Raw genomic sequence first — 140,998 nt, forward strand, 5'->3', positions numbered from 1 at the left:
TCCTCTCATGCAGCAGATGAGAATATTGGGGCTTTTAAAGTAGAAAGGGGCTGTGCCTGTGCCGCCCTTGGCCTGTGCAAAGTACATCCAGCCCAGAAGGACGCCCCACCAGCCATTTCAGCTGCATAAGCAGATGCTTCCCATCCTCTTAGCTCCTAACAGTGAAGCCCACAACCTCCCTGCTCTGAGGCCTTGGTCCAGCTGGGGTTGGCTGTTCTGGGCTGCCCGTGGAGTTCAGGTTCTATCAGGGCTAACGGTAGAAACCCAGAGGGTCAAGGAGGAACCTGTTTCCTGGTCTATTCTGTGTTGTTGGAACAGACACCTGAGACCCGGGAGTTAACAAAGTACAAGGGATGTGCTTCTTCACAGCTATGGATGCCCTGGAGTCCAAGGTCAAGGTGCCAGGAAGGTGGGTCCAGCAAGGACCTCCTTGCTGTGTGCCCATGTGGCAGAAGGCAGAAAGCCAGAAGGAGAGGCTAAGCCTTCCTGATAAGGGCCTTGGACCTTTAGAGACGAGAAGAGCCATGAGGCCTGGGCACTTCCTGCAGATCCCACCACTTGATGCCACCCCATTGGCAGCATCTGCGCTTTGGAGGATTCGTTCAAGCCACAGCAATGAGCTTCCCTCCCCACCTCCCAGCTCTGATCCAGTCTCTGGCCGTAGCCTGTGTGTAGCCTGTGGGATGAAGACCTGAAGCCAGCCTGAGCCCTGGAGGGTGTAGGGTGGACAGGCCTGCACTTTCCAGGCCAAATCCCTGGGTTCTGACTGCACTAGGTCATGACCCCTCCGATCCCACAACAGCCCTGATGAGGGAGCAGAGAGAGGTTGGATGGAGCGGGCGAGCTCCACAGATTTCTCTTTGCTGGGCTGTGCCCATCTAGATGCCCCAGCATTCCTCCAACAGCAGCCTCTCTCCAATTAGGCTACCCAATGTGAGGGTTCACTCTCCAAACGGAGGCGTAGATACTCTCAATAGAACCTCACCGGGTGTCCCTCCCATCACCACCACCAGCAATGTGTCCCTTTCCCAGATGCGATGACTGAGGCCCAGAAAAATGAAGTGACTTGCTTGGGGTTATGTGGAAAGGAAGCGTCAACAGTCACATTTGAACTTGACTCTCTAGTGTATCCCAGCCTTCTTTCCATGGGCCAGAGTAAGTTCAGCCTTGGGGGAACCTCCACCAGTCCCACCCTCTGCTGAGTCCTGTTGGAGCTCCTGGGCCAGGGCTGTTGAGGATCCCTGCTGCTTCTGGGAGCTCACCTCCTACACAGTGCTGTAGCCAGAGCTATTCCTTCCGCCCCTGGACAGACACAGCCTGCCTGCCCAAGCAGGAACAGCAGGAAGAGGTGAAGCAGCAGTTGGGGAACCAGCCCTGGAGAAGCACTTCCCACACGTTAGCATCCCCCAGACACGGCAAGTGCACGGGGCATTTCTCTTAGGAAAGTAAGAGAGTCTTGGATTCACAGAGGCTTATTTCACGGAGCAGGAAGCCTGTGGGTAGGTGATTCCAGGACTGGTCACTGCAGCTCTCTCTACTTTTTCTGGCCTTCCCTGGGGCACCACCAGCCCACCCCCGCCATCATACCCTCCCACAGTAGTGCCCGAAGCAGAAAAGGTGGTGAACAGGGAGGAGGAAGATTGTTGAGAGGTCCTCAGGAGATGTCTAGAGGTGCTCATCTCTGCACAAGCCATCGGCAAAGGGGACGTCCCTGCGGGGCCCATACCCATGCAGGATTGTCCTGGGATGCAAGCGGGCTGCTGTCTTACACACCTGCTGGTTCTGAGTGCATTGGGTCCTGTGGGCCAGGGAGAGGCTGTGGGCATCATGCACTTCTCTTTCTGTGAGCGACTGCATCTCCAGTTGGTGAAGGTGGGCAGATGGGATCTGAAGAGATGTGGACTCGCGTGATGGGAGGCTGTCCCGAAGCCAGGGATGCATGGCAGAATGTTAACATTTTGCTCTACACCTGCTGTGTGCCAAGCCCGGTGCAGGGTAGTGTCTTTCTCCTGTTTTGCTCAGTCCTTACAGCAACCCAGGGAGGAAGGAATAGCTCTTCCTATTTCTCAAATGAGAACACCGAGACCAAGCACCCAACAGGCAGATTTGAGGAGCAGCAGAGCTGGGGGAGGCTCCCAGCAGGAAGCCTTCCCAGGGTACTTGGAGTCTTTGCCAGCTGCTGGGATTGTGACGCATTCCCTTACCACTCTACGAACTACCTGGGAGGAGGTCCAGGCTGCAGAGGCCACGTGCCAGCCGGGCTGGACCGTGGCTCCCACTGCCAGAAAGCAGCCCCGTGGAGCTCCCAAATTTGGAGAAAACCCTCTGGGCCTGTTGTGCAGCCTTTTTGGGCTTGTTGGCTTCCCCGGAGGTGGCTAAGCTGGATAAATAAATAAGGACTTGAGAACACTCCTTTTGCCTGTAGTTCCTTTGAATCCCCCAAGGCCACACGGGGGTCAGCCGGCTGTCTTGACAGGCGAGATTAAACAGGCAAACAAATGGCCTCTCCTGCCGCAGCAGAACATGGGACAGCAGAACATGGGAACCCTGCCAGAACCAAGCCCCAAACAAATGGGTCAAGGCGAGACCGCCACGGGCTGGCCGCTGCTGGTCAGATGGCCAGGGACCGCTACCCCGAGGAGGTGACCGTGATGTGGACGTGAGGGACATCTCCCTAGGATGAACATTCCAGGCCTAGATGCCAAGGCCTAGAGCAGGTCGGGGAGAGGCAGGGGGTCCCCATGTCTGCAAGCTGAGTGGATGAGAGAGGGGAGGGGTGTAGGGAGGAGGGGCATGCACTCAAGGCAAGAGCCGGTAGGGGCAGTTCACGATGGGCTTTGTAGGGCCATGGAAGGACTCTGGCACTGCTCGGAGCGAGCTCTGCCAGGAAAGGAACTGAGCAGGGCGTAGTGTCGGCTCTGACTTGAAGTCCAACAGCATGGTTTTTCCAAGTCCTGTGGGGAAAACAGACTGCAGGGAGGTGAGGTGGGTAGGAGCCGGAAGGTGGCTAGCCAGCACAAAGCCACCTGCATCCCAGATCCAAGGTCAGCCCGTTGCTTCACACACCGCACTCCACACACTCTGCAGTGTGCAGTCAGGGGCTCCCAGCGGGCCATCTCACACCCACTGGGCTCCACAGCAAGACGTGGCTCAGAAACTGCACCTGCCCAAAACTGCCCCTAGGGATGGAAAGGTGAAAGGGGACAGGCAGTCCTGGAACTGGGCAAAAATCACCACACACTGAGGTCTGGTTCACAGCAGCTGAGGATGCCGCAGGCAGCGAGTCCTGAGCGGCCCTTGGGAGGCCGCGCTGGGACCACAGAGGCTCCAAACTCGGCCACCAGCCCCGCCCAGCCCCAGGTCTGGGACTGGGGATGGGAGCGGGGTGGCGGCGGAAACTGCGGGATCACCAGGGTGGGACCTGCTGGACTTAGGGCCAAAGCCCCTCCTGAGCTCCTCCCCCATTCCTTCCCTCTTCCCCCGACCTCCTTCCCGTCCCTCCGCTGTATTTTGCCTCTCTTCCCTCCTCCCCGGCGCCCCCTGTCCCGCCACGTCCCTCACCTCCCTTCTCCGCCTCTCCCTCTCTGCTCCCCTCGCCCGTCCAGCGGCCCACATTTTCCATCCCCGCCCCGGGGGTGGGGTCCTGCTGCGCGGGCCGAGCCCTGGAGACCTCTGAGGGGCGGGCAGGGGCGGAGCGCGGGCGGGGCGCACGGGGCTACCTGGGGACCCTCGCGGCGCTGCCGCCGGGAAGTCCACCGCTGCCATGCCCTGGGCGCTGCTCTTTGGCCTGCTGGCCGCGACGCTGCTGCTGCTGCTACTCCTGGGCCGCCGGCGCGCGCGGTGAGTGTCTACTTCGGCGCGGGAGGCCCTGGGACCCTCCCGGAGGAGGGGGCTATGCCGAGCTGCCCTGCCAGGGAGGCTCAGGGTGGGAAGGAGGGGTGCGGGAAGATATGGGGACAGGGATCAGTCCCGTGGGGCTGGAACCACGCGCCGCCACACACACACACACACCCCGCGGAAGAAGAGATTGGGCAGTAAGAGTCTGTGGATGTCAGGAGTGGGTGCAGGGACAGCATGTGGAACCTGCAAGCTTCACGTGGGTCCAGCCCAGCCCTGCCTTCTGCAGTCCTATGTGGCGGCTTTGCCCATTACACAGATGGGAGGATTGAGGCCCTGGGAGCACAAGGTCTTGCACGTGACTAGCCATGGGGTCCGTTGCAATTTCGGAGCAAACTGGCAAACTCTTATGCCTCAGAGAGCACTAGGTCTTTTTCTTCTTATAAAAAGATTTTCAAAAACAACCGAACTGTGGGTAGAATAGTGGAATTTGAATTCAAACAAACATCCCGTCCCACTGAAGTTAAGAGCCTCTCCTGGCTGGCCCCAGTCCCCTTCCCTTCTTCCCTGGCCTGACTGCGGCTCCGCTTGGGTGGAACTTGCCAGATTTTGAAATATATATACTTTGGGTTACTTTGGGATTTACAGTAGAGTTACAAAGTTAGCCCATAGCATTCCTGCGGCACCCTCGCCTACTTCCTGGGTGCCCTGGGCATTTGTGCCTGTCCTGTTGTTCTGCAAGCTGGCTCTCGGAGCACTCATGAGTGGGAATTCAAGAGTTTCCCATTAGTATCTTCTTTCTGCTTCCCTTGCTTGCTTTTGTTGCTGTGTGTGTTCTGTCTCGGAGGTTTTCCAAAGTACTCCTAGATGTATTCATAGACATGAAACTGGGTAACAGAGAGAGGGGGCGCGCACATATTTTGAGGGGGGATGTATCTGGAGACACTGGGAGCCTTTTTGCTTCGAAACACCATGTCAGTTGAGTTTTCGAACAATACGTTCACTGTGTGTCTCCACCACCGCCACCCGCTTTTCGGGTGAAATTTAAAACCAGACATTCCGCCGTCTGCCTGAGAAGGGGGTAACGGCCTCAGGTCGTGTCCCGGGGAGGGACGGGCTGTCTCTCCCAGGTCTGGACACCATGCAGAGGGGTGTCCAGGCTGTCCAGTGGTCGGTTTCCTGCCAGGTCTTAGTTCTGATGTCCAGTCTGGGTGACGCACCACAGCCTCAGTAAATCGCTAAGTTTCTCTTTTCTCCTTTCACTTATGTCCCCATCACTGGCCTTTCTGCTGTTTCCGGCGTCCCTGCTGTGGCCTGCATTGCCCTGGTGGGGCTGGGGCGGCTGTGTGGCCACTGAGTGGGCCGTGGGTGGCCGGGGATGGGGGCGCTCTTGGCATGTGGAGACCCCTAGGACAGGTGGAGAAACCGTTTCTGCCTCAGTTGCGTGGTGTTCAAAACGGGGTGCTTGCAGAGTTAATGTTATTTTGGCTTGCTCATGCCATTGACTGATCTGCTGACCCAGTTTGTCTTTGGGACTGAGTGCCTTAGGAGCTCGGCAAGTGAGTATTGGGGACAACCGAGAGAATGGGGTTCCGGAAGCTTGAGGAGGCTCTGTCCACTCAGGAGCACTCCATTGGGCCCCACTGTGACCCCATTATCTCATTTTCTTTCCCCAGCTCAGCTTGAGGGTGAGGGCGGGGTAGTCTCTGGTCACCCTGGCTTCTAAAGGCCAGGCACTGCTCAGTGTCTGTCTGGATTCAAACCCTGGACTTCAAGAACTGGTTTTTCAAGATTTATTTGAAAGACAAATGACAGGGAGAAAGACATCTTTGGTCTGTTAGTTCACTTCCCAAATGACCACCCAGCCACGTCTGGGCCAGGCCGGAGCTAGGAGCCTGGTTTCTTGTCGGCGACGGGACTAAATGACCTAGACCATCTTCTGTTGCTTTTCCCAGGCATTAGCAGGGAGCTGGCCTGGAAGTGGAGTGGCCAGGACTCGAACTGGTGCCTTACTGGGCTGCTGGCATCACAGGTGGTGGCCCAGCCCACTTCACCATTACTACAGGCCCCAGGACGAATCCTTAATTCCCAGCAAACAGTATCCTGACTCTCTGCATGCGTTAGATGAATGCTCTGACCACGCCAGGATCACAGAACCTGAAATGTTCAATAATAAGAGCTGGAGCTGCCAGCTGGAGCCTATGGAGGAGAGACAAGCAAATGTCGGCCAGGGAGGCAGGTGCCCGCCGGTGCTACGTACAGGCTGACCACAATTTGGGTCATGACGAGCAAGGCGTTCCACCTCTGGGGCTCATTTCTTTCCCTTGACCAAGCCTTGGGGTGACCTCATCGCCCGCCTCGTGTAGCCAAGGCTTGGAAAGGTTTAGCGTCTTGCCCATGGTCCCTCAGGAGTCATATTCACATCTTGCCCACTTGTGAAGTCATGCTTGTCCTTGGAGACAACACTGCTTCTGCCAGCTCGCCATTGTTTTTTTTTTTTTTTTTTTTTTTTTTACCTGCAACACCAAAACCGTGGATTTTTTTTTTTTACTGTGAAGAAGTTTAATTATCAAGGAAAGGATGAAAAGAATAAGGACTCCCATGCTCCCATACTGTGACTGGACAGTTGTGAAAGCAGGTTTTAAAGATGTCTTCTTTCATTGCTGAATATGTCAAAATGCATGTCAAAAACCCCATGACACCCACAGTTCCAATATCCTGAGACTAACGATGATGATGATGATGATAATAATAATAATAACAATAATAATAATAATAATAGAGAACCCCAGTTTCTAGGATTCAGGATTCTGATTACTGCACAACTTGTTCAACCAGTTCTGCAATTGCTTTCTCCTGGGAGAGGGAAGCGTTCTGGGAATCTGACTTGTGAGCTGCTGGGGCTAATGCTTGGCCACAAGGGGGTCAGAAGCATCCTTCTTGCTTGCTGGATCTTCCTCACCTGGGCCTGGAGCCAGCCTCTCCAGCCCTCACCTGCGAATGCCTTGCTGTTGTGTGGCAGGTGCAGGGGGTTTCCTGGTTGAAGGCCCCTTTGCTGGGAGACCAGAATTGGAAGCGACACCAAGTAGGAATGCCTGGGGACTCCAGGGCAACGCCAGCTCTTGTGTGGGATGTGGGATTCTTGGGCACAGGGGGGCAGTTATAGATGGCCATCCACAGTGGGATTGCGCCCCTGGGGTGGGGGGTGTTGGGGGAACTAGGGAATCCCACACACAGGAACTGCTGATTTCTTGTGAAGACTAGGTAGGTCTAACAACCCAGACTCTGGGACAATGCTCTTTCTCCCATCCAAGTACTAACCACCACGTTGCAACTCCACCTCTCGGGCTGACCCCGCTTAGCTTCCGAGATCACACGAGATCGGGCGTGTTCAGGGTGATATGGTCGTAGACGACAATGCCCTTTCTAAACCTTACTATGGGTCCCCTCTGTCACAGAAAGGGAGCAATTGAGGCTGGCACCATGGATAAGCAGGTCAGAGGAACACGTTGCCAGCTGCTGTATGGGTTATAATCTGGGAGACAGATGTGGGAGGCCCAGAAAAAGAGCAGTAACCCTGGAGGCCCTGGGGGAAGGCCGGGGAATGCGTGTTGGGCTGGAGCTTAGGCTGACCTGGCTCAACGTGGTGGAGTTGCAAGACTGTACAGTGCCCCCTCCCCTGCCGCCGACCAGCAGCACTGAGGAGTGCCACCACTCTGGGTGGCAGGTGCTGTGGCCTGGAGTTGGCTCTTGTGATCCTCTTAGCAACTCCTGGAAGCGGGTGCTGCTCTCTGGTGGCCTTGGGCTCATCCTGTCTGACCTGTCAGCCTCCAGGGAGGCCCTGCCCCCAGGTTTGCAGAGGACTGGGAGTAATAACAGCACAGAGCAGGTGGCAGGGCTGGCAGTGAGGTCTGAGCATGCGAAGTAGGTGCTTTTCAAAGAGGACTCCAGGCCCTGGGATTGAACTCCAGGGGGGGAGAGTTGAAACAGATGTCTGAGCGTGCCTGGGTCAAGTCCGACGTCTCCCCACCCTAAGCTGGCAGGGCCCCAAGAAGTGAGAGTGTCAGGCCGGAGACCGCAAACCCTGAAATAGCCTCCTCTGGGCCTGCTAGCCGCCACGCAGTCACCCTGGAATGTGGCCTGGACCTGGGTTGAAGGGGTGGAGGGAGTCACCAGCCCTATCGGGGTAAGGGTGGGAGTATAAGGGGACAGGCTCCTGGCTCCCAGTTTCCTGCCTTTGTTGGCATCTCCTCAGGATTTAGCCAGGGAAAGAGAAAAGCTGCCAGAAATAACATCGGCTCCTGGGGATAAAGGGCAAGAAAAGAAAGCCTCTCCCGCTCCCGGAAAAGTTGCAAGGAGCTGAGGCCCAGCTGCCTCTCAGTGTCCCCGCCTGCCAACGGGGACACAGACCATTGGGGGGCCGGGTATGGCTTGGGGCAGGGGCAGCATCTAGAGCTGTACCCAAAGGGGTTAGAAAGCCTTTGGCAGTGGGCTCCACACCTCTGTGCCTCAGCGTCTGCCTCTGGAAAGTGGGCCTAGCAGTAATAGCCCCCTCCCCGGAAGGTAAAGTGCGTTAAGGAAAGTCAAGTGCTTATTAGTGCAGTCCTCCCACAGTCAGGAACGCATGAATATTGGCCAGCAAGCAGAACACCGGTCAGATAGCTGGCACTCAGTGACTGGCACCTTGGGGAGTCTCATTGGCCCGGCTCCCCAGCTGCACTGTGGTTGCTAGTAGGTGCCAGATGCTCTGTTAAGTGCGCGGTCACCCCTTCTCTCCCCACTGCAGCCCCGTGCGGTCAGTAGCTGGTTGGTACACCCATTTGACAGATAGGAAACTAGAGGCTAGAGGAACCAAGGCACACAGCCAGCAAGAAGCAAGACTGGGATTGGGAGCCAGAAATGTGGTGCTCAGGTCACTAGGCCCTCCTGCCTGTCAGGCAAGCCTTGATGCCCCCTGTCCAGTCTTCTGGGCTCTTATCTGGGCTGGCTGGAGATGGGCGCGCACTGGCCCGTAGGCTACTCCCCTCAGAGTGCCACACTCTGCCACAAGAACACGAGGAGCCTTCTAGAGAAGCCCCCCTAACTTGGGCTGTAGGAGGTGAAGACAGCCGTAGCCCATCTCTGGTCCCCAGGTCACCTCTTTGAGATTGGGGAGCATGCAAGCGTGGTGGCGGTTGACACACACCTCCCCCCCCCCCCCGCTCCACGCCTCCCCCAGGTGCTGCTGCCATCTGCATTCTCCCCGGCCATCACCTGCCCTGCCTTTCAGCTTTGTGTTGCACAGGCTGGCACCAAGGGAGCAGGAGGCACAGTGACGGGGGGAGCTGGGGAAAAAGTCTGTGCTGGTTGAGGAGCCAAAGCCCCCCAAGTTCGGAAGGGGGAGTTGGGTGCCAGGTCTGGTCAGTGTGGGGCTTCTGCTCCCCCCACAGTGGCACTCTGGTGGTCAGCATGGTCTCCCGTCAAGTCCCCTCCCTTATGCTTGGCACAAAAAACGCTCGCTTTGACCTTCAGATCCTCGTAGTCCATGGGGTTACCTCCAACACTGTCACTCACCTCTCAACTCTACGTTTTCCACTTAGACTGCTTTGAAATCCTCCCCAAATATGTTGGTGCCCAAGGGCCTTGACACTTGCTGTCCCCACTGTCCATCATGTGCTCACTCTTCCAGAATGCCCCTTCTCACCCCACAGAGCCCCTCTTTGGCCACCTTCTGTAAATTATCCCCCACACTGTCTTACCTCTCCCTTCTTTTTTCTTCAATGAGACAGAATTTGCATGTCTAATAGGTCACTCTACTGGGGCTTTGTGGTGTGGTGGGTTAAGCTGCTGCTTGCAATGTCAGCACTGAAAATGGTAGCTGGTTCATGTGCCGCTTTCCGCTTCTGACCCAGCTCCCTGCTTAGGGCCTCAGAAAACAAATGGAAGATGGAGTGCCAGGTCTCCTGGCCTAACCCTCACCCTGGCCTAACCCTCACCCTGGCCTAACCCTTACCCTATTGCAGGCATTTAAGCCGTACATCAGTGGCTGAGAGGAGCTCTCTCCTTGCTCTGTAACTTTGCCTTTCAAATAAATCCTGAACAAAAATGCTCTTGTGAGAGCGTGCGATGCTGCGGTTTTCAGTATACTCACGGGGTTGTGTAAGCATCAGGATGCTCTTATGCCACATGGTTTTTTTTATCACTCCTGAAAGAAGCCATTCCCCAAGAGCAGTCCCTCTCTGTTGCCTCTCCTCCTGTGCCACTGTCCCGTGTCTGTGCAGCTGCCTGCTCTGGAGGAAGGCCACACACGTGGGCAGCCCTTGTGTCTGGCTCCTGTCATTTGGTATCGCGTGTTGAGGGTGCGTCGTGCGATTGTATGACTCAGCCCTTGTTTCTTTGGGTGAGCGAGCAATACGCAGCGGTGTGGGGTATGCACCCGTGGCTCTGAGGTTGGGCATGGCTGTGTCCATGTCCAGCTCCTCCGCATGCTGTAGCAGTGTGAGCAGTGCTGTGTGCAAGGACTTGTGTTTGCCGTGCTTTAGCACGGGGGAGGGGGCAGGGGTTACAGGTAGGGATCCAGGCTTAGAGGAGTGGCCGCTCTGGCTCCCATGCAGCTACATCGTCCCACAGATCCCCCAGCGGTGTCCAGGGTTCTGGGTACTCCACATCCTGGCCATCATGCTTGTCTTTCATTTCTGTTGGGGCCACCCTCGTGGACAAAGCGGCGCCTCACAGTGGTTTGAGTTCGCATTTCCGCAGGGGCTAGAGCATCTTTGTATTGGCCGTTTGCGAATCTGCTTTGGAGAGTGTTCAAATTTGTATATTTTTCAACTTGGGATGTTTATCTTTTTGAGGTTGAGTTTCCTTGTTTTCTTATGGTGGTTTTGACTCCCTGACAGAGTTTTGCTTTTTCTATATATATAAGATTTATTTTATTTATTTGAACAGCAAAGATACAAAGAATGATATGTTCCATCCACTGGTTCACTCCCAAATGTCCACAATGGCTGGGGCAGGGCCAGGTGGAAGCCAGGAGCCAGAAGCTTCTTCCGTGTCTCCCACATGGGTTCAGGAGCCCAAGGACTTGGACCGTTGTTTGCTACCTGCTCAGGCACATCAACAGGGAGCTTGATGGGTAGTGAAGCAGCCGAGACTTGAACCAGAGTCTAGATGGAATGCCAGCACTGTCAATGATGGCTTTACTCATTGTGCCACAACATTGGTACTTTTTATTTTGCTTTTGTTTGCTTGTTTGCTCCCTTCTTGGTACGTGAGTCCCTCTTCCCCATTCCCGGAGCAGGTCGCTGGCGAGTGGATGAAATCTGAGTGAGAAGCCCTGTGATGACTCACTGACTGACTCATTTGTTCGGCAGATGCCCGTGGCTCTGACAGCTCACTGTAGCATGGGTCTTGGATGGGTGTTGGGTGTAATAGCTTACTACATCACTGGGGACCGCTGCTTCCTGTATTGCAAGACTGGTTCACGCCCCCATCCTGGCTGCTGATCCAGCTTCCTATAGTGCATACCCTGGGAAGAGCAGGTGCTGGCCCAGCACCTGAGACCCTGCTACCCACGTGGGAGCCCTTGGTTTCTGACTTAGCCTGGCCCAGTCCTGGCTGATGGGGGCATTTGGCGAGTGAACCAGCAGATGAAAGATTCCTCCTTGTCTGACTCTCTACATTTCAAATAAGATGAAAATAAACAATAATAACAAAAAAAGCCCACAAGGGTTTTATCTTGGGGTTTAGGGTCTCCTGGGGATGCGTATTACAAAGCCTGTTTTGGGGCCCGGCATGGCCTAGTGGATAAAGTCCTCGCCTTGACTGCACCGGGATCCCATATGGGTGCCGGTTCTAATCCCGGCAGCTCCACTTCCCATCCAGCTCCCTGCTGTGGCCTGGGAAAGCAGTCAAGGATGGCCCAATGCTTTGGGACCCTGCACCCGTGTGGGAGACCCGGAGGAGGTTCCTGGTTCCCGGCTTCAGATCGGCGCGCACTGGCCGTTGCGGCTCACTTGGGGAGTGAATCATTGGATGGAAGATCTTCCTCTGTCTCTCCTCCTCTCTGTATATCTGACTTTGTAATAAAATAAACAAATCTTTTTAAAAAATTAAAAAAAAAAACAAAGCCTGTTTTGTGGTCCTTGAATAGCCCCTCCCTCACACAGCTGGTGGGGGTGGGATGAGGCTTGGCCGGGGGTGGGGTGTTCAAGCGTGTTCAAGTTGGCGCATTTTGGGACTCTTATTGCTGTGAAACAAGGCACCGCATACTGAGCCTCTTCAGCAGACGCTCCTGAGATGCCATCCCTGCTCCCGCTGCCCAGATGCCCCCTCCCGCTGTGCCCTCCCCTTCCTTGCTTGATCAAGGTAGTGACCCCCACTGGCTTCCGCAGGCGACCTGGTGAGCCCCCTCTGGATACCGGCACCATTCCTTGGCTGGGTCATGCCTTGGAGTTCGGGAAGGATGCCGCCGGCTTCCTGGCACGGATGAAGGAGAAGCATGGGGACATCTTTACTGTATGTACCGCGTGTGCCCCCTCGTTGGGAGGGAAGTTAGCAGCTGGGCGCACAGCGGAGGTGCACTGAGGCCTTGCGCAGCCGCCTGGGCACCAGTCTGCCCGCCCACCCTCTGTGCCCTGCTCCAGCCAACTTCCTGTCTACGCACTGTACCTCCAGTGCTTCTCGGTGTCCTTGCCCCGCACACTCCCCTGTCCTCTTCATGACTTCAAGCTATGCCTGCTTCAATGTCTGTCCAGGACTTACACATCCATTCAGTGGATCTCCATCCAACTGTTCAACTCCCGTCTGTCCCACATCCACCTGTCTGTCTAACATCCACTCTTCCAGCCTTTTTCACAGTATCTGCCCAGCATCCTTCCTTTGTTTCTTCATTCATTGCACGTCCATCACACCTCCATCCACCATCTCCCTGGGCTCTGGTCCAGCAGCTCTCTACTCATCGAATATCCTCTGTCCACCATGCACCCAGTACCCATCCAGTTGGTTGCACCTGTGTATCTGTTACTCAGATGGACACTGAGCTGTGAATACACTCAATCTCTGATGTCTGTCCACTCTGTCCCTACATCCCTCCAACATCCACTCAAACAACTGTCACCCCTTCCTCCACCTGCCAAGCCTCTGACTTCCATCCATCCTTCAGACGGTTTGCTCAAGATCACGTAGCACCTGTCATCCATGTCCTGAACACTCATTCATACATTCAGTTCCTAACCAAATTCCTAACCTCACCCATCTTTCCATTCAAGATAGATTCATTGATCCATCTTTCCACTCCCCCCCCCGGTCATTGTACCCACAGGGTTTACTGAGAAGCCAGTCAGCTAGCTATGTCCTTCCTCTCCTCTCCCTCCTCTCCTCTCTTCTCCTCTCCTCTCCTCTCCCCTCCTCATCCCTGCTTTCCTCTCCTCTCTTCTCCTCTCCTCTCCTCTCATTTCCTTCTTTCTGTCACTTGCATCCATCCATCCATCCTTCCATCTATCTGTCCATCTGTCCATCCAAGACAACCAAGATGGCTGCCTGAGAGGGAGTGTTTGGTAAAGCACTGAGACCCGATGCCAGCTGCTTTGCCACTCACTTCTCAGCTTGGGGGTCTTCTCTGAGCCTCACAAGTTTAGCTATAAATGGGCAAGTGATGGTACCTACCCTGCAGGGTGGTGGAGAGGGGAAGGCAAGGCCGTGCTGTCTGCTCAGTGTCTGGCCCGTGGGGAGCATGACCAGCGAAAGCGGCTGTTTCTCACAGTGACACCCCTCGCTCTGGCGCTGTTGGCTCTCCGCAGGTGCTGGTGGGAGGCAGGTATGTCACCGTCCTCCTGGACCCGCACTCCTACGACACGGTGGTGTGGGAGCCTCGCACCAGGCTGGACTTCCACGCCTACGCCACCTTTCTCATGGAGAGGATTTTTGACGTGCAGCTGCCCCATTACAACCCCAGCGATGAGAAGGCCAGGATGAAACCGTGAGTGCGGGGGGATGGTGCCTGCTGCTGTCCGGGTAGGCCAAGTCCTGAGGGCTCTCTTGCATCCAGTGCAGGTATCCAGTAGGAACATTCTGTTTGCGAAGATAAAAACAGAGCAATCCAACACTCCAAGAATACTTTGATCCCTGTAGCTGATCCTTGCAGGAGGCACCCTTGATGTTAGCGTGAGCAGTTAGATGAAGCCAGACCCAGGTTCAAATCCCTTCAGTTCCCACCCCCTGAGTCTGTTTCCTTACCTATCGAATGAAGGCAAATAGGTAGGAATGACTTTTCTGAGTCCTTTCTCGAGGCCCAGAATCACACAGTGGCTCGTTGGCCTTCCCAGCTCAGGAGGCTGTGTGACGTGCAGCCCCATTACACAGCTGAGGACGTGGGTTCAGAGATGTGACTGCCCTCGGACACCCACTGAGCAAGGAGCAATTGGATCGCCTAGATGACTTGCGAGGGGCCAGCATTTGGTGCAGCACTCGGGAGACTCCTCAGGGCACCCGCGTCCTGTGGCAGAGCACCTGGGTTCCAGCCCCAGCTCTGCTTCCAGTTCCAGCTTCCTGCTAACGTGCATCCCGGGAGGCAGCAGGTGATGGCACAGTTACGTGGGTCCCTGCCACCCATGTGGGAGGCCAGGACGGAATTCTGTGGTCCTTGTCCCACTGCTGCAGCCCTCTGGGGAATGAACCAGGGGATGGGCGATGGGGGATCTCTGTCTGGCTCTCTTTTGGATTTTCAAATACGTTAATTAAATGGATATTGTTTAAGGTGACTTTTAAAAGGAGGAGACATTAGCTCTGCACTCATTCAGCTGACATCTGAGGGCCTTCTGTACCTTGTCACTGGCCTGGATGCAGGGGCAGCCTGGTGATGACCACCTCGCCCCTCCCCTGCCCATGCCTGCCACAGGCAGGTGTTTGAAAGCTTTCACTTCCTAAGATTTATCTATTTTAAAGTTAGATCTTCTATCTGCTGGTTCACTTCCCACATGGCCACAATGGCCAAGGTAAAGCCAGGAGCCCAAAATTCCCTCTGGGTCTCCCACAGGAGTGTCAGGGGCCAGGGACGTGGGGACATTTTCTACTGCTTTTCCAGATGCATCAGCAGGGAGCTAGACTGGAAGTGGAGCAGCTGGGACTTGAACCTGTGGTCCAGTGTGGACTTCACAGGTGCCAGCTCACTCCACTCTACCAACATGCTGGTCCTCACAGGGGCGTGTGCATGCCTGTGCATCAGCCTCGAGTTGGGAATTTCTGTTCTTATTCTAAGGATGAAGAACATGAAGGGACTTGCCTGAGGTCTGCTGCTAATAAGTGACGGGGCTGGGATTTGAACCTGGGCCTGCAGACCCCTTCGTCCTTTTTCCTCTGCCCGAGCTATGGGACCAGTCAGAGCCCACAGAGCTCACAGGCCCAGGTGATCTTCAGTGATCTGTGTGCAGGAAGAACCCAGGGTGTTAGCAAGAGTATCAAGAAACTTCTCTGTGGCAGGACAATAGAAGCCAAGGTGCCAGGCGCATGTGGAGTGCACACATTGGCCGGTGGGTGTCACTGAGCCTGGGTGTCCTGTCTTCTCCTGTCCCAGGCTGGCTCCCTGGAGACACAGGGAGTCCCCATCCCCTGGGAGGACTCTGCTGTCCTCAGTGTTGGCTCCAAGAATGTCTAGAAATTCCTCACGAGCTTGTGTGAGGGCTCTCAGACATGGCCTCCACCTTTGTTGAGAGCTGTTGTCTCCACTGAGGACCGGTGTTTGGAGTGGAGTAAGCGGAGCAGCTGGGTCAGGGTCAGTCCCAATGCCCGCACCTGTCTATGGAGCACTTGCAATGTGCCAAACCCTTCACGTCACATGAGTTCACGTGGATCATGTCTCTTATTTATTTGCCAGTGCTCAACATGAACGTCCAAAAGCCACTATTTCCTGGGAATTCACGTATCTCCTCTGAGAGATTTCCCAGGTGAATTATCCAAGCATCTCAGGCTAACTCAGGGATCCATCCTTCTCCCAGTCAGCAGGTGGTGAAAGAGCTGGAGCACACCACTGTTCTTGCTGTGGCCACCAGGTGGCGCTGTGCTCCACCCTGTGATGGTAGGATGGATCCCTTGCTGGTCTCGCTCTATGCACAAGAGCTGGGAGAGCCTGGGTTCCTTTCTTTCACGTCTCCTAGTCGAGTCCTCAATCCCAGGAGTTCAGCATCAGGAAGGTCTCCCAGCTTTCCACTGCAGGGAGAGAACTGGCTCCTTCCTTCCCAGGTAGGGCGAATGATCCCAGTGCAGAGTCAGTCCGTGCAGTTGGAAGGATCTGTCATTGCCCACCGTCCACTTCCAGGCTGTGTGGCCTGGAGCAGATCACTTTCCTCTCTGAGCCCAAGTTTGTCCGTTTGTAAAGTCAGTGTCGTAAGAGCAACGATTACCCCTTAGATTTATCCGAAGAGGGAATGAGATAATGACACTTAGCATGGCAAACGGTAACTGCTGCCCGTGACTGGCGATGATGGTGCTGAAGGCGTCATCTTGGTTAAGCCAGCCTCCTTCAGGCCTGGTTGTCGGCAGCTTTGGAGGAGAGGTGTCTGTGGCGGGTGGGGAGATGGGGAGGCATGTGCCTTGGGAAGCCGATCGCTCACATTCATGGTTCCCTGCCTTAGGACTCTGCTCCACAGAGACCTGCAGGCGCTCACAGAGGCCATGGACAGCAACCTCCGCACAGTCCTGCTGGGCGATGCAGGTGGCGGCTGGCATCAGACGGGGCTGCTCGAGTTCGCCTACAGCTCTCTGCTCAGGTGAGCTCGCTGGCTCTAGGCTAGTCACCAGTTGCAGGGCCAGGGCTGCACAGGGTTGGCGGGTGGGGGAGGTGGCCTGGAAGGCCTGGGGCAAAGGCTATTAGGAGATATGGTGTCCCTGTCGGCACACGCGTCTCCCTACCCCCGACCCCGAGCAGCTGGGACTTGCTAAGGAGACACCAGTGGACACAGGCCTCAGGTCATGTGGAGTGGGAGCAGAGGAAGCAGAGACCACCGTGTCCCGTGGTTTCCCCACTTTGGGGTTTCACAGACCACGCAGACAGGACTAGGGCAGGGGGAGTGACCAATCTAAGACCCTAACCTTGTCAATTTGGACTAGAGATGGGCTGTTCTGCCTCCCATTGTGGAATGCAGTGGGAATGGGCACTCACAAAGCTGCGCCTCCAGGGGGAAACGGAGAGGGACCAACATGATGGAGGAGTCCCTGCAATGGAGGGCCAGCATCCAGGGGCTGTTGCAGCCAGATGGACAAGGACTCCAGGCTGAAGACTGGGTGTGACTCACTGACCGCTCCCTGACCTGCTTCTGTCCACACCCATTTGACAGAAGAGAACACCGAGGCTCAGTAGCGCCTAAGTCATTTGCCCCGGGGTCCCTAGCTGAGTTGGCGCAGGGCTGGCTCCCGAGTTTGCAGAGCCAGCCATGAACCCCTGTGTGTGGAAATGAGGCCCCTTCCTCTCCTCGCACACTGGAGCTCACAGACAGCAGCCAAGGCTGTCACTGGTCTGGTCCTGGAAGGGTCTAGAAGCATCTCCCAGACTCCCAAGGACTGCGGCTACCTCATGTCCGCGTGCAAAGGGAGAGACATCGGGTGGGAGGCTGAGAGGCAGGGGTGAGATGAGGGTGGAGCATCTGCGGACAGCAGGTGCTTCTGCCGCCCCTCACCCCGCGGCACACTCCTGGCCGCTTCTGCCCCTCGCGGGGAGTACTGCTCCCTGGCACCCCTGGCATCGCCCATGTTCCCATCTCCACCCATGCTCCCACCTCGCCCCCCGCAGCTCCTCCGGCCCACGCTGGTTTTCCCTGCGGCGCCGAGCGCCCTCTAGGGGCTACACGTGCTGCTGCTAACCACGCCCGGGGAGGATGCCTTCCTGGCTGGGTTGGGCGCGGAGCTGCGCTCAGTCCTGTGTGGGTGGGCAGGTGTGAGCTCCCCGACCCTGCCGGCATGGAGGCTTAGGTTGCGTAAGGGAGCTCTGGGAGAAAGCAGGGAACAGGAGTTGTGGCCTGGAGGGCTCTGAGGTTGGAAGCATAACGCCCACCATTCTCTCCCAATCTCTGGGTTCCCAGAGTAAGAGTCTAACCAGCCATCCGTGGTCCCCCTGCCGACCACATCCAGCTGTCATCCATGTTCATGCCTGACTGTCCACTGAGCAGTCTAGCACCAGCAGGAATAGCAGGAGTACTTCAGGGAAACGAATGAAGGAAGAAGCACTTGGGCCTCCATGAGGGTGTGGCCGCGAGCGTCCAGGGAGGCCCACGGGCTGCTGTTGCTGTCGCCAGGGCCGGCTACCTGACCCTGTACGGAGTGGAGGCTTCACCACGCACCGAGCAGAGCCAGACTCAGGACCGCACCCACTCGGCCGAAGTCTTCCACACCTTCCGCCAGCTCGACCTGCTGCTCCCCAAACTGGCTCGAGGCTCCCTGTCGGCAGGTAAGCTCCGTGCAGGTCCCCGGGGACTGGTGGGGCCTCCCCAGACAGCCATCAGACACAACATGGGCAGGAGGACCATGGGATGCCTGGGACGTGGTAGGATTCCTGTTGCTGGGAAAACAGGACTTAGACCAGAGCTAGAATTTCTGAGCCAGCACAGAGCGGGACATGAGAATCATGGGTGTGTGTGCCTTATCATTTTTGCATGTTGTTCATGCTTATTGTAAAACAATGAAAGACTTTTCTACTTGCTTCCCCCGCCCAACCAAACATCCTCCTCCACAGAGGTAGCCAGTGTTGTTAGCTTGGAGTAGATCCTGGCAGAACTTTCTCTAAGCAGGTAACTACGCACACAGGTGCAGAATTGTCTGTTGTCTTCTTTTTAAATACGCAACTTTGCACTTTAAAAAAAAAGATTTATTTATTTGAAAGGCAGAGTGACAGAGGAACAGACAGAGAGAAACCTTGCTTTCACTGGTTCACTCCCCCGAGTGGCCACAAAGACTGTGGCTGGGCCCTAGTCAGGAGGCAGGAGCCCAGAACTCTAGCCAGGGCTCCCAAATGGATGGCAGTCACTTGTGCTGTCTTCCCAGGCACACAAGCAGCCAATTGGATTGCAAGTGTAGCAACTGGGACTTGAACAGGCGTTCCAGGCGATGCAGGTGTCACAAGCCCACTGCTCTCCAATGGAGGCAGTGTCCTGTGCTCTTGTGACGTAGATGTGCCATGCAGGAAGAAGTACCCTGTCGTGAAGAGCCTCACTGAGCATTTCCACATCAGCGTGGAGCAAAATTCTATCCCACTTGCTTTTGGGTCCATAGAGAGGACTTGGTGTTGGTACGGATTCTGTGTCCCGGCGCCGTGGGGCTCCTGGACCACTGCGTCTGAGACTTCCCTATGGAGAAGGGTCCCCTGGGGGTAGGTAGGGGTCTTGGTTAATAAGGTGTGTTCTGAGCCTCACAGGGTCCATGTGAAATCAAATCTCCCATTGCTGAGTGTTGTGAGAAAGCTGAGCGGAGCGTGTGTGTCGAGGGTGCAAGTTCTTGCAGCAGAGGCTTGCTGTGCTCGCTGCTGTTTGCATCCTTGCTGGTAACCTGGGGCTGTTACTGCTTCCTGCCCCAGCACCTCTCTCTGAAGGGAATGATTAAGGCCGACTCGGGCTCTGGTGGTCTAGAGGCTTGAGGTGGTTTTCTAATTCCACCTCCTCGCATCTGTGTGGTCTGTCTCTGCCTCAGTGATCTCATCTGTAGAATGGGCAGAGTGGTAGGATCTTCCTCAGAGAGTGACTGTTTTCTGAGAGAACAGAGAACACTGTTTGCCGAGGGCTGCTGTGCGCCAGACCAGCTTAAGCTCTTTGGAGTTCAGGGTTCAAAGCGCTTCTTTGTGGGCCCCCTTATTCCTACCTGCTTTAACAAGAAGCACAGGTGAACAGTCACTGTGAAAGAAGCAGAATGTTGCCATTACTATTCCAGAGGCACGAAGTAACAGTATCTGCTCGCCCAAGCCCAGCTCCCCGAAGTAACAGTATCTGCTCGCCCAAGCCCAGCTCCCCGAAGTAACAGTATCTGCTCGCCCAAGCCCAGCTCCCTGGAAGCCCATGGTTGCCTGCTCACACGTGCACAGACCTGTGAGCTACTGGTTTATTCCCCCAAATGGATGCAAAAGCCAGGGGCCAGGAGCCAGGAACCCCATCCAGGGGTCCCACGTGGGTGGCAGGGGTCCAAGCACTTGGACCACCTCCTGCTGCCTCCCCAGGCGTGTTTGCAGGGAGCTGGAGGGAAACAGAATAATCAGAACTTGAAGCAGTGCTCCAACAGGGGATTTTGGCATCACAAGCTGTGGCTTAGCCCACCAACACACAGCACCCCCACAACACCCCCCAACACACACACACACACACACACACACACACACACACACACACACTATTTTCTATGTTCTCACAAATAGAAACAAATGCATTGTATATCTGTCTCTGCGTGTTTAGGACGAGAGATTCTATCTAATATTTGCAACATGGAGATTTTCTAACTGTACCCCATGGTCCTTGGTTAGCATCAAGTCTTTTACAGGAATTAGCCTGTGCTGTTCAACAAGAGAAATCAATGACAGAGATAAGAATGGGTAAAGAAAGAAAACCATCCCTGTTTGCAGATGGTCTGATCCCGGACCTGGCAAACCCTAGAAAATCAATGATAAAAACGACTCAGGCAATAACAGGGACCAGCAGAGCTGCAGGAGGCGAAATGGAACAAACATGCAGATATCCTCCTAGCTTGCTGGCTTTGCTAGACTTTGGTAAACTGGATTCTTTACTTCTTTTTTTTAAAGATTTATTTATTTTTATTGGAAAGGCAAATATACAGAGAGGAGGAGAGACAGAGAGGAAGATCTTCCGTCCGATGATTCATTCCCCAAGTGACCACAATGACCGGAGCTGAGCCAATCTGAAGCTAGGACCCTGGAACTTCCTCCAGGTCTCCCACGTGGGCGCAGGGTCCCAAGGCTTTGGGCCGTCCTCCACTGCTTTCCCAGGCCACAAGCAGGGAGCTGGATGGGAAGTGGGACCACCGGGGTTAGAACCAGTGTCCTTATGGGATCCCAGTGCGTTCAAGGCAAGGACTTTTAGCCGCTAGGCCACGCCGCCGGGGCTTCTTTGCTCTCTTCTTTTGCTATTATACTGTTGCGTTGTGCTTCTACCTAGTCTAGCATCTACTAGTTTTATTTCTCCCTGACAGCTTCCTAGAGGAGGGTCAAAGGCCATACACAGATTTTCTGTTAGCTTTTTGCCACACCATTTCTCTCACTACCGAGCGATTCGTGTGATTCGTACACCTCCCCAGGTCTAAGGAGTCTGCATTGTCCCACCAGATGTTACCTGTCTTCTCGTGTGCCAATCTTATGGGCAGAGGCTGGTGACACACTGTTTTAATGTGCATTTCCTACAACCTTGTCAACACACGCTTACCAGCCTTTAAATCCAAGCATCAAGGGGGGTGTGGCTTTCCAGGGCTTTCCCTGACTGCAGTAATGAAGCAGCCGTTTGCATTTCTTCTAGCCCTGTCTGTGTGATCCTTTTGGAGGTAACTCTTTGCCTTCAGGAATCCTGTCTTCCCTTCCGGGAGGTTAGTTTGGCCTTGCTGATCAGGAAACCCACACTCAGAAATTAAACCATTTGTCTTAGACACAAAACAGAAACTTTACAAAATCCCTGTGCGTAGGAAGTACCTGCCGTGTCCTCGCGCTTCTCCAGGGACTGTCGGGTTTCCCTCTTGCGCTGTCCCGGGCTGGGAGACCCTGGGCAGCCTGGGTAGGTGTCTGGGTAACTTCCATGTCTTCCTCGCCCCCTGGGGCTCCATGTGGGAGGGTTGTGTTTCCCAGTGTGGGCAGCAGGTGGCGGTGTTGAGGAGCCGGTGTTGGATTTGGGGCTGGGACCAGAGGCATGGGGACAAAGTTGGCCACGTTTTGGGATGAGAGGTTGGGGATGAGAAGGAGAGACGGTGAGGCCTGCAGCCTCTTTGGGCACATCCTTTGTTCCCACCCTTTCATTTCTGGGCCGTTATCCTGCTCAGATGCCTGCACACGTGTGCAAATAGGCAAAGGTCCTCAGTGTCGTGTTGCTCGGAACAGTGACACTGGAAATGACATGAATGTCCACCGGGAGGGATTATCAGACGTATATCCATATAAAGGCAAACTATGCAGCTGGGAAGCAGAATGCAGTGTTCTGGATAGGAAGAAATCTATGCCGAGAGGAGAGCAAGGTGCAGACTGGCTGTAACCCCGCCCCCCAGTGACGTGGTTTTACAGTGAGAGAGAGAGAGAGAGAGAGAGAGAGAGAGGATTTTGCTTTGGAGACAGTAGGGATAGGGTGGAAATAAATTTACTTTTTACATTATTTCCATTTGAATTACAGGTTGGTTTTTTTTTACTTTTCTTTTTTAAAATTAATTTTACGATACAACAATTTCCTTTTGTTACTGACCATGTGTATGCATTGTTTATGCCTCCCCCATGTTTTAAAAAGTAAATGTATTTCAGAAGAAAATTGGCCCTCTGGGGACCTTAGGCCATTCAGCCGGGTGCTTTCTTTAGGAAGCAGGGAGTGTGGTGGGGAGAGCAGTTAAAGAGAGCCCCGCGGCAGCTGTGACTTCCCGAGAGGTCAGGGCCAGGTGGCCCCAGATTTGGGGCCGGGGGGGGGGGGGGAATCTGAAACTCTCCTCCTGTGTGTTTCATCCCTGCAGGGGATAAGGACCTTGTGTGCAGCGTCAAAAGTCGCCTGTGGAAGCTGCTGTCCCCAACCACGCTGGCCACCCGAGCTCAGCGGAGCAGCTGGCTGGAAAGCTACCTGCTGCACCTGCAGGAGATGGGCGTGTCAGATAAGATGCAGGCACGGGCCCTGGTGCTGCAGCTCTGGGCCACACAGGTGGGCGTGGACATGTGCTGTGCTCGTGAGAGCACGTGTGTGTGTCTGTGTGTGTGACCAAACACTGCAAGCATATGTGTGAGCTTGTATGTGAGTAGGGGCAGGTGTGGCTGCCGTCTGCCCCAGGAACACAGCATCCATGCAATGGCCTTTGCTTTTCCTTTGGGAAAATGTATTAGGTTGCAGAGGAGTTTCAGGAGCAGCTTTGTGAATTTCTCTCAAGGCTTCACCAGGGTCCTCACTGGTGAACACTGACTGCCGTTTGCCTTGTCCCTGTCCCCCTTGGGGGTGACTATGCTGGGTAACCGGGAACGCGCTGCCGACAGCCAGGCTCTAGGCTCCGTCTCTTCTGTGGACATCTCCCAGGAGACGACAGAACAAGAAACAGTGTCAGGATGATTACTGCATATTCAGGACCATCATTCTGTTTTGTCCCTTGTCCCAGGCATCTCCTCTTGTACCTCTTGGCTTAGCATCTTGTCCAGGGTCACGTATTACGTCTACTCACTCTGTCTCTTTTGTTCTCTAGAGCCTGGAACCATTTCTGTGCCCTTCATGGGTTTTCGCGACTTTGACACTGAGACGTGCAGACTGTGGCTTAGAGGAATCACTGAGATGCTGAGGGCTCACTCCCAGCCTCCAAGGCCCTGCCTCACGTTGCTCCCTGCTTTGGTCATGGGAGGCAAGGGGGCAGCGGGGAAAGGAACAGGCATGAGAGACTGGAGGTGCTGATGTGCAGGATAGAAAACAGGGCTGGGAGCTGAGAGATCCAGGGGGTCTCCTGGTGGAGGAGGGGAGGCCTCTTGGTGCTAGACTTGGGAACTTGCGGGAGACACGGGGACAGTGTTCCATTCTGGGGAGACAGCCGGTGCAAAGGCCCGGGGGTGGGGTGTGCCAGGTGTTTAGGAATGGCCCAAGGTAGAGCAAAGCTGAAGGAAGAGACCACAGGACCCAGGCAGGTCCCCATCAGCCAAGGCCTGGACTTGTCTTTGGGTGAAGTGGGAACGCCCGAGGACTGTAAGTAGAGGAGAGTCAGGGTAGAGGCAGGGTCCCCCATGAGGACGTGGGGGTGGGCGTGAGAATCCTCCAGGCTGGGAGTTGAGGTCTGGGAAGGGGTGGAGGTGGCTTTGAGAAGTAGGGAGGAGGTGGGCTGAGGGGCAGAAGGGGGTCCACGCAGGACAGGCTTCCCTCCAGCCCCGAGTGGCCAGGCAGCAGGTGGTCTGCTGCTCTGCTCTGTCCACGTGCGTGCTGTCAGCTGTCAAGAGGCGCCCCAGCTGTCACATTTCTTTCTTCCCTGCCCGTGCCTGCCTTGCCTTCACCCTGCTCACCTCCTCGTGGTCCTGGAAAGGCCTGTGGCGGGGCATGCTGGGGCTGTGGGTTTCCCTTCATCTGCACCCCAGCTCAGCTGAATGAGGGGGCGGCCTCAGCACCAGGCACACACCAGGGTGGAGTTCCGGCTTTGCCGCTGCCTGGCGACCTTGAACCAGCCACCGCTTCTCTTCCCGGGTGTCTGTCTCACTCTGTAAAGAGGATGTAGGAAGAATAAGAGCTGCACTGGCTTAGCTTTGGCTTTTATTGCAAAATCATTGTAGATAAAGAAATTACAGAGCTAGCCCAGGCAGGTCAGTCCAGGCAGCACTACTTCCTGTGGCCACCGCAGGGTCCTCTCGTTGGCCATGATCTCCTGCTGACGAACATGGGTCCTGCTTGCAAGTGTTTGTTCTGACCCCTCCCTGCCGTGGCTCACCTGCGCCCTCCTGCCCATGTGCAGTTATGTCGGTTACAAAATGACTGCATCAGCAGCATTGAATGATGGTGTCATGCTCTAATGACTCACGTGGACAGGGCAGCCAGCTCTGGTAGACAAAGGCCTTCTCTCACACCGAAGCTAGTTGTGATTCCCCCCACATCCGGACCACTGGTGAACGCCGAGCAGCTGAGGCTGAAACGGGTCTAGGGATGTTCAGCGAGGGCGCATGCATCGGAGGCAGAGGCGGCAGACGCTTCCCTGTTTATTTAATCTGTTAGGAAGTGCAGAATGATCTTTGTCCGAAAAATGGATGGCTCCCGTGGTCATCCGTGATCCGTACTGCTTTGCCACACACACACACACACACACACACACACACACACGCACCATTCACTCCCCCAGTTATTCGTCAAAGGGGCCAAGAGCATTGTCACACACGAAGCCCGGAAGGAAATTTTGCCTCTTGGACTGCATTAAGGATGACTGTGCTTGAAAGCAGAGCTGTAGACGATGTGCCAGCCAGCTGCTGTGGCATAGCAGCCACTCAGCAATACTCGGTGGTGCATGCCAGTTAGCTCTGGTCTCACCCACTGGGCTGTGCTCCCCAAGTCTCGTCTACTTCTTGGGCTCCTGGGCAGGGGAAAACTCATGAGCTCTTGTAGGGCCTTGACTTTCAACCTCTGTTCTCCTCATCCTGCCTCCTTCCATTTGTCAAAGCCAGCTGCTACTGGCAGGCTTGAGAGCCGGGGCTGCCTCAACCGTGCCCTGGGCTTCAGCCAGGGCTGTGTCCACGGCACAGAGCGCTCCTTTCTGCTCCCTCGTGGCCTAACCGGCTCCTTCCCTTTGCAGGGGAACATGGGACCTGCCGCCTTCTGGCTGCTGCTTTTCCTGCTCAAGAACCCCGAGGCCCTGGCTGCCGTCCGCAGTGAGCTCGAGCGAAGCCTGGAGCAGCCAGTCTCGCAGAGGACCGCCCTTCCACAGAAGGTTCTAGACAACATGCCTGTGCTTGGTGAGACAGGCTAATCCTCCAAGACAGCCCCCAGGACTGGGCCTTTAGGGGTGCCCCACAGCCCCGCCCCTCACAGGGACTCCTGCCCTCCGGGATCCAACTGTCCCCCTGAGCCCTGCCTCACCCCATCCCGACTCAGCAACTCCACACCCATGGCCTCTGTCCGGGCTCATGGTCTCCACAGACTTCTGGTTGCAGGTGACAGAAAAGCCAACTTAAAAATGTGCTGAACAGGACAGGGACTTTAAAAATATGTATTATTAAGATTTATTTTTTATTGGAAAGGCAGATTTACAGAGAGAAGGAAAGACAGAGAAAAACATCTTCCACCCACTGGTTCACTGTGCAAATGGCCGCAACGGCTGGAGCCAAGCCAATCTGAAGCCAGGAGCTAGGAGCTTTTTCTGGATTTCTGGATTTCCCATGCAGGTGCAGGGGCCCAAGGGCTTTGGGCCATCCTCTATTGCTTTCCCAGGCCACTGGCAGGGAGCTGGATAGGAAGTAGAGCAGCCAGAACACGACTAGCGCTCATATGGAATCCTGGCATTTGCAAGGGGAAGATTAGTCAGTTGAGCCATCATGGTGGGTCCAGGACAGGGGACTATTTAGACAGTGTCACTAGGAAGTTCAGGGGTGTTTCCTTCAGGCACAGGTGGATCTAGGCGCTTGAACAATGTCACCAAGACTCACATTGGTTCAGACCCTGTCTCCAGCTGCCAGCAGCTTGAGGCCGACTGCCCTGGACCCGGAGGAGGACGTCCCTCTCGTGCCATTCCCTCCGAGTCCCAAGGATGCATCTCATTGGTTCTCCTTGGGTTGCATGCCCCATCCTGAATGAATCCTGGGGCTCAGAAGGCTGCTGAGATTGGCTGGGTCAGAGCCCCGCCCCAGCAGCTGAAAGTATGGACAGCCCTGGTCCCTGGGGGTGGGAGGGCTGGTCCCTCCTGGGGAGAATCAAGGAGCTCCTGCCCAAAGAGGAGAGTGTGCTGGGCTGGTGGAAGTCACTGCTGTTCATGGCCCCGCTTCCTCCCCAGCTCCTGAACTCCCAGACTCCCACCTTCCCTCCCAGCTTCTCTCAGAGTCAGGCCCAGAGCCCCTCATGTTGGGTAGTCTTTGATGGACCCCAAAGACCACATCTCATTGCTTCCCCGCCCCCCCTTGTGTGACCATGGGCAAGTCCTGCTGCCTCTCTGAGCTGCTTATCTTCCCTTGTGCAATGAGGGCAGGGGTAGCTTCAGAGCAGGTGAGAGGGCGACTCACTGACTCTCCCTTGCTCCCGCCCCATGCAGACAGCGTACTGAGCGAGAGCCTCAGGCTCACGGCTGCGCCCTTCATCACCCGTGAGGTCGTGACGGACATGGCCTTGCCCTTGGCAGATGGGCGGGAATTCGCCCTGCGACGTGGTGACCGCCTCCTTCTCTTTCCGTTCCTGAGCCCCCAGAGGGACCCAGAGATCTACCCAGACCCAGAGGTAAGTGCAGGGTGCCTGGCACATGAGGGGCAGTGAAGGGGGCAGGCCTGCCTCTGTCTGCTTGCCATGTGACCGCCCAGGCTGTGTCACCCAGTGCCGCCTCCCCGTGTCTGCTGCCTCATTTATAATATGGGCCTGATGGCCACACCTGCTGCTTCATAGGGTGGACAGGATGACCAAATGAGAGAAGGTGACGAAAAGGCCTTCCAAGTGCCTGACAGTGACCACTGATTGTCCTGTACCCAAGGGTTTCAACACTTTGCCCATTGGATGTTTACCAGATAGTAATCTAGGTCCCATACCACATGCTCATCCAGTCATTGCCCAACCCCCACCTATCCCATGCGTTTACCCATCACTGACAGTCATCTTTCTATCCATGCATGCGTACATCCATTCATTCATCTGTCCATCAGCTCATCTACCCATCTACTCCCATGTCCATCCATCCATCCATCCACGTACCACTCTATGCATCGATCCACACATCTCCTCCATCCGTTCATCCATCCATCACTGATACAGTCATTTACCCATATATACACAAATCCAAGATGAGACGAGATCAGGCGCGTTCATGGTGGTATGACCATAGACTATACACAAATCCATTCATTCATCTGTCCGTCAGCTCACCACCCCATCCATCCTTCCATCCATCCACCTGCCTACTCCATCCACTCATCCATCCACCTGCCACCAATTGACCCACTGGTCCATTCCTATCTTTTACCATCTTTTCACTCCTAGTCAATCCCTGGGCTCAAAGGCAATGCTAGCCTTACCACTCTGCAGTCTAACTAAAGGCAACTGGCATTCTCTCTTAAAAAAAAATGTGTTGTACATTAACAGAACAATATATACTTATCATAAAATGGAGGTTAAAAAACATACATTTAAAAGTAAAAAAAAAAAAGTTATGTCCCTTTGTCTCCAAAGACAAAGTACCTGAAGAATTCTTGAAGCTTGGTTTAGCGTGTGCCCTTGGAGTTGTCATACCCGGAACACACTCACATGCAGACAGATCCGTGCAATTTGAGATCAAACAGCATCTAAGGGAACTGCCTGTGTCGCTGCACAGCCAGCCACAGGAGGCCTCTCCTTGCCAGAACTCACAGCTCTTGGTTGGCCTTCACGCTTCCTCGGCCCTACGCCTTCCATTAACCAGATGGGGAGAAGCAGCCTCACGTAGTTTCCTCAGGGCCCACCTGTTGTGGGAGTGGAGCCCAAACCAGTCTTCTGACTGTTTTAGGCATTTAAGTACAACCGATTCCTGAACCCTGATGGCTCAATGAAGAAAGACTTTTACAAGGACGGAAAACGCCTGAAGAACTACAGCCTGCCCTGGGGAGCAGGGCACAACCAGTGCCTGGGACGGACCTTTGCCACTAACAGCATCAAACAGTGCGTGGGGCTGGTGGGATGTGGGGTCAGGGTGGAGCCTGGGGTGGGGTGGGGCCTAGTGGGCAGGGCTGGGCAGTGAGTGGGGGCCGGCTGGCTGCTTCTCCTCCCTGTGGTTGGCATGCCCACCCGACAACCCGAGGTGCAGCCTGGAGAGTGGTTTAGGGTTGAGCCGCCCCGTGGCCATCTGGGGAGCCTGTCCAGCCCACAGATCTATCTCTTTGTGTTTTTTTTTTCCAAAATGCATGCCAACCTAAAAACTGCAAGAGTTCACATAAAAGCCAGATTGCTGGTTTCATGTGAAATGATCTGATCTGGCAGTGGGTCATTCCCACCCAAATGTGGACATGTGTTCAGCTAACCACGGCAAATATACCTATCTGCTTAGCATAATAGCTGCATGTTCATAATAATATGTCATGTGCATCAGATGTATACCGTGAGCTGGGCAGTAGGTTAAGTAAGATTCATCTCGTCCTGACACTCCTGGGATGTGATTAAAACCCACATCTCCTTGCTACAGCTGACGGCGAACCTGGGCTAGAGAGGACAGGGCACATGGCAGAACGCCCAGTCTAATCTGTCTGTGACCCTGGGGATGAAGGCTCTGGGGGCCTAGGAGGAGGATGCTTGAGGCTCCCGGCCCCCACAGGCTGACCAGAGCCAAGCAGCTCTGCGCACCTCACGTAGTTTCCTCAGGGCCCACCTGTTGTGGGAGTGGAGCCCAAACCAGTCTTCTTGGGTCAGGTGGATGGGTGGGACACGGTGGCAGGGTGCGGGTGTTCTCGTGACCTGTAGAAGCACTGGCAGGGGCAGGAGAGAGACCATGCAGGGAGCTGGCCCCAGCTGGCTGGGGACAGTGACGACACCATGGGCCCTGCGGCGTGGCACACATGGCATGATGACAGCGTTCCTGCAGGTGGCAGTAGAGCACACTTGTCTTATTGAAGGCCGGTGTGTGGTGCAGCGTTCTCACCAATGTCAGGAAAGATCTGGAGAGACCCAGGGCCTGCTTCTGACCCCACAAAGACACCCAAAGGCTTCCAGGAGCTCAAGAAAGAGGTGGGGGCTGAGTGTGGGCTTGAGGGCTTGGATGAGTTGCAGCGCTCGGCCGGCTGCTTTAAGAGCCCAGGCTAAGGCAGCTGTGGTTGAGCTGCCTTCCACCCTGCATCATCTGTGGGATTGGGGGCTCCTCCCTCCCCAAAGAGCCTCTGGGGCCAGGTTCCATGGCTTCTCAATGTGAAGTCTGCAGGCTGCCAGCCAGAGGAATCCCACCCATGTGTGGCAGTGATACCCACCACAGCCCCCGAGCCTGAATTTACCCAGGGCTGCCTGACCTCAGTGAGTCCAGCAAATATGGAAGGGAGCCGAGCAAAGCCACCCAGTAGCTGCCAGGGGTGCCGGCCCCCTATTCCAGACGGACGCCCTCCCCCACTCCATCGCCGCCACCAATGCCACCATCTCTTTGCAGATTTGTGTCCCTAGTGCTGCTGCACTTTGACCTGGAGCTTCTTGACGCCGATGTGGAGGTGCCCGAGTTCGACCTTAGCAGGTATGGCTTCGGCCTGCTGCAGCCAGAGCACGAGGTCCCTGTGCGCTACCGCTTCCGGCCCTGAGATATGCCTGCGGTCACCTGATGCGGGACTGCCCTGTCTCCCACCATGCTGGCTGCCCTGGATCTGGAAGCAGGTGCCGCCCACCGTTTTTCCCTGCTTTTCTCTCAAGAAGCAGAACCCAGGGGAGGGGAAAGAGAGAACTCTGAGAAAAGATGAATGCAGGAAACGTGTGTGCAGCCCTGAGGACTCGGTGTTGCACCTGTACACCCAGGTCGGGCGTCTTCTGCCACCAGCATCCTCCTCTCACTGGCAAGAGCCACATAAGCAGATGGAAGTCCTCACTGCCAGGCCCTCAACATCCCTGACAACTGTGTGGTGCCATCCTCGGCCCTTCAGGCAGCTGTTGGCCACGGAGAGGCCAGTTGAAACTCGGCAGCATGTTCCTGATCATGGCACTCCCTTCAAACAGTTGCTTTCCCAGGCGTCCCATTTGCCAGATGCCGCCCTTATATTCCCTTCCCACGAGTGCTGGAGAAAGTGCAGGCAGGTGGGTGGGGTCTCCAGGCCGGTGCCTGCAGGGTGAGGAAAAGAAAAACACCCTCCCAGCATTGAACTCTGGGAAGCATAGCTGTGTCCTGCGATTATCAACACCAGTTGGGAGGGACATTCCCTGGGCCCTGTGGGAGGAGGGCCCCCAACAGGGTGGCTGCAAGGCACCTTAGGGCTCCAGAGACTTCTGGCCAGGCTAGAAAAGGCTGTGGGACTGGGGGCTTCTAGCGCAGGCACCAGCTGTTCTGTGTGAGAAACAGTTGCCGAAGTTCACGTCGCATCATCCTTGGTGGGAGACTCAATTCAAAGGGCCCCGCTTCTCTTGATCACTTGGAAGATTGGGTCATACCAGGCTGCCCTTGGCAAGGGTCTCTGAAGCTTGCTGTCTGGCTCACTGGGGTTTTGTTTTGCTCTGTTTCTGCATTTGAGACCCTGCTCTGACTCTTAGAAGCGACGATGGAGGAGGCGTGGAAGACGGGACAGCTAATGGGGCCTCATACCGAACTCTGCTCCCAGCCCAAGTACACCACCTTGAACATATCAGGGCTGCAGTCTTGGCCTTTAGAAGAAAAGCAGCTGAAAGGAGAAAGAGCTGCAGCTCTTGATGGCGACGGCAGATCTTGTGTAGGCCAGTTCTTGCCTCTTGGGTACCCTTTCCATTCCTGTAACAGCTTGTGGGCCTCTGGCATGGCAGCTCTCGGGAGAAGACAATTGTGCCCACTTTGCGGATGAGATAGACTCCAGGCTGTAAGCTGGTAAAACACAGCGTGTTGTCGCGGGAGCAAATGCTCCATGGGCAGCTCTGCCTCCCTTGGCTCTGTTGGGGGTGGGGGCGGGACGGCTGTCTGTGGTCTAGAAAAACCACGTGCTGCCAAGGGCGATGGCACCCAGCAAGACAGACACAGCAACGTTGGTCACCAGGGAGAGGAGACCAGAGGCCTCTAGGCCAAGCCTTGCCTCAGAGCAGTGCAGGCCTAGGGGGCTTCCCTCGCCGGCAGGCTGCAGGCTCCAGGCACACCCATGGTGTTCCCAGACAGACGCTGTGATTGGCAGGAGGCCGGATATCCCCAGGGAAACCCATCTTCACGCCTGGGTGACCCCGCTGCCGCCTGCTTCTTAACTCTGCAGGCAATCAGAGCTGGCAGTCTCCTGTGGGAGGATGGAGACGGTTTCCATGGCAACCCTCAACTGCCTCCTCCTGGCTTAGAAGGGAAGGAAGAAAGTGGGCAGGAATAGCTAGCTGTAGGGCTGCAGCACTGGTGCACCCAGGAGCCGCCTCCCTCGCTAGTCAGACCAGGGCTTGGCATCAGGAGGCGTGGTGGTTCACCTGCCTGACTCCCCTTGCAGGTGGCACCTGCTCTGAGAAGTGCGACCCTCCCAGGTAACAGGGAAAGTGCCTCTCACAGGCACCAGAGCTGCTGGAGTAAGTGCAGGAGCTGATGACTTAAACCTGTTCCATTTAGTCCTTTAGTGCTTTTTCATGGCAAGAGGCGCATGCATGAGCCCCCTGCTACAGGTGAGTTAAGAAGTTGCCCTGACATGACTGTCTTGAGCATCCCACGGCTGCAGTATACCTGTTAGGAAGACTCCTTGCGCCGTTTTGTTAGTTTGGTCACTATTCTCATCACTCGCCATATTTTTTATTATTTTTTTAAACCAAACTGTCTTCCTGTAGACATATTCACTGTTTAAAAGTAAAAATAAACCTGTTTAAAAAGGGGGACTTTTTTTCTGTTGCTGCCGGAAATGGACAACGTGTCTCACTCGCCGCCAGGAATAGAAAGTGGCTGTGAAATAGAAATATGCAGGGGCGGGGGGCTCTGGCTGGAGGCTGAGGCCAAGGTCCAGAGCCTGTAAGCTGCCTCTTCTCCCTGGCATAGCAGGTGTTAGCATTGCCTGTAGGCCATGCCAGCATCTCCCCAGTCTTTCTCCTTGACTCATCCCCAGGGGACAGGAGGGACAGAAGGAGCAGCAAGTTGCTCACCACTAAGACCACCAGGGCCATCTCCTGCACCCGGGAAGCCCCACCCCTTGCCCTGGTGACATTCCACCAGCTCCTTCTCTGAGAGTCAGATCATCTTGCCAAAGTCCCTGCTTTTTGATGTGTGTTCTTATACTCAGTGTCTCCTGAGAAACTGTGATTGTCAAGCCTTGCTGTTTTAATCAAGAGTTCCATTCTTCGTATACTATGGACAAATGAAAACATGCTGAAGTCTAATAAACCACCCTTGTTTGTGCACCTGCCTCTGAGTGCCATTTCAGTCTGAGGAGTTGGCTCTGATCAACTGTGTCTGCAAGGGTGGGGTCAGCACCAGGGGACGGGGGTACAGAGCCTCCCCCTTCCACATGCCCTACTCTGGCCAGGGCCCCCAGCCACACCTCCGAAGCAATTACTGGTATCCCCATTCTTGCAGAGGAGGAAACTGAGGGTCCCAGAGGTGGCTTGCCCAAGTCCATGAGGCCGGAAGTAGCCCCTGAGGTTGCTCTACAGCTTGGGACAGCAGCCATCCAGTGAGCATCCTTCCCACAGCAGTGGGGGACAGGGGGACCCAAAGTGCCTCGGGCTGGAGAGACCTCTGGCGACACACAGACAGGAGTGCCTGAGCTGTGCTTGGACTGTCTCCAGCCGTCCTCGGAATGCATGCGTTTGTTCTAATATAAGAAAGGGGACAGGGAGTAACTCAGCATTAGGAAGGATACCACAGGGAAGATGTTTTTCCTCTCCAATCTTTGAGTCAAAGTGGCATCCCAGGCACATACCTCTTTCTCCTCTGGGAGGAGGTGCTGGCATGCCTGCAGGGTGGCGGCGAGGGAGGGGGGACTGGATCAGGCTGTGAGTGACAGACGTCTCAGTAACACAGCGACAGCCTGCCCGGGAAGTATCTACATCAAGAACAGTACACATTTCTTTTGCTTTCATGCAGGAGAGCAGAAGTGGTACAGCAACTGTGTAAACTGTCAGGCCTTTTATTTATTCTTCTGGTTTCTCGTGTTTCAGTAACCTATGGTTTCTACCTCAGGGGCTACCATGGCTCCTCGCAGTCCAGGCATTTTGCCCACATTCCAGCCAGCAGGAAGGAGAGAGGGGCAAAAAAGAAAAAGAAAAAAAACCTGCTTTTACTCCGTTGGCCAGAACTTAATCACCTGACCACTCCCTCGCTTCACAGGAGGTTGGGAAATATAGTTTATCCAGGACATCAGTATATGTCCCCAGAGGAGTGCTCTGTGCCAGCTTGTGAAATGCCATGATGTGTTGTCCCTTGGAGCAGTTGTGAACTGAGCCGTGTGGCAGGGCCAGAGAGCCAGTGCTTGGCTTGCCTTATGGCCCTTGTTTTCTGGGTCCTAGAAGTCTCAGGCTCTAAGATGTTGACCTTCACAATCCTGGAGCATTCAAGTCAGCGGAAAGATGCCTGGGTTAAAGTATAGAAGTTAAGAAGTACAGCTGGATCGTTTCTCGGCCTTTTGGTTAAGACCAAATGGAAGTGTTGTGGTGTAGTGTGTTAGGTTTCCACCTGCAATGCCAGCATTCCATATGGCACCAGTTCAAGTCCTTGATACTCCATTTCCTGTCCAGCTTCCTGCTGATGGCCTGGGGAGGTAGTGGAGGATGGCCCAAGAGCTTGAATCCCTGCACCCACATGGGAGGCTCGGGTGGGTTTCAGGTTCCTGATCTCTGCTGTCATTGCAGCCGTTGAGGGAATGAGCTAACAGATGGAAGGTCTTTTCTTTCTCTTGCCCTCCCCTGTCTCTCTCTTCAAATAAGTAAAGAATTTTCAAAACAAAATTTATTGTATTTTTATTGGAAAGGCAGATTTACAGAGAGGAGCAAGGCCATGGTCAAGAGCACTTTCCTGAGTGATAGCCACTCAGTGATGACATCATTTCCCTTGAGCCTTTAGGTGCCCCCGTCACCTCTCATAAGCAATTATTCCTACTCAGACACTCACTGAGGGGGGCGGCGGGGGATTAATTAGCCTTGCTCAGAGCCCAGATGTGCCAAGAAATCTGAGAGGACACTCCGTGGGATTATAAATAAATTATGGCTTCCAGCGGACACATCTCTCGCCGATACCATCCAGAGGGGTGCTTGCTGATGTTTATATGGGTGGGTTGAGCCAACTTGACCTCACTCGGCCTGAAAGAAAACTTGCAGTGCTTGTCAGCTGGATATTGTCCGCAAGGCATGGGCAGAAGCTCTGAGAATACGCTGGCCTGGGAGCCGGGTGCCCTGGAGTTGGCTCACTGGTACCCTCCGTGGAGTTTTCTGTCTTCTCCACAGCTATGGGAGGTGGTTGTGGCTGAGACAAAATTGCAGTGGGTTGTCCCTTGTCCATACAACATTCTGCACAAGAAACAGGGACTTGGATCTGAGTGGCCTCAGGGAGACATGAAACCCATAGCCAGGAGGACAGTGCCTGCTGGCTGCAGGGGGGCAGCCATTTGGCTGTGCTAGCCAGAACCTCTGTACCATGCAAGTGTGCGACTCCAGAACACATCAGATGTATGCACTGTTCAAGAGATGCCCCGATCTGTATTTTTGCATACACTCTTCTGATGTTTAAATATTGACTCAAAATTTTAAAAACAACACAGAGTCTGCAGATCACTGATTCATGGCCTCTGCTCCCTGGCACTGAGGAGTGCCCGGCCAGCTGGACTGGGCTTGCACATCCGCCACTTCCTTTACAACCAAAAAACTGCCCCTTAGAAAGCAACAAAAAGCTCTGTGGAGGAACAAAGGCCCGTGCATGGTTATGTCTGCCTAAAAAGACAAACAGAGAAGAGAGACCTGGCAGAGCAGGTGCACGGCTCCTCCAAAGCCGTCCCAAAGGATACAGGGTCAAAACGGTTCATCAGCACAAGTCGCAGGGATTCAATATGCTTGTGGGATAATAATAAATCATCCTTATAATTTTTTCATAGTATGCATTTCCAAATAGAACTGTTTCCTTACAAGAAAAGATTTGCTTATTTATTTGAAAGGCACAGTGATAAAGGAGAAGGAACAGACACACAGATCTTCCATCCACTGGTTCACTCCTCAGTGGCTACAATGGCTGGGGTTATGTCAGCCTGAAGTCAGGAGTTCAGAACTCCATCCGGGTCTCTTCCATGACTGGCAGGGCCCAAGTACCTGTCACCACCTGCCACTCTCTCAGGCACATTGGCAGGAAGCTGGACAGGAAGGAGGGCAACACTAGGGCCAGCACTGTGACATAGCACACTAAACCTCTGCCTGCTGCGCTGGGATCATTTGGGTTCCAGTTCAAGCCCTATTCCCCCACTTCCAATTCAATTCCTTGCCAATGGCCTAGGAAAGCAGCTGAGGATGGCTCACATCTTTGAGCTCCTGCACCCACATGGGAGACCTGGATGAAGCCCCTGGCTCCTGACTTTGGACTGGACCAGCTTTGGCTATTGTGGCCATTTGGGGAGTGAACCAGCAGATACAAGGTCTCTCTCTCTGTGTGTGTCCCCTTCTGTCTGTAATTCTGCCTCTCAAATAAAAACAAATCTTATTTTTTAAAAGTGGCAGCTTAACCCAATGCCACCTCTGTCCCATGAGTGCACAGGCAATTCACAGAGAACAACTCCTTAACGAAGAATGTCTTAGATTCATCGGTAATCAGAGCCATGCAAATCCAAAAACCCTGAGCTGTCGCTCTGCACCAGCTAGATTGCCCAGCGCATGCATCTGGATAATCCCACGAGTTGGCAAGGATGTGCAGCTGTGGGAACTCCTGAGCCCTGTTAGCTGCAGCCAGGGGTAGATTTGTGTAGCCGACCTGGACTTGGCTGTATGACATACACATGCGTCCTAGAATGCTTCCATTCCAAAGCTGCAACAATTCCTTTCTCAAAATTCTATTAATTTATGTGTATTTTATTGGACAGACGCTCAGGAAGAGACAGAGACAGTCGGAAAGAGGAGAGAAGAGATTTTCCACCTGCTAATTCACTCCCCCAAAGGTCCATAATAGCACAATAGCCATGGCTGTGTCAGGTTGAAATCAGGACGCCACAGCTCTGGTGGGGTCTCCCATGTGGGTGGCAGGGTCATCACCTGTGCCTCCCAGAATCTGCATTAGAATCGGAAATGCAGCCAGACCTTGAACCCAGGGGCCCTGACACAGGATGTGCATCCCCAGTGATGTCTCCAGTGCTGCACCAAGCACTCGCCCCCACAGTGATCACACTGGCCCAGCAGACGTGTGGGAGGAGGTTGTGGATCATTTGTTGTGGTGGCAGGAGTTTGGCGGTCATCCAGGTTGCCTTGTGGAGGGGGAGGCGGGGATGGTGAAGAGGAGACACACATTATTCACGGACACCCATGCAGCTCTTAAGAGCAGCAAACTGGTGTATCCACAGCAACAAGACAGATCTTAGAGACAGATAAACAGAATGAGATCTCTAACATAAACCACATATGCAGGTTTAAACATGTGCCCAGGGGTGGGAGTTGGGCATAGCAGTAATGTCATTGCTTGGGACACCTGTGTCCCATATCAGAGTGCCTGGGATCAAGTGCCGGTTCCACACCTGATTCTAGCATGGTTCTTGCGTTCACCCCGGGAGGCAGCAGGGAACAGCTCAAGTCCCTGCCACACACATGGGACACCCTGGTTGGGTTCTGGGCTCTTGGCTTCAGCCTGGCTGTTGTGGGCATTTAGGGAGTGAATTTGAGAATGGAAAGTCTCTCTCTCTCTCCCCCTCAGCCTTTCATATAAATAAGAATAAATAATATTTTCAAAGATTTGATGATTATTTGCAAAACCAAACATCAACTGTGTTTTTCAAGGATTCATACAATATACAACAATATAGGACAGCTGTAGACTTTGGGATGAGCAATAAAGTGAATAAAACAACATAGAAGACACAGTTACTGCTTTGTCATGCTCTGTCAGTGGCCATAGAAGAGGCGTGGAGCTCTGTGAGGATGGGGCTGTATTAGCTGTTTACACTCAAGCCCCAGAATTGCCATGTGTGTAGGGATATAGGTGTGTAGTCAACATGTGGAAGGGCCCACATACCACTCAATGAAGCACCGACAGGAGACCAGTGATGGTAGAAGTCTCTGTGAAGTCTCCCTTTATTTCTCCTTCACCTCTCCTTATATACTCTTCCCCCCAAGTCTTAACTTAGCCAGGAAGTTGGATACACAAGAGCCCAGTTAGTCTAGGTATTTTTAGCTACAAGCCCAGTTCCTGTTCCTGCCCATCTCAAGGAGCGCCAATCAACTCCTTAGCCCACAACAGGTGAGAAGTGCTGCGGAGGCTGCTCTACCACTCTACAACTGAGGATACGGAGGACGGACTGAGAGACTCTGATTCTGGCTGTGCCAACCACTTTCCAGCAAGACACGAGGCAAGCCTCCAGCTCTCAGAATTCAGGTTTCCCCATCTGTCAATGCCTTCACCTGCTGGAAACCTCAAGGGCTCTTTGTAGCAGATTCACAGCCAGCACATGTGCCCTACTCCTCTGCACAGCACAGAGAAGGAAACCTCTTCTGGGCATTATCTGGGATACACCCGGAAGGCTGGATTCTGCAGGACTGCCCCCAGCCAAGCCACCAGAAGTCCTGACCATGCTACCTTTGAAATATGTCTAAAGCCTGACCACATCCTCACACCTGTCGCCCTCCACCCTGAGCCTAGCTGTCATCAGCTGACACCTGGAAAATGACATCAGTCTCCTCTGTGGGCTTCCCAAGGGTGATGTGAATCTAACCCAAGGCAGCTGCTGCCTGCAACATCGCCCTCACTGAGAGGTAAACCCAGAGCGCTCAGCCCGCACTATCCCGCCCTCCCATCACAGTCCCTCTGGTTTCCTCTGCGCCAGGCACTCTGCTTGATGTCCTTTAAACACAGCTCATCTTCTCCCGATGGCGTGTGCCTTGCTGCTCCCTCTGCCTGGGACCCTCTCCCCACTGCTCATTTGGGCTAAACCTTTCTCAATCTCTAAAAAAAAAAACCTTGCAGTATTAGATGTCTGTCACCGCCCCCCCCCCCCATGGATCTACAAATTTGGGGTTGTGCTGGAGAGGGTTTCAGCAGACACAGGACGTGAACCCCTCTATACAATGTGCCAATGACTCTGCCAGCCTTGGAGATTTGAGCTGTACCAGGCAAAGACCAGAACAGTGAGACCAAATTGAAGGCAGCAGAGGTACAAGTCTATGGGTTCTTTTTTGGGATAAGGATTGTGATGGAAGTGAGAAAAGTAGACAGGGTAACAACTCACGACAGGGGCTGGAGTTGTGGTGCAGCACTTTCAGCCACTGCCTGGGATACTGGCATCCGTGTTGGAATGCTGGAGGCAGTCCCAGTTGCTCTGTTTCTGATCCAGTTCTCTGCTAGTGTGCCTGGGAGGCAGCAGATGACTTTGAATCCTTGACACTCACATGAGAGGCCTGAGTGGAGTTCCTGGCTCTTGTGACCATTTTAAGAGGGAACCAGCAAATGGAAGAGCAGAGTCCCTCTCTCTAATACATAATCTTTTAAGAATTGTAATAATGTGCACAAATGGTTGGAACCGAATCCTTCAATTTTAGAAATGAAGAAAAGAAGCCAGGGAAAAGTCCCATGGTGGGGGGAGGCGGGTTCCGTGTCCTGACCCAGCACCTCTCGACTCACCATACAGTAGGGAAGTAGGTGGCCCTACTGTGGCGTGCTCGTGCAAGGGTCGCCCACTTCTCCAGGGGAATCCTCCCATTTGCTTTTTCTCTCTCTTTTTTTAAATTATGTTTCCATTTTATTTGAAAGAGAAAGAGAGGATAGGAGCATGCTAACTTCCCCACGTGGCCTGCAATAGCCGAGGCAAAGCCGGGAGCCAGGAATTCCATCAAAGTCTCCATGTGGCAGCGACCCAAACACTTGGTCCATCAACCTGCTGCCTTGCAAGGTGCCCATTAGCAGGGCGCTGGAATTGGGAGTGGAGCCAGGACAGGATGCAGCATTCTCATGGGGGCCTGAGGCGTCCCAGGTGGCATCTTAATGGCTGGCTAAGTGCCGCCCCGTAATGACTGGCTCTGTAATGACTCCTGGGATTATTCCCTGAGTTCTGTCTCCTTTAGGGAGAGGGTGCTCCAGGGGAAGACGAAGCCTTGTCTGAGCCTTGCACCAGCCCGGTGCACAGGAAACCCTCCATCATCCGCGTTTCCACCTGCCACGAATGAATGGCTCCATCACGGGGCTGAGTAAGCCCGGCTTTCCACTGCCACGCACAGTCATGGCCCATTCAGCCCCCCACTCTGGAACCCGGAGTTCCATCCTGGGGTCAGGGTTTACATTCCAGCCCACGGAAACACTGGCGGTTTAAAGCTGCCATCTGCCCTCGCCCTCTTTGCGGCTTCAGCATTATCCCAGCGGCGCGTGTCCTGGTCTTGGATTTCTACCGTCTGCGGGCAGCTCACAGGGGTGTTTGGGGGTCAGACGCCTGCGTGGTGCCTAGCACACAGTAGGAGCTCAGCGCACTGGGTGCACAGGGCGGAGGCGACGGGATCGCGGCCGGGCTGTGGCTGCAGCCCTGGGTGCTGACGGCGAGATCGCGCTTCTCCCGGTGCGCGCCAGCAGCCGGCGCGCCCTGGTGTCTCCTGCAGCCCCGCCGGACAGGCAGGAGTTAAGCGGCGTGCGCGCTTCCGACCCGCAGGTGGCGCCGTCCCGCCTCGGTGCCCCTCTCCAGGCGCTCCGAAGTGCGGGACAGAATTGCAGCGATCCTAGCCGGAGCTCAGCCCCGACTTGTTGATCTCCTCCAGGCAGCCGCCGCCGCGAGGGCCAGAGGAGGAGGCGCCTCCCGCTCGCGGTGCTGCTCCGTGCGCCCCCCGCGCCCCCAGCCTCACGGAGAGCGCATCCCTGCCCCGCGGCGCCTGCAGCCCGGACGCGGCGCCTGCCCGGCCGGGCTAGGCCGGGCCCAGCCCGGCCCCGGGACCGCCGCTGCCCGCGGGCGGGGGCGCCCGGGCGGCCGGGACGATGCACGGCCCCTGGCCCCAGGAGGCGGCCGCCCTGGGGGTGAGTATTGGGGAGGTGGCTCGCCGCGGGGGCGCAGGGGGACTCGGGTGGGGTCTCTCCTGACGCGGTTCGGCCTGTTGGTTTGCCCGGGCTCGGCGGTTCCATGCTGGAGTCGGGGGGTGGGGGGACGGGGGTCGGCTGGTGAGCAAGGACTAGGGCCTGGAGAGGCGCGCGGTCCGCATTCTGGGGCGAGGGCGCGTTCCCCACATTCTGAGAGCTCAGGGGAACCCCCCAAAACCACCAGTGTCCTAGGGGAGGAGGGCGCGTTTTGAAAAGGCCAGAAAATTGAGCTCATTTCCCCGCCTCCCACCTCCCCCACCCCTTCCATTCCAAGCTCGGGGAAAGGCGCAGAACCCGGAGTTATAAAAAGCCATCGCCAGAGAGGAGCGAGGAGGAGGAGGAGGAGGAGAAGGGGGCGGGGAAGGAGCCGGAGGAGGACGGAGCAGGCGGTTCCTGCAGTAGGGTAGGGGGCGCAGGGGGAGGGACGGGACCCTGGCCGGAGCTTGGCTTTGCTTCCTCACCGCTCACGTCCTCTCCAGAGCCAGCTCGGGGGAGAGGCTCTGGTGGTTTGGGGGCGAGAGGTCGCTCCAGGATAGAGAGGTTGCTGTGAACGCCCCTTCCGTGATGACATCTGACAGGCGCACTCCCAGGACCCCCACCCCCAAATCCTTTTTACGGTTTGGAAACAGCAAATTCACTGTCATCTCCCTATATCCCCTCCCCCCATTGTGTTGGTCTTGAATGTGTGTGTATGTGTGTGTGTGATGAGGAATGGAAATGAGAACTTTTAAAAAGGGAAGTTTTTATGCTGTGCCCCTCTCTCCCCAGTGCGGGGCCGGGTCGGGACACGCCCGCCGGGGAGACCCACAGAAGAGCGAGTTTCAGCACTCGACGGGGCGGACAGCGCCCCGGGCGGCTGGGTCGCGCTGGGGCTGCGGAAACTGGGGTGGGGCCTCCCCCGCTCCAGGGGCACCCCCTGAGGCTCGCCCCTCCCCGCGTGCACCGAGTGGGGCGGGGTTCAGCACCGGCAGAAGGGACAGCGTCCGGCAATCCTCCCCACCCCCTGAGCTGCTTAAGCGCCTCGAAGGTCAGGGCCAGCACCGCCGGGGGGAACCCCGGTGGAAAAGGCGGGGAGGGGCTATACCCAGCTCCGCACTGGCTGACTCTGCGTCCGCTTTCGTTTTCTGACTCGCAGCCGTCGGGATGGAGGTGAGAAGACGGCCGTGACGCGCACCTGCTCCTCCGCTGCACCCCAGCGGCCCACAGCGCTCCCTGCCCCCCTCGCCCGCAGCAGCTGCGGGGCCTTGCGGTCGAGTGACAGCGGCCTGGGGGGGCGGGGGGGGCGGGTGCGGCCTGACCAGCGATGCCGGCGGGCATGACGAAGCATGGCTCCCGCTCGGCCAGCTCGCTGCCGCCCGAGCCCATGGAGATCGTACGCAGCAAGGCGTGCTCACGACGTGTGCGCCTCAACGTCGGAGGTCTGGCACACGAAGTCCTCTGGCGCACCCTGGACCGCCTGCCCCGCACGCGGCTGGGCAAGCTGCGTGACTGCAACACGCATGACTCGCTGCTCGAGGTGTGCGACGACTACAGCTTGGATGACAACGAGTACTTCTTCGACCGCCACCCTGGCGCCTTCACCTCCATCCTCAATTTCTACCGCACGGGGCGGCTGCACATGATGGAGGAGATGTGTGCGCTCAGCTTTAGCCAGGAACTGGACTATTGGGGCATCGACGAGATATACCTGGAGTCGTGCTGCCAGGCGCGCTACCACCAGAAGAAGGAGCAGATGAATGAGGAGCTCAAACGCGAGGCCGAGACACTCCGTGAGCGCGAGGGCGAGGAGTTCGATAACACATGCTGCGCCGAGAAGCGCAAGAAGCTGTGGGACCTGCTGGAAAAGCCCAACTCCTCCGTGGCCGCCAAGGTGAGCTTGGGGGGCTGGGGTCGGGTGGGCAGTGGTGGTGGTGGGGCTCCAGCTTAGTTCCTGAAGATGAAGACCAGGCTGCGACCCCAGAGGTGAGTCCCGGGGTGGCACTGCACCCCTCCTTTTATTACACAGTTTTACATTCCTGCTTTGCTGGAGAACGGTGCACTTATACTTGTAAAGAGCTGCTGCGGTGGCCGCTAAGGGAGAGTGCAGACAGACAGACCATGCAGGGTTACAGGATGGAGTCACAAAGGACTCCCGCTGAAGCCCGCCCTCCAGGCTGCACATACTTGTTGGGTGTTGAGATGCCGTTAGGTGGTTTTAAGGTAAGGACATGAGGCGGAAGGACTCTGTTGGGTGGTTGTGGCCATGCCTGTCGTGTGCTTTCTTGTGGTTGCTTGTGGCCTGGGGCCACCCGTGTCTTGACTGATATTTGTTGGAGTTTATTCCCAGAATGATTTGCTGCAGTTCGTAAAGTGGCTTTTTCTGTTGGAAGACAATGTGAATTTCACAATAGGAGTGAAAACCTGGAGAAGCAAGAGGAGGAGGAAGGCAGCCCAGCATCCGGAGTGGGCTGCTGGGAGCTGGCAGAGGCTTGGAGAGATTGAGCAAGCCTTGGGTGGGGGTCAGTGCAGGCCAGGAGGCCGCTGGTGGAGAAGTCTTGGTTCTGATTCAGTCTGGGATGCCTAGGGAGGTGGGTGGGGGCTGTCTCCCCATGGCCGCATGCTGCTGGCTGCTGCACTGCTGAGGGCAACACAATGTGTCCGGGGCTCTCAGAGAGGCCAGGCGAGGTCCAAGGGGAGGCCAGGGAAGAAAAGTCTTGCTGTGGAGATCCTGTCAGACCTGGTTGGAGAATGGATCTTGCCTGCTTGCTGAAGCAGGGACAGAGAGTGGGTATTTCCCGGCAGGATAAGGCAGTGAGGAAGTGTGCCCTAATGAGTGAGCCAGGCCAGCTTGAGGCCAGCCTGGCTCCTTGGTGGGGTCTTGTGACTCCGTGAACCCCTCCAGAGCGGGTACAGGGTCTCGGCGAGGTCCTTTTCAAGCTTCTGGCTGCCCAGGGAGAGGCCCCACAAGGTGGCAGGAGGGGATGGCCAGGGAGAGGTGGAGGAAGCACTCTTGTACCCCCTCCCCTCTAAAGAGGATGTGGAGCTTCCTGGGCGTGGCTTCCTCCTTGCTTCTAGCACCCCAGGTTCGGCTCTTTAAGACCGCTTCGTGCTCACCCTTAACCGGCTTAGGATCAGCCAACTTAGTTTGCTATTTCAGGCCTGACACGGGTTTCCCCCGCTCCACACCTCACTCAGGCCCAAACGTGACTTTCCATCTCCTCCCAGAACTGTCCCGAAGCTGTGAGATGGAGGGGCTGGAGTGAGAGGGGGTTTGCCTTCCCATGTGGATGGGGGGGAGACAGGCAAGGGTTGGGTTGTGCTGGGAGTCTGTTGTTTGGGAATAAACAGGCTCCCCGCTCCCCTGGGTTAATCCGCTCCCGGGGACAGGGACGAGCTTCGTGACCTCTCCGTGATCCTCGACCAGGACTGTCAGCTCACATTCCCGGCAGATGGTCTGTCCAGGATCTTAGCAGCCAGAGCTGAATGGGGGAGCAGGCCGCTCCTTAGACCACCGTGATGCAATCTCGGCTGGCCCTGATGGCCGCCCTGCACCCCCTCTCTGTCGTGACCACATTTCTTGCAAAGGGGGTGGCTCAGAGAGGTCAGACGTCTCTCTTCAGGTCACACGGTGGCATACAAGTGTGGTGTCAGACTCCTTTGTATGTACAAGTGCCACAGGCTCCTCCTCCCTGCCTTTCACTTTTGCCCCCTGCCATCTAGTCCTTACACAGCAGCCATAGCAAGCTCTTCGAGATGTCAGTTGGATCACATGAATCAGAAGAGATGCAGACGCGGTGGCTGTGCCGTGCCTGGGGCCTGTGAAGTCCAGCCTCTGGGGCCTCTGAGCTCTCCTCTTCCCGTCTTTGGTTCCCTCACTTCTGGCCCACCACCCTTTTCACGGTTCCCTAAGTTGGCCAGGGGTGTCCCAGCCCAGGACATTGACACCTGCCAACCCCACTGCCTGCTGGGCTCTCTCCCCAGCTTGTCCCTTGCATCATCTGAATGGGTCTCCACTGATATTTCCCCTCCGCGGAGCTCTTCTCTGACCCTCGTCTTGCATGGCCTCTGGCCTTCCTCTTGGCCACATCCCATGGTCTTTCTTGCATGGACTTTCAGAGCCATTGGCTTCCTGGTGTCTGCCTGGTTCACACTCACCAGAGTCCGAGTGCCAAGAATTATGGTCTCTGCCCTGATCCCAACACCCACAGTGATGCCTGGCACAGAGGAACTCTGCCTAGTTGCTTATGGTGACAATGAGTACAGGGAGCCCTGAGTCTGTGTCTTGGGGCTGGAGGACCTGTCACTCCTTCCTCGCTGCCCACTTGGAACCCAGAACCCGGTGCTGCTGGCCTCCCCCAGTCGTTTGCACTGTGCCGCCCTCATCCTTCCAGCTCGGTTGCCCTCGTTACCTGGCTCAAATACAAGGCGAGGCCTGTGGGAATTTAGGCTGTAGGTTGGGAGGCTTGTGTAGAGGGTCATTTCCAGGTGAGAGGTCAAATTGCCCGCAGGAGCAAGGACAAACCCAACACTGGGCATAGCCCCCAATGCACCTCTCCAGGTCTTGCCTGCAGACACTTTTTGCCCCAGCCACCCACCTGCAAAAAGGAGATGCGAAGCCCACCTTGCCAGGTTGCATTGGGAAAAATATAGCTCAGTGCCTGGTGCTGTGGTCAAGGATGGCGTCCTCTTTCTCCCGAGCTGGGTGGGCTGAGTTGCCCCAGACTCTTTGCTTGTGATGGCTGCAGCCCAGAGGCTGAGCCGATGCTGTGAATAATTGATGGGATGTTCTGGCAGCTTCGAGACAGACCAGAGCCCGGGCTGCAGGCTTCCCCGCCAGGGGAGCGAAAATCAAAAACCATTAGGCAAAAGGCAGCATGATTGATTGTTGTTTGGAAGATGGGGTCACCCCCATCGTGAGGGTTGTAGGATGGTGGGGGTGGGGGCCACCAGCAGGTTTCTGCTTTCTCGGAAGGCTCAGCAGCCTTTCTCAGCAGAGGAGGGAAGAAGTGATTGAGCAGGCCTGGCATGCTGCGTTCCCTGGAAGGGTCCCCGGTGAAAGAGCCAAGACTGCCATGAAGTGAGCCGAGTGCTGATCAGTGGTGGTCTGCCAGCTCATTGAGATCCTTCTAGCAGTTCTATCTGGCTTAGGGACACTTTGGGCCACAAGTAACAGCAAAGAAACTGCGAAGCAGCTTCAGAGATGAGGAAGAGGCATCGTGGCATGAAACATACAGTTCCAGGGTCGCTGGTTTTGAGTTAAATTCTTGGCTCAACCATGCCTCAGGGTTCTGTGCTCTTCCATGCTCCCGCTCCTCCAGCTCTAGCAGGTGCTTGGTTCTCAAGCTTGAGGCCTCTGGTCACAAGGTGGCTGCCCAGTTCCAGCCCTCCAACGTCCAGTGCAACAAGAAGGACATGTGTTCCTGTGCACCATTGTCCTTTTTTCTCTCTGTGAGAAGGACTTTTCCTGGGCGCACTCTAACAGTATCAGGTCACATCCTTGTGCTCCAGCTATGAGGGTGAGGGATGGGGAGATCTGGGAAAGCAAGTACACTTGATGAGTGATGTTGAGACGTGTTTATAGCAAAGGAGCAGGGCCTCAGGTGCCGTCCACAGCCCGAGCTCACACAGTCCAATGCTCAGGGAATAATTGTTGAGGAAATGAAAATGGGCAGAGGCAGGGTTTGAACCCAAGTTTGTCTGGTGCCCAAGCCTGTGCCTTAGAGCCCTCGGGTCTCTGGCAGGTCATTGAGCTCTCTGAGCCTTAAGGAGCTCATGTGCATGTTGGTGACAATTGCTGGCCCCTTGGCACAGTTTGGATCAAGGAGCAAGCACTGGTAAGGATGGGTAGTTTCTCACGACTTCACTGTTGTTACTGCATCTGGAAGTGGAGCTACCCTCTAACGGAACAGTGGCTAGGATTCCACCTGCTGTTGAAGAATGACTCCTGCAGTTCTCCAGCCCTGGGTTCATTTCTTGTCTACCTCGGGCATTCCTTCACATCTCTGGGTTTCAGCTTCCCACTGTAGGAAATGAGAATTATCACTGGGGGGGGGGGGCGGCAAGCATGGAGGGCTTGCTGGGAAGTGACCCACATAAAGAGCCTGTCACCGGGGAAAAAAAAAAAAAAAAAAGAGCCTGTCACCGGGGCGGCATTTAGTCATGTGCTGTGATCAGGACTGTCTCACTGAGGCACTGACCCAGCCGCACCCCCAGCCACCAGTAGCCCATCAGGGTGTTGATTGTGGGGTCACTGCCCTATAGTCTGTTGGGATTTCACACCTCCAACACGTTGGGACTTTTGTTTCCTGGGCTGAGCTGGGAGGATGTCTATTTCATCATCAAGAAAGTCAAGGGACAAGCTTGGAACCCTGGGGCTGTCTGGTTCTGCTGTCCCCACATTAGTAGGATAATAAGGGGATCTTCCCAAATCCCACGGGAAAGGTGTCTTTTGAAAAAGGTGGCATGGATTAAAAAAAAATGCATTGGAATTAACTCATGTGCTAATGACTCAGTCCTGGCTGTGGGGTCACATGGACGTGATTTGAATCCTGTCCCCTCCCTTTTCCTCACTGAGAAGGTTGCACAAACAGCCTTGCCAGCCATGGCCTCTAGACCCTGATCTGAAAATGAGACTGGATGTAAACCCACCTCACAACAGGCACATACTAATATGCCAGTGACGTGCTGAAGCCCTGCCTGGGGAATGCTGTGTCCACTTGAGAAAGGACAGCCGGACACAGACGTGCATAATGCATCACCGACCTATTTGGGCCACATGGCAAGTCTGTGAAAGGTCAGGGGCCATCAAGAAGCCTTCCTGACCTACCCCCTGCCCCATCTTGGCCTCCCTTCAAGGCCCAGGGATCATACCATTGCTCCTGGATACTTGACTGTAATCCTATCTTGACAGCCTGGTCTCTCCGGGCTTTTGAAAGGGTTTGATGAACTGGATAACAGCAAAATGCTGAGGAAGGAAAAACGCTGGCCAAAAAATGAGCAGTTTGGCAAAAGCTTAATTAACTGGAAGAGAAGTAGCATGCATTAGGCACCAACTCAATACCCAGCACTTTGTATCCTTCTCGTATCCCCACAGGGTCATGCATGGACACTCACTCTTAGAGCTGGATCGTCCAAGTCCTCTGCCCACTAACCACATCGTGGTTTGGACAGGGTTCCTTCAGCCAGCAACAATCCCAGGCCACAGCAGTGCCTGCTCCCATGTGTGAGTGAATGTTCACACAGAACAGGGCCCAGTGGGTAGGCGGGCAGAAAGCCCTCAGTTGCTGTCAGGTTATTTTCTGCTTTGTAATTGTCATCTTAGGGAATCCTCCTGACAACACTACAAGATAAATAAGTTCCTCTTCCAAACATGACTGTTTGTTTAACATGAGGCCTGCATCACATGAGCCTAGATGCAGTATCTGGCCACTGAGAGTCCAGTGGAAGCAGGGAGCTCATGACTGCTCATGCTGATGCTGCAGCTCCCCATTCCCGGGTGTATGTTCAGTTCTGGCTCCTGGGAGAGAACAAACTCTTGTTGCCACTCGCATGCTAACACACCCTGTTTGAGTTCTTTCCTTTCCCTGTGTCATGTGCCTTTTCTCCCACTGCAATTTTCTGGGATGACTTCCTGGGCAAACCGCTGTACTCAGGTCCTTGTCTGACAACCTGGCTCTGGAAAACCCAACCAAAGAGCATGTGGAACCTCATTTAACCAGAGAATTCCAGTGTTGGGGAGCTAGGGAGGGGTCTTAGCACCAAGCCCCTGGTTGGGGGTGAGGAATTACCTTCAGACAAGAAATACTAGGGCTGACTGGATGAATGGATGGGTGCCGTTAGCAATAGCAGCAACACCAACAGCTCTCTGTTGTGCACAAAGCAAAGGGCATCTGACAAACGTGGTTGCCCTGTTAGGGAGACGTCGTCATCTTCATCTCACAGTGGAGGCTCAGAGAGATTATGTCGTGAACCAGGGTCACTCAGCAAGTGGGAAGGCTCTTGAAATGGACTCTCCCCAGGACTCCCTAACTGCCGAGTCCATGACTTTGGCCTCCGAGAAGTGAAAAACGAGTTCCAGGGGTGTTATCCCCCCGGCTGGGAAGATGGTAAAAGCTGGTGACATTTCTGTTCAGCATCTCCCACCTGACTCGGGAGAGTCCCTGGCTCCTGATCCAGCCTGGCCTTGTCTCCAAAGGCTGCTGGAGGGGGCTGCGAGATACAGGTTTAGCATGGAGCTGGACTTACAGAACATCTAAATACTGAAGGGCTGTGTTCTCCCTGCGGGCAACTCCTGGCTTGGGTGCTCCTGGTCTAAGTGGAAATGACTGTAGGACCAGGGCCAGGAGGAGCACCCAAGCCCCTATTTGGGGGATGGGTGAAATGGGAACCAAAATTTGCACGTGACTATCCAGGGTGGCTATTTTTCTTATGTTCCCCTCCTCCCTGCTTGACATAGATGATGAATAAGACATCATGTTGACTTGTGAGACATAGGGAGGAATGTTCTGGACTCAAGTCCCAGTTTCCCTGCTTTCTGCCTGTGTGGTCCCCAAGGCACCTACCTCTCGTCTCTGTGACTGAGGAGGAGTGGGGGTAACCACAGTGAATCACGGATCAGGGCTCCCAGTCCAGGCTGCACACTGGGACCACTTCTGCTTGGGAAAACGGTGGAAACACAGCCCTTGTTTGGTTTTCTAAAAGTTAGGGTAAAGGGCATAAAAGCTGAACTTCACTGTCATAGCACTTTCACACTGCTGTGACCCCAATTTCCAGGAATTTTCCATATTGTAAAACAGAGACTGTGCCCGTTGCTGCCCCCACCCCCAGCCTTTTGTTTTCTGTTTGTGAACTTGACCCTTACAGATCCCTATGACGTCACTCAGTGTGATAGTCTCAAGGATCCTCCGTGTCATAGTGTGCGTCAGAATCTGCTTCCTTCTTAAACGCTGAATAATATCCTGTGTGTGTCGCTTCCCCGTTCATCCACCGATGGGCACTTGATTGCTTCCCCCTTTGGGCTGTTGTGAATAATGATGCTAGGAACGTGCACAGGCCCACGTCTCTTCAAGTCGTTGCTGTCAACTCTTTTGAATATAGACCCAGAATTGGAATATGAATATTCTATTTTTAATTTTTGGAGGAACTTCCCACTGTTTCTTTTGTGGCTGTGTTGTTTTATGTTGCCACTGACGGTGAACAGTGGTTCCAATTTCTCTGTCTTCTAACTAGGGTTATAATATATGTATATATAGGTATATATACTTTAAGTTGTATTTACTCACTTGAGAGAGAGGAAGAGGGAGAGAGAATGAGGGTGAGCTCCGGTTTAACAGGTTCAGTTCTCAAGTGCTTTCAATGGCCAGGGCTTGATCGGGATGGCTGTGGAGAGCCAGGAGCTCAACCCAGGTCCTACTCTTGGGTGCCAGTGGTCCAAGTCCTGGAACCATCACTGCCGCTTCCCAGAGTCTGCAGTAGCTGGAAGCCGGAGGCAGGTACCGTCGTGAGTGACAGCCAGGCACCTGCTGCGTTTCTGTTTTGTGGACAGATGCTGCCCTCTAAGACTCCCTGGGAGGGTGTAGGGGCAGAGGCATGGCTTGCACTTTCCCAGGGATTGGTGCCACAGAGCATCTCTTCTGTGTTTGTGGGCCACCTGACTGTCACCTTTGGAGTGAATTGGTGTTTCTGCCCCTGAGCTGCAGATGCTGCAGATGAATTTCTTGTCAGACACCAGCTTTGCCAGCACTAACGTTCTGCAAGTCACCTGGCTCTCTCTGTAGGCGTGGCCTCCCAGGCTCAGGAGTCTTTATTTGGGTGAAGTCTGATGTGTCTGTTTCCTCTTTGGTCACCTGTGCTTTTTGCTGTCAGCTCTGGGGAATCACTGCCCAAGCCATGCGGCTGTGAAGCCTTCCTCCTGTGTGTTCTTTTAAGAGTTTCAGAGCTCACCTTTCGGTCTCTGTGTTGGAAAGTAGGGAGGTAAGGGATTGATTTCTTTTCTAAGCATGTGACTGCCCCATTTTTCCAACCCTCTGTAGCCCTTGGTGACTCTCGGCCTGGGCAGTCCTGGAAAAGCCCAGCCACAGAGGACAGATCAGTGATGCACAATGCTGGGCACCCACTGTGCTCCCAATTGTAGTTGTTGGCACCAGTGGACAGTCCCCAACTCACCCAGCACGCTGCCACTTCCTCCTGCACACGTGAGAGCCCGGCAGAACACGCATGCGAGGGAGTGATGCAGACGACTGACACATCCAGATCGGGACCACTTCCCGGTGTCTCTATGACACCTCCCTGTCCTGTCCAGTGCTGCCCACCAAGACCGCGGCAGATGGTTCCTCCTGTCCCACCCTGCAGTCTCCCCCCGTCGCCCACCTTGTAAAATAATATCGTCTCACCCCCTCAACTCAGAACCCTTCTGGGGTCCCCATCTCATCCAGAGGTAAAGCTAAAGTCCTCACGTGGCCCACGGGCTCCGTGACCCAGTATCCTCTCCCCTTCTCACCCCAGCTCTCTCCCACTTCCTTCCCCACCAGCCTCCCACCTCCATGGGCTTGCTGCTGCTCAGGGCCTGGGCACTGGCTGTTCCTTCTGGGCTATTCAGGTCCGAGCCCACTGTCTTCTCAGCAAGGCCGGCCCTGGCCCTTGCACTGCTCCTCCCCACTCACCTTCTGCCCCTGGGGCCTACTGTACTCGCTCCCCCCATGACAGGTGTGTGATCTCTAAATTATGCTGAGCTTGTTCTTTTCCCTGCTTCCAAGGGCAAGGACTTCGTCCGTTTTGTGCCTTGTTGTGTTTTCTGTGCCTGGAACGGTGTCTGTGGTGGAGTGGGCACTGGAGACATGTGTTAAGTGAATGAAGGACATTATCCGGGGACTGATTCAGGAAAGGATTTTGCAACCGAAGTCCAGTGCTTTTGCTGCCACACTGCTGGACAATTGATGCTGCCCTGCCCTGGCCGCACTCTGGATGCAGAATTTGCCTAGAGTCACAGCAGCTGGAGTCTGGCCTTGGACCTTGGTACATATGACAACTGGGAGCTGACGAGAGTTTGATGATGGTAGGGGTGGTAGAGTAGAGGGTGCAGTGCAGGGTGTTGGGGGCATTCCTGGTCCCTAAGCACTAAGTGTGCCAGGAGAAGGCACAGAGCCATTTAAGAAATGACAGTGAGGAAGAGGAGGGTGCAGGCAAGTCAGAGACACGTGGCTAGATTGGGGAACTATTGCAATGGGGGCAGGGCAGTTGCTTTTGAGTTGTTCTGTGGATGCCAGACCTGGCCCACAGTGAGGTGTGAATGCTGTGTAGCAGTCTCCCTGGTCCAAAGCCCAGCTCAGCCTCATCTGAGCTGCATGGCCTCTGGGGGAATGGTGGAGCTTCTCTGGGCTTTTCACTGATCCTTAGTTGGGAAACTCACAGCTACCAGAGCTGTGGTGACAGTTCTGTATGAGGTGCCCCAAGTAGTGCCTGGCACCCAGGAGTGCTCTGTGCATGGTAACCATGGTGACCGTCGCCGTTCCATGTTTGCTAAGTGAATGCACAAGCACGTGTGATGACCTGCTGATGTCTGACCAGAGGAGACTCTCTTACAAGCTCAGGGTCTCCCAAGTGCACCTGTCTCCTTTGGCCTTCCTTGTCTGCTCCGTGCCTGTCACCTGCACATTGGCTGGGTAGGAGGAAGTGCCTGTTGGAACTCCATTCACAGAGAGGAGAGGTGATGGAACTGCTGCACCCCTGACCTGCTCCTTTGCATCCTGTCGCACCACCCTTGCTTTGCCGTGAGACTGGTCTGAACCCTGATGGGTATGAGGGCTTCATGAACTCTGAGTGGATGTTCTTGTCTTAGCTACTCCTGCCAGGCCATGGCCCTGGAATGAAGCCACACTTCATGGTAGATGGTCATGATTCATGAAGTGTGAGCCACGGCCCATCCCTGTGTCCTTTGAGGCCCAGGGGCTCCTGGGAGCTCTTGACCTTGGTCAGCTGTGCCTCTGGGAGTCATACATCAGGTTGTCCTAAAGAGACAAATGTCACATAAAAAGGATGGGGGGTGACAAGTGGTGGTGGGTCCTCTTGCTCAAGTGTGTGGCTGTGGTCTCTGCCATCCACTCTGACAGGGTCATCTCGCTTTTTTCCCCCTTAAGGCAATGGCTTTGTGTGCGCATCCTCTATGGTCCCCTGTGGTTGAGTAGAATTCTGTCTCTCTTGCCTGCTCTTCGGATGGCATTTCCAAAGCGGGCTTCCTTCCTGGACATCCTTGGTCCTTTGGCTTGATGAAGGGACATGTGTGTGCTTCAAGGACCTGTTGTTTGTGTAGCAAAGCATGTAGTGGGTGTTGCTGTAACCAGGTGCTGTGCTGTGTGCAGTTGTGAGAAACAATTGTGCATCTATTAGTTAAGATACTTTCAGTTGTAAGTGGGAGAAGTGTAGTTCTCTGGAATTGAAGCAAAAAAATACATATCTATATATTTTCTCAGATGAGTCCCTCTGAAACCTGGCCTTACTCCAGCCCCTGATGTGGCTCCGCAGCATCCATGTTACCGGAAATGACTGTGCCCGAGAGTAGCTGGGGCAGGGGGAAGTTTTAGACCCTCTGCCATCATCATCACATGCCCCCGTTTTGTTATGGGAACCTGGTGTCTTCTCCATGTTCCCCAAGGTTCTACTGGCTGCTGCCCTCAAACCGTCTCTGTAAAATTGGGCCTCTGGGTTGGCCTCTGCTGGGGATGGTTGGCTGAGCAGAGGAACTGCTGTTTAGCAGGCACTCCAGGCTGGATACAGGAAGCCCATGGTGGCAGTGTGGGTCGGACCTGCCACAGCAGGTGTCCTGGAGCTTAAGGCTGGACACTGAGGCCAGTGCCCAGATGTGGGTGAGCTGGGAAAGGGCCTAGCTGTCGGAGGAAAGATGACACTGATGGGGGGAAGTTAGACCATAGATGTAAGCCAAGTAAGAAGGACAGAGGTTAAGTTCTAGGGGCGTGTCTTAGCCTCCTAGTGCTCAGCTGTCACTCACTCCTGCTGAAGTGACCGTCCTTTTTAGATGGAAAAAGCTAGCACTGCTGTCAAAAAGTGACCTGAACTGGACCAGTACTGACCAGGAGCCCTGGAGCCGTTCTCTGGGAATTGGACCCTCAGCTTCCCCTGGAGGATTGAGGAGGCAAGAGCCCCATCCACACACATTCACCAGACACTCAGCTAGGTCTTTGCAGTCTGTCCGTGGAAAAATGTTCCTTGATGACCACAGGGGCCAGGCACATGAGGACCAGGGGTCCAGGACATAAATCCCAGTCCAAAGGCAGGAGAAGACCCACATGCCCACTCCAGCAGGTGGGTAGGCAAAGGGGCAAATTTCTTCATCCCCCATCTTTTTGCTCAGTCAGCCCCTTAGCAAATGGGGTGACCAAGCACCCCTGATGTAAATGCTGAGCTCACCCAGATAACCCCTCACAACCCCATCTGGAGTGGACTCAGCTGGCCACCCGTGGGACAAGCCAAGTTGCACACGAAGTTAGCCATCCTGTCCCACTCTCTTCCAATCCACAGCATCAGGTAGAGGCCAGAGTAGCAAATATTTGTTGAATGAATGACAGGTGGGACTTGGTTCCAAAAATCAAGGCGTTTTATGCCTGGTAGGTGCCAACATGAGTTAGGGAAATTCCAGGTAAGTCCTACACTTGCTAGCTAATGCATTTCAACTGGAACAGAAAGGCAAAAGCTGCTTGAGTGGCTGGAGAAGGCTCTTGATGTTGAGTCATCAAACACGACAGGCGCCAAGCCTCAGGTCCCTCATCTATAAAGTGTAAGTCATGAATCCCCTGGGTGGCTGGAGGGCTGGGCAAGATAAGGCAGTGAGCACTCAGCCGAGGGCCCAGATGCCAGTGGTGGGCCCCATGTTCTCTACATCATCTTCCTCCTTGTGATCTGTGCCTTGGGAGGATTTTGAGGGGTCATGGGCCTGTGGATGTTTCATCACGTAGGTTTCAAACATGCCAGTGCTGCTACTTCAGAGCAAGAAGCTTGGGTGTTCCTAGGTTCTTGGATGAGATGAGGGTGCCCGCGTGCTGGTTGGTGTTCAGGATTGGAGCACCGACACTCAAGGTCCCAGTTTGGGGTGGGGGTAGTTCAAGGCCAGAAGGCTGCCATCTTCAGCTTTGTTGTTGGACTGAGGGAGATGGTAGCCGGAGCCCAGGAAAAATGCTGGCAGGCAAGGTCAGCTGGTTGATGGGGCAGGGTGGAACTCACGCACAGGGTCGGCATTCAGAGGTCCAAGGTCAGGACACGGGAGTGGCAGTGGTGGTTTGAGTGCTAGCAGACACATTCAGAGTGCAAGTGTTGGAGTTGGAACTCTTGATGGCTGGGGGCTGGACTGGGTGCTAAAGCCAGGTGCCTGGAACTCCATTCAGATCTCCCATCTGGGTGACCAGGACCCAAGTACTTAGGTCATCTTTCGCTGCTTTCTCAGGTGCATCAGCAGGTTGCTGGATCAGAAGTGGAGCAGCCAAGACTCCATCTGGTGCTTATGTGGGATGCAGGCGGTGGCTTAACTCACTGTACCACCACACAGGTTCCAGAAGTCAGAACTCTTGATCCTTATTGGTTATAGGGTGAGTCTTGTCTCTTACATGTCATTAAGGCTTCGTCACTCACCCTCCCGGCAGTGAGGCCTTAAGAGATGCAGACCCCAGAGGTCCCTCTCCATCCCCACCCTGGATTAGCCAGTTTCTTAGGCCTCCTTTTATTGTCCCTGAGGCCCATCGACTTAGGCCGTGCTCAGGGCTCCCTGCCCAACCCCTGCCTAGGACCCTGTTGCCCACTCCATGGGTGCCCTTGCCTCCTTTCTGCTGCTGATCTGGCATACTCTTGGGGAAAGCAGCCCTGCCAACCCTGTAGGGGCACAATGAGGGTTGCTCGTACTGCTCCATCACCTGGAGAAAAGCGAAAAGCTTTGGGCACCAGTCAGAAGAGACTGCCAAGGTTTTGGCATACAGATCCCATTGATCTTTTTGGGTAGTTTTCAGCAGGGTAGCCTTCCCCAATCTCTGAATAGGTCCTATTCCCCAGCCGGTAGGTTCAAAAAGTGCTGTGTGCCCCTCATCAATGCACTTGCTTCCCTTTGCCATTTTGCCGCTCTGCGGTCTGATGACACCTGCCTGCCCGCCTGACAGTGAGTGTCCCAACAGTAGGGCCTGCCTGCCGCGTGACTCTGTCTCTCCCACACCCAGTTCCCTGCCGGCTTCCAGCTTCCATGTAACCCGCTATGACATCCTGTCGCACAAATGGATGAGATAATGAATTCAGAGGTTCAGCGAAGTTGGCAGCAAAGCAAACGTCACAGCCTTGGGTGGGGAAGGGGGTGGAGTGGGGTCTGGAACATCCCGCGGGCCCTCCAGCCTGTCCCCTGGCAGCAGCAGGAACCAGGTCTTTGGTGGGACTGGGGTTATGCTGAATGGCTTCTGATGTTGCCCATCAGCCTTCTAAAGATATGGTTTTATGGGATGCCAATGCATTGTACTAAAGCACACCCACCCCCCATACAAAGTCTCCAAAGCCAGGGAACAGAAGTTCTGAGGGAGGCTTATAAATGAGGGATTCCAGCAAATTCTCCAGAAATTTGGTTTTGCTGGGAACTGTGCTACCTTTGGGGGCAGCTGAACATGAGTCAGATCCTCGTGCCTGTGGCCTCCTCACCCAGGCTTCTCCCCCGCACCAGGCTGACACGGCCTCCCAACTCCGACCTCCTGGGTCAAACCCCCATTCCTGGCTCTTGGGGGTGGGGAAAGCCTCTTGTTGGCAGGGTGCCTTGTGTGGTCACGTGATCCGTTCTGACCTATCCCTGAGGTTGGGGGGCGGGACATGCAGCTTGGGTCCCAGGCCGACATTCAGTCCAGGGGAGATGCCTGAAAGAGGATTTCTTGGATCTTCTTCGTCAACATAATTCATTTATTTTACTTCCCTCGAGCTCTCTGAGATGGAGATTTGTGATCCTGCAGAAGTGGTACCATTCACCATGAATCATGTTGTAACATTGCTGGCAGACGCTGTAGCCTGGTACCTGCTATGTCAGGGCTTCAGGCGGAGTCGCAGGTGTCTGGGAAGTGGTCAGGTCCCATTAGCGTAGGACTGTCTTCTACCCTGAGGGAGTCTGGGCTTTGGGGAGAACTGGAGCAGGAGAATGTTCTCCATCGTCCTGTCTTGGCGCAACGCAGCAATCGCAGCCAGCCACCTGAGGATCGTAGCACCCTCTGGCTTCTCTCCTTGACCTCTCCTTCTAGGGGCAGAGGCCACAGAAACCTCTACTGCCCTCACCCCATTGAATCCCCATGCAAACCCCGAGGCCCCCTTTTACCACGTGTGTACACACCCCAGCTTCTCTCTGCCGCCCCAACAGCACTGCTGCCCAGAGGGTCCCTCTGCTCTTTATTTTTCTAAAAGACTTTTTTATTTGAATGGCAGAGTTACAGAGAGAGAGAGAATCTTCCATCCACTGATTCACTCCTTAAATGGCTACACTGGCAGGGCTGGGCCAGGCCAAAGCCAGGAGCTGCTTCCAGATCTCCCACGTGGGTGCAGGGGCTCAAGCACATGGGCTTTTTTCTGTTACTTTCCAGGCATGTTAGGGAGGTGGATCAGAAGTGGAGCAGCTGGGTCTGGAACCTGTTGTGGGTGTGGGATGCTGACACTGCAATTGAAGGTTTAACCTTCTTTGCCACCAGACCCGCCTCTTTTACTTAAAGGACCAGAGAGCAAACATTTGAGGTCAGTAGACCACATCACCCTTTAGAAAATAACTATCCAGAACTATGAGATCACTTGCTGGCTGAAGTAGCCCAGCACCTGGACTAGAAGGTGCTTCCTGGATACCTGCTGACCACAAGAGTCGGTACCCCTCCTTAAGCCTGAGTTTCCCCATGTGCAGAGCCTAGCTCCTGAGTCACCACCTGAACATGCAGCTGAGTGCAGTGCCCAGAGAACAGGGCTGTAGCTTGCCGTAGGTAAAGTTGAAGTGTGCCTTGCTCAGGGTCAGAGGGGCCAATGCCTTTTGTAGCTGGGCTGGGGGCTGCCGGTGGGGCCCTCCCCATCCCCAAGGACCTGTCTTCTTCCATCCTAGTTCCTCATCCGCCTGCTCCCCGGATCAGGTGTCACCATCCCCCGCAGCCCATCCTTGGGCCCTCTCGGGAGGCCCGGGAGACCTCTTGTCTTTCTTCACCTTGTAACTTCATCTGCCTAGCCTGGCCTTTGAGCTGGCCAGCGGGCCGTCAGCCCAGAAACCATGATTCTGAAGTCTTCTCTTGGGCCCTGCAGCTCCTAGCTGCGTGCAGAGGTAACCAGTGTGACCTGCAGGCTGTTGGCTCTGCTGGAGGAACAGTTTCTCATCTTCTCCATTCTCCTTCAGTGCGGCTGGGGGTGATGGTGAAATGCAGTGTCGGCTCCACTCAGGCTTGGTCCTGCCCTCTGGGGGCCACCTGCGGTGGGGCAAGTGCAGGAGGTCAGTCATCCTTGCAGCAGCAGGGCAGCCAGCTGATGTAGCAAATCCCGGAGGTGCCTCTTCTGCACCCCACTTACCAGCAGGTGCACACACCCCAACACATCAAGAGCTGCCCACTGCACGCTTCCTGCATGTGTCTAAAGGGTTACAACCTGTGGCAGCTTCCCAGGCACCCCATGCAGCCTGGAGCCAGTGACTCCATTGAATTAGGGGTGTAGATATTCATAAGGGAGAAACCCCACAGTGCAGGCCCTGCCCCAGGGGGTCAGGCCACAGCCAGGCTCTAGCAGAGGTGGTGTCGTCATCACTGTCCTATCCTGCTTCCCTCTCTCCTTGTCTTCTGGAGGCATCTCCTCAATGAATCACGCACCTGAGATGGACTACCCAAACCCAATCCTGATCAGCCGAGTCCACATGCAAAGACTGGCGTTGTCTCCACTGCCCCGCAACTTCCTGCATCACCAGTGTGGGCTGTCACAGACCTTGTCCTGACTGGCGGAATCCCCAGGCCACTCCATTTACCCCTGCAGGGTTGAAAAGTTGGGCTTTGCTAACTTGATGGGGATGAGGGCCAGAGGGAGGCTTCGTCTGTCTGCCAATGGCTTCTCGAGCCAGCCCGGCCCCCACTTTCCACCTCCCTGGCCGAGCCTGCTCCCCAACCCCAGTGTGAAAGATCTGGCGGCAATTTTCTGAGGTTATGCTTGGCAGCCTTCTGTGCTGGCCTTGGACAGTTTAATGAAGTTGGATGGGACACCGTGCCAGCTCCCTATTAACACGGCCTTTGCCAGTGCGTCTGGCCTGCTCAGGACGGGAGGCAGAGGGAGTGAGCCAGGAAGGGGAAAATGTGGTGGCTCCAACAGTGCTAAGACATCATGTGACCTTGCACAAGTGACTGTCCCTCCCCACCATCTCGGCTCCCCCAGTTGTAGGGTGGTCGCTCCCAGCCTCCTGTTACACCCACTCTCTGGAAAAAAACACTAGCTGAGTGCCAAGTATGTGCCAGGCGCTCTTGTAGGTGCTGAGGACATGGCAGTAAGCAAAACAGAGAAGTTCCTGCCTCAGGGAATAGAATGTCCCATTAGGGGAACAAGGTGGAACATGAGGTTGAAGTTGGGAAGGCCTGCAGCCATTCCCAACTGACTTGTTATTTGCTTGTTTTTTATTGACGCGTAATAATTGCAGACTCAGATGGGGTAGGGTGTGATGTTGTGACGCATGTGCCCGTTGTGTCGTGGGCACATCAGGATAATTAACATATCCATCACCTTGAGCTGCTTGTAGTGAGAGCATTCAACACCCATCCGTGTAGCTGTTTGGAAACCCATGGTACATTCTTGTTAACCCAGTCACCCTGCTGTGCAATAGAACTCGCTGTTATGTCTCGCTGTGATTTTGAATTTGTGGCCCTCCTGGCCCAGCCTTCCCCCTCAGACTCCCTGGCTCGCTCTCCAGCAGTTGGTAAGTGAGGTTGGGTTCTCTGCTTCTGCAAGGACGACCACTCTAGTGAGTGACGTCTTGGCGAGTTCCTGCTTGTGCCCAGTTGGTTTCTCATGACATGAAGTCCTTGAGGTTCACCCATGGGACAGCCGGGATGAGATTTCATCTGGGCTGAATGGCTGAGCAGTGTTCCTCTGTGTGGATGTGTTTTCTTGGTCCATCCCTCCCTTGATGGGCCCTCAGGGCGTGTCCACTCCCAGGCTGTTTTGAATAGTGTGCGTGCACACCTGTCCTGCTGGTAGACTGGTTTCCTTCCCTCCCAGGATCCACCCACGACTGAGTTGGCTGCATTGTGTGTCCTTTCTTTCTTTTTCTTAAGGAATTCTCATATTGCCCTCCATAATGGCTTTACTAACTCACTTTCCCACCAACAGTGTAAGGGCTCCCCTTTTCAAAAATGTAGCTATTTATTTAAAAGAAAACAATTACAGAAAGAGACAGAGGCAGATCTTCTGTCTGCTGGTTCACTCCCCAAATAGCCACAGCAGTTGGGGCTGGGCCAGGCAGAAGCCAGGACCAGCTGCTGATCTCTGTGCCTGGGACCCCCTCCCCCTCAGGGGAACCAACTGACAGGGATTACAGGGCTGCTGGGGACACAGCACAGGTAAGCAGGACTTGCTGTCCTCCTAACCCATAGCCAGTGCTTGATGCAGAGGAGTTCGGCAAGAAAGGGCATCATTCATCCCACTGTATTGAGCAGAAACCCGAGACTTGAAGTACTTGCCCGAGGTCAGCGAGCCAGGAGAGATGAAGGGGTGTACAGTGAGCCTCTTGTAGACTAGAACCAGTGTCAGCTCCTGCCCAACCCCCATTAACCACCTGTACCTAGAGGCGGGAGTGCTGAACTGCACATCCAGGCCAGGGGCTTCTCAGGATAGACATACCTTTTTCATTGTAAAGAAAATGTGTTTTTGTTTTATTGAAATGGAGAAAGAGAGACAGAGATTGTTCCTCCATTCTCTGGTTGACTTGCTAAATGCAGCTTCTGGGCAGGCTGCTGGTGGCTCCTGTGAGTGCACGAAGGTGTCCCCCCACTGGGGCTAGGCGGCTGCCCCCAAGGAGAACACACCTGTGTCCCTGCATACACCCCTGGCAAGTGATGCCTGTTGGCCCAGGAGCATCCATGCTGCACGCACTGAGCTGGCAGGCAGTCAGATGCTAACAGCGAGCATGCAGGGCCCTGGTGTGCTTAGCTGATTCAAGCACTGTTATCAGGAAATAATGGCAGGGGACCGCAGGCCAGCCGCCTGCGCCAGGGAGGGGTGGGGACACCAGGCACCGGGCAATTAGCATCTCTAAGGGAGTCTTGGCTGCACAGTGGTTCATGTGCAGACATGGCCCCATTGGCCCCAGCGCACCAGTCATGGAACTAAGAACGGGAACCTCCCCGAGCGGCTGCGAGGCAGAGCTGCCATGCATCCTGGTCCGGCCCTACCCCTGCAGGAACTCTTCAGAAAGTGCTTTCTGTCCTTCAGCCCACACCAGCCCTGCCTCTGTCTCGCATGCTCCCTCCCTTTCAGCATGGTTGGTCTTGAGAGCTGAGGAGGACGTGGGGGGCTCAGAGAGGTTGATTGAGCTGCTTGTCCAGGTCAAACAGACCCTCTGTCCAAGATAGGATCCCTGAAACCTGAGACCCGCCCCCTCCTGTGGGCCGAGCCAGGGCCCCTTGAGAAAGAGATGGCCATGGCGGGGAGCCCTTAGCACACAATAGGTACACATTAAATGTAAATGTGCTTCTGACGGGAATCCACACATGCACACACATTCTGTTTTTCAGGCGGCCTTTGCCTCTGTGACTTCTCTTTGACTCATTCTTTCTGCAACCTGCTCTCCTCCCCAATCCCGAACATTTTCTGGCCTGGCAGCTCTGCACTGAGAGCCTGGAATCTTCTAGGTTCCTGGTGCCCAACCCCGGGCCTGGATGAGGAGGTGTTTTCTGCACACTCCCAGCCTCTGTCTATCTGGGCCCCAGGGCTCGGTCCCACCCCTAGCTGCCCCTTCTCAGGCCCCTCCCCAGAACTGGTTCCATGCCAATGTTTGGGCTGCTACAGCCCTGGCCACGCTCGAAAAAGGAATTATTTCTGTCTCCTGCATAGTTCTCAACCCAATTCCCAAAATGGGAAGTGGCCTGGGAGGCCCTCCCTGCCCCCACTGCCGTGGAGGCGGGAGGAAGGGAGAACTTACCAGAGCTGGGAGAAAGGAGGGGGGCCCAAGACAACAGCTCCATCACCCCAGCCCCAAAACACGCACACACTAGGGCTCTTTCCCTGGACCCGCATGGGGCTGTGGCCTGCAGAGGACAGAGGGCTGGCCCCTAGGGCGGGTATGTGCCTGCCAATCCCACTGCTCCAAGGGACTGTGTTATAGAGGGCGAGACCCAGTTGCTGCTGGGGGGGGGTGTGCAGCCGCCTCCTACCCCCAGAATGCCATGGTGGGTCCTGTCCTTCCTACCCCTGCCACCTCCTCTGCCTTGTATCAGGGTCCCAAGATGGGAGTTAAAGGACTCCGATGCACCTGCCCCAATTTCTGACATCCCTCACCAAGGTCAGCTCCCAGCTTTTCCCTGTCTGCATATCCACCATGATGACCAGCTGTGCCACCCACCAGGGGCTGGTGGGGCCCAGCTGCCGCTTTGCAACTGTGCCACTGCAAGGCTGTCTGGCTATTTGTCCGCCTGCCTGGAGTGTGATGAACTGACTGATCTACTCCACCTCTGGCTGGCAGCTGGGGGAGATGTGTGATTGACTGCTCCATGTCCCATTCCATGGAGAACAGAGCAGTTTCCTGTCTGTCCGCCTGACATTGCACCTGAGCAATTAGGCTGGACAAGTGGCCTTTCTGCCAACTCCTTGTCTGTGCCTTTCTAAGCATCTCTGCCTGCCTGGGCGTCTGACCCACCTCTCTGGTCTGTCTGAGGTTCCACTCATCTTCCAGGAGATTGGCAGACTGTCGTTAGAGCCATGACTAAGCCTTCCTGACTGAGAGCATTGCTGTCAGCAGAGCTGACCAACAGGACGGTGCACCTGTTGTGTGTGACTGACAGGCGATCAGGAAGGGCCTGTGTGTCCATCTCCCCCTCTGACTGACCATTGTTTATCTCTGGCTGACATATGAGATGGTGGACAGGCTGACCAGCTGCCTTGGGTTTGACCTGTGACTCCTCTAACCGGGTCACATCTTGCAGGTGGTTGGAGTGGCACAGATGCTCAGGCAGGTCTGAGGGCTGTGGGCTCCCAGGGTCAGCATCAGCATTGCCCCAGCCCCCAGGAGGAGGCCACACCAGGGAGAGTGAGCAGTGCGCTCACCAAGGCAGGCTCTGCCCACTGACAACAGACTCCGGCCGGTTGCTGGTGGGCTTCCTGCCTTCCTAAAGGCCAGAGGTCATGGCGGAGGGCTATTTCAGGGTCAGTCAGTGTACAGATGGTTATGAAGGAGCTGGGCAGGGAAAGTAGGAGGCACCGTGAGCTTCTGCGTGGGCAGGGGCTTTCCAGGAATTTAGCTCCACCTCTGTCATGCCTTGCTGATCTCTCCTATGGCTGTCCAGCTCCCCCAGACTGTCCCTAAGAGGTGACAGGCTGGACAACCTCTGCACAGACTCATAGTGTCACTGATGGCGGGGGCCCGGCCAAGCTGAAGCCAGGAGCTTGTGTCCCTCATGTGGGTGGCAGGGACCCATGTACTTGGATCGTCCGTTAGTGGGAGCTGGATCAGAAGCGGAGCAGCCAGGACTTGAACCGGTGCTATTATGAGATGCAGGCTTTGCAAATGTCTATTTAACCCAATGTAATGTAATACTGAAACTGATTTTTTTTAATTATTTGAAAAGCAGAAAGAAACAGAGTTCCTATCCTCTAGTTTGTTCTCTGAACGCCCACAACAACCAGAGCTGAGCTGGACCCAGAGCCAGGAACCCAAATCCCAATCCAGGTCTCCCATGTGGGCGGAAGGAACCCCAATCATGCACACTGTCACCTCAGTGGGAAGTTAAAGTCCGGAGCCGGAGCTGGGAGCACTTGCTGCGGGATGTGGGTGTGTGAACCGCTGGACCAGGTGCTGCTGCCTCTCTCTCTCTCTCTCTCTCTCTCTCTCTCTCTCTCTCTCTCTCTCTCTCTCTCTCTCTCTCTGACTCAGTCTTTTAGAAGCCAGTCATGATGGTGAATGCATGCACATGCTAAGACCAATGCAAACAGCATTGAAGGGTATCTAACAGGCGCGTGGAAATCTCCCTACTACGTCTCCAGGCTTCTGCGCATCTTTGCAGAGTCTTCATGTGTTTGCACGTTCATGTGCCTGTCCCAGCAGCTTGTGGGAATATGGACTGTTGTATATTCCCATGGCTGTGCATATGCCCGCTGCTATTTATGTATGCCCACTGCTGTCTATATATACCCACTGCTGTCTATATATGCCCACTGCTGTCTGTATGCCCACAGTTTAGAAGAGCATTTGCAGGCATGAGACATTTAGCAAGGAGGTGTTGGAAGCTGAAGTCTTCCTCCAACTCCAGTGTGGTCATGTCATCGCGCTGTTCCTACATCTTACTTTGAAACCAGTGATGAACAGATAAACCTTAGCGATTTTGCCATGTTTGAACAGACGTGGCTCATGGTCCTCACGGCCGCACAGTCTTCCATGCTGTGGGTGGGGCACTCTGTGAGTGGGTGCTAGCTGTCGGGTCTGTATTCCCATTCACGAAGCAGGTACCCCCATTAAGTTCTTCCACTCTGCAAGACTCACCTCTGGTTTTGGCTGAGAAGAGTGTGTGTCGGAGAAGTCAAGACACCGGCCGCAGCTGCACAGCTGTCACGCAGCAGACCTCGAGAGCAGCTTCTCCACCCACTCTCTGCCTTCACTGCCTGCCAGTGCCTCTTGCTGGTTTTTCCCATCACCCGGGAAGGCTGCCCTCCCACGTGGCTCTCTCCTGCAGTGGGTGTGGCCCTCACCTTCAGGGGGCATGACCCTCACCTGTAGTGGGCTTGGTTCTCACCTGCAGGGGGCGTGGCCCTCACCTGTAGTGGTCATGGTTCTCACCTGCAGGGGGCATGACCCTCACCTGTAGTGGTCATGGCTCTCACCTGTAGTGGGCATGGCTCTCACCTGTAGTGGTCATGGCTCTCACCTGTAGTGGGCATGGCTCTCACCAGTACAGGTTGTGTTTCTCTGATTCTCTGCGTCATCATCTGTCTCCCAGGAGCCTGAGCCGGGCTCCAGAGGATAGGAAAGAGCCCACAGATAAATTCATCGTCCTGTGCACCAGGACTGTGGTAAGGCAGGAGTGGAGGGAGAAGGGCAGTTTTGACCCCCCAAAGGACATTTGGCATTGTCCAGGACACTTTGGTTGCCATACTCGAACGGCTGACCCTGGCAGCTACAGGGTAGAAGCCTGGCACGTAGGCAACCCCACAACACCCCGGACGGCCCCACAGCTGAGTGATCCAGCCCAAATGGCTGAGACATTGGATGAAGGGCACAGACTCCTGGGATCCTATATTGACCTGCATTTACTGGCTGAGTGACCTTGGGTGAGTTGTGCAGCCGCCCTGTGCCTCAGTTTTCTCATCTGTGAGAAGGGGATAACAGTCCCACTCCTCCACCACCCACTGTGTGTGTGTGTGTGTGGTGAGTATCTGTGCGTCTGTGTGTAAAAAGCACTTTGGAAAGCACCCATGGTAACTGCAGAGTAGGATCCTGCCGCCCACGCCCACCTCTGCTCTGGGAGCTGGGACACACCGTGCAGAGAACACAGAGCAGCTAGCGGCTGCTCCCGGCCTCTCCCAAGGAAAATGACCTCAGGATACAGCCAGAAATAGAACCCCCAGGACACTGCTGAGCATGACCGGGTCTCAGAGAGCATTCAGGGAACCTAAGGGCTAGAGATGGGGGTTGGGGTGGTAGACCTGAGCGGGACCCCAGCCACACCCTCCAGGATGTCCTGTGGCTGCCGCTTCTGGAGTCACTAGGACTGCTTAGGCAGCATCCAGGCAGACCCCAATTCAGATGCTCCTGGCTGCAGGTCCCTGTGAGGGGTGGCCTTTCCCCAGCAGCCTTGGAGCATTGGGCACTATTGGGTGGGTCGCAGGGCTTAGCAGTGAGGGTGCCCACGTGGCTGCTGGCATGTGCTAGGTCAGCTTTGATGATGCAATCTGACAGCATCTAAGGACCTTGCTGGCCATCGCAGTTATGTTTGCAGCAGCCTGAAGGTCAGAAACACCAGATGTGCCTCCAGAGGGGACTGGCTACAGGCTCGGGGGTCCCCAAGCTATCTCATTAAATGAAGGTGGAAGATCCTGTGAGTGGGTATGGCCTGTGCTCCTGGTTGTGTGTGTGTGTGTGTATACATGTGTTGGGGAAAAAAAAAACAGACCCCGTGAATGCTTCCCAAGTGTCAGTATGTCTCTTAGCAAGGCGTGCTGCTGCAGGGATGAGATACAAGTCCACGGCTGGGCAGCCCGGCTCAGGTGCTACTGCTTGAGAGCTTGGGGGATCTTCCTTCTTCCTTCTTGCTCCATTCTGAGTAGATAGCTGTGAGCCTCATGGTCTCAGGGTGGTTGTTGTGTCTCCAGCCGTCATGTCCACCTTCTGGCCAGGAAGGAAGCACTAAGAGGAAAGGGCAAAAGGAAAATTGTTTCTTCTTCTAAGCCTTTGCCGTTGGGGTGACAGGGAGGCGGGGTGTGAGAGTGGAAAGGAATTTCCCCTCCAGGCATGCACCTGTACCTCATTACACAAGACTGAGTCAGCTAGCTTTCCCTAGCTGCAAAGGAGTGTGGGCATGGGAGTGTTGTGGTCTGGGCATGCTCCCACCTGCACACAAGTGGGGTTCTGTTGGGGAGAAGGAGGTGGAGGTTGCCTGTTGGGTGGGCACTCAGCAGTCTCCCAGTTGTAGCCCGTTGCTGGGAGGATCCACAGGAAACTGGGCGGGGAGGGGGGCTGGAAGATGAAGAGCTGAGGGACAGGGATTGTGCTGTGGGGGAGGGGGCGGGGGCCCTCCATAACTGTGCTCCCTTCTGTACTTTCTCAATTTCAAAACTGTGTGCATGTATTACCCTTTTAAAAATAACATCGTTTATGCAAAAGTGCAGTTTTAAAAAAGCAACGCATACAACGTGCCTGGAACATAAGAAACGCTTGAGGAAGCTGGTTCTGCCGCGTGTCAGACATGGGCGCCATTGTCCTCTGCCCCGGCCACGTCCTGCGACCTGCGGCACATTCCTTCACCTTACCCTGTTTGCATTTCCACCTGCTCTGGGGGCTGCCGGGAGAGCCCTGTGTGTTGGAGGGATGATGTCTTCTTCTCTTTTGGGATTTGTTTATCTATTTGAAAGGCAGGGGGACAGCCAGGGAGAGACAGAGAGAGAGATCTTCCATCTGCTGGCTCACTCCTCAGGTGGCTGCACCAGGATGGAGTAAAGAGCCAGGAATTCCACCCGGGTCTCCAACATGGCTGATAGGCACCCAAAGACTTAGGCCAGCATCATCCATTGCCCTCTCGGGTGCACTGGCAGGGAGCTGCATGGGAAGTGAGCAGCCATGACTGGAACGGGCACTCCAGTAGGAGATGTGTGTGTTGCAAGAGCAGCTTAAGCCACTGAGCCACTAGTTCTAGAGATGGCTTCTTAAGACCTTTGGAAATGGAAACGCCCCTGTGGGGTGTGGGGGCAGGGCAGGGCCTCCCCAGAAAGGGAGCGACCTCCTGCAGACCCCTTCCTGCCTATCATAACCCAGTGACACCATGATAGCAAGCGCCAACCCAGTGTGGCCAAGCACCATCCCAAGTGCTTGCACCAGCAGGTGCTTAGTCTTACAGGAGGCCTACTACCATCCCCACTCCACAGGTGAACACACTGAGTCTTCAGTTGATGGTGTCAGAAAAACGTGTTCACTGGGGTTGGCTTTTTCTTGCCAACTGGAGGTTGAGGTGGGACCCAGACAGGGTCAGGATTTTCGAAGACTGATGGCAGGAGCAGCACAGACACCCGAGTTTGCAAATTCCCAGGCATTTGTGAAGTTGCTGGAGAGCTGCTGGTGACAGGTTTGAACTGAGAATATAAAGGTTCAAAGTGTGTTCCTTAGAGGCAGGTGGTGTGACACGGCAGAATAAGCTGCCACCTGGGATATGGGACTCCCACATCCCATTGCCAAATGGGTGTGAGATGGAGTCTCGCTGTGGCTTTGGAGGCAACACCCTGGGGGCTAATCAGGAGGCTTCTGTGTGGGCGCACTTTGAATGAGACACTGTCAGGTGAGGGGCCACACCCGGGGGCCTGGTGGCTGGCTGCCAACCAGGCCAAGCCAGGCCAAGGCCAAGGCTGAAGCCTGCAGCCTAGGTGGCTCCCAGGATGCTCTTGAGATTGAGCAGCCTTGCAGGTGAGGCCAGATGGCCACGCTAGCCCTCTGTGCTGACTCGGGCAAAGTGCCAGTGGATGCTGGTTCAGGTACCCTTGGCAAGCCCAGGCTGTGAGTCTGTGGCTGCAGCACTCTGTGGCCCTTACAGAGCCATTGCAGGCATTGGCTCTTTTCATTTATTCTTCCATCTTTACAGGGGTTCCTTGTACCCCCTTTCTGCAGGTGATCACGAGGAGGCTCAGAGAGGTGCCTTCCTGGCACTGGGGTGCCCAGCATCATAGTCTACCTCTCACAAGTGCCTGTGTTTGTTATGGTAAATACTAACTCCGGGCCTGCAGTGTGCATTGCCCACAGGTAAGTCTGGAGGTTTCCTGGAGCCTGAACTGGAGTCCCTGGCCCCGAAAGGGCTCACCATGGAGTGGGGGAAGGGGGCTGGTGCAAACATGTGACATAATCCCACCGCTGGAAGGAATAGAAGGAAAACACAGGGAAGGGAACTGAGCGGCAGGTGGGGGCTCGCACACTAAGATGCTGCCAGTCATGGTACCGGACGCTTCATGTTTACTGCATGCCAGGTGCCAAGGGAGGCCCTTGGCATACAGAGCAGGAAGGGATAGTCAGGGAAAGTGAGTTGTATTCCCTCACCCATCCCTCACTTCTTGGTCCTTGGATTCCAATGACAGCTGCAGGAGGCTGCACCCTAGGATGAGGGCGTGCATGGTAGATGCTTGGATTTGTAAGGAAGCCAAGGTACTGCTGTGGAGTGCGTGATGGCCAGGAGGTGTGTATGTGGTGGAGGCAGGTGGGAATCGGAGGCCTGGCCTCTCCAGCTCAACGTGTGGGCAGTGGCTGAGTCCAGATCCTAAACCAGACCTCAGTACTCCCAGCCCAGTGCTCTCCTATCAATGCACTCCCTGTCTGCCTCCCAGGAGACACATCCCTTGGGGGGTCAGGAGGCTGAGTGGGCAGCAGTGTGCCATGCCTCCCCTCCATCTGAGTCCCAGCCCTGTTATGGCCTTGGAAGAGGATGTTCACCCTGGTGTGCCTCAGTTTCCTCACCTGCCCAGTGGAGATGGTCGGAGAAGGCTGCTGTGAGGACGAGGGTGGCCAAAGACGCATGCAGGGCTCTGCTCTCACTGTATTTATTTGTCTCCCTCCTGGCATGTGGTTGTTGGCAGGGGTGGGATCACTGTGGCCAGCATTGCTTGCAGGGAGGGTTCTTGTTTGGGGGAAGCTAGAAGAGGGAGAAGAGACAGGGAGTGTTGGCCTCACTGGTGGTGCAGCAAGCCTGACCCCATTTTCTGTACACACCCTTTCCAACTCCTGTACCTCCACTCCACCATGGGGCAAGTCCCAGTGGACGTCATTGGCTCAGAGAGTGAACTGACTTGCGGGATCCCTGCTGTGTGCCAGGTGCTGTGCTGGCAGAAATGGAACTGGGAAAATCCAACCCCTGCTCCCTGCTGCTGCGTGCCCCCTACCCTCCTACCCCTAAGCCAGGCTTCGCCTTGGTGGGGCATTACCAGGCACCCTGTGTGATCACCCTGTATGGGATCACCAGCCCCAGGCAACACCAGCGCCACCTTTGACAAATTCCAGTGCTGGCTTATCTGGAGTAGGGTGGGAGCTGGTGTGCTGCTACCTTCTTGGGATGGAAACTGCAAGGCTCTGTTTGGCCTCTCCCATCATCAAGTGCCTAATGAGTCCTTCTCAGAGGTCAGGGAGTGCCCCGGGAAGTCCAACAAACAGGGGGCACCAGGGGCTAGCAGACTCATCTGGGACACCTCAGCAGTGCTCTCCATATCTCCACCTCCTGGGACCCAGAACCCACTCACTGTATCAGGACTGTTTCTTGTTTGTTCACTCCTGACTGCCGGGGACACAGCTGCCAGCGTGCATGGACTGCTCTACCATGGCACTGAGGCTGCAGAAGGCATTGGCAGGTGCATGCCATCCTGAGGCTGGTAGGGGTGGGGCAGCAAGCAGGCCCACAGAGGGGTTTCATGGGCCCCTGGCACTTTTACGTCCTCTGTAGCGATCACTGATATTTCCTGGCTGAAGAGACTGACACAGCAATACGAGCTACTTCAACCTTGCTTTCAGCCCAAAAGATCTTTCTCCCCATCCTCATGATAGAGCAAATGGGAACCTTGGCCAGGCAGACCCCGGAGGTGTTGAGTCCCAATTCTGTCTCTTGTGTGCAACAGGGTAGACAGCTGCAGTGGGAGGTCGGGAGAGAGGGAGAAGTGCGATGTGTCGGGGAGGGGCGGGGAGCAGGAGAGAAGGAGCCACCAAGACCTGAGATGCAATGTGAGGGGCATCATGCACTTGAACTTGGCTCCATCTCTGGCCGCACACCTGGCCTCACCTCTCCCTTCCGGCTATGCCTAGGACCCTGGGAGCTTCCTCCTCCCCCAGGCCTCTCTGTCTGACACTGTCACCTGTTAGATCGACCCAGGGGCCCAGAGAGGAACCATAACCATGCCCCTGGCCTGCCACTCACCTGCCCCAGTGGACCTGTCCTTTCTGATTCATAGCGTTCCCTTGGTGACCATGCCTGGTATGCAGCTGGTGGCTGCTGCTGGTGCTGCCATCAGTGGGTATTTACTCCAAAGAAAATGACCTTAATTGACAAGGCATTACAAGCAATACCAGCTGATTATGGCCATTAATATTTATGGGCTGACTCTCCCAGGAGGGGGTCTGGGTGCTAATTGGCCCTCCTCTCCCTGTCTCTGTTCCAAAGGAAGTTTCTGATCCCACAGCTGCTCTGGGCTTCAAGGAGAAATGCCACCCGGGCCCTTTCCTTATTGCAGGCTGATCCTCTCCTTGCTTCATTTCTCAACCTGCTGATTCTGTGAGCGGGCCTGGGCCTGGTGCCTTGGGGATTCTGGAGTATCAGGCGAGGAGCGCTGGGATCCCAGCTGCAAGGTGGTGGCTGGGTGTGCTGTGCTCATGCCTCGGGGAGATTGGAGGAAGGGAGACTGTAGGGATGTGCGCGTCAGCCAGGGCTTGAACACCCACTGCTCTCCTCCGGCCAGTAATCAGAAACTCTCTGGACTTTTTATATAAGATCGAATCAAACTCAGTCCCTCCCAACACACCGGGAGAGTGTTGGAGGCCTCAGCTTTCAGAGCCCTGATTGGCTTAGGCAGGTCCCACTTTACTTCCTGTCCAGAGATTTTGGGAGAACTGATGTCACCTGGGCTAAGTGTTTCAGGTGGAGGGTGCTGTTGCCATGGGAAGCAAGGTGCTTGCTTTCCAGGGAGGGGGCAGTGTGCTGCCTGCGGTCCCCAGTGGCCTTGTCCACTCACACTGTACCCCAGTAGGATGCCTCTAAGGGTCAGGCAGGCCTGTACATGAGGGACATGCCAGGTGGACATGGGGGCACCAGGAAAGGAACAGCGCCACCCAGCGAGTGCCAGTCAAGGTCTCCATGCAGAAAAATGGGCACAGGTGGCCAAACCTTTGGATTGTTCCAGAGGAGTGGGAAATTGGGAGAGAGGCACTGCGCCGACGGTTTGAGATGTTGGAAAAGAGTGCAGATCATGTAGTACCGGGGGAACCACACCTACCCTGGGCTGGCCATGTCACTCACAGAAGAGCAGCTCCTCGTGGCATCCTGGGGGGGGGGAACGGGGCAAACAGAGACACCTTGGATAAGAGATGGGGAGGTGAGGTAAGCAGGTCCCCGGTTCCCAGCATAGGCTTGGATCTGGGAAGCAAAAGCTGTGGCTGGCTGACTCCCACACTCAGCTGGTTCCAGTGTCGTGAACGCTCACTCCGGGATGACAACAGCGTTGGACAAGGACATGTGGCCTTGGTCTGCAGCCACCCCCAACTCACCACGTGGCTGATTTGGGACCACACTCTGCCCTTGTCCATGCCTCACCCTCCTCATCGTTGCAAGGCTAGGACTGACACACTTTCTGGAGTCTTTCTAGCGTTGTCTGTCATGTTCCTGTGCTTACTGCAGAGTCACGGTCCCCAACATGCACTCCATCGTCTCCCAGCACTCACGCCCTGGATCTTTTGGAGTTGGGATTTCAGTGCCAGGAGCAGGCTTCCCTCTCCGTTGTGGTCAGTTTTTTAACGTGGTGGGCAGCACTGGGGACAGTCACTGTGGGGACAGGACTAATAACAGCACAAATAGAGTAGGGCCCTGCCCACAGGGACTGTCTTCCTCCTGGCAGAGGCAGGAGGAATGGTGGGGACACCTGCATTTGTAATCGTCTACCTGGCTGTGTGGTTAGCTTGGTTCTTTCCCTTGTTGGTCTGATGGGGCAGGCATTGTGACAGTGGTGTCATCATTTTTCTTTTTTTTTTTTTTAAAGATTTATTCATTTTATTACAGCCAGATATACACAGAGGAGGAGAGACAGAGAGGAAGATCTTCCATCCGATGATTCACTCCCCAAGTGAGCCGCAACGGGCCGCTGCGCGCCGATCCGAAGCCGGGAACCTGGAACCTCTTCCGGGTCTCCCACGTGGGTGCAGTGTCCCAATGCATTGGGCCATCCTCAACTGCTTTCCCAGGCCACAAGCAGGGAGCTGGTTGGGAAGCGGAGCTGCTGGGATTAGAACCGGCACCCATATGGGATCCCGGGGCTTTCAAGGCGAGGACTTTAGCCGCTAGACCACGCCACTGGGCCCGGTTTCATCATTTTTCAATAAATAAACATTTTTAAAAGATTTATTTATTGGAAAGTCAGTTATACAGAGAGAAGGAGAGACAGAGAAAAAGATCTTCCATCCACTGATTGATTCCCCAGGTGGCTGCAATAGCCAGAGCTGAGCCTACTTGACACCAGGAGCCAGGAGCTTCCTCTGGGTCTCCCATGTGGGTGCAGGATCCCAAAGCTTTGGGCCATCCTCTGCTGCTTTTCCAGGCCACAAGCAGAGAACTGGATGGGAAGTGGGGCAGCCAGGACATGCACCAGCACCCATATGAGATCCTGGCACCCATATGGGATCCTGGCATGTGCAAAGCAAGGACTTTAGCCACTAGGCTATGGCACCAGGCCCAATAAGTAAATATTTTTAAAAAAACACTTTTTGGTCAGAGACAATCATGGCAGCCCCATTCCTTTTGTTGTGGCTGACCTTGGGGTGGGCATGCCATGGCACCCTCCAGAGTGCTGGGTGGGATGGGAGAACTCCCTCTCTGACATTGCTGACAGCTCCAGGAGCTGTGTGAGCATGGGCAAGTCATTGTACCTCTCTGGACTTTGTTTCCTGGATGAGGGGTTGGTGAGTTCCCTCAAACCTGGGGTCTCAAGGAGATGGCCATGGTGCCCAATCATCACGGTGGACTCCTTATCTTTTATTTATTTATTTTTTAAGATTTGTTTATTTTCATTGGAAAGTCAGAGATACAGAGAGGAAAATCTTCCGTCCAATAATTCACTCCCCAAGTGACCGCAACAGCTGGAAATGAGCCAATCCGAAGCCAGGAACCAGGATCTTCTTCCAGGTCTCCCACATGGGTGCAGGGTCCCAAGGCTTTGGGCCATCCTTGATTGCTTTACCAGGCCACAAGCAGGGAGCCAGATGGGAAGTGGGGCTGCCAGAATTGGAACCAGCACCCATATGGGATCCTAGCATGTGCAAGTTGAGGACTTCAGCCACTAGACTACTGCACCAGACCCATTTTTAAAGATTTATTTATTTTTCTTGGAAAGGCAGATTTATAGAGAGAAGGAGAGAAACAGAGAAGATCTTCCATCTGCTGGTTCACTCCCCAAATGGCCAGAGTGGCTGGAGCTGAGCCAATATGAAGCCAGAAGCCAGGAACTTCTTCTGGGTCTCTCATACTCCCACGCAGGTGCAGGGTCCCAAGGCTTTGGGCCGCCCTCTGCTGCTTTCCCAGGTCACAGGCAGGGAGCTGGATGGGAAACAGAGCAGCTGGGACACTAACACCCATATGGGATCCTGGTGCGTTCAAGCCTGAGGATTAGCCAATCGAGCAATCACACCAGGTTCATGGGCTCTTCTTGTCTTTGACCGGACACTATTGGAGGGCTGCCTGGAGGAGGTGTGCTGCAGCTGCTCAAAATCTGGAGCTGAGGCCTTCTCTGTGGGGCACCCAGGGAGACCGCCCAGGCCTTGCCTCCTTCGGGACCCTTCCTTGTTCGTGTGTTTGTCTCCCTTGATACAATTTCATTGCCTTGGAAGTACTTCTCTTGGTCCCCCTTCCAAAATGGTTGGTTTGGGGTATTATTCATATGCTATAAAATTCGCACCACATCTGAAATGTGTAACTTGATGGTTTTTAGCGTATTCCCAGAGCTGTGTAACTGTCACCACTTTCTAATTTTAGAACACTTTCATCACCCCAAGGAGAAATCCCACGGCCATTAGCAGCCACTTTCTATTCTCTCCTCGCTTCACCCCTGGCAGCCCCGAGTCTACTTTCTGTCCCTGTGACTTGGCCTGGCCAGGTCATTTCCCAGAATGGAATCAGACACTATGTGACCCGCGTGACAGCAGTCTTTAAGGGTCCCCCGTGGGGCACCATGTTCTGGACGCTGGGCCTCCTCTCGCATGTCTGGCCCTCCACGGACTGGCCATAGCACGTTCCCTTCATCTGTTCCAGGCTTGATGAACACGTGGGTTGCTTCCACTCCAGGTTCTTAGGAATAATGTTACTACGAACACTTGCCTACAGATTTTTCTATGGGCGTGCAGTTTTAGCTCTCTACCTAGGAGTGTCGGTGGGTCATACGGTACCTGCTTAAGATGTTGAAGAATTCTCATTTTTAAAGGTTTATTTTATTTGAAAGGCAAAAATGAGAGAGAGAGAGAGAGAATCTATCCACTTCTTTACTCCCCAGGGTGCTCTATCCGAGTCTCCCACACCTGTGCTATCTTCTGCTACTTTCCCAGGCACTTTAGCAGGGAGCTGGATGGAAAATAGAGCAGCTGGGATTCGAACCGGAACTGTAATATAGATGCCAGCGTCGTAGGTGGCAGCTTCATGTGCTACACCACAGTGCTGGCCCCAGAATTGCTCTCGTGGTCTCCAGCTGCAGCTGACCAGGATCAGGGTTGTGTTGTGGATCTAGGAATCCTTCTCACAGTTGGACGTTGCGAGGTCTCCCCCTCTATCTGGAGATCCTTGGGGTGCCCCAGCACTCAGGCAGATGTTACAGGCTCCAGTGCTGTTCCCACCCATTCTGGTGCAGGGGATCTCGGACAAGCCACCAGACCTCCCTGATGTTCCATTTGCTCACCTGCAAAAAATGAAGACAAAATCAGGCTGAAGGGAGAACCATGAGCTCACCATTCTTTCTCTTCAAGCCTCAGTTTTACCACCTGTCAAGTGGTTCGGCTGGATCTCCGTAGGTATTGTAGAATCTATACTTCACCTCTCAGCCCATCAGAAAAATGAGCACAGCTGCTCCCGTGTGTGTCCCCAGGGGCAGGGGGTAATGAAGGTGGACTTTTCCCAGCTGCTCAGGGGAGGGAGGACCAGCCCTCTAGGGTGGTCTAGGGAAAAGTTTCCTGCCCCTCACCTCCACATTTGCCCGGCCTGTGAGCCTCGTCCGGAGGCTCCTGACCCAAGGAACAGTAGTGGAACCCAGTTGGTGGCCCAGGTCTGGCTGCTGGGAAAGAGACCCCCTGGGGTGAGATGGAGGCTGCGACTGCAAATGAGCACAGAGAGCCCGTCTTTTGTTCTCTCCCTGAAGGGGGCGCTGTGTGATCTGCAGCCAGATACCCAGAAGGCCTGTGCTGAAAACTCAGGTGGGCTGGTGGCAGGCACACACCTGTCGCCCCTTTGTGCGTTCCAGCCTGGGGTGCAACCCCAGAGAAGCCTGGGATCAGACTGCACATCAAGGAGGACTCTTCCTTCTGCACCCCAGCACATCCAACGCTGCTCATATTCCTGTTCCTCCAAAGCCTTCGATGGCTCAGCATGGTCCTCCAGATAGCTTAGCAAGACGAGCAAGCCTTCCAGATCCCAAGCCCAGATGGTTCTGCTGGCCTGTTCCCACCCCAGGCTGTTTATGGCCTCTTGTGTCCCCCTCTTGGCCTTTGCTAAGCAGGAGCCTTCCACTGGAACACAAGGGCTGGTCCAAAGCATCAACTCTGAAAAGACTTGGGAGATGGGTGTTATGGAACATCAGGTTAAACTGCTGTTGTTCAGGATGCCTGCACTGACACATCAGAGCCATGGTTCAAGTCGCTGCTCCTGTGTTTCCGACCCAGCTCCCTGCTGATGAGTCCGCACTTGGATTCCTTCCAACCACGTGAGAGACCCGCGGGGTGGTTTTCCTGGCTCCTGCCTGGTCCCTGGTCCAGGCTTGGCTGCTTTGAGCATTTAGGGAGTGAACCAGCAGATGGAAGGTCTCTCTCTCTCTCTGTCATTCTGCTTTTCAAATAAGTGTGTATATATATATATATATATAATATATATGTATTAGTGGGTGGAAGGAGGTTGACTGACTCATGTTACTGAAGTCTGGGACACGTGGCTTCAGGCAGCAAAGATCTTCCAGCATTTCAAAGTGAGTTGAAACTCAGGATTTTAGAATGAAATCTTCCAAATTCATCAACTTGAGCGACTACTTCGGTTTTTTGAAACACTATTCAAATGAAACAAAAAAAACCCTGTCAGCACGCTAGATTCAAATTCCTGGCTAGTCTGTGTATTGGGCCTTACCCTTGTGGCTGCATAGGGTGTCTCTTCCCAGGGTGACCCAACAGCATGCCTCAGTGGAGGGGGCATCAAGCAGTGACTCAAAGGGAGGGTGACGGTCAGGCTGGGGCCACCTCGTGCAAGAACTTTCTGATGGAGTGAAGAGCAGGTGCCAAGGCCCTGAGGCCAGAGAACACCTGCACAGCCGTGGCTAGTGTTGCAGGTGCAGTAAGTAAGGAGGGCGGGAAGGACAGACAGAAGGCCAAGTCTGGTGCTGTATAGGACCCTGATTTTAATACAGAATAGACTGCTGATCGGATCGATTGATGAATGAATGAATTTATGAATGAATGAATTCTGTACTGCTTGCACAGAATATTCATATTTGGTGTGGGTGTAGCTGATTCATGCTAGGTTCTGAAGCTTCCAGAATTGTTCCAGGAGGTGATCGATCTGGGGTTGAGAGTCCTGAATCACTGTCAGGCTTTGTTGATGTGGTCCTGGGTTCCATGGCACTGGTGGAGGGCGTCTCCAGGAGAGCAGCAGAAATGGGTGACAGAGACCACCTGGGAAAAACAAAAGCAGAAAGACATGGTGCTCCCCAGCATCAGGTCAGGTGTGCCTCTTTCACCTAGCCAGGGACCTCAGGAATGAACCGTGATCTGGACTGTGACCCAGGACATGTGACCTGGACCGTGACCTGGGACATGTCATGTCCCCAAGCCTCCATAACTCCTGGAGACCCCATGGCAGATGCCAGGTGCCAGGCCTGCTTCTCGGCCACTCTCCATCTAGGAGACGGTTTCTGCCTTGATTGGGGCACTGGCATCCCAGCTGCTGGCAAGCCACTCGGGTGGGGTTACCATGGCGACCTTCGGGCACAGATTCCCAGAGATGCTCCTGCCTCCCCCTCTTTGGGCCTGCCACTGCTGATTGCCTGGGCGGGGGGGGGGGAAGGGAGCGTGACTCACCGTTAAATATATCACGGTTGTCCCAAATTGGCTGCTCAGCCCCAGCAGCCGGATGTGGGGAGAGGCAGCCTTAGAGTGTGTGGGCTTGGGAAGCTGAGAGCAGCGACCTTCTGTGTCTCTTTGGGGCCGCCAGCTCCCCCCACCCCGCCCCCGTGCCAGCTGCACCTTGCCCCTTCTCCTACCTGTCTCTCCTGCCTTTCCCAGTCTGCGTGAGTTTCCGTAGTGGTGGCTCTGTCGCTTGTTGGCTGTGGAATCTGGAACAAGCCACAGTGAGGGGGGCGCGCGGGGAAGGGGATGCTGATGAGAACCAGCCAGGGGCCAAGACATCACATAGACCACCACCATCTGGCACAGCCTGGCCAGAGATGTGAGATTCCTAGCCAGAAACAAGGCACCTGTCACTCAGCGCGGCAGGCAGCCTGAACTTCACGTTCGCATCAGCTCTCCTGGCCCCCACCCCCTGCCAAGGGGCATGCTCACAAGGCCAGGGGCATGCTCGCAATCTAGTGGAGGTGACCACATCACAGATGTGTATCAATGGCTGAGGATGTCCCAGCTTAGGAACATCCAGCCTTATACGGGAGCTGCTGGCTGGCCTGCTCGACCCTTGGCGGTTGCCCTACAAGGAGGTCTTATCTTTATGTCTTTATGATGCAGGTTGGGATGCAGTTTTGTCTTGCGCTCTCTGACTGAAGGGAAGATGCTTTTCCTAGCTTTCCAGACTGTTCTCTCGCAGATGCCCTGGGAAAGGTCATCCAGAACACAGTGTTTAGTCTCTTGCTCATCAGACACTCCCTGGGTCGGGGCGGGAGGGCGGGGGCACATATGACACAAAGGTTACCGCTGTGCTGGGAACACCTCGGTGTGAGTCCTGGCTCTTCCGCTTCCAAAGCAGCATTCTTACAAATGCATATCCTGGGGCTCGGCAGCGTGTCCTAGTGGCTAAGGTCCTCACCTTGATCCCATATGGCCGCTGGTTCTAATCCTGGCAGCTCCACTTCCTCTCTATCTCTCCTCCTCTCAGTATATCTGACTTTGTAATAAAAATAAAATAAATCTTTAAAAAAAAAAAAACAAATGCATATCCTGGGAGGTGGCCCTTGATGGATAGCCCAAGTACTTGGGTCCCTGCCACCCACATGGGAAACCTGGATGGAGCTCCAAGCTCTCCTCTAGTCTGCCTGTCCCAGCTCAAGCTGTTTTGGGCATTTGGGGGAGTGAATCAGTGGATGAAAGATCTCTCTCCATCTTGCTCAATTTGAAATAGATAAATAAATAAATAAATAAATAAATAAATAAACCAACCAACCAACAGAATGAAAACATCAAAGTTGACACCAAGGCTTGGAGAGACCTGTCTGCTGACCCTGCTTCCTGGGACTGCTGGGAGGGGCCGGCGAGCACATGGGCAGAGGCTGCATTGCCCCGGGCTCCGCGGTGGAACCAGCTGTTCATTACAGTGGTGGTTATGGTTGCTCTCAGCTGTGATCGCTTGTCCACTCGCAGATGTCAGAGGCCTCCTGCTTCAGAGCAATCTGAAACTCCTCTGCTGCCTGACCAGCACGGACCTTTGCCCCAGACCTCCGCTGCCCCGTGCCTCCTCCCTCCAACTTCCCTCTTTGGAAAAAACACTACCAGCTTTACGGAGGAACACATCATTGCATGAATTCATTTTGAAGTAGACAATTCAGTAACATATAGAGGTGTGTGGCCACCGTGGTCACACAAACTCAGGTGATTTGCACCCTCTTGACCTCCCCCTGCCCCCTAGGCTCCAGGGCCACCATGTGGGTACTCTCTATGGAGCCACCTCTTCTGGACATCTCACAGGAACCTGGCCCTCTGTGCCTGGTGGGTTGTCACTGAGCTCCCTGGCCTTGAGGCCCAGCTGAGGCTTGGCACTCATGGGGCGGAGCTGCCCGGTGGGACTGCATCACACTTTCTCACCAGTCACTGGGTACCCAAGAGGCTTTTCCAAGGAAAGAGCTGATGGAGGTTTTGTGCACCCTCGAGTGCACAATGGCCTTGCTGGGCCTTGCTTGGCGTTGCTCAGCTTGCCCCCACGGCTCGCCTTGGGCCCTGTCCTCTCTGACCTAAAAGAAGAGGAACAGACTCAACACCACACGAGGTGCCCGCTTCCCTGGAAAGCCGGCCCAGAGCCAGGCCGCATCCCACTCCAAGAATAGAGGCGGAGCCCCAATTTTATGGGCTGACCCTCCCTGCCTGCTCGTGACTCTGTCTCCATGGCAGCCCACATGATAATAAGCAGGAGGAAGAGCCAAGGAGAGGCATCTGGGCCTTGTCTGCACCGTGGCCTTCCTCGCTTGATCGTCCCAGGAGGACTAGGGCTCCCGGGCAATTCCCAGCTCCGTGGAATGCGTCCATGGTCTAAGTGAGTGGAGACATCTTTTCTCCTGTTGGCCTTCCACCCTGGCCATGGCTTTCTCTGATTGACGAGCAGGACTGTATCAGAGGGGCTTGGAGAACGGTTGCACCGGGGCAGTTGGCTCCCAAGAGAGGCGGGAGTTTGATTTCTCAGCCTCCTACATTGTCACTCTTCAGGCGCTCCACCTGGATGGTGGATCCCTGAAGGACTCAGAGGGTTCCTTCCAAATTGGGGCAATGTTCAGACTCTACTTAGTACCCCCTCTGTGGCTGTGGCTCCAGATAGCCATTGATCTTACTCCGGAATCTGTAGAGTGGTCAGGTGGTAGCACCAGCAGGCGCTGAGGAGAGAAGCGGAGCAGGGTTCCACGGGGGGCTCGCTGGCCTGGCAGGAAAGGGTCATGGCCTGCAGGCTTTTGTCCTCCAGGGAGTGGCTCGAATCTCCTCCCAGAGTGATGTCTGAGCTCCAAGAACAATCAGAACAAGAGGTAGGAAGACCTTGGGGCTGCACCTCTTATCTGTGATCTACACAGTGGACGCAGGATTGCTGATTCCAGATGTGAAGGGGATGCGTGTAAGGCCCTGCCTTGTGTCGGAGTGCTGAAGGACGTGGGTGTGACTTGTTCCGTATTTATTTATTTGAGGGACAGAAGGGGAGGGGAGAGAAGCTGCTTGCTCCTTCCTTGTTGGTCACAGTCAGGACTAAAGCCCAGAATGTCTTTGGCATGAGTGGCAGGACCTCAACCAGCCAAGCGTCATCTGCTGCCTCATCTGTGATCTCTGACCCTGATGGGAAGCTGTTAGGAGCAAAACCAGGCCTCAAACCCAGAGGTTCCAAAACGGGATGCTGTCCCAACCACCATTTTTTTTTCAAGGTTTATCCTATTTTTATTAGAAAGTCAGATCTACAGAGAGGAGTAAAGATAGAAAAAGATCTTCAGTCGGTTGTTTCACTCCCCAAATGGCTGCAATGGGTAGAGCTGCGCCAATCCGAAGCCAGGAGCCTGGAACCTCTTCTGGGTCTCCCATGCAGGTGCCAGATCCCAAGGCTTTGGGCCATCCTCAACTGCTTTCCCAGGCCACAAGCAGGGAGCTGGATGGGAAGTGGAGCTGCCAGGATCAGAACCAGCACCCATATGGGATCCCAGCGTGTGCAAGGTGAGGACTTTAGCCAATAGGCTACCGTGCCAGGCACCCCCAACCATCATTTTAACCATGAGGCTCAATGCCAACCCAAGGAAGTGAGGCTTGGAGACTCACAAAGCTGGCAAGCTCGTGGTGCAGCAGGGTGGCTCAGCAGATGCGAAGGGAAGGTATTCCATGTGACCGTAAAGGCTTGTCTTGGAACACAGTTGAACTTCATGGTGGTTCGAGTTGGTGTGGGCACCAATTTCTTTCATCTGGTAGGCTAGATATGAAGCAGGTTCCTGGTCTTCTTGTTCCCTGCTCCCAGGCCAGGGTCCCTGCTTTGCCCCGCAAAGACCTGTCTTTGGAAATCAAGGCCTTCTTGCTGGCCTTGCCAAGTATCTTCTCAGAGCAGAGCCCAGAGTGACTCAGCGGGGCCTGTGCACGGCGCTGCTCCCAGCCCCCGGGGCAGGTGCATTAGTGAAAAGTGGAGAACACTTGCAGGCACATCTGCCTCGCCTGCTCTGAAGCTTTTAGAAGGCCATGGAAGCTCTCTCTCTGGACCACTTCCAGGAATACCCAGACAGTGAGCCCTGCCCCCAGCTGAAGCCCTGGTGCTGCCCAGCTGGCCACCTTCAGTCTCAGATGACCCAGAAGCCTCCTTTCTCAGTCTCTGGCCTGTGGGTGTCATAGCCACACACAACCAGGAACAAATGCTGATCTCAGTGTCTCCAGGACATCAGGCAGGGCCCTTCGCATCCCTGAGCCTCAAGTTCCTTTGCAGGCTGGCAAGATCACTGTGCACAAAGCCTGTGAGGCGTAAACAAAAGCAACGCATATCACGTACCCAAAACGGTGCCTGGCCCATGCTGCAAGGTCAGTGCTAACTCTTCAGCGTTACGCATTGCTGTTCTTCCCTGCATCATCATTTTTGTTTGTTCGTTTTTAATTATTACTATGTTTTGGTTTTGGAAACAAGAGCCAGGCTCAGGGAAGGCTGAACCTGCGGGAGAGCTCACCTGCTGTTTACAGAGAAGCCGCCCGCCCTGCTTCCCGTCTCCCCCCTGTAAATCAGGCATTCAGAGCACGTCTCACTACACATTCTCCTCTGCGCTCCGAACATTCTCGCTGTGTTTGTTTGACGGCCTCGTGGAAACGGATTGTGCCGTGCCTCCCGCCATGGAGACACACTGACTCATGGTGTTGTCGCTGCAGTCAGCCGGACATGCATGAGGCCAGAGCTGCCGAGACTGGGGGTGCATTTCTTAGAGATGGGCTTCAAAGATGCATTTCAGAGCCCACTGATCCATTCAGAGTCCTGAGAAGGGAGGAAACTTAGAACTCTTTCATGTGTTCTTCTACCAGCTCTTTGTTGAGTATCTATCGTGTATTTGCTAGGCACCAGGAATTTAGCAATTTGGAAATGGGACAAAACCTCCCTGTTCTTGAAGTTTGCTTTCTCGTAGGGCAAGAAGAACAACATACATGTAAGGTGCCACTGGACACAACATCCACCTGTGGATGGGCGGTATTAGGAGTAAGACAAAAGGTGCCTGGATTGCAGGGTTGAGTGCCATTGGGAGGAGAGTGGTCTGGGCATGTGGCATTGGGCGTAGAGATCTGAAGGAAGTGGTCTGTATTTGAGGGTGGGGTGTCAGAGGCCAAGAGTACCCAGGTGCAAGGTCTCTGAGGCTGGAGCACAGAAGCCATGCTCCAGCAGTAGCAGGATGGCCAGTGTGGCTGGAGGGGAATGAATGAGATGAAGAGTAGAGGAGCATAAGGCCAGAGAGGCAGGGAGGGGCTAGGCCATGCAAGGCCTTGTGGCCATTGGAAGGACTTTGGCTTTTGTCCTGGGTGCACGGGACACATGGGGGAGTTTTGAGCAAACAGCGGTGAGTGGGTCTGGCTTAGGCTCCATTGGAATCCCTCTGGGTGGTTGTGGAATGGGGCCAGCTATGAGGAAGCATGTGCAGGATGGACAGTGACCCAGCCTAAGACACAGGGTGGGATGGGGAGAGGTGGGCACAGCCCAGGTACCCAGCCCCCAAAGCCAGAGCTGGCAAGTCTTGCTGAGGTGTCAGCCAGTCTGAGGTTTCCTGTCACTGGCAGCTCAGCGTGGCCCCTGTCCCTGGGCTCATTCTGGCTGAGACACATGGCTGCCACCCACCAGCCAAGAAGGACTCTTTCTCTCTTCCCCATACAACCTGAGGCCACGTTGGCTTTCCCAGGCAAGACCTCAGAAGGCACACTGTGGCTTGGGGCCCCGCCTGTGTGTGATGCATCCTAGCTGTGTGATCACAGACAAGGCCTCTCTGCATTCAGCTTTCCTGGCCGTGAAGTGGGCATTAGGACAATGCACCTGCTGCCTCCTTGGGTGGCCGTGAGGACTAAGAGCCATCAGACTCTGGTATGAGCTGGGGAGGCTGTATAGGGAGGGAAGAGGTGCAGGGGGGATCGTTACAAATGGGCTGAATCAGTGCACAGCATCAGCAGTGTCATTCTGTCATTTCTACTTGACAGGTGAGCTGTGGGAAAACAGTGACTTTGATTCAGGTCAGTCCATGGCTGTGACTAAGTCAACATCTGTCCTTCAGGGACGGCGGCTGAAAAGCTCAGGCTCTGTTCTCTGCTCCCAGGCCAAGTCCTCCCAGCCTTACCTTGTAGGGGGCTGCATCCTTGATCCAGCCAGGATCGGGGAGGGCTGTTGGTACAGCCCAGGCAGGTGCAGCTGCTAGGAAAGATCCCTGGGAAACAACAGGCAGGACCAACCTGCTGGCTGGGGGCTCCACCTAGCCACACTTAGCAGAAATCAGGGTCCTAGGGGGTAAACCAGTGCCCTGTGCGTTCTGTCACCATACCCAGGAAGCTCCTAACCGTGGGACCTCCAAGAATCAAGATTCACCGTCCCTGGCTTGCAGCCCCTGTGTCTCTCCCACCTTCCCGCCAGCCCCAAGGGGAGTAGACCAAAGTCCCTTGGGCCAGAAGAAGCCTGGGAGTGTCCACACTCCTGGAACATTCATCTACGAGCAAAACAAACAAACCAAGGAAGCGTCGCCCCAGCCAAGCAGAGCCAGCACAGCTCTGCTCCCCGTCCTCTCGGGGCCCCAGCAGAGGAAGACCCACCGCAAGTCACAAGTCCTGAGCTGGGGTTGTTTCTTTGGAGTTTGTTTCCAAGCCACGGGGTTCTTGGGGAGCACTGCCTGATGGATGCCACCTTTACCCGCTGCCGTCACTCTGTCCCTGTTTGTGTACATAACCCATTTAGAGATAAGGCCAGCAGGCTAAAAATACTGGCTTTTTTTTTTTTTTTTTTTGAGCAGGTAATATATTTTCCTGGTCTGAAAACCGGAGTGTTTAGAAGGAGACACAATAAAAAACCCTCCCCATATCAGAGGCCCCAGCTGCCCAGACCCCTTCCCAAAGGCAGCCACAGGGACTAATTTTTCTGGATTCCTTCCTCTGGTTCTAAATTCTTTACTCAATAAAGCCACACAGGTGCACACCTTACATGTGATTGAATGAGATAAGAGCTCGATGTCCCCATTGTTGGTCCCTTGGAGATGTGTGACTCCCCCATGCAGACAGAGCCGCCTCTGTGCTTGTTTGTGGTTATGTAGTTCTTCCATTCTCTGGTTCACTCCCCAAGTGGCTGCACCAGCCAGAGCTGAGCCGATCCAAAGCCAGGAGCTTCTTCCGGGTCTCCCACACGGGCGCAGGGTCCCGAGGCTCTGGGCCATCCTCGACTGCTTTCCCAGGCCACAGCAGGGAGCTGGATGGGAAGTGGAGCTGCCAGGATATAAATGGGAGCCCATATGGGATCCCAGTGCATGCAAGGAGAGGACTTTAACCACTAGGCTACCACGCGGGGCCCCCTAGCCAGGATCTTAAACACTGGGCTCAGTGCTTATCTCTGCTTCCAAACTCTTGGATCTAATAAGACACTACAGACCTCCTCCTCCTCCTGTTTCTGTCTTCTTTCCTCCTCCTTTCTCTTTCCTGCTCTCCTCCACTCTTCTTTCCCTCTCCGTTTTCCTCCTCCTCCTTCCCTCCCCCTCTCACTTACCTCCTCTCTCACCCTCTTCCCTGAGAATCTATCCTCCCCATCCCCCTCGGCTGCCCAGGCGCCCTCCTCAGCACCACTCATTGTTTTAATGAAACCCTGGGCTGTATTTTATGAACTTGACATCTTGCTTAGAGAAACCAAAAGAGGAGCTGCCCCGGGGCAAAGGAAAGGAAATGCTCTTAAAGGGGCTCAGGGGCCGCCCAGCTCCCAGGCTCTACCACCCATCCTGGGACGCTGCCTCTTCAGCTGTAGCCTAAGGGTGCTGGGTTCCCTCCTCTGGGGGGCTTTGACAAGGTTTGAATGAGTTCTGAATGGGCTTCCTCCTCAGATCTATCCAGTCTCAACCACCACCTTCACAGATGTGAATTAAATAAGTGATGGAGGGCTTTGCTAGAGACCCGCAGCTAAGCAGAGACCTGGAGGGGGAAGCACCTGAGGTCAGGAGCCCAGCTGGGGCAGGATGAGATCCTTCCAAGTGGAGAGTGGATGCTGGGGCATGGTGGGAGCAGGACACATGTCCTTGTGGGACACCTTGGTGGCATGGACCAGGGGGGTGAGGGTGGTAAGAAGTGGACTAGCGGATGAGGGCTCTAAGAAGTGGACCAGGCAGGTAAGGGTAGTAAGAAGCATCAGGCTGATTTCTGGGTGTGCCGCGGGATAGAGATACCAGGAACTGGGGAGGGCTCTCAGGCTAAGGGTATGGGGGTGGTAGAGGTGCTCTTCACCCAGACAGGGCCAGGTGGTGCAGCTTCCAGAGCTCGGTTTGGCTTTGTTCCACTTGAGAAGCCCAAGGAACCTCCAAGTGTCAGGGCGAGCTTCCTCCCACCTAGCCAGACTGGGAGCACTCTAGCAGTGGGCAGCGGGAAACACATGCTTAGCAGAGATGGAGTTCTGTTTTGTGTGCCAGGTACCCCTGGGTCAGCTAGACATTGGGGTACCACCTTCTGAGCCTGTCTGCCCATCCCCTTCTCTGCACCTGCTGTCCAACAGTGCCAGGAAGATAGGAAGTGTCTCCTTCCACTGGTCACTGGATGGATGCAACCTGAACTCACACTCTCCCTGGGCCCTCTAGCTGGCATGTCCTCCCCGCCCCCTTTCATTGTCTCATCTGGTATGAGAGCCTGGGAACCTCCAGGAAATGGTTCTAAGTGCCCAGGCAGAATCATAGAGCCTGCTTTCTGACCAGCTGCTCTGTGCCAGGCAGGCCTTTCTGAACACTGAGCCTCAGGGAGGGGAAGTCACTCTTTCAAGGTCACATTGAGAGTCATGGCAGTGTGGGGAACTCAAATGCTATACTTTCCATCTTGTTTCATCAAGCAGCTTTGGAACTTACTGCTTGAGGACAAATGTGCAGTTTATCTAGTTTCTGCATCCCTGTAATATGGCCCAGGCTCTCCATCAGCACTTGTCAAATGGATGGATGGATAGATGGATGGATTTGTAAATGGACAGATAGGTATAAGTTGATGGATGGGTGAATATATGATTGGATGAATGAATATATATATAGCCGAATGGGTAGATGGGTGGATTTATAAGTGGGTAGATGAATGGATGGACGAGTGAATGGGTGAGTGGATGGATACCTGGATGAGTAGGGAAATGAACAAGTAGACAAATGCATGGATGATGGATGGATATACAACCTAGTGAATAACTGGGTGGACAGATGATCTCAGTAATAAAAGACAACAGAGGAATGAGCGGATTTACAGCAGGAGAAAGGGGAGGGGCAATTGAAGAGCTCACAGGAAGCCCCTCCCTTCTCCTCACAGCCCGTTGGCCAGAGCACAGCCACGTGGCCATTCCAGCTGTGAGCCATGTTCCAGCAACCGTGAGGGGTTGGTCTCTAACTGCAAGAAAAGGAGAGAATGGGAAACGGGGTCTTCCTTGCCCCAGTTGCTACCCACGGATAGGTTTGCTGGTTGTTGCCCCAGTTTGATGCAAACTCTGTGAAGGCAGGAACCTAACCATAGCATCCACCACTGTGCCCTGGCAGAACAATGAAGAAGAACAAGTCTGTGAGTGCCTGTGTCAAACTGGCTCTGTGTCCTCCTGCGCACCTTTTTTTTTTTTGTATTTTATTTATTTTTTTTTTTCAACATCTGAGCGCACCCTTGGAGAGATGACAGGCGTGGGGCTGTCATCATGGATGCTGTGGCGGCCGCAACTTCCTATTGTAGAAAAACACGTTGGAACTGACTGTCATTTTGGGACTGTCGTGTCAAAATAATGTAATAAAAATGCTGAATCTGAATGAGGCAGCAAAGAGCTCTGGGGTTTCGGGGGCTGGCAGCAGTCAGGCCTAATTACAGGGACATGCTTGCCCCAGGCTAGGTGGGAGTGGTGTGGGAGACAGATTGCACCAACCAAGGGGTGCACCAGCTGAGGGGAGGTGGGGTACATGGGCTGAGGGGTCCTGGAACCCCTCCTTGCTACTCTCTTCTGCCTTAACAGCATGGCACTTCTCCCCCAGTACCTAATAAGACACAGGAGATTCAGAGATGAGGCCACTGGTTCCTGAAATGTACTGTGCAGGTGGCCTGCATGGACTCGGCAAGTCCACATTCACGGACTCTGTCAACCACACAAAGCACCGATGCTTGGTGCAGGGTGAACATTTGGCACAGCAGTGAGGAAGCCACCTTGGGATGCCTGCATCCCAGACTGCAGTGCCTCGGCTCCTGTGTCTACCTTCCTGTCCCCTGGGCGGAAGCAGGGGACAGATCAAGTGGTTAGGTTCCTGCCACCCACAGGGGAGACCGGGATGAAGTTCTCAAATCCCAGCTTTGACCCATTGTCATGCTGGGGAAGTGAGCCTGTCTTCTATTTCTTCACTTTCAGATAAATTAATTAACATGGATAGATAGCTGGAAACTTGTATTGGTACTGATTTTTTTCTTGCTGTTATCCCTAAGCCGTCTAGTGTGACACCTGTTTGGATGGCATTTACATGGCATTAGATATTAGCAGTAGCTAGAGATGATTTAAAGACCCTGGAGAAGCAGGTGCGTAACACTGGTGATTGAGATGTTCATGTCCTTCCTCGGAGTACTTGGCTCCCAGTCCTGACTTGCATTCCTGCTGGTGCAGACCATTCAAGCTTTTGGATCCATACCACCCAGGTGGGACACCTGGATGAGGCTCTTGGCCCAAGCCAAATCGTGGGAGACCTTTGGAGAGTGTACCAGCTGATGGGAGATAGATATAGTGCTCTGTGTGTGTGTGTGTGTGTCTCACTCCCTCTCAAATTAGATAAATAATTCCTGGATGTCACGGCACACCTCCTGCACAATAAGCTCTGAGACTACAAACTGTTCCAGGGCACTTCCACATGTGGGAGCAAGGGAGGTAGTTAGGTGGGCAACAGCTGTCAGAGCTTCCCAGAGAAGGATTGCAAAGAAGAAGGACTTGAAGGGAAAATAGAAGCCACCCAGGCAGGGGGAGCCTGCCCTGGGAAAGGTAGGGAGGCAGAAAGGGCCTGACAGGTGCAGCAAGGAGTCGCACATGCATGTTCCCATCAAATCCCCACAATTCAGTGACTTAGTAAGCATCATCGCCCCATTTCACAGCCAGGGAACCTGAGGCTCAGAGAAGCGAAGGAATCTGTTAGACATGGGGTAAATTCCAAACAAGAGCATCCAGTTCCAAGGCTGTGCTCCCCACTGGGCCCGCACTATCTGTGCCATCCTGTCACCCCGCTTTCACAGGGTGTCACTATCAGGAGGTACTTCTGAGATGTCATTCAAAGCTTTGCACATAGCAGAGTCTGTGTCTCCAGGAGAACGTTGGGGTGCAGGTCTTACCAGAAAGGCCCTGAGGGAAGAGAGGAAACTACCGTAAGCTGCAGACACCAGGTTGGATCAAAGTCCAGCCCCAGGGGCCAGTGCTGGCCATAGCTAGTTAAGCCGCACCTGTGCTGCTGGCATCCCACGTGAGTGCCAGTCAGTGTCCCAGATGCTCCATTTCCGATCCAGCTCCCTACTGATGCACATGGGAAAGCAGTAGAGGGTGACCCAAGTGCTTGAGCCCTTCCACCCATGTGGGAGACCCAGATGAAGCTTCTGGCTTCAGCCTGGTCCAGCATTGGCTGCCTTTGCTGTGACTTGGGTCGGGCAGGCCACACTCTCCATGCCTCTCTCTGCCCTTGGGGAAGCAGGGGTCTTCGTGGGCACCCAAGTGTACAGAGTTAAAGCAAAGAAGTCCTAGGCTGAGCTGGAGAGGTGGGCCTTCGAGGTGGGGGTGAGGGTGGGGCAATAGCTTTGGCCGGCAGGGGCCAAGGCCTGTGGTGACAAAACCATCAGGGGGCCGGAACCAATGCAGTCGAAAGGCAATGATTAATGGCCACATAGGAAGTCAGCCAGATGTGCTGGGGACCCTCCCAGGGTCCCGGGGGCGGGGCAGCTACAGGTGAACCCTACAGACCACTTGAAACAGGATGGCAGAGCCCAGAAGAGCATGAGCACTGGAGGTAGCCAAGGCGCAAAATGTAGGGAGATGCTTTGGTTCTGATATACGCTGCAAGGCACAGGTGCCCTGATGTGCCAATGCAGTTACAGCCATAAGGGAGGGTAAAGGAGGGGTGGGAGAGGACCCTGGTAAGGGATGGGGCAGGGGCCAGGCAGCCTGAGTCAGACACAAGGACGCATGTGCCATTCAACACCACAGTGATCCCCACCCACCCGATCACACCTGAGTCCCCGGAACTTAGAACAAAGCCACTGCTAGCTCCTTGCCACTTAGAACACTAAAATGAGACACATGAATAATACACTCACTCGACACGGACTTCCAAAAAGTTACCGTTGTTCCCTAAATTTAGTGATGTGCAGAACTACAAAATATTCATCATGAACTTGTATGTATTTCTGTACGCCAGTGGTTGGTCACAATGACCATGAGATTGCCAGGTGCTTACACTATAAATGGTGACACGGTGAGCATGACAGTGACAAAAACTGAGGCACAGGTGTGTTGGCAGTTTGGTTAGCACGGGCTCCCTCATCATCAGCTGCACACTTGTTCCAGAACAGTTTAAAGACAAAAAAAAAAAAAAAAATCTCCCAATCAAGTTCCGGAAAGCTCAGCTCTTCTCCAGGTTTGTCTGGTGTTGCATTTGTGAATGAAAACCTTGACGAAAGAGGAACGTTCATGGGTTTCTGTGCATGTTGGAGTCAGGGTTCTGCAAACCAATCACAAGTGTGGCTTGCCTTGTTGTGCAGTGTTTACACACTTTTGGCATAAAGGAAGGAGCACAAACACAGATTTCCCAGGAAGTCAGCTGCCTCCGGCTAAATCCACCGTGACCTGCCTGGCTGCGGCCAGACCAGCCTGGAACCTGAGTCAGCCTGAGCGCTCTGCTTTGTGCCAGATACTATTGGCTGAAAGTGACTTTTCTGCTTAAGCCTCTAATTTGTGAGAACTGGAGGCCCGTTCCTTTCCTTTCTCCCTCCCCCTCCCCTGAGCCCTACCCGTCCACCACCCACTCACCCCCTTCCCTTCCAGTGGATAATTTTGCTTTGGAAGGCTCAGGCTTCGGATCCTTGCCATTTTAAAGTACGGGTTTCCGACAAGAAATGTTTAAAACTTTTATTTATTGCTTGTTTTTATTTTATTGGAAAGGGAACAGGACAGAGGAGCTTTCGTCCACTGGTTCACTCCCAGGTGCTCACAACATTGAGGGCTGGACCAGGCTGAAGTCAGGGGCCGGTAGCTCCAAGCTCGTCTCCCACAGGGTGGCAAGGACCACATAGGTGAGCCATCACTGCTGCCTCCCAGGTGCACATTAGCTGGAAGCTGGATTAGGAAGGAGAGCCAGGATTTGAGCTAAACTCTGATAAAGAGTACTGACATCCCAGGCTGCTTCCTGACCATCGTGCCAAATGCCTAGCTAGACAAATATTTTTCTTAAGTATTCTAACAGTATATTGTCATAACTGGTCAATTTATTTTAATGTTTATGTTATTTGGGCAGAGTGACACAGAGAGAAAGAAATAGTCCATTTTCTAGCTCACTCCCCAAATGTCTGCAATCGACAAGACCAGGCCAGGCCAAAGGTCTCCCAGGTGGCTGGCAGGAACCCAAGTTCTCAGGCCATTACCCACTGCCTCCCAAGTGTGTTGGTCGGAAGCTGAATAGGAAGTAGAGACAGAAGCTGGACTTGATCCCAGATGCTGTCTCCCAAGCTGTGGCTTAACCACTGTGCTACAACACCTGCCAATGTTCCTTTTTATTATTAGTTATTGCAGTGCCACTCTGACAGTGCCTAACTTGTCAATCACATCAGGGTACCTCTCTGGTTTTCCGAGCTTTCTGTGGCCTCAGGCGTCCCCCCCTGGAGGTCCAGGAGCACAACCTACAGGGGCTGGGGAGGACTGTAGATTCCTCAACCTGGGCTGACACCTGGTGCTGGGGAAAGAACCTTGTGGTCTCTTCTAGTCCTGTGGCTAGTGAGGATATAAGTTTTGTGAAAGTAAGTGCTATTTTTTTATATGACAGTAGATCCATGTATTAAAGGAAAAAAACACAGGAGGGCTTCAAGAAGCGCAGGTGGGTATGCATCTTGTCAAGGTTGGGGAAGGCATGTGTGTGCCTGTTTCCAAACACAAAACTGTACGAGGAGACTGGCGGATGCCATCATGCTGAAACTTCTCCAGAGAAAACTGGGCCAGTCCTCACGTGGAGGGGAGTGCTGAGCAATGAAACGGGCAGAGAAGGCGGCGGGAAGAGCAAGGCGATTTGCAGAGATGTCCAAAGGGGTGCCAAAAAAATGAGAAGCATGCCAAGCACCATCAAAGGGATGCCAGTGAACGCACCTATGGGGGATGCTTTGGGGTGTCAGTTGGACAAAACCTACGAAGAATGGTGACACCAAGCATGGTGGCATCGGGACAGGCAAAGGAGGGGGTGGAAACACGTGGGTGTGCCAACTGGAAGAACCCTTCCGAAGGGCAGACTGTGGGACATGAATCGAAAGCCTTTTGCCCAGGAGTCTGGCTTCCAGATCTTTCACCCGAAACATGTGATTTGCAATTTCATCTTTAAATTGGAAAATTAGAAATTGGAAATCAGATTTGAGCAGGTTGGACGGAGAAGTAATGCCCTCTTGCAATACTAGCCTTAAAAGTACTCAAAACCCAGTATTTATTGTGAGACCATCAGATATTGTTAATTAGGGGAAGGAACAGTAGATAGAATGAGTTATAAATCTATCTGTGTATGCATTGTATACATAAGCTTAAAGGATATAACTTAAAAATCTGAATGGATTACCTCTGAGGGTGAGATGATCGATTTCTTTCATTTTATTTCTTCACATTCTTTCATTTTTTTTCCCCACAATGCCCAGCAGCAAAAAAGAAAGAGCACTCCAACAATTGTTGACAGTTTTTCCACGTTTAAATGTGTTTTCCTTACTTACTGCATAAATAGAAACAAAAGCTAGGGAGGGGCCAGGATGAATCCCAGAGCCTGAAACTCCCCCCAGGTCTTCCCTGTGTGTGGCAGGAAGCCAAGTGCTTCAGCCGGCCCCTCCCGCCTCCCTGGGGACAGGTTAGCTAGAAGCACAGCTGAGACTGGAGCCCAGGGGTCCTTCAGTATGGGTTGCAAGTGGCCTCAGCAGCTTCTTCTTTTTAAGATTTATTTATTTTACCTGAACCTGGCACGGTGGCCTAGCTGCTAAAGTCCTTGCCTTGAATGCACTGGGATCCCATGTGGGTGCTGGTTCTAATCCCAGCAGCCCTGCTTCCCATCCAGCTCCCTGCTTGTGGCCTGGGAAAGCAGTTGAGAACAGCCTAAAACCTTGGGATCTTGCACACACGTGGGAGACCCGGAGGAAGTTCCTGGCTCCTGACTTGGGATCGGCACAGCTCCAGCCGTTGCGCTCACTTGGGGAGTGAATCATTGGACAGAAGCTCCTCCTCTCTGTCTCTCCTCCTCTATACATATTGGACTTTACAATAAAACTAAATAAATCTTTTTTTTAAAGATTTATTTATTTTATTACAAAGTCAGATAGATATACAGAGAGGAGAGACAGAGAGGAAGATCTTCCGTCCGATGTTTCACTCCCCAAGTGAGCCGCAACGGGGTGATGCGCGCCAATCCGATGCCGGGAACCAGGAACCTCCTCCAGGTCTCCCACACGGTTGCAGGGTCCCAAAGCTTTGGGCCATCCTCGACTGCTTTCCCAGGCCACAGGGAGGGAGCTGGATGGGAAATGGAGCTGCTGGAATTAGAACCGGCGCTGATATGGGATCCTGGGGTGTTCAAGGCCAGGACTTTAGCCGCTAGGCCACGCCGCCGGGTCCAAAAAAACTAAATATATCTTTAAGAAAATTAAAAAAAATTTTTTTTTAAATCTTCCATCCATCAGTTCACTCCTCAAATGGCTGTAATGGCCAGAGCTAGTCTGATTTGAAGCCAGGAGCCAGAGCTTCCATGAGTTTCCCAAGGCCTTGGGCCATCCTCTTCTGCTTTCCCAGGCCATAAGCAGGAAGCTGGATGGGAAATGGTGCAGCCAGGACTTGAACCAGCACCTATACAGGCATGAGGCAGAGTCTACTATACCACCATACTGTCCCCCCACCCTAAGGAACGTCTTAACCACTGCACCCAGTGCCTGCATTGCTACTCTAACTGTTCTTCACAAAGTCCTCGAAATCTCATTTTCAAGTGTGTGAAAGAATTTTGAAAAGCAAAAATGCACTCCTGCCAAAGCACCATCAATTTTCTAGCGAATATTTTTTGAGCACCCACCACATGTGACTCCTTACAGAAAGCCCGATGGGAAAAAGGAAAAACCCGAAATGAGCATATCTCCATAGGGAGATGTGATCAAGACAGGATGGGGTCTAGTCCAGGGCCTCGCAGAAATGGACATCCAAGCAAGGCACCCCACAGCTGCACAAGCACCGAGTCTGACTTAGGGATGAGCTTGGACTGCAAGGATTTCTTCCAGGAGGAGGTGCTTTTGAAATTCAGTCCCAAAGCGGTCCCACATCTGCAAGGGGCATGCTGCGATCAGAGCCCACCCTGCTGACGGTCTCCCCACCACTGCTGCTGCTGCTGTTCCTTTTAGGATCAGACTTCCAAAGATGGCCCGGCTCATGTGTGTGAGGAGACCACAAAGGCATAGCTAGCACTTATTAGGGAAGCGCTGGATCTGTTAGCCAGCCATCCACCTGCCATCTCGATTGAGAGGCCTGCCCACCCGTCTCCTGCTTCATAGTCCATGGCCTTTGGGGTCTGGGATTCAACTGAGGGCCTGGTGGGTTGGAGGTGGAACTCCGGCCGCCTCCTGCTCCATCAGGGCTAATGTTCAAACCCAGACTCTGCCACTTAGGTAGAGCGCCAGTATCCTAGTGAATGCTGGTTCGTGTCCCTGCTGCTCCACTTCCCATTCAGCTCCGTGCTTATGGCCTGGGGAAGCAGCGGAAATGGCTGCACCCATGGGGTGGCAGGAGGTGCTCGCCCTGAACAGATGATGGCAGCTCAGTGTCCCTGGCTTTTCCTTTTCCCCAGACTCCAGCGTGGCTCAACCTGGCGCTGCCACTGATCCTGTCTTTCCTTAAAATGCGGCTCCTTGGGCCGGGCTCTTGGCTCAGGCAGTGAGGACACTGCTGGGAATGCTCACATCCCAGACCCAAATGCCTGAGTTCAAGTTCTGGCTCATTTCCTGACTGCAGCTTCTTGCTAATAACATGCGCCCTGGGAGGCAGCAGGCAATGGTTCAAGTAGCTGGGTCCCTGCCACCCGACGTGTGAGATTTGGAAGGAGTTCCCAGCTCCTGGCTTTGGCTTCAACCCAGCCCTCTCTATGGCAGGCATTTGGGGAGTGAACCAACAGACAAAAGATTCCTGTCTAGTTGCCTGTTTCTCCATCTCAAGAGTAAAATAAATAAAATTAAAAAGCAGTGTTGACAAAGGCATGTTTTGAAAACCAAGAGTTTTTGGATCAGCGTTGTGGGACCACAGATTAACCCGCTGCCTGCAATGCCAGATCCCACATGGGCACTGGTCAGTGTGCTGGCTGCTCCATTTCCAATCCTGCTCCCTGCTAATGTGCGTGGGAGCAGTGGAAGATGGCTCAAGACCTGGGGTCCCTGCACTGGTGTGAAAGGCCTGGGTGAAGTTTCTGGCTCCTGGCTCCAGCCTGGCACAGCTCTGGTTTGCAGCCAAATGGAAAATTCCGTCTCTCTCTCTCTCTGTATGTGTATCTCCTTCTCTCCCTCTGTAACTCTATCTTCCAAATAAATCAGTCTTTTTTCTTTGGAGATTAATTTATTTAACTTGAAATTCAGAGTTACAGAGTGGGGTAGGGAAGAGATGAGAAGTGGAGCAGCTGGGACTAGAATCAGCTTTTATATGGGAAGATAGCACTGCAGGTGGAATTTTAGCCTGATATGCCACTGCACCAACCTCAAATAAATCAATAAATCTTCAGTTTAAAAAAATGAGATTTTTTTCTTGTCCATCATGGATTTTTTGACATTGAGTTTGATTTTTTAAAAAATATTGGAGTAGGGCCCGGTATGGTAGCTTAGTGGTTAAAGTCCTCACCTTGCACAAGCCAGGATCCCATATGGGTGCCAGGTCATATCACGGCTGCTCCACTTCCCTTCTAGCTCGCTGCTTGTGGCCTGGGAAAGCAGCCAAGGATGGCCCAAAGCTTTGGGACCCTGCACCCATGTGGGAGACCTGGAAGAAGCTTCTAGGCTCTGGCTTTGGATAGGCTCAGCTCTGGCCATTGCACCTACTGTTTCTAATCATATCCCGAAAGGAAAGATCTTCCTCTCTGTCTCTCCTTCTCTCTGTAAATCTGACTTTCCAATAAAAATAAATAAATCAATCTTTTTTAAAATTTGGAGTAAGATATCATAAAGGCTGCAGACCTAGGATGGCTGGTTTAGTAATTCTTCAACTTTGCATGGATCAAAAGTATTTTGTAGGAGTAAGCACTGTGGTTCAGTGGGGCAGGGTTGCAGCTTGGAACAACTGCTCCTGTGTCAGAGCACCTGGTTCGAGTCTTGAGTGCTCTGTGCATCCGATCCAGGCTCCTGCTGATGCACGGGGTGGGGGGGCGGTGCTGGAGGCGACAGCACATGATGGACCGAGCCCTTGGCTTCCTTGTGCGCACCTTACATGGAGATCCAGATAGAGCCCCTCCCTGGCTTATGACTTCAGGCTAGCCCAGCCTCAGCTGTTGCAGGCCTTGGGGGAATGAACCATTGGATAACAGTTCTCTCTCACACTCCCTGTTGCTCAGCCTTACAAGTTGATAAAAATAAATAAGCATTTTTAAAGCAATGTGTTTCTGGTAGACATTGTAGCTTGAGCTGTGAATTTGGGTCTTGACCGGTAGTGGGGAGGTCAGTGCCATGGTCTGGCTGAACAACTACAGCCCTGGCTCTCAGAGAGCTCAAGGGTGACCACATCACTGGGCTCAGTGGATGCAGTGCGTACTGCACCTGGGGGACCTGCCTCCTGGCTGCAGCCTGGCCTTGACTTGTTGTAGTCCAGGAGTGTGTGCAGCTTTGCACATTTTCACTCTAGTCCGGGCCCTGCTGCCATTTAGCAGTTCAAGGGAGCCTCATCCAGACCCTCCCTGTCTCTGAGCCAGTTTTCCCACCTATAAAATGGGATTAATAATGAGAGTATTTCAAAAAGATTGTGGAAAAATGGGCTCAAAAGTCTATTTTATTTTAAAAAAGTAAACTTAAAAGCCATGAAGTGTTTTTCATAATATACACTTTTCCTGAACTTTTGGGAAAACCTTCCTCATAGCACCTGCCTCCTCATGCTGCTGAAGTTCTTGGCATTCATCTAGCACTCAATAATGGATGTGATTGTGGCAGAGAGGAGAGAGAAGACAGAATTTGTCTTGGTACTGGGGACAGGATGAGATTCGTGATGCTGAACTGTTGGCGCATTGCAGAACTTCTTCCCGGCTGGTCCTGGCCCTATCACCATGACACCCAGAGGTGGTACCTGCCCTCCCCCATGTTTGCAAAGTACCAACCAGGAGAACAAAGCCACACGGGCTTGGGTTAAATCCAGGTTGTCCTTGAGCTATGTGACCTTGGGCAGGTGCCTGTCCCTCTCTGAGCCTCATGTTTCCTTCCTTCGTGAAGGTATGAGAGCAGCGTCTTGCATGGGTGTTCGGCTGCCCAGGGGATGGAACCTGCTGCTTCATCATCTTGTTGTGAGCTCTCTTGTGCCAGTTTGATGGGGGAGAGGGAGTTGGGGATCCAAGGACCACATGATGAGGAAAGACAGGTGTAGCTGATGAAGATCTGTTGTTCTAAATTAACTGCATTCATGTATTTTAATTGATTGCCAACATTAACAATTTGGTAGAGCTACTGAGACTTTGAAAGAATGGACCTCCTGGGGCTGCTTCTTTTCCTTCCCGGAGCTGGTGGTGGTTGCCCAGGCACAGCTTCCCAGTGCTGCACTTCCTGCCAGGCCCCAGGCTGGCAGTGGTGGGGAGGGTAGAGGGGAGCACACACTGCACAAAACCGGAAGCAAGAACTTGGAGAGGCAGCCTGGGATGGGGAGAGGGCATGCTGTCAGGGAGGATGAGAAAGAGGTCCTGCAGGAATTCGCAGCTTCAAACTTGGCTGACAGAACAGAGCTTTCTGTTTATTTAATCCTGAAAGCTCCTTGCAAACTGCTCAGAGCCTGGAAAATGAAAACATTTTAGGGCGGAGGCTCCGCAGCAGCCAAATCCCGGAGACTGAAATCCTCCTTTCTGGTTCCGGGAGTAGAGCGCAGGGGCAGGAGACAGGTCGGGGGCAGAGCACTGAGTCAGGAGTCCGCAAATCCAGTCCAAGCACTGCCACAGACCGGCTGCGCCCCCTTGGTCCATCACTGCCCTCTTTGGGCTGTCTCTAGCCTCTTGCCTGGGAATGGACAAAAGGCTGAACAAGAAAGGGGCCTTTAGGCTCAGAAATTTTAAGTCATCTCTTCCATTGCATCCCCTGTGATGTTAGTATGTAGTAGGTGCTCCAGTGGTACTGATTCTGTAATCACAGGACTGTGCGGCACTATGACCAAAGGCTGGGGGTTGAGGACTGAAATCTCAGGGAGATCAGATCCAGGCAAGAAAAGCAATGGCTGCCAAGAGCACGGGGTACCCCATTGAGACATTGGCAGCTGCAAGGCCCCCAGTCCTGAGCAGCCCCTGGGTTAGGTTGAACATGCTCCCTCCGAGGAAATGGTCAAGTGGGGGGTCATGGCATGTGAATAATTGATGGAAAGAAAGATGGGTCCAGGAAATGGAGGGGAAGAGGAGAGAATGGGTGGATGGAAGTAGGAAGACCAGGGGTAAGTGGACAGGAGATGGATGGATGGATGGAAGAGTGGAATATGGATGGAAGAGGGAGGGAGGGTGGATGGATGGCAGCCGTGACAGTGGTGTGAGCTCCAGAGCACCTGGTCTCGCTCTCATTGGCTCATCCCTCAGCCAGTCACTGTGCCCGGGAGGATAACTGTGCTGATTAGACCAGGTTGGGTTCCAGGGCCACTCTTGGATCTGGAGCTGGAGCCAGAGGCAAGCTGGGGTCATCGGAGGAAGAGGAAAGAGATGAGCTGGTCTTCAGAAGGCAGGAGGTCAGAGGGCCTGCTGCTTGGTGGATGCCCAGCAATTTCCTTTTTCTTCCCTGTGCTGTGTGGATAGGGAACATCCCACTGGGTAGAGCAACCGTGGGTTCGAATCTCAGCTCCGCCACTTGCTAGCTGTGTAGCTTTGGGCAAAGTACTTGCTCTCTCTGTAGCTCCACTTTCTCATCTGTTAAATGGGATGACAAGAATGAGTGATCTTAAGTAGCAAATGACATAAAGTGCTCAGGACAGGTCCTGGTGCACAGTGAGTGCTCAATAAGCTTGGGTTATTTTGATTGTCTCTGAAGCAGCCGGACCAGTGCCAATCCCTAGGACTGGGGAGGATTAATATCACTTCCCTCTGCCTGACACTCCCCTCCAGGATCTTCATGCAGCTCCATCCTTCTTCTGTTCTCTTCTTAGACGCCACCTCCCTGACCACTGTGGCTGAAGGTGACCCCTCATACTCAGTCACTATCCATCCCATTAGCCCAGCTTCTTGGCTTTGTTGATTTCCCATTTACTGTTTTAACATTGGTTTCCTTAAGACAGGTGGCTTGGTGATGACCTGTGTCCTTGGGACATGCAAAAGTGCCACGTACAGGGTTTGAGTCCCCAAAGCTTTCGCTGAATGAATAAGCGAATGAGTGGCCTTTTCTTTGTGAACACTGTGTTTCTGCACAGTGTAGCCCAATGAGGGAGGACTCAAGGGAGGGGGCACATCCCCAAGTTGGCAGAGGGCAGCTGGGGGAGGCCGGGGAGTCAGGGGAATGCTGCTCCTGTTGAGATCAGTTCCCGAGAGTCTCAGCTTGGGCAGCCCTGGCATGCAGGAGCCTCATCTCAGCCAAGGTCAGGCTAAAGCTCTAGCAGGCAGGACAGCCGGGCCTGGGATTATACTGCTGCTGCTTAGCCGGGATTAATTCAGACACCATGGCCACAGCCACGGCCCATGCCCAGGGCGAGGCCCTAGCAGGTGGTTCCCAGGCTGCCTCTTCCCTGCTGCTTCTCGGGCCCTGGGGACTTCACAGGACCTGCAGGCTAGGCTTGGACTGCAGACGAAACAGCCGTGTTTGTGGTTGTCATCCACTGCATGCCAGGTTCCAAGCGCTGCTCTCTGTCTGCAGCTCTCTCTCAGTCCTGCTGTATAGCACACCAAATGCATGTATATATTTCTAAAATTCAGTTCCTCCGTAGTAACCAAGCACATATCAAAACCAGGAGGTGTGGGAGGGTCGAGGGTCACAGAAATGACCGAGTGGATCCCTGCCTTCCAGGGGATCAGTGAGGCTTGGCGTTGTAATGTAGCAGGCCTATGTGGGCACTGGTTCAAGTCCCATCTGCTCTGCTTCCTATCCAGTTCGCTACTAATAGCCTGGGGAAACAGCAAAAGACATCTGAACGCTTGGGCTCCTGCCATCCCACATGGGAGACCCAGCAGAAGCTCCTGACTTATACCTGGCCCAGCCCTAGCCATCATGGCCGTCTGGGAAGTGAATCAATGGATGGACCATCTCTTCTCTTTCTGCAGTTCTGACATTCAGATAAACACATCTTTAACAGAAAACGCACCTGCAGGAATGGAGGAAGGCAGGAGGAAGGCAGAACATCCTCCTCTAAGAAGTGTGCTTATACCCAGCCCTCCACCTCCAACATTGGCTGGTGGGGGCCTTGCTGCTAGAGGGGGATAGAGTAGACTGTGGAGACCACCTCTCTCCAAAACACTTTTCAAATGGCTAATGGCTGCTGGTACTCAAAAGACTTCCATAGCTCCCTTTGCCTGCAGGCTGCCACATAGACCCCACAGCCCAGGCGCACGGCTCCTCATGACCCGGCCCCAGGTACACCTCACAGTCCTCTCTGTTGCAAGAAAAGCTCCCTGTCTCCCCCAGGTTCTCAGAGTGATAGCATCGGGCCTTCCGGCCTCACATCTTTCTCCCACCCTCGAGCTCCTTACTGGTTCCAGGTCCCCTGGAATGCCTCCTGCACCGGCCCTTCCCTGCCCCAGAACCTCTGCTTGGGCCTCCCCTGGGCCCTGGAGGAACACCCTTCCCCACGTCTTCACATGCCTGGCTCCTTTATATTGCTTAGTTCTTCACTCCCACGTCGCCTCCCCAGAGAGGCCCTCCCTCCAGGGCAGACGCATGGAGCAGTTGCCCCTCCCCTTTCTGTTGCCGTTTTATCCCCTAATTCTGTCCGATTAAAATTTGGCAGGATGGATGGTGCAGAATAGATGAGGGCTATGGAGCCCTCTAGAAGCAGCAGAGATGGGAGTGCGGGAACAACAACAGTATTTGCCACCCCTGCCAGGACGGGGTGAGCAGGCTCCGCATGGGCAGGTGGATCCAGCAACCACCCATTTGTCTGGCACGGTCTAATGTATTCCCTCATCACTGATCAAACTCATGATTTGTGCCTGGGCTCCCAGCCCAGATCCCTGCAGCGGCCACTCAGTCCTCACCCCCAGGGTGTTCAGGCTGGGCCTTCAGAGCATCCACCGGGACATACTACCACCTGCAGCTGCCACTGAGGAGCATGGAGACCCAGCCTCAGTGGCATCAGAGCTTCCAGATTGCCTGCAGCAGCTGGGATCTGAATTTGCAGGGAGCTACTTCCCTGTGGGAGCCCAGCTCCCCGCCTGGGGTGGAGGTGAGGGGACAGATGGAGCCCTCCGGGCAGCAGGGAGCCTGGGTTCACAGCCTTACACCACTCACCCTTCACGGACACCAAGTGGCAGGTTCCACATGTGCACTTTTCTGTATCTGGTCTTCTGTTGGTGAGGAGTGCTCTGGCCCCAATGAGAGGAGGAGACTGGGGCCCTGAGAGAATACCATAGGCCAGACTGGTCTCAGCCTCCATCAGAGACGTGTTGGTTTGCTCAAAAGCTCTGCACCAGGAGCCTGCACCTGCTGGGTCTGACTGCATCATCCAATCCCGCCCACTTCACACAGCGGGCACCAAGACTCAGGGAGGCTGAATCACTTAGCATAGGGCCCCCAGCTGGCAAGCGCTGACTGTGTCCCCGCCACCACCCATCCACTTTTGCAGGTGAATTCTCTGTCCAGCTCCCATGGGAAAGCGCTTTAAGTTCAAAGTTCAAGTGAACGCAGAACCCTTGATGGTACTGAGCCAGCTCCTGGGCTAGCTCCTTGCAAACACAACTCTTCAAAGCAGTGCTGGGACCTCGGGCCTTCCCCTGATTGCAACCAGGCCCTGACAACAATTTTCAGGAGCAGTGGCATTCTGGCATCTGCCTCGCCGTATCCACTGGCCCTTGATCCTTGCTCCCAAAAGGGCCCCACCCAGGCCAGGAGAGTTAAGTTCGGAGGATTCAAGAAAAAGCCAGCAGCTTGGGGCTCACGGGAGTTCTACCTGCTGGCATTTGCCTTCCATGCCTCCTCTCCCCTATGCCTGGGTCTGTGGATGAGGAGAACTGACATTTGCTGAGGACCTACTGGGTGCCAGGCACCTTCCTGCAGCCTGACAGTATGTGTCAGCTGCTTCTGGGCCCTGTAATCCTGGGCAAGTGACAGCACCATTTGACTGTTCTGCCAGCTCGTCTATAAAATTCATGTAACGGTTTTGTTAGCCTTGTCAAAGCTAGGAGCATTAGCAGGTTCATGTTAGTGGGAAGTCCAGAACTTCCGGCTTCAGAAACAGCTGTATTCAGGTGCTCTCAAGAGAGTTGCCAGAAAGCTGCCATGGCTCCCGGCACAGCTCCTCGGCCCCAGCAGCATTGATATTCTAGGACAGACTCTATCCAGAAGGCCAGAGGGGCTCCTGTCCCTCCCGATGGAGATCTCATGCACCTGATGGCCCTGGGCAAAGGCAGCTTCTCTTTCCCAGTGGTTTCAGAACATTTGTCCTGTGGAACCCCATGTGGCCCATTTGAATCATGCCCACACTGCTAAACCAAGCACTTCAGCCCACCAGGCAAGCTTGGGTCTTCTTCTTATTCCCTAGAATCAAAAAATAGGATCAGCATCACCCAGTATGTGAGTACAGAGGAGGGGCAGTTTCCAACGTGATGCAGTAATACTTGGGTAGGAACCATGAGGATGGATTGAGATGGTATTGCTCTCAGCCACAGTGTGTGAACGGTTAGATGCCTCCCAGCTTGCCTTTGTCGTCTCCCTTGTGAATCCCCGAGTATCCCCCAGACTCAGCATTATCCCCTGGGCCCACAGTGGGCAGGCACGAGTTCAAGTCCTCAGTCTGCTATGTGACTCCACCCTGGCTGAAAACCTTGTTTCCGCCAACGGTGGTGTGGATGTTTATAGCACCAAGTGCCAGCCATACCAAATGCTCAACTTAGAAATTAAGCCTGTGGGAAATTGATCAAACGTGGAGTCCCGCCCGCAGTTGCCTTGGCAGGGCCAGACTGAAGGATTTCGCTGGCCTCCTGCGGTCCACAGGCTGGACATTCCACCACCCTTGCCTAGGTGAATGATGTAACTGCTCCAAACCTCCAATTCATCCCCTGAAAACTGTGGGGGCTGAGAGAAGCTGCCTGCTGGGGAGGTTTGAGTCAATGCATTGGGGACCTTGCATGCAGTAGGCGCTCAGCAATGGCGGCTTCTGCTCTCAGCAGCTTCCCTGTGTGCACACAGTTGCCCCGGGCTGCATGGACTGACAGTTACTCCACACCACCATGACTTTGGCAAGGTGGTTACCCCTGCGTGGAACATCCCCTCATCCCTACCCTTCTCTCCTGCAGGAATCCAAGCCCAGGCCCAGATAATCTCTCCTCTAAAAAGCCTGCCTTTTTTGTGCCTCAGTTTTCCCAAATACAAGATAGGAATCTTAAAAGTGTCTGTCTCTTATGGTCCATAAAAGGAAGAACTGGGTTGGTTATGTAAAGCAGTTGGCACAGCGCCTGACACAGTGATAAATCAATAAATATTAGCTGCTATTATTACAGCATTATTTTCAGACATTTAGCTGCTAATTCAAGCTTGCATTTTCCCATCGTGCCTAGCACAGGATGAGTATTCAATAAGCATATTGCATTTGAGGGTTCTGTAGGGATCATGGCTCCTAAATCCATGTGTCCCTGTAAGAATGGAGCAGGAGGGACAAGAAGGAGATACTGGTAGAGAAATCTGGGTGGAGGCCATTCCCTGCTCATACAAAGGTCCTGGGGCAGGTGTGAGCTCAGCATGTGGAGGGGCAGGGACGGGGTCTTCCAGAAAGTTTATGGAAAATGCATGTTTCAAGAAAGCTGTGCCCTGATTTCAATTTTTTTTTTTACTTCAAAAGAAAATTCTCTTTTAACTCCATGCTCTTTTTGAAGTGCCCCTGGTGATGGCCATTGTGGCCAGTAGAGAGCGATGGTGCTCTGAGAGGTCAGCCAAGGTTCCAGCAGACAAGAGCGGCCGAGAACCAGGGTCTCTGTGTGCAGCTGGGAGCTGCTGGAGGGCAGTGTCCACCTTAAAAAGGCTGCCAGGGTAGCAACACTCAGAAGGCTGAGTGATGCATCGAGGGCCTCTCCTTTCCATGTTGGGGATGTCAGGGCTCCCCAGGAGTGAGAAAGTACAGAGGGGGAGGGGTGGGGACAGGCGATCTCCCCAGGCCAGGGGAGCAGCAGGTGAGAAGGGGCTGGGGTCCCTCCTGCCTTCCCTCTGTAGCTGGACAAGGAGAGGCCCCTACTGATTCAGACCAGAAAGACAGGGTGAGGGTAGTGCCAACCATGGACCCGGGAATCCTCCTTCCCAGGTTCTGGGGAACGCAGCTGTCTTCTGAGCCACTTGTCCAAGTGCATGCTGGTACTCTGAGGAACTGGTTCTTACCTTAACATAAAGACCCATTGAATGGGTCAGCAGGTCTATGTGTACGACTATATTCCAGAGGGTTACTGGGCTGACCACATGCTGTGTGGCTTAGGGTCTGTGCCCAGCATCAAGGTAGATCTCAGAATAGCTTTGCACAAAAGATTGTCACTGCTGTGTTCCCGGAGCCTAAAAGAGCACCTGAAACATCACTGAATGAGTGAATGAATGCGTGAATGAATGACAGCATTGCTTTCCCCTTTTTACTGAGGAGAGATGAGGTTTCTCATGTCAACTTCCAGGAAATGTCAGGGCAAGGTGCAAGCCTGGGGCTCCTCAAGCCCACCCTGCCATGCACCTGCCTCCAGGGAATGCTGAGAATAATGCAGTGATAGCTCATTGCAGTAGCTCTGCAAGCTAGAAGGCTCTTTGTCATGTTGCCCTGGGGTCTTCCTTCTATGGTCCATGAGCAGCTGGCATTCCCTGGGCCCTTCTCATGTGACTGGGTCCCTGTCTTCTGGAACACCCCCCCCCAAACACACACAACAACAACTCAGCAAGGGAGGGCCGGTGGGGAAGCCCATTGCACAAATGAGCAAACTGAGGCTTGCCGAGATTAAGAAGCTTGTCCAACGGACCACGTTTGGAGACCTGGGCAGCTGGGATTCTGAGGCAAGTCAAGGTTTTAACTGACACACTAGTGCCTCCCTCCTATTGAATCTTGCTCAGTAGTTCCTTTTATTTTTATTTATTTTTTTTAATTAAAAAGGTACACGGGAGCTCACATCTGCTGGTTCACTCCCAGATGGCTGCAACTATCGGGGGTGGGCCTGGACTGAAGCCAGAAACCAGTCTAGGCCTCCTGTGTGGGTGGCAGAGACCCAGTAGCTGAGCGATCACTGCTCTCTGCCAGGTGCTGCTTAAGCAGGAACCTGGAGCCAGGAGCTGGAGCCGGAAATCAAACTTAGATCCTCTGATGTGGAATGCAGCTCTCTTAATCAGCATCTTTTTTTTTTTTTTAAGATTTTATTATTATTGGAAAGCCGGATATACAGAGAGGAGGAGAGACAGAGAGGAAGATCTTCCATCCAATGTTTCACTCCCCAAGTGAGCCGCAACGGGCCGGTATGCGCCGATCCGAAGCCGGGAACCTGGAACCTCTTCCGGGTCTCCCACGCGGGTGCAGGGTCCCAAAGCTTTGGGCCGTCCTCGACTGCTTTCCCAGGCCACAAGCAGGGAGCTGGATGGGAAATGGAGCTGCGGGGATTAGAACTGGCGCCCATATGGGATCCCGGGTTGTTCAAGGCGAGGGCTTTAGCCGCTAGCCCACACCGCCGGGCCCAATCAGCATCTTTATCAGCTGTTGTCCCGATGCTCACCTGCAATTGCCTTACTGATCCCACCACCAGGCCAGCAGGCCACAGCTGGATCTTTGTCAGCTGCTTGTCCTTGTCCAGGAGGGCTGGGGTGGTTAAAACTGGAGAATGAAATCTGCCATCTCACTCAACCAGATGAATCGGTCAGAATCTGCTAGATGATGATAAGTAGCAAACAAAGCCACCAGCAGACTTAACAAGGGAGCTGACATTTGCAGAATTCCTAGCCCCTCTTCAATGCCTATCTGGAGGTGATACACGCCCCACCCACCCATCCAGAGTCCCCCTCCCATTCAGCCGATAGGAAGCGGGCACCTGCAGGGCGACCAGGAAGATCAGTGCCGGAAGCGTCTTCCCTATGGGCCCCAAGGCACCCTCACTTCTCTTTGACTGTCACATCAGACAAGACTAGGATATATTAAGGAGTCTTTATTAACCAAGCTTAGTGATGATGGTAGGACTCACTAAAAATTAGCCAAAGACAAGTCACCATGGCAGTCTAGTCTAGATCAAAACCCTGAGAGGAACAAATGGTCATAACCATGAAGTCCAACCACTAAAATGAAGACCTGTGTTCCAGCCTCCCCAGCAGTATAAATTGTCCTAAGAGATGTGCAGCGAACAACCTGGACATGCTTACAAAGCTGCAGACATTCACCCTTTCCTGGCTTCTCTGTCCACATTACATTATGAGTTCACTTCTCTTGGAACTCTTGCCAGTACACAAATTAGAAATATAAAGCATCCTAGCACTCACATTTTCACTGACTCACCCAAGCAGTGAACCCAGGGTGAAGAATACAGATATACAGGAGCCGTGTTCAGGGGCTACCTGTCCTTGGAGTCTGACCACAGGAAGCCAGAGAGCAAGCAGAGTTCCAGAACAACAGAAGCATGCGACCAAGAGGGTGAGACCCTCCCTGACATGAGCCTTTATGGGGGCTTGAGAGGCGAGTGGTTACACAACAACACAATACCAACCCCCTCAGGTTCCAGATGATGATAGGTGAACATCATTTAACTTACCGGTGGACAGAAAGGACCACATAGGTCGGGGGAGGAGGCATGGTCCCTGAACTAGCTGCCAAAGACCGTTAGCACTAGAAAGCAGAACTTCTGTCTACCCAGGCTCCTCTCCCCACCTGTGCATCTCTACCAAGAACCGGCTACTGGGCAGGCATTACCTGCTGCTGAGCCACTGGAGTGCCTCTTTCCCTCCGGCCTTACACGGTAACAGGACCTCTGTCTCTTATCAGGGTGAGCACTCCCAGAGCTGTCACACCCAGCCCTGCTCGCCTGGCGTCTACTTCTGGGAGCAGGCCAGCCACCTTAGTTCCCAGAGACTGCGCTGGCTGCTCCCCATTCCTGCAGAGGCAGGGGACAAGGCAGGAGCTGTCCCTTCCTAGAATTCTGTCTGCTGCTTTGTTCTGATCCAACAAGCCACTCTCCACAGCAGCAGGTGTGGCCCCATGCTGCTCGCCACTATGAGACTGGGAAGCCCTTCCTTGGGTTGGTCGTGTGCAGATGTGGGGAGCGGATCGTCACTTGGGCAGAGAGGATGCCTTCAGAGACTGGGCCTCTCTGGCTGCAGACGCCAAGTCCTCTTCCCTGGCCTGAGGCCATTGTCCTCCATGGGAACGAGATGTCCTCCGTGGGGAGGAGGTGGTGGTGCCACTAGCTTCCAGAGCTTGGCCAGTCTCTTAGGAGGAGGTTGCTCAACCCACGGTGTATTGGGAACAGTCATCTTGGGAAGGTGACGGGGCACAGGTTAGATGTCATAGCCCAGACCCCAGGATGCTGGCCAAGGAAAGGCCCTATTGGGGGTAGGTGCTTGGTATATCAGCTGAGATGCTACTTGGGGCCCTGGTTTGTGTCCTGACTCCTCCATTTCCAATCCAGCTTCCTGCTAATACACACCCTGGAAAGCAGTAGGTAATAGCTCAAGTACATGGGTCCCTGCCACCCTCATGGGAGACCCAGACAGAGCTCCAGGCTCCTGGCTTCAGCCTGACCCAGCCCTGGCTGTTGCAGGCTCTTGGCAAGTCATGCAGTGGTTGGAAGATCTCTCTGTGTCTGTCTTGCCTGTCTGTCTTTTGAATAAAATGAAAATACACAGAAGAGTGTCAGAGTCTGGTATAAAAACATTTCAGCCCTGCCCACCCTTATCATCATGGACACTTGCTAAGCCTCAGGTTCCCTGACTATGGAATGACAGGAGTCACAACCTGTAGCGATGTTCTCAGGATGGAGTGACTGCCTGTGTTCCCAAACTGCTTAATGAGAACACTGCTTGTACTCTGAGAATTCCAAATGGAGAAAAAGGGGACATGGCCGCTGCTCTCAAGTCATTTACCCTCCCCAGATGGTAAGTGGACATTGCAACTTGGACAGTGTTATGAAGAGAAGGATGTGGGATGAGGAGGCCCTACACTTGGGCATTTGCCTTGGTTAGGGAGGACAGGGGCAGCTTTCCTGGAAAGGTGACGTTTGAGCTGCGACAGGTGAGTAGGAATGAACCAGGCAGAGAGACGGGAAAAGCATTCCAGGAAGAAGGAACCACACAGACAAAATCCCTGGAGCCTGAAGGCTCATGGAGGTTGTGGGAGCCAAGGAAAGGTGCAGGGGTCTGAACCGAGAGAGCAGAGGACAGCGTGTGGCAAGGTGAGGCTGCAGAGGCAGGCAGGGTATTGGCCAGGCTGCAGCTGTGACACCCATGATGCAGATGACAATATTGACAATAGAGATAGCCCAGAGTTTGCAGATGTTTTCTGCAAAGGGCCAACCCAGGGCTGGGATTAGCTTCTGTCTCAGATCCAGGAGAGCTGCTTTATCTCTGCCCATCTTGCTGACCCCACCCCAGCCCCAACCAGCATACAGGAGAAAGAGGGAGAAAGGCTTGCCTCGTTTCTGTTTACCTTTTATTGGCCAAACTGAATCACGTGACCACATCAAGCTGCAAGGGAAGCTGGGAAACATAGTCTTTATTCTGGTTAGCCTGTGTCACTCTGTGTCCTTGATGATGAGAGAAGGGATGACTAGATCTTGGGGATATCAACTGGCCTTTGCCATGGAGGGCCAAGTGGCTTTAGGGCCAGCAGAAAGCAGTCTGTTGGTGGTGGTCCTGTTGGCTGGGGTAGCGATGCAGGCAGAGAGAATGGTGTTTGGATAAGGACTGACTAGATCTGACACTGGCTCAGACACAGAGGCAAAGGGTGCAGGGCAGTGTGGCAGGTGCGACCCCCTGGCTGGTGCTATTAGATGTGATCTTGGCTGGGACATTCCTCTGACCTCGTGGCAGGCCAGCAGGTGGCCGATGTCTTCGCTGTTACACCAGGTCAGCCCAGCATGACAGACATGCTCACTACAGAGACGGACAGCTAACAAAGAGGGAGAACCCTGCGCTCCTGGCCTCTGGCCTGCCCTGTGGAATGCTGGCTGAGTGGTAACAGCATCTGATTTTCCCAGGGATATAAAAATAGGGGTATGTGTGTGAGATCTTCCCACTGGGCAACTTAAGCACAAGGAAATTTCTCAGCCCAGGGCATTCTGGATGATCACTACAGAGGCCCCCGGAGCAGCCTTGCACCCTTCTCCCCATGCATCTGTTCGCTCATCTGAACCCCTGTGTCTTCCTCTTTTGTTGTCCAAGCACAGGGCCCTGGGTTCATGTCCATGCATGTCCAGCAGTGCCCCCTGCAGGCTCCTGACTCCAATTTCTCAGACACATTCCCCACACCAGGGTCCCCTCCCACCCCCTCCTGGAAGGGAGGTGGACAAACCTCAGCCTGCTCCCAATCCCTTTAATCGGATCTGCGCCAGTGACCCTTCTAATTAAAACTCCCCCGGCTGTAATCCTGCCTTAAAGCTGGGGGAAACGGAAGTGCCATACAAGGAGCGAAGGGTGTGACGGTCCCGAAACCACCACCCTATGTCTTTGGGACTATCCTGGGGAAAGCCACAAGCCTGGGAACCCCACAGCACTCTCAGAGCCTCCATTTCCCCTGTTTTCTGTCCTGTGATGGAGGGCGAACCCATGCTATGCCAGGCACTGTGACACCAGCTGGGGACGTGGGGGTGATGAGCTAGCCAAGCCCGGGTCCCCAAGGAGCTGGCGTTCTACCATGGGACAGAGACAAGGAAACAGCCCAGAACCGCTCAGCTGGGGGATGGGAGCCGTTCCAGGGCTATGGAGGCCCGAGAACAGGCCTACCTAAGCCAGACTCGGATGAGGGTCTAGAAGTGCGAGCAAACACCACAGTGCAACTTGGGAAGTGACACTTGATAGACCATATTCTTTCCTACCACCGGGCCCTTGCACCCGCTGTGCCTTCTGCTAGGACATTCAGCAACCAGCTGCTTCCGAAGAGAGGCCCGCCCTGACCACTCAAGCTTATACTCCCCACCGGCCAGTGCCATCCTGTGGGTCCCCTGAGTCTGTCTTCCTCAGTGACTCGCAGCAGGTGACACCAGCTGACATCACTCTGCTCCTGCACTGGATTGTGTGTGCTTTGCCTGCCTCTCCCTGTGAGTTCTAAGAGGCCGGCGACATTACCTTTCCCAGTCATGCTTCCTCCCCAGGAACCAGCACAGCGTGCTTGTTTGTGCTCGGTAGCTGTGGGCCAGTGCAAGGCAAAGGCATCGGAAATGCATCTGTGAGCATGGGGCGGGCGGTGGAGCTGTGCAGGGTTAGCAGAACGGTGGCCTGCTAGGGGCCCTGCTGCTCTCTTGTGATCTGGCTTTGGGGATCCAGAGCATCGGGGTGCTCTTGATGGAAGCAACCTTTTATGTAACTTTATTGAGACTTCTTTTATGTGTCATGGGATTCATCCCACTTCCAGCCTATAATCCAAAGAGTTTCATTTTTTGTTTGTTTTTGTTTTTTTTTAGTAAATTTACTAAGTCATGTAATCATCACCCTCAACGAGATAGTAGGACATGTTCATGATCTCGATGACATCCCGCATGACCGTTCCCTGTTAATCCCTACCCCCACCCTGGCGAGTGCTAGCCTACTTTCTGTCTCCACCGATTGCTTTATCTGGACATTTCATCTAAATGGAATCAGATGATGAGTGGCCTTGTGCGTGGCTTCCTTTCCCGAGTTCAGCGTGTTTGCGGTCCATCCCTGCTGGAACATGCATCCATCCACCGCTCCTTTCCCGTGCGAACAGCATCCGACTGCATATACACACCATACCTGTGCATCTGGCCACCACTGGTAGTCGGTCGGGCTGTCTCTGCTCTCTGGTGGCCATGAAAAATGTCACTGTGGTTGCACGTGTGTCTGAGAAGCCATCTGCAAGCCCTAATGGCACAGCACGGCCCTGTGCTTCCCACACGCTGGTGTTGCTGCGCAGCCTTGGCGGTGATGGACTGTGTGGCAGTGGGTGAGGCCCTTCCCTTCCTTGCCACAGTCTCGCCACTCGCCCAGAGAGCTGCAAGGAGACTGTGCAGGAGCAGTGCAGTCCTGAGTGTGCTGGGCTCCCAGGGTAGGGGCACCAACTCCTGACTGCCACCCGGGGCCCTTCCACTAGCCCATCACTTCTCCATTCATGCAGACAGGTGGGCTTCCCACACCCAGAGAAGGAGGCTGGTCTGGCATCCTCTGATCCTCCCACCCAGTCCCAGCAGTAGGTGCACCTGCCCCAGGACCCAGTGGGGCCTCTCCCCTGCCTAGGCGTCTGTCCTTGGGCTGAGGGGAAACCAGGGGAGGGCACATCCTTGGGTACAAAGCCATTGCCTGCCTTAGAATAACAGGGCCCAAGGACTGTACAAAAGCTGGGTGCATAATTCATGCGCCTGTCGGCAGAACATCAATTATGCGGCCTTCCCTGGTGTTGTCTCCAGGTTAGAAACTGGAGCAGGCTTCCCCTGCTGGCCTCTGGGGAAAACCGGAGCTCCCGGCTCTTAAAGAAGCAGGCTCTTCCCCAGCAATCTTCCAAGGGTATTGTCCTGCTCAAGCAGCTGGAGCAGCTGTCCACAGGGCTCAGCCTGCTGGCTGCGTGGAGAGACCCATGCCCAGTGTGCCTAGTCCAGTGCTAACAGCTGCGTGCGTGCCTCTCCACAGCAGGCCTACCCAAGTCCCACAGCCTTGGGCTGGTCATTCTCTGCATGGGGGTGAGGGGATGTAACCCCAGCCTCCTGGCACCAGATGCCAGGAACACACTGCCTGACCCAGTCCTGGCTGTTAGGAGCAGCTTTTGAACAGTGAACCAGAGGATGGATTTACCCTTCCAAATAAAAGGAAAGTAAATAATTAATTGAAACCAAAAGAGAAAGAAAAAAGAAACACACACAACTCAAAAGACCTTGAGCAAAATCTTGAATAAGAAAAATTTCCAAAAAATGAGCTGCCAAGATGTTTTATTCCACTAATCACACATTCATGGTGATGAATATTTCATCTGTACATTCCCGCATGCGCGCACACACACGTGCGCGCGCACATGCACACACACAGAGCAGTACTTTATTCTTTCCTGGGATAAGACTAAAATAAAGCCAAGCAGGTGAGTGAGTGGGATAGGAGGCGGTGCTGGCATTTGGGAAAGCCAAGTCGGAGAGCCACAGCCACGCAGTGTGATGACTAAACAAAGCAGTGGCTGGTGGGGGTGCACATACATTCATGTTGGAAATGACACGGAGAAGCAAAGGGAAAAGCAAGACCTGCACAGAGGGACCTTCGGCAAGGTGTCGTGGCTGCCTGCTCTGTTCCTTACCATAAGTGGAGGCTCACAGGTGTCTGTCAGATTATGGCTCATCAGTGATGTCTAAATGGAATCAGTGTAGTGGCTCAATTGGCTAGTTCTCCACCTCCAAGCACCAGGATCCCAAATGGGTGCTGGCTCATGTCCTGGCTGCCCCACTTCCCTTCCAGCTTCTTGCTTGTGGCCTGGGGAAGTAGTCAAGCATGGCCCAAAGCTCTGGGACCCTGCACCTGCGTGGGAGACCTGAAAGAAGCTCCTGGCTCCTACATCGGAGTGGCTCAGCTCCACCTGTTGCAGCCATTTGGAGAGTGAACCAGCAGACAGAAGATCTTCTCTGTCTCTCCTTGTCTCTTTAAATCTGCCTTTCCATTGAAAATAAAATAAATCTTTAAAAGAAAGTAAAAAGAGGTGGACTTGAGATTCACTGCAGGATCCAGAAGTACCACGGTCCCCACCACAGAGTCTGCATTTCCTTGTAAGATACAGTTCAGGACACGGGCAAGGGACTCTTCAGAGGCTAGCTGGTCTGGGCTGAGCCGGGGAGGCGAGCCAAGACAGTGCTGTGACGATAGGTGACGTATATTAGGTGTCCACAGGGCATGCAGGCAGCTTTCCTAAGCTGTGCATGCATCATAGCATTCTGTCTTTATGGCAGCTCTCTAAGGTGGAGATGGCGACAACCCTCCCACTCTGCAGGTGAGGAAACTGAGGTGAAGTAAGATTTAGTAGCTTGACCAAGGAAAAGAAGTAGTTGAGTTGGAGCTCGAACCTCAAGCAAGTTGTTGACGCCAGAGCCCAGGCTCTTAACAGTTGCCCTCAGGACAAGCCTGGTAAGCAGTCCCCCACTCCCTCAGCAGGAGCAGTGGTAGAAAAGCAGAAATCTTCCAGTTCTTCATTTCCCCCATGGAGTTAGTATTGCTGACACTAAATGGGATTGTAAGAATAAGGTTACTGGGTTTTTTTGTGTTTTTTTTTTTTTATTTATTTTTATTGCACAGTCAGATATACAGAGAGGAGGAGAGACAGAGAGGAAGATCTTCCATCCGATGATTCACTCCCCAAGCGGCTGCAGCAGCTGGAGCTGAGCCAGTCCAAAGGCAGGAGCCAGGAGCCTCTTCCTGGTCTCCCCCGCAGGTGCAGAGTCCAAAGGCTTTGGGCTGTCCTTGACTGCTTTCCCAGGCCACAAGCAGGGAGCTGGATGGGAAGCGGTGCCCACATGGGATCCCAGTGCGTTCAAGGCGAGGACTTTCGCCTCTAGGCTATTGTGCTAGGCCCTGAATAAGGTTATTATTTGTACCATCACCATCCTCCACCACAACACTAATACAAATAGCTCACCAACAGGAATCAGCCCACTGTGGTCTGCAAGGCACATTCAGCCTGCTGACTGTTTTTATAAATAAAGCTACACCCATTCTCTTAGGTGTCACCCATGGCCGTGTTTATGGCTACAGAATAAGGTATCAGTCACAGACAATGCATAGGCTTCAAAGCCTAACCCAAGTACCATTCGGAACCTTCCCAGAGAAGTTGGCTCGGCCTCTGGACTTGCCAATTGTCCTGAAATTGTTTGCTGTTCTCTGGGCTTTGGTTTTTTTCACCTGCACAAGCAACAATCAAAAGGAATTCTCTTTTCAGCTCACAGTTCATGTGACACGTTCTTGAACATTCCAAGTCCCTGTAGACTGCATAGGTTGGTTAGGAGACTGTCCCATGTGTTGGTGGTTCATAACCAAATCCCCTCTTTTCTCCTCACAGATTCTGGCCATAATTTCCATCATGTTCATTGTCCTCTCCACCATTGCCCTGTCACTCAACACCCTGCCCGAGCTGCAGAGCCTCGATGAATTTGGCCAGACCACAGACAATCCCCAGCTGGCCCATGTGGAGGCTGTGTGCATTGCATGGTTTACCATGGAGTACCTGCTACGGTTCCTCTCCTCACCCAAGAAGTGGAAGTTCTTCAAGGGCCCACTCAACGCCATCGACTTGCTGGCCATCCTGCCGTACTATGTCACCATCTTCCTCACCGAGTCCAACAAGAGCGTGCTGCAGTTCCAGAATGTGCGCCGCGTGGTCCAGATCTTCCGCATCATGCGCATCCTCCGCATCCTGAAGCTAGCACGGCATTCCACGGGCCTCCAGTCCTTGGGCTTCACTCTGCGAAGGAGTTACAATGAGCTGGGTCTGCTCATCCTCTTCCTCGCCATGGGCATCATGATCTTCTCCAGCCTGGTCTTCTTTGCCGAGAAAGATGAGGATGACACCAAGTTCAAAAGCATCCCAGCCTCATTCTGGTGGGCCACCATCACCATGACAACTGTTGGGTATGGGGACATCTACCCCAAGACTCTCCTGGGAAAGATTGTTGGGGGGCTCTGCTGCATTGCAGGGGTCCTGGTGATTGCTCTCCCCATCCCCATCATCGTCAACAACTTCTCCGAGTTCTACAAGGAGCAGAAGAGACAGGAGAAAGCCATCAAGCGGCGAGAGGCTCTGGAGCGAGCCAAGAGGAACGGCAGCATCGTGTCCATGAACATGAAAGATGCTTTCGCCCGGAGCATTGAGATGATGGACATTGTGGTGGAGAAGAATGGGGAGAATGTGGGTAAGAAGGATAAAGTACAAGATAACCATTTGTCCCCCAACAAGTGGAAGTGGACAAAGAGGACCCTGTCTGAAACCAGCTCAAGTAAATCCTTTGAAGCCAAGGAGCAGGGATCCCCTGAGAAGGCTAGATCGTCATCTAGTCCCCAGCACCTGAATGTCCAACAGCTGGAAGACATGTACAACAAGATGGCCAAGACCCAGTCACAGCCCATCCTCCACACTAAGGAGGCAGCCACCCAAAGCAAACCAAAGGAGGAGCTGGAAATGGAGAGCATCCCCAGCCCTGTGGCCCCTCTGCCCACACGCACCGAAGGGGTCATCGACATGCGGAGTATGTCGAGCATCGACAGCTTCATCAGCTGTGCCACGGACTTCCCTGAAGCCACCAGGTTCTCCCATAGCCCTTTGGCTTCACTCCCTACCAAGACTGGGGGCGGCGTGGCCCCAGAGATGGGCTGGCGGGGCGCTCTTGGTGCCAGTGGTGGGAGGCTTGTGGAAGCCAACCCCATCCCAGAGGCCGGCCACTGCTCTAGCTTCTTCATTGAGAGCCCCAAGAGTTCCATGAAGACCAACAACCCCTTGAAGCTCCGAGCACTCAAAGTCAACTTCATGGCAGGTGAACCCAGTCCGCTGCTCCCCGTTCTGGGGATGTACCACGAGCCTCTTAGGAATCGGGGGGACGCGGCGGCAGCTGTTGCTGGCTTGGAGTGTGCCACGCTCTTGGACAAACCTATGTTGAGCCCCGAGTCCTCCATCTACACCACAGCAAGTGCTAGAACACCTCCCCGGTCACCTGAGAAGCCCCCAGCGATAGCGTTCAACTTCGAGGCGGGAGTCCACCAGTACATTGACGCTGACACGGATGATGAGGGACAGCTGCTCTACAGTGTGGACTCCAGTCCTCCCAAGAGCCTCCATGGGAGCACCAGCCCTAAGTTCAGCATTGGGTCAAGGTCAGAGAAGAATCACTTTGAAAGCACTCCGCTACCTGCATCCCCAAAGTTTCTAAGGCAGAACTGCATTTACTCCACGGAAGGGTTGACTGGAAAAGGCCCCAGCGGTCAGGAGAAGTGCAAACTCGAGAACCACATCTCCCCCGATGTCTGCGTGTTGCCAGGGGGAGGAGCTCACGGGAGCACTCGGGATCAGAGCATCTGAACTGCCCCCTCCCTCCATGGAGAGGAGACTGTGCACTGCTCACCTTGCCTGCCAGAGGGCTTCTGTGGTTGAACTCTGCAGAGCCCCCCTCCTCACCAGGGAAAAGAGAGACTGCAGAGCCAACATCTTGGGGCGCAAAGAGCCATGAACGTGGGCATGACGTTTGCCAAGTCATGTCACGCAATTTCACCACCCTCCTTGGGGGCCGGGGATGACAAGAGTGGAGCTCCTAGGCCACCACCACCATTCACCACCAGGGCCACCCACTCCCCTGCCTTCCCTCCCGGCTTTCCATCACAGCCACTGTGGGCAGCATTCCCACCCTCCTGGCCTTAGCCAGAGAAGGCTGCTGGACCAAGGGGCTGGTGTAGCCAGAGCAAGTGGATTGAGGCAGCGTTGCAGTTGCCCAGCCAGTTACGAGGAACGCTGCTCTGTTAGCTCCTGCTGCTGCTCCAAGGGTCCGGGGAATGCTGGTGATGGGGGAAGCTCTCCATAGATGTCTCCACTGACTTCAGTGTTCTGTATTTGGAGATGTCATGAGAGGAAATTGCACGCCTACTTTTGCTCAGTGTTAGTTGCCCTCTGGCAGTCTGGAAGAGGCTCAGAAGGCAGGTACTGAGCCAAAAGTGTGAACCCAGAGGATGGCTTTAGGATGCTAGAAGGAAGATGCTTCCTGACATTGCTAGGGTAGACTCAAAAGATATGCAAGTGTCAAATTATGCAAAAGACACAGCTTATTCAAAGCGATTGTGTGTTACAGAAGAACAGCATAAAAATTGGATTGTTTTTTTAAACCTGCAAAAATGAGAGAGGAAAAAAAACACACCCCTAATTGAAATGCCCAGACTTTTGAATACTTCCTGCTGCGGTAGGTACATCACCTACTACGATAGAAATTTTTTTTTTCTTTTTTGTTTCCTGTGATATTCAAGCTCAAAAAAAGTTAATAAAAAGCACTTTATGTTTTTCAAAAATAGATTCTACCAGGGACAGTGTCAACATCTTGCACTTTAAAATGAGCACTATTTTCCCACGGGCCACTCATTGGAACTGTGGTGGGGTTGTTGCTTCTTGCCTGTTTCTGACCACGATGGGTGAGATTGTGCTGGCATCTCTGATTGCCCTATCAGTCTGCGGGCTCCTCCCCTAGCTCTTGGAAACGCTCCCCTTCACTCTCATGGGTCAGCAAGGGTCCTTGGCCCATGGGGCGGGGGCGCTTCCCATCAAGTCCCCCCTTCGGGAGAAATGCAGTGGCACTTGGGCATTGGGTATTGTACTCTGTTCTTTCCTGTCAATCAGCTGTGGGTGTGTTTTCGGTGTCCATGTCCGTACAACAGGCTCCGCCCTCCTGCCAGCAGCCACCGATGCAGCCAGTGCAGACACAAGCAATAAGTATCCATATGCCCTGTGAGTGGTTCTGCTGTTTTTCTTGGTGTTGGTCTTCCTGTCCTAGTTTGATGACCTGGTGTTGTCCTGCCTGCTCTGAGCCCAGTGACCTGGTGTTGGCGGCCACTCCTTAGGGCAGTGACATTGGGCTGAACTGCTGAGTAGCAAGCCCATGGGGCTGGCGCCAAAGTAACCCAGTGTCTGTCTGCCTATCTGTAATACACAGCTGAGACAATGCTGTCGTCCTACTGTTGTGCTGACTGGCCATGTCCCAAGGGTACAGTAGTGCGCAGTGACGGGCAGGGAGCAAAGACGGGATTTGTTTGCCTGTTATGCAGATAACCTGTCACTGGCCTGCCTGTTAGCGTCAGGGGCATGATCCACCTGTCTGTTCTGCCTACCCCCATACAGCAGCCTGACATTGAAACACGTGGGCTCATCACGCCAAACCCAGTTGGTAACCACTCCTCAGCCCCTCCAGGGGCTGTGGTTCCCCCCCACCCCCAGCAGGGTGCAGTCCCATTGCTTGATGTGTGAGTGGAGGAAGATGAGGAGGAAGATGACTGTTAGTGGGCATCTCCAGTGTTCTCAGAGCAAGGCCAGGGGGGTTAGTTAGCGGTGGGGAGTGCGTGAGGCCCCGTGAGCTGGCTGACATAGCCTGGAGAGGAAGCAGCAGCCCCGCAGAGTCGCGTGGCCGAGCACACCGTTGGGGCTGGGGATGCTGGAGGAGCAGCAGCCGTGGGACAAGCTCCCTGCCGGCATCTACCGTGTCTCTGTTTTCCTCGCCGTGTCTGTCTACCATCAGCACAAATGTGAAACTTCAGGGAAAACAAACACATGCTTTTTGATAAAAAGTAAATAGTTGTGATTTCTGATTCAGATATTTTTAGAGCTGACGCTATCTGTAAAATGAGTAACAATAACCATAGTCTATTTTACATATCAGGAAAGTGAACATGTCTCAATATAGCCATATATCATGAGAAGGAACTTAGTGCCCCTTCTTCAAATCAAGGCATTTCCTGTGTTGGTAGAGACACATGTGACTTGTACAGATTAGAAATTATTATTTCTTTAAAAAAAAACTAATAACCATTTGGTGCAACTTTTAACCAAAGGCCCCTTTTGCCTTGTGTCACGTAGGACCTGGCCTTTCTTTGCCCGTGGACTTGGTCTGACCTTAACCTGGCATTTCACTGAGTCACTTTTGAAGGATGAATTCAGAAGTCTATCACTAAGGACCTACCTTTCCAGGTGTCATAGCCAGAGTCCTACAGAGTTCTTATAGAAACAGAATCATTGAAATACAGCATATACTATGCTTAGGAAGTATTGTGTTTGATTGGGTTTTACTGTATCCTCTAATCCACGTGTGTGTATATTGTGGCACTCTAGATCTCTCTGCTCAATTCCACTAGAGTAGCCTAAGTCTTCCCAGCCCGCCCCTCCCCTCTGCACCTGCCAAAAAGGACCAGACTGATTGGCCTATGTGTACACTCCACTCGTATCTATGGACACCGAATGTACCCACACTGAGAAATCAACTCTGAGGGACTCCACTCAGAAGCCAAACTTGATAGACAGGTCTTGGAGAGAAAAGAGGAAAGCCATGATGTGGAGCCAAGGACTACGTGAACCTGGTGACCCGTTTCCAGCTGCGTTTGGCCTATCAAAAGCAGAAAGAAATGAGTCAACCCCACTCGTGAGCCTGCACCCGAAGGCGGGCGGAGGCCTGGTCCCTTTGGCGAATTCAGTGACACATGTCAAGAACTCAGCTGCACTGGGGTTCCAGCTTCTGCCCTGGGGACAGAAGGGCGGCATCTGCCACCAGCACCGAGGCGCCAAGGTGGACAGGTGCTGGGGGAGGCCGTGCAGAACTCCCTTTGTCTTTGGATAAAAGAAACCCTGGAACTTGGGCGCGGCAGATTTCTCAGTGCCTTCTTTAGGGATTCTATCTTAAGCACACTTGAAGGGGAAAGGAAGGAGGAGGAGGCAACATTTGTTCCCAGGAAGCCCCTTTGGCTAGAAGCAAGAAGAGAAAGAAGAAAACAACAAAATGCAGAGCAGGCCATTCCTTGCTTGTCTGATGATCGCTGGCGACACACACGTTGGCAAACAGATCCCACGTGTCTCGGTCACTGTAGCCTCTCTCTGCCCTTTCTCCTAACAAGATCTATGCTCCTAGGAGAAAACAAAATGACACAGTATTCTCTTTTGTCACTGTAATGTATTGTGGGTGTGTGTTACTGTTGTGTATTCCCATCCTGCCCCAGTCACGGCTAGAGCATCTACTCCATGAACAGGGGACATTGGAGATTCACCATGGACAGCGGTCACAGAAGCTGCGTCTCAGTTTCTCTCTGAATTTCTTCACAAACTAAGCTCGCTGCATAATCCAACCCCGGCTTCTGAGCATGGAGCCAAGTAGCTTGGAAACACAGGGGAAGTTGCAAGAAGCCTCCAGGCCTGCTGTCTGGGGAAGGACACTTTCTGTGGCCACGAACTTGGCTGAGAAAGGGGGCTCCCCCCCCGACCCCCATGCTCCTCCCCTCCATCTCCACAGGGCACCAGAAACTTTTCAGCCCAAACAGGTGCCCAGTCACCTATGACTGCTCGTGGGACAGCATCCAAATGCTTTCACTCCACTCAGCCAGGACCACCCAATACAACCCTGGCCACACCCAGAAATAAGACTTACCTCTGCATTTTCTGTGGCCAGTTTTCTGGCTCTGGAAGGATCTGATGCCCTCCCATGTCATAAGATGTCCACGCATCTCAGAGTAGTCTATTTTTCTGTTCAGATAAAAAAGATATATAAATGTATTTTTAGCAAATTTATAATAGGGCAATGGAGTATCATTTCTTCTTTTGTAACACAGAATAATATCTTGCGCGTTGTGTCATTGGTTGGTACCTTAGCTGGTATTTTCTGGTCTTTTTCCATTTCTTCCCGTCTTCCTTGGAACCGTTTTTCCCCCTCTTTGGAGTCTGACTTCCTGTGTCGGCTTTTCCGGACACAAGGCCTCACGTCTGTCATCACTGTCATCTTCCTCATTCTGTCTGTGTGCTTCTCTTGCTTGTTGTTCTTAAGAGTCTATGGCAGAATAAGGCCAAGGGTAGCAGGTCTGCAGGAGGCCCCCTCCCTCTCAAGGTGGGTGGCGGGCTGGTTGATGGCACCCACACCCACCCACCCCATCCTGGGGTCTGAAGGGACTCCGTTTCCTCAGTCCCAGAGATCTGAAAACCACAAATCTCATGCAAGCCAACTTCCTGCTGGCATTTCTGAGATGTAGACGCCCCTCCCCACCCCAGCTGAGTCCCTCTGGGCTGGGCTGGTGCCTTGACCAGTACTGGCTTCCCTGCACCATTGCTCAGAGCACATAACTGGGTTCTTGCGATCCTTGGAGGAACATGCTGAGCTTCTGATCTCATCGCCTTTTTTTTTTTTTTCATTTTTTTTTTAATTAGTCTTTCTTTTCAATGCCTATCTCCTAGCCTCATAAACAGTAGTCAGGCAGCCTGGCAGCCAAACTCTGAGAGATGTTCCCAAATGTCCCTTCCGTCTCCCCAGCTGCGTGGTACCACAGAGCAACAGAACCATGGCCAGGGCAGCGGTGTTTTTCCAGCTGAGTCCCTCTGCCCTTCCAAGCCTTGAGGAATGTGGGATATGCCCTGATGGTCAACTGCATGAGGCAGCTTTCAGGCTCGGGTGGATGGGAGACTTGTCCTGAGGCGGGGTCATTGACAGAAGGTAGTTTTCCGGCTATCATAACAGACAGCAAGACAAAAAAAAAAAGGCCAGAGTGTGTCCAGCATGTATTCATGCAGAGTTTGGTTGCTCAGGCCTCACTGTTGGCCACAGAACTCCGGGCTTGGCCAAGCCACAATCCCTCAATGGATGTGAGCCATTTTCCACATAGTCTCAAGAGGAAATCAACCCAAACACAGGCTGATTATTCTCGACTCTGACCCTAATCCAAGTTTTCCTAGCCCTCAAAATTCTTGATCATCTGGTTTAAACCACAACCAAAGAAGACCAGATTTTCAATTTTGTACAAGAAAAAATGCAAACAAAGTAACACCTCTTGGTTGTGTCCTTGCTTTGATGCCCAGCTCAGCAAACCCCCTTGCCTGGGTCTAATCTAGTCGAGAAAGAGATTGTAATACTTGGAGTTTTCATCCATTGTTTTTGATGCTGTCTTGACTTGGAATCTCTCCTGAAATTCCCAAAATGCCACCTTGAAGAAGTGAACTTGGAAGGGGCTCTGCGAATTAAGCCAGCCCTCCTCTTGTTCTCTAATTCTGCATTCCTTCTGCAGAGCCAGAAATGAGCTAGAGGCTGGCCAGAAGGGTTGGAATGGGACAGTCCAGCTGAAGAGGGCACCGCCCCAACTCCCAGCAGCAAGATAGCCACATGTACATCTTACGCATGAGGGGGCAGGGCAGTCAGCACCACCCCTGGTTTAGGAAGCCTTTCTAACAGACTGGGTGGTCTGACCCCAGAGTCCTGGGCTGACTTGGTGGTAAGCTACCCTACACCACAGGCCAGATGATGTGCAAGATGAATGTTGGCCAGTGAGCCTTAGCATTGCTTGGAACCTGGACGGAGCAAGCATGCAACTCTTTATGTTTATTGGAATGTGTGTGTGTGTGTGTGTATGCACGCGTGTGTGATTTGAACATTCTGAGCACAAGTTCTAGCAAGCCACTGAGACAAAGACTTGGAGCAGCTGGAACTCAGATTATAGCTTATATTTGTAGCTGTTGGTGGCAACGCCAAAGAGGATGCCCCTGCTTCCTGCCCTATGTGGAGCAGTTTCAATGACTGTCAGTCACTCATCCATCCCACCCTTCCCGGGGCCCAGCAGGCCCCACACCGGGTTGGGCCTTGCTACTCCTTCCCAGGCTAGCCAAGGAGCAATCTACCAATCCCCACCTCTGGCTGGCTGTTACTCGGTGCTTCTGCCCTTCTGTCCAGAATCTGCCCTCATGAACTTGAGGTCTGGACAAGAGACACAATGACTTGTACCCTCTTGAACCTGCCATCTAGCAAACAACTGCCCAGACAATAGCAAAAGGGCTTCCCTTGACCTGGTGAACAAAACCAGAGATCACCTTCAAGAACTCTGAAAATGTCCACCTATGAAGGCACCCCAAAGAGGTGGCCATAATGCAATTCAACAATAGAACAAGATTTGAGCTGCCTTCCAATAGGATGCCTGCCATCCCTTATGTTTGCTGCCACCTTCTGTGCCCAGGCTAAACGCACGCTTTCCAAGGATTGCACTTGACCAGAGTCTTCTCAGTAACCCTATGCCCCAGCATACACATGCACTCAGGTGTGTGGAAGGATGAATGGGTTAGAGATGGACTCTGGCTCAGTTCTGGGTGGTGTCGGGTTTCAGGAGATGAGGCAGCAAGACAAATGGACTGAGCAGCTGCTTCCTCCAAAATCAAAACAAAAAAGAAACCACTCCCCAGTTTGAGGCTCTGCCCTATGGAAGTAGCTCAAAGTTTCAATAACATAAGGCTGCAATACAGAACAGTTCAAGAATATGGAGGAATCTCCTCCTTTCATCCCATCATGATATTCTCGAGGGCTGGACGTGGGTCCCACCCCATACTCCTGCCTGATCCTCCCCTTCCCCAACCCTAGTCCCCACCTCACTCTGCTTCCAGAACTCAGCCAGGTCTGCAAAGAAGAGGGAAGTACAAAGAAGAGGCCCAAGGAATTCCAATGGGCCCAGGGCTGGGTCTGGTCTCCTGGGTCCACTCCAGGGTTTGGAATCCACTATGAGATAAGAGAGAAGTCGAGTGCGTTGGAATAGGTGGGGACAAGGAGTGTCAGCAGCCATGACACTGGGCAGTTGGCTGCTTTGTCTTCATTGCAACTCATGATCAAGGGCTGGAATCCCATCTTTTAATCCCCCCTCCGAGGAACTCAGGGCTAACCCCCAACATGTGCTCTTGTCACAGGCACATTATCCAACCCATGTTTTCTGAGTAAATGAATGAATGAAGGCATGGGCGACTGGCTGAGTTGATGTGTGGGCCAAGAGGGAGTTCCGACTTACCTCAAGGCACTGCTAGCTGGGAAGGAGGGAGATGTGGGCCCCACCCACCAAAACCCAAAGCTGCCCCCATGTCCTCTTCTGTTCCTCGATTCCTCCTGGGCTGAAACCAGCACCCACTTCCGCCTCTGCTAGCTCCCAAACAGAGGCCACAACCCTCCCAGAGCCACATTTCCAAGGGGACTTGGGGGCAGCCCACCCACCTCCTTCCTGCCCTCATCAGCTTTGTGCCTGGGTAGAAGGGGTACACACAGCTTCTGGAGAGATTCCCCAAGTTAATTTCCCATGGATGAGCTGAGCCAAGGCTGCAAAACAGTTTTCCCTGATTGGCGACTTGTTGGAGTAGGGACATGGGAGTTGATAGCATTCCCTGAGCCATAGGCATGCCCCCTTGATGAGAGGGCTGGCCTGTCCCTGGGCTTGAAGGCTAATGGCCTTCCGTTCTCCTGAGCCCCAGAACCTACTGGAATAGCACGTGCCCAAGCCCTTCCGCTAAGCTGTCTCAATCTCCTGAGAGCCCATGGAGTGAGGTTGGGGTTTTCCCACCAGCAAAGCCATCTGATCACCCCATTTTGGATGGGGCCACACCTGTCACATCAGCCATAAACAACCAATGTCCTCAGCCACTTGGTTCTCGGGCTCGCATCCATGGGTCCTGTCCCTCTTTTGTGGGCGGCCATCACTAGTTCTACCTATGGAGGTGAAAGTGCACACACACACACACACACACACACACAGAGCAATCAAACACCACCATTCCCTATGTCTTTGTATGCCTGTGGTGAGATGAAACTGTGACCTCTGTGACTCCAGCTGCTCTTCTGTCTTGTAAAATACGTCCAGATGTTCAAGGCTTTCCAAGTAAATAGTCCCTTAATGACGTCTGCAGAGTTCAATAAAAAGTATGCAGCAAACAAGCTTGGTGCACGTGTGTTTTGTATTCTCTGGAGGGCACGGGAAGGCAGAGGCGCAAAGTATGTAAGGGGACCTGGAGGGTTAAAGCTGCCTCTCTTCCTCTCCTCCTCCAAAGAGACAGGACGTGAACACATGACCCTCACCCCCATGATGCAAGCATCGAAGCCCGACCCTGATCATTCGGCTCTCACCTCCTCTGTGCCCAGTCTCTGTCTCTCACACACAACAGCAATGGTAAGCTCTGATGCCTCCAGGGGTCAGGTAGGAAGTATGAGTGAAGCAAGCCAGCTAAGAGACATCAGGGAATGGTGGGGAGTGTGGCCAGCTTCAGAGTGCATCCTGTCTAAAGGAGTGGATCTTTCTCTCCAGCTGGCTACACTTGGTAAGGAAGTTTGATCCAGCAATGCCACGTCTTTTTAAGAAAAGTCAGAAATCTAAGTTTCGGGGAGCAAGGGATGTGTTCCAACTTTTCAAGGCTAGTTCCTAATTCCAATTTTTATTAGTTCTGAGCTAGTCAGACAAAATAAATCTATGGGCAAACTATGGGCCAGGCCATCCTTTTGTAATCTTTACCTTGGGTAGTTTGCTGGACAAGTGACTGCAAAGACAAATGGAAATGTTTATTACCTGTAGCTTTGTGGATACAGAATTCAAGATCACCTTTTTCTGTTGTTTTTTTTTTTTTTTTTTTTTCTGGAGAGATCCATCTGCCCTGCCGGGGTTGAGATACCTGCCAGGCGTGGAGATGCCTGCCCAGGACTGAGAGGCCTGCCTGTGGCTGAGATGCCTGCCTCTCTGGTGGCGTGGCAGCCTGCAGGTCCCTGCCAGCTACTGGCTGAGCCTGCTAGGCTGCACACAGTGTGTGTCTCTCTGCAGAGCTCTGCCCTGACAGCAGGGCAGGTGGCTTAGCCCAAGTGCCAGGGTGGAGAACTAAGAAGAAATCACAGGACACTTATGACCCGGTCTCAGAAATCAGACCTGGGGGTGAGGGAGTGGCATGGCTCTTACGGCTACTTGAGACGCCACATCCCACATCCCAGTGCCTAAGGTCCGGTCCCTCCTCTGTTTCCAATTCAGCTTCCTGCCAATGCATGCTTTGAGAGGCTGCAGTGATAGCTCAAGTCCTTGGGCCCCTGAACATAGAGGAAACTCATAAGAAGCTCCTGGCTCCTGACTTTGAATCAACTCAACTCCAGCTGTTGTGGCCATTTGGGGAGTGAACCAGCAGATGAAAGATCTCTCTCTGTCTCTCCTATCTCTGTAAATCTGCCTTTTAGATAAAAAATAAATAAGCCTTGAAAGATTCCATAGCCCTGTAACATTTCTGATTCTGCTGGAAGAGGCGTCTGAGCCCTGCTGGTATTTCATTTTGCCAAGTAAAAGCCGTCATAAAAGTAACTGCTGTGTACTGTGCATACAGGATGTTTCGAGTCCCCAAAATACATCAGCTCGGAATAAAAGACCGCCCTGTGAGAGCAAAACACTTCTTATGGTCTTTCAGTAGCTCCCAGCTTCTTCACTGCAGCATTTTGCCATTTTAGACCCCGGTTCTTCTCATGGGGGCGGGGGGAGGCGGTCTCCTGTGCCTTTGAGCAGCACCCCAGCCTCTGAACACAGCATCAGTAGCACCTTCCCTGAGGCACCACAACCAAAACGGTCTCTAGGTAGATCCGTTCACAAGCCATTGATCAAACCCAACAAGTACAGGGAGAGCCCCATGCCTACAAGAAAACTTAGCTAGCTAGTTGGTTAACTAGTTAGTGAGTGAGTTAAAAGACAGAGCAACAGAGGAAGATTTTCTACCCCCTGATCTTCTGTCCAAATGGCCAGGATGAAACCAGGAGCCAGGATTTTCACGCAGGTCTCCCACACGGGTGGCAGGGACCCAAGTACTTTGGCCATCATCTGCTGCCTCCAGGGCACGACTAGCAGGCAGCTTGGTGGACAGCAGAGCAGCCAGGGCTAGATTCATCACTCTGAGCCAGGATGTGGGCATTCGAATGGTGACTCAAGTCCCTGTGCCCCAGCCCCAACCCATGCAGTCATTTTTGCATGCGCACACACACACACACACGTATGCACACTTGTGGAAGTGCATGTGGGTATGGGCACACCTGAGCTGTTCCACTTTGCCTTCATTGGCCACATATGGGTGGTAACAGACGAGACATGCTGCTGTACAGTGTGCCTTTTCTACGCAGCTGGAAACTTGTTCTGTATGGAAGTGCTGAGAGTCTCTGCATTGCTCCGTAAGCCCACGTTGGGTTCTGTCCTCATCTGAGGTCATTGCTGGTCTCCCACTGCCAGGCTCTGAAGCTGAGGAATGCGAGGGAATCCTGACTTCAGAACAAAAGATCAGTGGGCAATTCTCACGCCTGCGCCACCAGCGCTCTGAGCCACACCTCCCAGGCTTGTTCCCCCTACTTATTGCAGCAGCCTCCAGACTGGCTCCCCTTGGTCTCCTTCCGGCTTCTCTCAATATAGTGACCAGAAGTTCCATCAAACTCGTTCTGATCACGTCTCTTGGCCATGAAAACCTTCCCATCACTTGTGGACTGGAACCCAAGGTCACAGGCCTGGTTTACAACCCGTTACAGTTCCTGACTTTCCTTTCTGCCTTCTCCTTTTCCTTTACCATCCCTCATCTGTCACCACCACACATTTTTTTACAAACATGTATTTATTTGTATTGGAAAGGCAGAGAGATACAGAGAGAGAGACAGAGAGGAAGATCTTCCGTCTGATGATTCACTCCCTAAGTAGCTGTAACAGCCAGAGCTGAGCCAATCCAACGCCCAGAGCTAGGAGCTTCTTCCTGGTCTCCCACGCGGGTGCAGAGTCCCAAGGCTTTGGGCCGTCCTCCACTGCTTTCCCAGGCCACAAGTAGGGAGCTGGAGAGAAGTGGAACAGCTGGGATACAAACCGGTACCCATATGGGATGCCGGCATGTGCAAGGTGAGGATTTAGCCCCTAGGCTGCCACACTGTACCCCCATTACATAATTTTTGATACTTTTTACTTATTTAGTATTTATTTATTTGAAAGGCAAGACAACAGAGAAAGGGAGAGAAACACAGAGAGGGAGACTGATCTGTCATCCACTGGTTCGCTCTCCGTTTTGGGTCAGACAGACCTGGTAGAGACTGGGCTCAATGCCTCAGTATCCCTAGTGCAGAATAAGGCCAAATTGCTGCCTCCACTGTGAGGTTTATTGAAGCCCCTTGGGGCAGGAAGAGAATGAGAAGATTGAAGTGCGGGGCGAGGCCGTGCCAGTTCAGGGTTGGCTCCTATTTTGTTCTGAAACTTTGAGACTATTCATCATGGATTTTTTTTTTTTTGGCATTAACTTTTATTTTTTAAAATAGTGCAGAAAATATTCCTTATCCCTATGACTGAGTTTTTGGCAACTCCTTTAAATCTTGCATATTTTGATATTTTGGGGATGCGGAGCTGAGCAAAGCAGGTCCCTGCCTTCAAGCAATGCCTCCCTGTGGAGGTTCCTGCCAATAAACAGACTGAAGCAGTAGGAGCTTCCGGGGCTAAGAAGAGCAGCACAGCCGGGCCAGGAGATGAGACGCTTGGGGCCAGAAGCCGCACCATTGTCACCAGAGCTGGCTTAAAGAGGAAAAGAAACGACTTGTGTCAAGGGGCACAGCGGCGGTCAGGTGAGTGCCAGACAAGTGTTGGCCAGGAACACAGTTTCCAGGTAGGGCAGGGGTGAGAGACCGCACTCTGGAAACCATGGGAGGGGAGTGTCGTCCCTGGAGCAGATTTCTTTTTCACATTTTTTTGTTTGTTTTTTTGAGAGCCTGGTTCATTCTCCAAATGGGCACAATGGGTGTAGTTGGACCAGACTGAAGCCAGGATCTTCTTGCAGGTCTCCCACATGGGTACAGAGGTCTGAGGACTGGGGATATCTTCCATTTCTTTCCCAGGCACATCAGCAGGAAGCTGGATCAGAACTAGAGCAAGCAGGACTCTACCGGGCACCCATATGGGATGCTAAAGTCACATCAACCTGTTATGTCACGACACCAGCTCTTGCTGCCTAACCCCTCTTAACCTTTGGGTGTTCCTAGACCCCTGTTAGCCCCAAGAAGCTCACAGAATCCTTGTCAGGATAATACCTCCAAGTGCATAGAATTTGAAATGCTCAGCTTTACAAAGCAACCCTACTGAAAGGCAATTACCAAAATATGTTTACACATGCGACATGGTATCCTTTACTAGGGAATTACATAGCAGGATCTAGCAGTGCATCAGCAACGGGTACAAGTTTAGGATACTGACGAGTGTGAGTGCTACCCGAAGTCCTCTGCCACAGTCATCATGAGACACCAAACACTGTGGAGTTTCCAGTGACTATGTCTCTGGAAACACGACACCACTGTCGTTTGTTGATGACATTTCTAATCAAAGGAAATGTTCATCTCAGCAGAACTCAGTGAAGCTGAAGTCAGGGGTTTGGGGGCCGGCGTGGTGGTACAGTAAATGAAGCGTCTGCCTGAACCACCAGCATGCCCTATGGGCACCAGTTTAGTTCCGGCTGTTCCATCACCCATCCAGTTCCCTTCTACTGTGCCTGGGAAAGCAGCGGAGGCGGGCCCAAGTGCTTCAGCTCCTGTCGCCCATGTGAGAGACACGGCTGGAGCTCCTGGTTGCTGGTGTAAGCCTGGCCCGATTCTGATAAATGCAGAAATATTTTTTTAAAAGATTTATTTATTTTTATTGGAAAGGCAGATACACAGAAAAGAGACAGAGTGGAAGATCCTCCACCGCCGATTCATTCCCCAAGTGACCGCAATGGCCAGAACTAAGCGGATCCAATGCCCAGAGCCAGGAGTCTCTTCTGGGTCTCCCACGTGGGTACAGGGTCCCAAGGCTTTGGGCCACCCTCAACTGCTTTCCCAGGCCACAAGCAGGGAGCTGGATGGGAAGTGGGGCCACCAGGACGTGAACGAGCACCCAAATGGGATCCCGGCACATGCAAGGCGAGGACCCTCACCACTAAGCTACCGTGATGGGCCCTGCTTTGTTTTCTTTCTTTCTTTCTTTTTGAAAAAAAAAATGTATTTACTTTTATTCCAAATGCTTCCTCCTGACCCCACATGTGGTTGTAGGGACCCAAGCCTTTGGGCTGTCCTTTACTGCTTTCCCAGGCCACAAGCAGGGAGCTGGATGGGAACTGGAGTAGCCAGGACATGAATTGGCACCCACATGGGATCTTGGCATTTGCAAGGTGAGAATTTAGCCATTGAATCACTGCACAGAGTACAACAAACACCTTTTAAACGAAAGACCAACATAGAAGAGAAGCCAGCATGCAAGTGCAGACTTGTGAATCTTCTATTACAATTCTGTGTGTGCCTGCACCTGCTTGAGTGCGTGCTACAGTGCAAACCGCATCTGTTCGGACTCAAAAACACTTGAGCAATGAGTGTGTGGGGATGAGCAGGTGCCCCCTCGGGTCCTGCCTCATGGCAGGCGTCCACAAACATTGTCGTGCTGCCCACTGAGTTCCCGACAGCTTCGGCTTGGCCTCTGTCTGCCCTCCGGCTACCCGCACAAGAATGCACATGAGATCCGAGCTCAAAAAAAGCCCATGCTGTCAGTGGCTGTGCAGCCGTGCCAGGCAGCAGGTGTGCCAATACCCACATCCTGAGCTCATGGCCTGTTTGGGGACTCGCCGCTCCTGGTGGCACATGTCCCCACAGCAAATATTAGGAAAAATGTGCAAAGCCAGATGGCGGCATGTCTGGAGGTGCCAGGCTGTGAAGGCGTGGGGCTCATTCATGGCCTCTAGGGAGGCACTCTGGGGACAAACACTGACAGGTATCTCTGCACACACGTAGTTCCTCTAGTTCCAGTCCTGCCTGTGAAAGCAAACTTGTATGAGAATCTGCTCTCCAGTGTTCCATGTAGAGAGGCGTCTCACAGTCTGCATCTGGAAGGTGAGGGAACCAGCGAGTCCCTTGTCCCACAAGGGCAAAACCAACCTCAGGTGTGGAAGTAGGATGTTGCTGACAGAGATGGACTTCTGGGGTGTCCCGCTAAGGCTCAGTCTAGTGGTCCAGAGCAGAAACTTTGGCAGCTGCAGCGTTTGAGTTTTGAGTTACAGCTATGCCGCATCCTTGCTGGGTTTCCTAGAGCAGGCCATTTCCCCTCTCTCATCCATGGTGTTTAGTCTATAAAATGGGCTGCTAGCAGGTGCCAGTGAGAGGATGTGAAACACCAAAGAATGGGTATGCACTGAGCATGCAATTCTGATAACTCTCACTGCCACCATCTTGACTGTCCTCGCTGCACCCCAGGGCCAGTTCTGACCCTCGGGGATAGGGCGAGGGTTGGGGAGGGGAACTCTGTGATCCCACCAAGCACTTCACAGTGCCAGTAATCCAAGTCAATATTTATAATATTAGCACAGGTACTGTGCTCTGAGCACAGACAGTAGCCCAGGAAGTCGCCTTCCGGGGCATCCTGGCAGAGTCCTCATCAGCCATGGAGCTGCGGTCGGTGCATCTCTCAGGCCAAAGGAAGACCTATCCCATGGTTGGCAGGGGGAGGCAGAGCTCATGGCATGGCAGGAGGCCTCAGTGATTCACCATGGCAGGCTTGCCACAGAGTCTCAGGAAATAGTAGGAAACGGGCTCCTGGGCCCACTGTATGGCCTGGCAGTTAAAGACATTAGTGTCCCATATTGGAAGGCCTGGATCTCCGCACCCACCTCTGGCTCCTCGTTGGTTTCCTTTTCATGGAGACACAGAGAACCAGCAGGTGATGGCTCAGGGACTTCAGTCCTTGCCACCCACGTGGGAGATCCAGATGGAGTTCCTGTCTCCTGGCTTCCACCCAGCCCAGCCCTGGCCATTGAAGGCATTTGAAGAATATGTCAGTCTATGGGAGCATGCACACACACTCTCTCTTTCTCCCTTTGAAATAAAAAAATATGCATATACAGTACATCAGCAATCTTGTAAAGAGAAGAAAGCATAGGCTAGTGCTCAACGAGGCAGGTGGTGTGACACACGGCAACTGGAAGAGTGTTACTGCACTTGGGCAGTCAGAGAAGGGCTTCTTGAAGTGGTGACCATGGTACAAAACCTGATGGACCGAGAGGAGCTGCCTGTGGACAGACCTGGGAGAAAAGCCTTTGCAGCAATGGGAACCGCACGGCTGAAGAGGGATCAGTGGGAGGTAGGTGGGGTCTGTGTAGCCTGTCACGCAGTACCTGATCAAGCTAAGCAGCCAGTCTGAGCTTACTGTGGCACCAGTGAGCAGCCACTGTGGGGTGAAGCCCAAGTACCAGGCCATTCCTGTATCCAGGAGCATCCTTCCAATGACCCCAGCCCCATAATAAGAAAAACCCCAGCCTACATCGTGAGGCGTCTGCTTGACCATTCAGCATCCAGCCCGGCAGAGCAGGTCAGTGAGCCGGGACACTGTGGCCATCCGTCCTTGTCTCGGCCTCCCCTCGGGTCAGATTCACAGCCTCATTAATACAAATGAAGCCTTTTGCTGACTCAATTTCTGAGTGCGCCTAGACACTCAAGGTCTCTATTCCAGGAAATGTGAAATTTATGTAATGAAAATTAAAAGAGAAACCTGGGAAAGCGACTCCCTTAAGTGTCTGCTTCCTGGATAAGTGAGCTGGCTCAGTGCATCTGGCTGAAGACAAGTGCAGGTGCTGCCAGGCCTGCAGGGGTCCTGTGCCCAGCAGGGAGACTGGGAGCAGAGTGGGTGGGGGAATGCCCAGCCCAATTCTCTTCCCTCCAAGAAAGTGCATTGACAATCACAGCTCACGGCAACACTGCTGCCCAACCCCATCAGGAGAGTCCCTTTCAGCCGATGCTCACAGTCACGTGCGGGGAATGGGAAGAGATCAGGGCCACACAGCACAAGAGTGGCCACCCAGCTTCCGTCTAGGGCTCAGACGACATGGAGCAGCAGGAAAGCTCAGGGCTCACGGAGATCTGGGTTTAAATGCAAGCCCCGACTGCCAATCTGCTGTGTGATCTTGGCAAACTTCTTAGATCTCCAAGGAGCAGTTCCTTCACACTCATGACCCCTTCCCTGTGGGTTCAGCTCTGAGTGGGAAGAGACCAAGTACCAAGATGCTGAGCCCAGGTTTTAAAGGGTCTATAGGTGCATTGTGGGGGCTGCTGCGCTGCACTGAGTTAAACCACTTCCTGACTCCTGCAGCTTCTAGCCAGTGCCAGTTCAAGTCCCGGCTGTTCTGCTTCTGATCCAGCTTCCTGCTAATGCAGAGGCAGCAGGTTACAGTCCAAGTGCTTGAGGTCCTGCCACCCAGGTGGAAGACCAGATGGAGCTCCTGGCTCCTGCCTTCAGCCTGGTCAAGCCTGGGCTACTGCAACCATTTAGGGCCTGAACTTGCACATGGAAGATTTCTTCCTCTCTCTGTTGTTCTGCCTTCCAGATAAAATAAATCAATCTTTACAGAAATATCGTAAACCCAAAGAATTTAACACTCTTGGGACAACCAAGGTAGAGTATGGATGGAGCCAGGAGGGTCTGAGGCAGCTCTGGGGTTCAGTGTCTGTGCGGCAGCCAGGAGGGTCTGAAGCAGCTCTGGGGTTCAGTGTCTGTGTGGCGCCCCCCGTAGGAGCTCCACCAAGGCCATGTTATTCTTCCTGCAAGAGCATCTCTTGTCCTGGGACCAGTGCAATGGCTCAGTTAACTAATCCTCTACTTCCAAGTGCTGGTTGGGTCTCATATAACCACCAGTTCATGTCCTGGCTGCTCCACTTCCCATCCAGCTCCCTGCTTGTGGTCTGTGAATGCAGTAGAGGACGGCCCAAAGCCTTAGGACCCTGTACCTGCGTGGGAGACCCAGAAGCAGCTCTGGGCTCCTGGTTTCGGATCGGCTGAGTTCCAGCCATTGTGGCCATTTGGGGAGTGAACCAGCGGACAAAATATTTTTCTCTTTATCTCTCCTGTCTGTAAATCTACCTTTCCAATGAAAAAGTAAAAATGCAGCTCTTTTTCTCAATGGGGCAGCAAAGATTCCAGGATCAGCCTGATTGGCCACCTGGGTCACATGCTCATCTCATAACCTATGGCTGAAGTCGAAGACACCAACTCTGCTGATTGGGCCACCTAGAGCCTGAGGGCGGGAACAGAAATCAGAGTCTGAACCAGCTGGAGCCCAGCAATCAGAGTAGTAGCTCCCCTTAGGAGATTTGTGATGCAGTTAGCGGAAGACAAGGGTTTGGATGTGCAGCTACACAAAGGCTGAATGGCCTGACACAATCAGTCCACAGTGAGCACTGTTCCGTCAAAAGGCCAGTGTGCATCCCCAGAGGTGGCCGTAAGGACAAAATGAAGTCGTGCATGCCAAGCCCTTGGCATATAGTCAGCGCTCACTCAATCCTGCCTTAAAGGAACAAGATGTGCTTGGAGAGGTTCTGGACTCTGGTCAGGCGCTGAGCTAGCGGAGAGGAGGTCTTCCATGGCCTGGCCAGGCCTCCCTCACCCACCCCAACCAGCCCAGCTTCCTGGTCATTGTCCTTGCCAGGCCAGGGAAAGCAGGGGTGAGGGGAAGGACACTCACATTAACTGCAAAAAGCAAAAGGGCATTAAAATTGGCTTCCAGGGCCCAGTATGGTGGCCTAATGGCTAAAGTCCTCGCCTTGAACGCACCAGGATCCCATATGGCCTCCGGTTCTAATCCCGGTGGCCCTGCTTCCCATCCAGCTTCCTGCTTGTGGCCTGGGAAAGCAGTCGAGGACGGCCCAAAGCCTTGGGACCCTGCACCCGTGTGGGAGACCCAGGAAGAGTTTCTAGCTCTGGGCTTTGGATCAGTGCAGCACCGGCTGTTGCAGTCACTTGGGGAGTGAATCATCAGACGGAAGATCTTCCTCTCTGTCTCTCCTCCTCTATACATGTTTGACTTTGCAATAAAAATAAATCATTTTTTCTAAAAAAAGTAAATAAAAAACTTAAAGATTTTTTAAAAATTGGTTTTCATAAGAAAACCCATGAGGAAGAAAACATTAGTATTTGAGATAAAGAGCTCCATTGTACCTGTTTGCACCTCACTTAGAGCTCAATATGCGGACCCGTACACAGGGGCTTCCACGACGGACATTCTTCCTTACAGTTAGGGACAGGACCCTGGCACAGCACAACTGCCAGAGCTCCCATGGCCATGATACGGCTGTCAGTGTGGACGGCACCACCCCACTCGTGCAGGCCCGTGGCAGCCCACACATGGATGCTTGTGGCCATTCCCATGCAGACACATGACCACATGCGTGCCTCACACTATCACATAGGCAGACATACCAAGTGACGCACTGTGCAGGGCCGGTGTTGGACTCAGTGGGGAGGATGCCACTCAGGTAACACACAGTCCATCTAGGATGGCCTGATTCAACCCAGGCTTCTAGTTTCCACTTTTGGTCAGTGTACACCCTGGGACACGGCAGCCTGAGTCCCTGTCTCCTTCAAGGGAGATCCAGATTGGGTTCTGGGCTCCTGGCTTCAACCTGGTTCAGCCTTAACTTTAGTGAGGAGTGAACCAGCAAATGGAAGATCTCCCTAGGGTGTGAGGGCAGCATCTATCACCCCGTTAATCACCAGGGTTGATTCGGCTGATCCAGCTGGCTGGGGGGTGTCCCCTTCCTCCCTCACTGCTCCATGTGCGTCCCTCCCAAAGCTGAGTGCTTGGTCGAAGAGGACGACCAGCCCCGGTAGAGGAGGACTGGTCTTCGGTCAAGGGTAAACAAGCAGTTGCGGTCCCCTGCTAGAACCTCCAAACAAGCTCTCAAGGAAGGTTCTCTCTTTCTTTCTTAAAAAAATTTTTTAAATTATTTATTTTTATTTACACAGAAAAGGAGAGACAGAGAGAAAGCTCTTCCATTCTTTGGTCCACTCCCCAAGTGGCCGCAATGGATGGAACTGAGCTAATCTGAAGCCTATCTGAAGCCAGGAACTTCTTCCAGGTCTCCCACGCGGGTGCAGGGTCCCAAGGCTTTGGGCCGTCCTCCACTGCTTTCCCAGCCCACAAGCAGGGAGCTAAAAGGAGAGTGGAGCAGCCAGGATAAAAACCAGCACCCATATGGGATGCCGGCATGTGCAAGGTGAGGATTTAGCCACTAGGCTATCACATTGGGCCCTTTAACTTTCCAATAAATGAAAGTAAATTGTTTTGAAAAGAGATACAACCCAGCTTAGGCTGGGTTAAGCCTCTGCCTCAGATGCCAACAGCCATATGATCTCTGGTTCAAGTCCTGGCTGCTCCACTTCTGGTCCAGTTCCTTGCTAATGCCTCTGGGAAAGCAGCTGAGGCTGCCTCAGGTCCTTGGGCCACTGCAAGTAGGTCTGGCCACAGCCAGGAGCCCACAACTCCACAAGCAGCGGGTATGCTAGCACTTGGGCTGTCTCCCGCTGCCTTCCCAGGTGCATCAGCAGGCGCTGGTTGGCAGTAGAGCAATGCTATGGGAAGTTGAACCACTAACATTTGAGTTAGGTCATTTGGGCTGTCATATGGGATGCTGGCATTGCAATGAAACCTCAAGCAGCGGTTTAATCTGCTGTGCTACAATGGCAGCCAAGTATCATCTCATTTACTTTCTCAACAACATCACAAGGTGTTAATGTGCGGTTCCATGGTGTATAGACTGGAACTAATACACTGAGTAGTCGTTTCTCTTGGCCAATAGGTCCCAGCACAGAAGCGGCAAAGCCTGAACTCAAACCCAGGCAGCTCAGTTCCAAACACACATGCACACGCACTTGGGCAGCGCCTCTCAGAGAGGGCTCCCTGTCCCCACGCTGAGTGTGACAGTCCCTCCTCTTGCATCCCTCCCTCCAGCATTGTCCTCACTGCATCCCAGCCTAGCACAGACCCGCATCCCTGGTAGTGCAGGAAGTTGTGGGCTGCCCAGTTGCCATGGTGATGGCCACCAGCCCCTGTAAACTGTCTTGCCTGGCTGCCTCACTCCTCCCACTCTCAGAAGCTTTTCCTGGGACCATGTCCAGGCTTGACCATTCCTGGGTGCTGGGGAATCCACAAGCCCAACGTCAGCTGGCTTCTTGCCTGGAGGGCTAAAGAAACCTGGGACCTAGAACCCAGGTCCCCACCTCCCTCCCTGCCTGTCTTGGCTGGGTGACTGTAAGCAAGTCCCTTGTCCATGCTCACAGGTGCTCCTTCTTCAGCAAATGGTGATCGAACTCCGTCCATGTGCCAGGCGCTGGTCTAGGTGCTGAGGACACAGTCATGACCAGAGCCAACCAAGCCTCTGGGAGACTGATAACAAATTCAGAGAACAAAGTCCCTCGGGTGAGTGTGTCTGAGGAGGGCCAACAGGGCAGAGGCTGTCCGGGGTGCTCAGGGAGGCCTGTCTGAAGAGGTAACTTCTGAGCTAGGTGAGAAAGAGAGGAAAGCTGTGCAGATTAGAAAAACAAAAGCAGCAGCATTCTAGGCGGCCAGTGCAGTCTGTGCAAAGGCCCAGGGGCAGGGATGACCAGCTTCTTAAAGAGCCAGAGAGCCCTTCCCTTCAGCTGATGCTCTGACCCAAGGAGGGCAGCCCTGAGGAGTGAGTTCTGGCCAAGGTGATGCTCGACACGGCAGCAGTTGCCCTCACAGCCCGCTGCTACAGGTCTAGCTTCCCTCGGCCTTGACGTTGGAGCCTTTGCACCACAAGAGACAGCGAAAGGAGAGTAACAAGTTCTAGATGCTTCGTGCCTGCAACCTGGGGTGAGGTTCAGCACCCTGTGAGAGAGGTCCCAGCGTCTCTGCTTGCAGTTAGAGAAGGAGGTTGGGAGCTCCTCGACCCAGATCAAAGGCACATGGGCTGGCAGGGCTGGTTGCAGACCCCACTGCAGCACCCGGAGTCCAGCCACCATGCTGGATGCCCTGGACACAAACACCAGGACTCTGTCCCAAATCCAGAGGTGCGAGAGCAGTGGGGGATGTGTCTCGTGTTGACAGAGACCCTGTGTCACATGGTGGCCACATGTTTTCAGTTTCCAGAATAAAGCAGACTTCCACACATTCGTTCGCCCAAATGTTGATTGTTGTTCTCACCAGCAAGCAGCCCAAGAAAACACAATAGCCTCCTAGCCCTCGGGGAGAGACCAGGTCCATCGTGTGTGGGACCCCAGTGCAAATTGAAAACCCAGGATCCCTGAGTTCAAACATTAAAAATTTCAGGTCAGCGACAGCAGAACTCAGGATAGGGCTGGGAAGCTGGGGCCCCGTGCCCTGTATGGTCCGTGCCTTGTGACCACAACCAGGCTTTGTGTGCATGGAGCCAGCTCTGCCTCCACCGAAAAGCTTGAACAGAAGCAAGAGGTGGGAAGCAGGCACCTGCTAGGTGTCAGTCATAACTTTGCTCTTTTATTATTTATTGTCACCTACTTAAAAGGCATCTGCTGGTTCACTCCCCAGATGGCTACAACAGCCAGCCAGGGCTGGGTCAAATCCAATACAGGAGCCTGGAATTCTAACTGGGTCTCCCACATAGAGAGCCTTGGAGTGACTCATTAGTCACTTCCTGTGTGCATAAGCAGGAAGCTGGACTGAATGCATAGGAGCAGGGACTTGATCTGGCTCTGATACGGGATGGCATCATCACAAGCAGTGGCTTAACTCGCTGTGACGCAACATGGCCCCAGCCACAACTTTACAAAACAGCAAACGCGTATGACACAGCAGCCAAGTGCCATGGGATGCATGTAGAACCTGAGGGTCACCCCAGCGCTGTAACATGGTGCTGGTGTGACCCCAACCCTTCCAAATGAGGGCATGGGGACTCACATGACTGACCTGGGGCAGCAGGGGTGAAGGGGAGCAAAGGAGGCAAGAGGGAAGGGATAGGCCATCCCAGACCCTGTCCCCGAACTGGTCCCTGTCAGGACCGTGTGCAATCCGGGCAGGCCGCCGCACCCCGGAGTAGGGCCCATGGCATTTCTGAATTGTGGTGCCATCCGCCCCGGCTTGGCTGTTCTCCGGTGATCCAATTACTAAATGCAGCCACATTCTTTAGACGCGTCTTTCCTCTTATGTAATGCAATAGTGACGCGCGCCAAGCAGATGGTGCGGTGACAAGTTTTATAAAAGTTGATTAGGAGCTCAACTTTCCAAATTAATGTATGGGCATTGAAACGACTCCAGTCAGCCACAGAACTCGATTGAGAATCTGTGCGGAATGCCCGTTAACAGGCGGGAGACAGGCCATGTGCCCAGGGACTGGGGTTTGAAGGGAGAGTCTGGGACAGGTTAGCCATGGAAGTGGGCAGCAGGTGGGAGATACCCGGCTTCGACATGTGCGAGAGCTGCATGACCTCTTTAGGATCAGCATTGTGCAGGTGGGGAAACTGAGGCTCAAAGGAAGGAAATGTTTTGCTCACAGCCTCTCAGGAAGTTGAGGACAAAGTCACACAGGTGGGTAGCAGCTCCCCCAACCTGCAAAAGAAGGGCTTCTGTGGTCTGGAATCTGCCCAGCCACCCTTTCTGTTGCTTGAAACCCACGCGAGTTTTGTTGATTTTTTTTTATTTTTTTGGTTTTTTTTTTCCATGATACAATTTTTGGGGAGCTACCTGTTCATGTAAGGCCCACCCTGGGGCCAGATTTGTGGTATAGCATGTTACACCTCTACCTTCAACATGGGCTTTCAGTAGGAGTGCCTGTTCGAGACCCAGCTGCCCCATCTGTGATCCCGCTCCCTGCTAAGACACACAGAACAGCAGTAGAAGATAGACCCCATGCTTGGGCCCCGACACCCCCAAGGGAGACCTGGGAGAAGCTCCAGTTCCTGGCACAGCCTAGCCATTGCAGCCATCTGAGGAGTGCAGCAGCAGACGCACGATTCTGTGGGTGTGCATGTGTGTATCCCACCTTCTCTGTAACTCTGTTTTACAAAATAAATAAAGAACCAAATCTTTAACACAAAGAAGGCCCACACCTTGTCCAGCATTGAGCTAAGGGGAGCCATCAGCTGTGTGCCCGTTCAGCCCCAGACGGAAGGCAGCACTCCTAACCGGAATCCAAGTCGAGGAGGGAGGAAGTGCCCAGCCTTCCACAGCCGGTCTGTCGAAGTGAGTACACGGTCCCTTCTGTCCTTTCTCATCTTCTAGTCCCGAAAAACATTCCCAGGCCTCACATTCAGTCTAGACACAAAGAGCCTGCCCCATGAAGAAGCTCCGAGCTCCTGGTTTCGGTTCAGCGTAGCCCCAGCCATTGTAGCCCCTTGGGGAGTGAACCAGTGACTGGAAGATCTTTCTGTCTGTCTCTCCTTCTCTCTATAAATCTGACTTTCCAATAAAAGTAACTAAATCTTACATAAATAAGTAAATATTTTTTAAAAAATTGTGTATCAACACTGGACTCCCAAGGTAAGAAAATTAGCCCCCTTTCAAACCTTTCACAATGTTGCCAATTAGTCAAGGAGCAAGGCTCCATTGGGCACCCATGAGTCTTTATCTTGGGGTGCCCATGGCTCCCCTGTTTGAGCCAGGGAAGCAGCCAGCCTGGCTCGGTTGCCACTGCACTGGTTTTCTGCTTGCCTTCTTATCAGGCCAGCAGATCTTTGATTCATCAACTTGTTAATTCCTGAGATGCCAGGCACCCCTGCAGGTCCAGGGACCCCCAGGCTACATCCCTGCTCTCACAGAGCTGGTGCCCGGAACCAGGACCCAGTGCCATGGGTGTCGCTGCTGGGTCCCACTCCCTGCTCTGCCACGCACTTGCCGTGTGGCTGTGAACAGGTGCCTTAACCTCTCTCAGTCCCTCCCCGCATACAGTGGGATGATAGCTGCACCCAGCTCCAGACCCACACGTCAATGGGCCCACAGGGTGGAAATAGAACTTGGCACTCCGTTTGTGGTTAATAAATGCTGGCTTTTATCCTTTATTTCATTTATAATTACAGTCAAATATTTCCTTGTTAAATGTGGGCATTTAAGTACATTTCCTTTTTATTTATTTTTTTTTTAAGTTTCGTTTATTTTTATTGGAAAGGCAGATCAGATTGATGAAGAGAAGGAGAAACAGAAAGAACTTCCATCCACAGGTTCACTCCCCAAGTGGCTGCAACAGCTGGAGCTGAGCAGATCTTCCAAACCGGAGACTTCAGGTGTCATCATGGTGCCCTCGACTGTACAAAACGGAGGCCACACCCCTTGTCTCTAGAAAGCATTGCAACCCACAGAAGGACTCACGTGGAAGGCACTTGCTCGGTGCCCAGCACACAGTAGGGGAATGGCTCATAGTAGGTGTGTTCTTTCTGCTTGTCCCAAACCAGACATTGCTCCGACCAATAAACCCTCTTTAAAGCCCCACCTGCTGAAGTTAATCCCTCCCGGGGCCATGCCCTTCGCATGCCTGCTCCTGGCAGCTGCCCATGGAAAGAATCCAGCTAACAGCTCAGCTCTTGCCTCTCTGATCCCCTTGTCTCCACCCAGCTCTTCCCGGTGAACCCATG

The 140,998-nt window shown here is 53.6% G+C and overlaps 2 protein-coding genes across 3 annotated transcripts; both read left to right on the plus strand.

Moving 5' to 3' along the window:
• Positions 1 to 3,117: 3,117 nt before the first annotated feature.
• On the plus strand, positions 3,118 to 30,838 carry PTGIS (prostaglandin I2 synthase). 2 transcript variants are annotated; one of them, XM_058679391.1, is made up of 10 exons: positions 3,118 to 3,360; positions 12,210 to 12,333; positions 13,617 to 13,795; positions 16,446 to 16,580; positions 18,102 to 18,253; positions 22,498 to 22,679; positions 25,279 to 25,438; positions 26,728 to 26,909; positions 28,162 to 28,313; positions 29,782 to 30,838. In XM_058679391.1, the coding sequence occupies exons 2-10, from the start codon at positions 12,304 to 12,306 to the stop codon at positions 29,924 to 29,926; spliced, it is 1,317 nt and encodes a 438-aa protein (XP_058535374.1). In that variant the 5' UTR covers positions 3,118 to 3,360; positions 12,210 to 12,303; the 3' UTR covers positions 29,927 to 30,838. The 2 variants fall into 2 exon arrangements, with proteins under 2 accessions (XP_058535374.1, XP_004585948.2); XM_004585891.2 differs by lacking the exon at positions 3,118 to 3,360 and adding an exon at positions 3,447 to 3,840.
• A 9,298-nt stretch (positions 30,839 to 40,136) lies between these two features.
• On the plus strand, positions 40,137 to 117,392 carry KCNB1 (potassium voltage-gated channel subfamily B member 1). The gene is made up of 3 exons (XM_058679462.1): positions 40,137 to 40,425; positions 41,621 to 42,355; positions 114,171 to 117,392. Exons 2-3 carry the CDS (start codon positions 41,789 to 41,791, stop codon positions 116,178 to 116,180), a joined length of 2,577 nt encoding a protein of 858 aa, XP_058535445.1. The 5' UTR covers positions 40,137 to 40,425; positions 41,621 to 41,788; the 3' UTR covers positions 116,181 to 117,392.
• Positions 117,393 to 140,998: the final 23,606 nt, after the last annotated feature.

Source organism: Ochotona princeps, chromosome 22 (assembly GCF_030435755.1).
Source record: "Ochotona princeps isolate mOchPri1 chromosome 22, mOchPri1.hap1, whole genome shotgun sequence".
Taxonomy (NCBI): Eukaryota; Metazoa; Chordata; class Mammalia; order Lagomorpha; family Ochotonidae; genus Ochotona; species Ochotona princeps.

What these genes read in the sequence shown, in the direction of transcription:
- KCNB1 (XM_058679462.1), top strand. Translation starts at nt 41,789, where the DNA reads ATGCCGGCGGGCATGACGAAGCATGGCTCCCGCTCGGCCAGCTCGCTG. An exon ending in ACTCCTCCGTGGCCGCCAAG is followed by an intron (nt 42,356 to 114,170) that starts GTGAGCTTGGGG and finishes TTCTCCTCACAG; the next exon opens with ATTCTGGCCATAATTTCCAT.
- PTGIS (XM_004585891.2), top strand. Translation starts at nt 3,764, where the DNA reads ATGCCCTGGGCGCTGCTCTTTGGCCTGCTGGCCGCGACGCTGCTGCTG. An exon ending in TGCAGCTCTGGGCCACACAG is followed by an intron (nt 22,680 to 25,278) that starts GTGGGCGTGGAC and finishes TTCCCTTTGCAG; the next exon opens with GGGAACATGGGACCTGCCGC. An exon ending in AGATCTACCCAGACCCAGAG is followed by an intron (nt 26,910 to 28,161) that starts GTAAGTGCAGGG and finishes TGACTGTTTTAG; the next exon opens with GCATTTAAGTACAACCGATT.